At 40.1% G+C, this 127,073-nt stretch overlaps 4 protein-coding genes across 7 annotated transcripts; all 4 read left to right on the plus strand.

Annotated features, from left to right (window-relative positions):
- Positions 1–6,712: 6,712 nt before the first annotated feature.
- Positions 6,713–88,065, plus strand: LOC308077304 (nuclear GTPase SLIP-GC-like; the record flags this gene model as incomplete). Its single annotated transcript, XM_080417932.1, has 19 exons — positions 6,713–6,799; positions 8,544–9,020; positions 15,034–15,408; positions 15,676–15,709; positions 16,211–16,298; positions 16,543–16,759; positions 31,768–31,974; positions 32,170–32,379; positions 77,192–77,370; positions 77,541–77,634; positions 81,329–81,425; positions 81,599–81,720; positions 81,815–82,137; positions 82,266–82,389; positions 82,612–82,720; positions 84,190–84,323; positions 84,672–84,753; positions 84,903–84,981; positions 86,317–88,065. The coding sequence occupies 19 exons, from the start codon at positions 6,713–6,715 to the stop codon at positions 86,435–86,437; spliced, it is 3,159 nt and encodes a 1,052-aa protein (XP_080274058.1). The 3' UTR covers positions 86,438–88,065.
- On the plus strand, positions 68,176–75,502 carry LOC308077307 (nuclear GTPase SLIP-GC-like). Of its 3 annotated transcripts, none has more exons than XM_080417936.1 (9): positions 68,176–68,283; positions 72,738–72,826; positions 72,951–72,981; positions 73,197–73,284; positions 73,594–73,810; positions 74,582–74,670; positions 74,795–74,825; positions 75,041–75,128; positions 75,438–75,502. In XM_080417936.1, exons 2-8 carry the CDS (start codon positions 72,761–72,763, stop codon positions 75,050–75,052), a joined length of 534 nt encoding a protein of 177 aa, XP_080274062.1. In that variant the 5' UTR covers positions 68,176–68,283; positions 72,738–72,760; the 3' UTR covers positions 75,053–75,128; positions 75,438–75,502. The 3 variants fall into 3 exon arrangements, with proteins under 3 accessions (XP_080274062.1, XP_080274063.1, XP_080274064.1); XM_080417937.1 differs by having other exon boundaries at positions 75,044–75,128; XM_080417938.1 differs by having other exon boundaries at positions 73,200–73,284.
- Positions 88,066–97,034: 8,969 nt separating the features above from the next.
- On the plus strand, positions 97,035–109,783 carry LOC308077306 (nuclear GTPase SLIP-GC-like). Of its 2 annotated transcripts, none has more exons than XM_080417935.1 (18): positions 97,035–97,166; positions 99,977–100,065; positions 100,173–100,206; positions 101,381–101,465; positions 101,777–101,996; positions 103,172–103,426; positions 103,626–103,817; positions 103,923–104,104; positions 104,214–104,298; positions 104,895–104,988; positions 105,155–105,276; positions 105,395–105,729; positions 105,865–105,970; positions 106,248–106,356; positions 106,592–106,725; positions 107,041–107,122; positions 107,281–107,359; positions 108,062–109,783. In XM_080417935.1, exons 2-18 carry the CDS (start codon positions 100,000–100,002, stop codon positions 108,486–108,488), a joined length of 2,607 nt encoding a protein of 868 aa, XP_080274061.1. In that variant the 5' UTR covers positions 97,035–97,166; positions 99,977–99,999; the 3' UTR covers positions 108,489–109,783. The 2 variants fall into 2 exon arrangements, with proteins under 2 accessions (XP_080274061.1, XP_080274060.1); XM_080417934.1 differs by having other exon boundaries at positions 101,378–101,465; positions 108,062–109,782.
- Positions 109,784–113,419: 3,636 nt separating this feature from the next.
- Positions 113,420–121,413, plus strand: LOC308077074 (cAMP-responsive element modulator-like). Its single transcript, XM_080417630.1, has 3 exons — positions 113,420–113,548; positions 117,691–117,823; positions 120,260–121,413. Exons 1-3 carry the CDS (start codon positions 113,449–113,451, stop codon positions 120,402–120,404), a joined length of 378 nt encoding a protein of 125 aa, XP_080273756.1. The 5' UTR covers positions 113,420–113,448; the 3' UTR covers positions 120,405–121,413.
- Positions 121,414–127,073: the final 5,660 nt, after the last annotated feature.

Consider the following 127,073-nt stretch of genomic DNA (forward strand, 5'->3'; position numbering starts at 1 on the left):
CCTTAATTTAAACACAAGGAAATAAAGTACCATGGGCACTTCCAGAAGTTGACAAGCTGACATAGACCTGAAGGCTGTGGATTTCCTTTTCAAAACGTTGTTTCACAGAATAACACCATGTTTTTGAAAAAAAAGAAAGAATCATTTACAATTTCTTACCACAAATCATCTCTTCTGGGGGTCCCTGGCACAAAAAAAATCTGATGGGGGTCCACGGCCAAATATATTTCAAATTTGGGGGTCCTTGACATGAAAAGGTTTGAGAACTACCGATTTAGAAGGCATTTGCAGAATCGGCCTCCCCAGTTTAAGTGGTTAATTAATTCACCTGGATCATAGGAGAGCATATTGCAATTTTTTAAATGAATAAATAGATTATTTGCCATTACATTATTATACAATACGACTTTATGAATTTATGAAATATATAACTAACTAAGTCAGTGGTTATATTGTAACGAACCTGATATTTAGAAGTTGTGTATTTTGAGTCAGCTTCTGTCTTTCTTTTTAATTCATATTGAGAATCTGGCTCAGAGGCCGATTCACATCGGGATCGACGGGATGTCATGTAATTATTATTCGATTCTATTCTAATTAGGATAATAGGAGAGGGCATAAAGAAGGGTCGCACAGGTCATCACACCAGAGGCTTGTCCCATCTGCAGTACAGCCCCCCTCCCCCACGCACGCCCTCTCGTATAGCCCGGGCCCCTCCTCACCCACTGATAAGAGGCCATAAAAAACGTCACTGACAAAATGCCTCTATGAGAAACTGAGTTGATTTGATTTGATTTATTGGAAAAGCAAAAAACATATGGTTACAGCAGTTCGAGGATTATACAAGAAAGTCCTGAGACTTATTTCCGTTGAGGTCCTATCACACTTAACAGTCAATAAGTATGATTTTTGTGAGGGTATCTACACGGGGAGAACATGCAAACTCCACACAGAAAGGCCCTTTCGCCAACCCCACCTAGGGTATGGACACTGATGACGCGGAGGAGAGAACACGCCCCCAGCGCCCACAACGTCCCTGTCGAGAATCGACAGGACCTTCTAGCTGTGAGGTGACAGCACTACCGACTGCGCCACCGTGCCAAAGAAACATCTAATACATGTTTTTGTCTTCTGCTTAAAATACCTCATTTCCAATTTCCAATGCTTTTACTTATATCTATTAACAAATATTGTACTTTTACTCCACTACAATTATTTGAAAAGTTACTTGTTACTTAGATTATTATTACAAAACATATTAACCACTTCAACCCTATACACATTTCGGCCGTTTGAAAATAGCCGCTCTACAAGCTCACAATGTGTCGCGATGCATTGTGAGCTTGTAGATCTGCTTTTTTCAAAATATTTTTATACATTTGAAAAATGGGAGTACTTTCTACTTTTGGTACTTTAAGTACATTTTGATACCAATAGTTTTGTACTTTTACTCAAGTACATTTTTAATTCCAGACTTTTACTTGTAACAGAGTATTTCTACATTGCAGTATTGATACTTTTACTTAAGTAAAAAGGTACTTTTTTCACCACTGGCTTTTGGTTTCTCCCTCAACCCCCTCCTTTCATGCACGCACACGCACACGCGCACACACACACACACACACACACACACACACACACACACACACACACACACACACACACACACACACACACACACACACACACACACACACACACACACACACACACACACACCTGTTTCGTTCATGTCTGGGTGTGTGGGAGTGCAGGAGGTTATGCTTTGTGAAACACAGAGCTGCCTGTCAGATATGCTATATATCATCCTTGCTTTTACTTACACTGGCCCCTATTTGCCCCTAAACACACACACACACACACACACACACACACACACACACAGACACACAGACACACAGACACACACACACACACACACACACAGACACACAGACACACACACACACACACACACACACACACACACACACACACACACACACACACACACACACACACACACACACACACACACACACACACACACACACACACACACACACACACACACTTCCTCCTTCACCGTTACTGCGCTTTTTCAGTTTGTACAAGAGCGACGTCCCAGGAATGAAGGAGAGTTTTCCAGCCAGAATGTCAGAATAATCAAAATAAAACAATGAGGTATTTGAAATTATATTGGTGGCCTTGCAAAGTGAAATTTAACTTAGAAAGGGAGGTGGAGCATCATTATTGCTAATGATTCCAGTAAAGAACATCTGACGGAGAAATGTCAGGATAAGTCACGGAGCTAGGGGGGGGGGGGGGGGATAATGGGTCAAATTACTGTAGGCCCTTAAAAAGTTGCGTGCTGAAGTAGTTAGATACCTATTTATCTGTTAGGAGGAGTAGTCTTAGCTCTTAGCCATATTATCCAGAATAGGGATTTGTCTCCTGAGTTGTGCTAGTGTGGTAGTAAGATACTTAATTAACATATAGGGTAGTTAAATCAGCCAATCATTTTAGTTCATGTTCTTCTGGAGGCGATGGCCGATCACCAGGCACAGACAGCCACAAAATAAGTAGAGAGAGAGACACACACACACACACACACACACACACACACACACACACACACACACACACACACACACACACACACACACACACACACACACACACACACACACACACACACACACACACACACACACACACACACACACACACACAGTTCAACCAAAGTTCACTTGACACAAAGAGTCTCCTACCAGATACATTAATAATAATAATAATAATAATAAACTTTATTTGTATAGCACCTTTCATGACATGAAATGCAGCTCAAAATGCTTTACAGAGCAAGAATGCAATTACAATTACAACTAATTTAACAATAAAGCAGAAAAGAAAAGCAAAAGCATAAAACAACATTAAAATAATAGCAAAAGGCAGTGAATCAGGCAATACAGTGAGGACATATTAGCATCTTTCCACCGGTAATCAAATTATTGGCTTAGGAATGCGACAAAAACAAAAAATCTCCATGAATTCAAGGCTTCATGGGGTGTGTATTCTTTTAGGTGAACTACTCCTTTACGGGTGCAGGGATTAAGATTGGTAATACATTCTGACCAATTAACTAATGATTTGATTTCTTTGTATCTGCCTTATAATTGTGTAGAATTCAATTTAGATATTTGTATATGATGTGTGTTTATTGTAATGTCATGAGACGTTCATATTAGTTCAAAGAAATGTTAAAATAATTTAGCTCAACTGATCATAATGTGATATTAATGTTATAAAGAGAGGGAAAGAAAGTACTATAAGATTATTAAGCTTAGTGGGGTCATAATTCTTCCCCCAAATCTCCCTCCTTCCTGGTGAGTATCCTATGTCCTTGACACTCCCTCTGTAGTTCTCTGCCAATCACCTGAGAGTACAGGACGATAAAGTTAGGTCCTTCCCCAAAGAAGGTGGTCTTAGAAAGTGATGTATAAAGGGTCCCCCAGTAGAGGGAAGAGAACATTTTTGTCTGACAACAAGACTCCAGGGACTTTATTATTGTTTTTTAAATGCGCTGGCTGAATGCGCACAACCTGAGTTTAACTGTGGGCAACCATATTTTGGTGTGACCGTGCTCTAGGAAAAGTTTCTTACTGAGGTAATTTAGGTTAGGTGTTGTAACCTTTTCCAGCATATTTTCAATGAATCTTTATAAGAATATTTTATGTCAAGAAGTTGTCCTGCATTTCTTTCTTTTCCCTGAAAACAGAATTGCTGGTGAGTAGAGTAAAATATTTCGGGAGTAGGCCTACATGTCTCGGGAGAAAAAAAGCAGATGATAAAAGATGATTAATTCGCATTGATGGAGAGACGGGAGTCTCATCACGCCACACAGTGTGTGACAAGCATAGAGTTAAAAATAAGAGTGACAAGAGGATAACAAAGGGGAGAGAGCCCAAGGCGGCTGTGTCCACATGAGCGCAAATTGCTCAGAATTAACAGAGCAAATCCTAAACCTGCAGTGCAAATGAAATAAGGTCCTTAATTTAAGGACATCCAAATGATGTGGTGGGAAAAGTAGGCCTACTTAAGTAAAAGTATCAAACTGCAATAAAAAATACTCTGTTACTAGTCAAATGTATACTTGAGTAAAAGCACAAAAGTATTGGTATCAAAATGTAGGCTTACTTAAAGTACCAAAAGTAGAAAGTACTCATTATGCAGAAGGTCCCATTTCACAAGTCTTTAAATGTATAAAAATGTTGTGAAAATGGTAGATCTACAAGCTTCAAATGGCCAAAATGTATGGCTGAAGTTAGCTCCATAAAGAACCTCTCACTCCGCTATACAGCTCCGAGATGAGGTTCTATGTCGTTCTCATTCAGTATCGGTGGAACGTCCACCAAGGCTCCGCTGTTTACCCTTTTGTATACATCGTATCCCAAAACTAATGGTAGATTCCAAACTGCACGGATGTTTAAGGTTTGGTTCGGAGCATAATATTTTAGGTCCGGAGCTAAACTACCCGTTTAAATCGCTTATTTAGTCAGCCTGTGGCCATGTTTCCCATTCAACCCGGAAAACCCCCCTACGTCCGCTGCCAGTACTGCTCCCGGTTTGGCTACAATGGGATTAAAATGTTTCTGAATGTCTTTCACATACAGCATGATGGTACATAGCCATGGTTCACATGACGCTCGTCTGTCACAAGCGTCATGGAACCGCTTGTTCCTGGTTTTGTATTTTTTTACATTTACAACTCTCACATGTACATAAACGTTCGGATTTCAAATATAAAGTGCTGACCCCTATGCCACGGATGTAACAAGTTGAGCCGGCAAAGGTCTAAGTACCTGTATATTCCGTATTGTTCAATAAAAAGCTTTTTAATCCAATTGCCGGCCATTTCTTCCGAATTTTCTCCGATGCTTTCAACTATGCGACACTACTGGTTGGGAGGTGTATTGCACTCTGATACATTACCCAAATAAATAAATAATAATAGAAAATGGCCGCCAATCGGATTAAAATGCTTTATATTGAACAATACGGAAGATACGGGTACTTACCGCGGGCCGGCTCAATTTGTAACATCCGTGGCTCAGGGGTAAGCACTTTATATTTGAAAACCAGGAACGGTATGACTATGACAGTCATGTTTCAGGGCTAGATGGTACATACACCCAGCCAATTTCATATAGTGGTCCACAAGCACTATATACAATACATACATGTATGGTCCTGTGGTCACAATATATATAATACATTGTGCTTGGTCCACAAACACTATATACAGGACCAATATTTTTTTGGGTGAAAACGTTTTATAATATTAGCAGAGTCATTTTTTTTTAAATCATTATAGTCATATATTATTTATTGAAATGCCCATAGAATATAACAGAGTGAAATAACGACTTAAAGCCAAGCTTGAAGAAGGAGTAGGCCTTTGCTTTATTTTGTGAGATATGGATGGAAAGAAAAGGAAAACTCTGGAATAACAACTCTGACGAAGTCAAGAAAAACCGAGTAAGGCATCGATGGGGAGTCTCTCCATCAATAAATGCGTGTTAATGATTGGAGAGAGGAGAGAGAGGGCTCAAGGCGGCTGTGTCCACAGAGCGCAAATTGCAAATTGCGCAGAATTAGAGCAAATCTTAAACTTGCAATGAATTAAGGACATCCAAACAATGCACAAACTTACTGTTGATTTCTTCTTATTGTTATTAGGATTTAAGCTTCTCCATTGGCTGTTCTCTTGGCCACCCCGCCAACCTCTTTCAGACCGGAGTTACACAAATTATTGCCAAAATCCCATTAATAGTATTAGAGACTAGGGTTACACCATACCATTTAAAGGTATTGGAAAAATACTAGATAAGGCTTTTTATAGTATTTATCAGCATTTATTTAACAATAATCATGTCACATTATATTATAATGATGATTTATAATGATTATAAAGAATTCTATGAGGACTTATAGTATAGGTCAAGTATAAATGCAATGTAATATGCTTGTAGCATTATAATTACAGGTATATAAGCCGTCTCGATGCCTACACCCCTGCCCGACCACTTCGGTCTGCCACCTCGGGGCGACTGATTGCCCCGTCACTCAAGGGTCCTTCTGGCCGATCCACACGGTCACGACTTTTTTCTGTTCTGGCCCCACAGTGGTGGAATGAACTTCCCACTGATGTCAGGACAGCAGAGTCACTGCCCATCTTTCGCCGCAGGCTGAAAACCCACCTCTTCAGGAAACACTACCCATCCTCTCTGCCTGGCCTACCTGTTGTTAACTAGTTGTACGAACGCTTGTTTTATTGTTGTACAGTTTTATTGGATCTTGTTTAGTCGATACACTTATTTGTTTTAGCTCCTGCTCATTTGATTTAGCTATTTTTGTCTCATCTGTTTAAGGAAATAGGTAGCTGATATAATGCACTTTTACCTTAGCGCTAGGTATACTCTTGGTTGCTTGCTTTTGCAGAAAATGCACTTAAGACTTCTGGTGATTAGTAGTTTTCGTTCCCTACCTATGTTGAATGCACTTATTGTAAGTCGCTTTGGATAAAAGCGTCTGCTAAATGACTGTAATGTAATGTGTTGACACGGCACTCCCATGACCTGATGAACTTTAACCAGATTTTATGATTTGGCTATAATAAAAGAATAAGCCGTCTCTGCAGTTTAGATATTATTATTTGTTATCTGCGTTTCAGATGAACTCCCACATGCATCCACGATTCACACACTCTGCTGCAAGAGAGTCCACCACTCTTCTTTCAACTTCTTATGCTCCAAGAACGGTAAAATGTCTCGACTTTTTAATCTAGATATGAATTCACCAGGATAATGGCAGGAAAATATTACAAATGTTCGTTGTGTTCTTGTGCATCTGTCATTTTAGAATAGTGTTGGCTATTAAAAAAATCATAAATCAGCTATAATTATGTGCTTAGTTCTGCTATTAAAGACACAGTTTCGAAACATTGGCACATACTGTCATCAGATAGAGCACTTAATAAAGCATTTCAACACCCTACACTGTTCACTTTTAACAGGGCTACCAGTCTAAAGGCCGTTTCAGACGGGGAGCGCCGCGAGTGACGTGCCTTAAGGTCGTTTCAGACAGCGAGCGGTTGACGCGCCATAGTGATTAATTTTCCTTGAGAGGCGGGATATTATTTGAGACGCGCAGAGAAGTTGAAGGGCGGAGAGGCAAGCGGGCGCGGTCCCGTGCAATTCTCGCGCTTCTGCTCGTTTCGTGCACACGCCCGCGGGCGGCAAGAGCTGGATTATGGACAATATGGCAAAACAACAATGATCACGGCGTGATCCCAGCTGGTCACTCGCTCCCCGTCTGAAACTTCCTTAAGAGACCGACTATTGAAGGCTGACTCATGCACAAAAAGATCAAAACCATTAATCTCAGGCAGTTTCCCCTGTAGGTCATGTGCCTCTTGTGCCAAGGTAAAGACAAACGCATTCAAACGCATTCCACGATTCACATATAGACAAAGAGTATAACATAGGTCTTTAATAACACGACACATGTAATTTATCTTCTGTATTGCCCATGTAATAAACTAGAAGTTCACCTCTAGAGTTCGACACCTACACATATATATATATATATATATATATATATATATATATATATATATATATATATATATATATATATATATGGAGATATGTGTGTCTGTCAGTCCCTGTCCCTTTTAGGGCCATGTATGGAGATCTCTGTATTTGTCAGTCCTTGTCCTTTTTATTCCCATGTATGGAGATTCCTGATGTCATGAGTACATGCCAAATTGCCCCTATATGGGCATGCTGATAAAACTATTCATAGGGGTGGGCGATATGGCCTAAATATCATATCACGATTTGTATGAGGCAGAATCACGTAGCCTGGTATTGGCCAGACTGATAACGTGGATTCACTCTCACGTTCCTCCCCGGTATCAGTCTGGACTTCGGCCCATAGGGAGCGAGTATGAGAAATGAGATTTATTTTTTGGTGCTTTTCACTGTTGTACGGACAGCAGTTGAAAAGCAGTCACTGGTTGGCCCGATCATTTTACTGATTTCTCATACTCGCTCCCTATGGGCCGAAGTCCAGACTGGTACCGGGGAGGAACGTGAGAGTGAATCCACGTTATCAGTCTGGCCAATGCCAGGCTAAGAATCACGCTCCACACAACAAGATACCAGGGTTGCGGCTCTTTCTAAAAGAATCGCGCTCCACCATCGTATCACAATACATTTTTCATGCTGGTTTTTAGGATTATTATTATTGTATTGTGATTATCAATTAAATATATGATGATGCATTATATGTATATGATTATTAATATTATTATTGTAAGATTTTATATATACATATATATATAATAATATTACATTATTATTATATTACTATAATTATTATTAGATTTTGTATATATATATATACAAAATCTAATCTAATAAAATCTAATTTATGCAGAATGTCCCATTTCACAAGTTTTCAAATGTATAAAATGTATAATATTTGTTTCTGATAAGCAGCAAGCTAGGATGGCGGCGGGGGTGCGTGCTGGTGGTGAAGGCTCTGCTTGCCCTCGCTTAAAACCTAAGATTTACAAAACGGATGATGGGAAGGTGATAATCGAAGACGAACTTTTAAACTTTATTGTTGTGAAAATGAAGACACTAAGCCACGATGAAATTGTTATGTTGGCAACAAACAATTTTTCATCTAAGTGGATTGAAGAGTCCAAGCTGCAGCTGTTTTGGCTCTGCCCGAATACCAGTGTATGCAATGTGTTGCACAAAGGCCCACAGAAGGACGTAAATAACGTCAAGGCCTGTTTAAATGTTTTTAATGAGCTCGGAGAAAATATTCCCCGGTTTGTTTCACACTATCTGGATAAACTTCCGGTTGGGTTCGGAAATATGGACGCCTCGGCGCTGCTATTAAGCAGAATGGAGCAGCTGAGCCAAGAAGTTTCTGGTCTGAGGAGGACACTGGAAATAAACAAACAGGTGAGTGTGTTTGCTACTCGGTTTTCCCCATTCTGGATGCGAATAAATTATTTATTAGTGAAACTGGGTAATAACCCAAGTGAAAAAAAAATGTATTTTTTGTGTGCTAAAGTATACTTTTAGCACAATAAGTATGTTAATTGTCAATTTGAACTTTTGTCAAAGCATACTAACAGTGCATTTTTTGCCAAAATATATTTAGCAAATATAATCAGAGTGCATTCAAAAATATATTTCTACAATGCACTTAAATGTCAACATGAATTAATTTGTCATTTAGCACATTTGCTAAAAGTGTACTAAACAAAATATACATATTTAATTAAATAAAAATGTACTTTTCAAAAGACTATTCATATAATGTTTAATTTTTGTTTAACTTAGTACATTTAATGTTAAATATATTTTAAATTATTATATTTTAAGTGCTTTTATAGTATATTCATAGCAAATTATCCTCAATATGCACTTAATTTAAGATATACTATAATATGCTTATTAAAAGTATACTTTTCACAAAAACTATTTAAAATATGTTCAAGTATATATTTTTGTAAGTATGTTAATGCCTATTTTATTAAAGTTTCACTTAAGTACTACTTCGTAAAAGTACAATTTTCATCAGTGTATTTATAGTATAAGGCTGAAAAAATATACTGAAAAAGGCATTATACTTAAAGTTTGCTTTAGTATACTTTATAAGTATACTATTTATGAATATGTTCCCGGATGCTATTAGTAATATACTTCTTAACATTATACTTGTAATATACTTGTTTTAAAGTGCATTTAATATATATTTCTACAAAGCACATTAGTAAACTTAAAAGAAATGTGCTAAATTACAATTTAATTTATGTTAGTATTTAATGTGCTTTGTAGAAATATATATTGAATGCACTTTAAAACAAGTATATTACAAGTATAATTTTAAGAAGTACATTACTCCTGGATGCTATTAGTAATATACTTCTTAACATTATACTTGTAATATACTTGTTTTAAAGTGCATTTAATATATATTTCTACAAAGCACATTAGTAAACGTAAAAAGAAATGTGCTAAATTACAATTTAATTTATGTTAGTATTTAATGTGCTTTGTAGAAATATATATTGAATGCACTTTAAAACAAGTATATTACAAGTATAATATTAAGAAGTATATTACTAATAGCATCCAGGAACATATTCAAAATAGTATACTTAAAAAGTATAATGCTTTTTCGGTATATTTTTTCAGCCTTATACTATAAATGCACTGAAGAAAAGTGTACTTTTAGGAAGTAGTACTTAAGTGAAACTTCAATAAAATAGACATTAACATACTTACAAAAATATATACTTGAACATATTTTAAATAGTTGTGAGAAGTATACTTTTAATAAGCATATTATAGTATATCTTAAAATAAATGCATATTGAGGATAATCTACTATAAATATACTGTAAGCACATATACTACAATCATTTAAAATATATTTAACATTAAATGTACTTAAGTTAAACAAGAATTAAACATTATATGAATACACTTTTGAAAAGCACATTTTTATTTAATCAAATATACATATATATATATACTTTAATTACAATACTTACAGTATCTGAAGTAAACCTTTGTTGATGTCATTTAAGTATACTATCATTACATTTATGGTGGCTAGAGGAAGTCCATTTCCCAGCATGCGCCCCAGTGCATGCTGGGAAATGTGTGTTATTGTTCCTATTTGTGTTATTATTTGAATATGGGAATGCGTAGTGGGGTTATGCTAAGGGTCATTGAGTTTAGTGTTTTGTTGTGGTGCTATTTGGTGATTTATGGTATTTTATGTAATTTGTTAGTAAAACCATGAATTAAATGTCTGTTTGTTTAGTCAGTCTCTCTCCCCTTTTCCCATCCTTACATATAATGTGAGTGTGTTGTTGATGGTTGCGAGAGTTGTCATGGCTCTTACAGACAGCTAAACCACAAGCCTCCACGTTACATTGCAAAAAATATTAAATTTAATTTCCCAGAAGTATATTGAATATACTCATTTGTACTTTTTATAAAATTCAATTTAAATGATGTTGTTTGGAAACATTTAAGTTGTACTTAATATACTAAAAGTTGCACTAAAGATATGCTAAAACATATCATTAATACACTTTTATGTACTTTTGCCCCCCAAAAAAATACAATTTAATTACAAATATACTTATAGTATCTGAAGTACAGTTTTGCTGATGTCATTAAAGTGTACTATCATTCAATTTATAGTGTATTACCAATACGTATCAAGTACAAAATAAATAAATATAGAGTACATAGCAATTATGCTTAAAATATACTTTCAATGTATATATACATTGCAATTACAATATACAAGTATATTCTTAATTAACTAACTGTGTACATTTAGTTAAATTAAGTTGTAGTTGAAATACATTATTATTACATTATTATTACATTATTATTACATTGAAAGTATATTTTAGCACATTTGGATTGTAGTTTAATTACTTTATTATTACATTGATAGTATACTTGAAACTATTAAAAGTATACTTCACATTCATTTATTTTATACTCCAAGTATATTTGTAATACATTGATTGTATATTTTAAGCATAATTGCTATATACTCTATATATATTTATTTAGTACTTGATATGTATTTGTAATGCACTATAAATGTAATGATAGTATACTTCAGCAATTGTACTTCAGATAAGTACATTTGTAATTAAATTGTATTTTTTTGGGGGGGGGAAAGTACATAAAAGTATATTAAAGATATGTTTTAGCATATCTTTAGTTCAACTTTTAATATACTAAGTACTACTTAAGTATTTCCAAAATAAGACAATTTAAATGTCATTTATAAAAAGTACAAAAATAGTATATTAAGTATACTTCTGAAAAATATATTTAGTATATTTCTTTTTCACTTGGGAAATCTGTGACGTGTCGTAAGATCGAGTCACCCCACAGCAGATTGGAATCTGGTCAGAGTGGAAAATGTTGATTGTTACTCCTGTTGAAGTTCATGAAGAAGTTTTGAAGCTAGGAGATAATAAGGCCTGCGGTCTGGACAATATAACAGCTGAACTAGCCAGTAAGAAACTGTGTCCTTTGGTTGCTATGTGTTTTACAGGTTTTTTGTTCATGGGTTTTTACCTGTTTCCATGCTCTCTGTTGTGTTAGTGCCGGTCATTAAAGACAAAGTGGGTAAATAAGCTAATAGGTGAGTCAATATATGAAAAAATATCACTTAAAGTAATAGCCTACTAGGTAACTTTTTCAACAAAACTAAAGTTAAATTGTATATCTTTTGTGAGTGGCAAATGTTTCGCAACACCCACTCCATGAATTTCTTTCAATGGATTCTGGTAGTATTGGGCACGCTAAATAACACACTAAAAGTCTACCAAAGTCTACGTCCCGGAAAGCCACCATTCTCAAGATGGCGTCCAAAATGGCTGCCTGGAGCTGAAAATGGCTATATCTCAATAGGAAAAAAATATACAAATTATTTTTCACTTGATTCTGGTACCTCTAGACATGCTTATGAACATACAAAAAATCGAGGAAAATATACCTCCCGGAAAAGCTTAATTTTCAAGATGCCGTCCAAAATGGCTGCCTGGAGCTTAAAATGTCTATTTCTCAATAGAAAAAAAAAATACTGATTTTTCACTTGATTCTGGTTGATTATAGCTGGTTGATATAGCTGTCATTGGAGGAGGTTATGCGTTACGAGCTCAGTCCTTTCCCTCCTGCCCTCTTTGAAACTAGAAACATCTTCTGCAAGGCTGATAAACCACAACTAGCGCATGTGATCTGTGATCATGCAAGTGATGCAATCCTAGATTCTGTACCAGAAACAGAGCATTACGTTCTTGATTTATCATTGATTTTAAATGCATGTGGTACAGGGTGTAGGGTTGGTGACTCGTTAATAAATCACCTGATGATGATTTGGTCATGTTTAGTCCGTGTAGTGCTGGTCTCCAACACCTTCTGAGGATATGCTCACAGTATGGTTTTGATTTTGATATAAAATGCAACGCTAAAAAGAGTAAGATCATGATTGTCCGAAGTAGGGAAGAAAGACAATCGACCTTTCCTGACTTCTATCTGGCTGGCACTGCTAGTGTGTGCAGTGAGATTACTTATTTGGGCCATATGATCTCCAATGACCTTTCAGATGACAAGGACATCTATAGACAGCGGCGGAAGCTGTATGCCCAAGCGAACATGCTGTGTCGCAAATTTAGCATGTGCTCGGTACCTGTGATCCTTTTGTACACCACTGTGTACTGCCCACCTTTGGTGTCGCTACAGACAAGGCTGCATCAGGCAACTCACAGTGGCTTATAATGACTGCATGAGGCTGCTGCTGAGAGCTCCAAGAAGCTCCAGTGCAAGCCAGATGTTTGTTAGTGTCGGGGTAGTGGTACCCACCTGCTCTGCTGTGCTGCGTAACCTTATGTACAGGTTTATGTGTAGGACATCTGAGTCAGTAAATGACATCATCGCTGTCATAACGGACTCTACACGCAGTTCTGTCAGGTTCTCCTCTAGACTGTGGAACCATTGGCGCACATGTTTGTATGTCAGAAACTGAACAATGTGGGCTATTTGCATTTTTTCTTTCTGTTATTTTATTGTGTTGTGTTGTATAATTGTAATATGGATCTCCCTGGGTCTGAAATTAATATTTAATTGATATAACAATCCTTTGGAAATAGCTGATCTACAAGCTCATTTTCAAATAGCCAAAGTACAGTATATACAGTATAGGGCTGATGTTATGTTGTTGGCTGTCAATAATTGACAAAGGTATATAAAAACATTCAATCAGTCAATTCAATTAATCAGGGTTCAATCAGTTTAACCACTTTAACCCTATGTGTATGTTGGCTTTTTGAAAAAAGACGATCTACATGCTCACTACGTGTCCATGGCACAACATCTTTTCAGATTTGTGGCCAAATACATTTCAATTTGGGGGTCATTGACTTAACAATTTTGTTACTTTGTGTTTTTAAAAGCAAGTACTCGAGTACTTGAGAGAGCAACTTTGTAGAAGTTGAGTGATATTTGAGTAGGAGTATATATGTTACAGGGAAATTGGCATTCCAGGGAAATTGAAAGGGGTACGCTTGTTTTCACCCCCCCTCAGGCAATTCTGTAGAATCAACGCTAGAGGGCAATGCAAGCCAGACATGGCACGCGCACGCACGCACACATACAGATACAGACACACACACACACACACACACACACACACACACACACACACACACACACACACACACACACACCCCAAGCACAAGGGGGCGGGCCTGGCGGGCTATGTTAGTGCAGTGAGTGGCACTTGGGGCAAACGCAGTCCCCACTACATCATTTACGATTCCGTGCCTATCGGTACATAACTCGGACGGCGCTTAAGTCGACTAGCAGACCATCGGCCGGTCGTCGCGGGCACTCGCGCCTGGAGGCGCTCGGGCGCGACTCCTCGGCCTCAAGGTCTGCTAAGTCGGCGCGCCTCCGTCATGGTCCAAAACTATACTTTATCAGCGAAAAAAAAGTAGTCCGCGGTTGTTTGAAAAAGTAATTTCCCAAGTGGGAGTCAAACCCAGGCTCCCGGTGGTAGTGGGTGGGGAGTCCAATGATTATCGAAGTGCGCCACTGAGGCTTGTAGTGGTGTAATGTAACAAAGTAGATTTACTCAAGTAAATTTTGAGGTATTCGTACTTTACTTGAGTATTTCTCTCATATTATCCATTTTATTTTCAGCGTTCCCCTAGCGTAGCTTCCTGGTTGCTATGTTGTTGTTGTCGTCCTCGCATCAAAGCCCCGCCTCGCAGCACCGCTCCGCGCCTATAAAACAAGCGCTCCCCTGTCATTTTCCCTGGAATGTCAATTTCCCTGTGACATATATACTTTGTACTGCGATTGAGCACTTTGTCCACCACTGCTGATGAGTGCTATCCTGTATGTTTGTTTTGAACCCCCTCCGCAGCTAAGAACCGCCGCTCCGCCAGAGAGGACGAGCCGGGCTCTGCGGAGGTGCTATGTTTGTGGACAAGGTCCGGACCAGGACCGCGACGCTTCGATGCTCTCTGACGTCAGCTCTGAGGAGCTCGACTCCGGCAGCGACTCTGGCCTTCGCCCAGAACTTCCCCGGCGTGGTAATAGTCGGGGTAAGCGTCCCACCACCCCGACCCTGCTACCCGCTTGCCCAGCGTTTCGACCCACCACCCCCTCATTAGACAAGGACCTGTGTGCCGAGTTCCCTGTCGCTGAAGCCGCGGCAGCGACTCCAAGGGGGGAATTTGCTACCGCCCAGTGGGCCGGCCCGAATGTGTCAGCCATACATGGCCGCCTATGCCCTGGGGTGAGTGAACTTGCCACCCTACATTTTGTTGTAAATCATGGTCTGTTGTATAGAGGGGTGAAAGCTAAGGGGGGACCTGGTCTTACAACTGTTGGTGCCAAAAACCTATGTGTCTCGGGTCCTATACTTCGCGCACACCCACCAGCTGGGGGCCCACCTGGGGGTCCAGAAAAAACTGCAAACCTGCTTTGTGTGTTGGCTTTGGTCAGACTTCACAATACATTTGTGAAATGCTCAGTTAACACCTGTGTTTACTTTCACATTCAGGCGTCTTCCTCTACCTGTAATATTGAGGTTCAAGGTAAAGACCCTCATATATCTTCTCAACAATGCAATATCAAAAGTTACTCACTAAGTTGGGAGCTCTAATTGTGCACTAAAATGATTGGCTGATTTAACTATACCCTATCTGTTATTTAAGTATCTTACTGCTACAACTCAGGAGACAAGTCCCTATTCTCACATCAAATATTAATTCTGGCCACGGCAACAACGTGCACATACGCACACACACGCACGCACGCATGCATGCACGACCGCTCACACACACACACACACACACACACACACACACACACACACACACACACACACACACACACACACACACACACACACACACACACACACACACACACACACACACACACACACACACACACACACCAGTAAAGTGAGAACATTTTAAACATTAAAAAAATCTCATAATTATACTTAGGTACTGAACTACAGTACTTGAGTGCATACTTAGTTACTTTCCACCACTGACTGCTGCACAACTCAGGGTTTGATTCCTTTACAGAAGCTGAATTAGCTGAGGTGAAGGACATCATGAATGATGTTGACGAGAAACTCAGTGATCAGGAGACAGAGCTCAACAAATTTCTGAAGTGAGTATACTCCAACTAATGACTCCTTTCCACTACAAAGGGTTAACCCAGAACCTTCCATTTTCAGAGCATGTTTATTTTAATGATAAATTGTGTTCTGGCTTGGATCAATGAAACTAATGTAGTATACTTTAAGTTTTATTTTTATTTATTTATTACATATTTTTTGTTTACATAATGTTAAATTGCATTAAATTAAAAGTTAAAAGTTTCAAAGTTTGTTTTTTTTTTTTTTTCGCAAAAGGGGAAAAATCAAAGATTTGGAGAGCAGCAAAACGGAGCTGGTGGGTGTCTTTGGTAGAACAGGAGCTGGGAAAAGCTCTCTGATAAATGCCATTATCGGTGAAAGGAATCTCCTGCCTATTGGAGATACCAGTGCTTGTACCTCAGTCATGATTCAAGTGCAGGCAAATATGACAGACAAAAACTACAGAGCAGAGATCGAATTCATCCCAGTAGAGGTAAAAATGAACATGTTCTTACATAAAGCATGATATTATGTTATAAGCATTGGTGGACAAAGTATCAGACAATTGGACTCGAGTCATAGTGACTCGACTCGAGTCTGACTCGATTCGCATATTTGACGACTTGCGACTCGACTCGGACTTTGAAGGTAAAGACTTGCGACTCGACTCGGACTTGGAAGGTAAAAGACCAACGAGACTTGAGACTCGACTCGGACTTGCTAGCCAATGACTCCCGACTCGACTCGACTTGAGACAAGATGACTCTAATGACTCGTTTAGTTTTTTCCCCTATGAATGATCTGTGTGTGAAATGCGCTCTTTCTTTATACAAACCCATGCTCACTCTACCGCAAATGCCTCTCTCTCTTTATACAACCCCATGCTCACTCTACCGCAAATGTGCTCTCTCTCTTTATATAAACCCATGCTCACTCTACCGCAAATGCGCTATCTCTCTTTATACAACCCCATGCTCACTCTACCGCAAATGTGCTCTCTCTCTTTATATAAACCCATGCTCACTCTACCGCAAATGCGCTGTCTCTCTTTATACAAACCCATGCTCACTCTACCACAAACGCCACCACCACTCCCAGCGGGGTCATTTTGATTCTATGACGGCTGCCGTCTAGTTATCATCAGTGCCAGTGTTGTGAGGAAAAACAAGCAACCAGGTCTAGGAAAACCAGCCCAAAAGAAGCGAGTCAAGCGACTATGGGCCACATGAGCACTCTAACATATACATCAGCTATTTGAAAATAGCAGATCTACAAGCTCACAATGCCTCCCGATGCAACTAGTTGTTCGTGTTTTGTTTATGACCCCAGCCACCCCAACAACAACAGTAGCACCAGCCAGCGAGATATACGTACTTGTAAACATGAAAGTCACTCACCACTGTCGAATTTACTTTATCCATGGTAACAGCAATAAAGTCTTAGTCCGTTTTTTGGTGCGCAACACAACCCTTGTTTAAGTGAATTGCTTTCACCTGCTGCTGCTGTGCAGAGTGTGCGCTACAGGGCATATCTCCGCCAAGCCAGGGTGACCTACCCAGGCTCATGAAATTCATATGCAGGCATAGTAGCCAATTAGAATGAAATCTGCAAAAACGGACTCATATACTGATACAGAACCATATATTGGCTATATATTATGGCTGTCGGGTGGAAATCTTGTATGTTCCTTTTTCATTATTATTTAAAAACAATTTGAAATCGTGAAAATAGCCAATCTACAAGCTGTAATTATTTAATAATTAAGAAATACTATATTGTAAGGACCAAATGACTTGGGACTCGACTTGGACTCGGACCGGAGGGTTGGATTGACTTGGGACTCGACTTGGACTTGGGACCAAATGACTTGGGACTCGACTTGGGACTCGGACCTGAGGGTTGGATTGACTTGGGACTCGACTTGGACTTGGGACCAAATGACTTGGGACTCGACTTGGACTTGGGACCAAACGACTTGGGACTCGACTTGGACTTGGGACCAAATGACTTGGGACTCGACTTGGACTCGGACCGGAGCGACTTGAACAATTGTCTGCAAAGTATACTCAACCCCAGTTCTCGAGTCAAAGTATAGATAGCCTACTCCTGGTCAAATATTATTCAACTACAAGTGAAAGTTGCTCAGTCAAGTTTGTACTTGAGTTGTATTCAACAAGGTTTTCAAAAAAAAAAATAATAATAAATAATAGTGAAAATAGTAGATCTACGAGCTCTAAAAACGCGACTCATTGTGAGCTTGTTGGTCTAGTAATTTCTGTATATTTGAAACAGGGCTTAAAGGGGTATTTCACTTTCAAAAAAACTTTTGGTCGTTTTATCATCTACTCAGGCTTTTGTGAGCCCCCCAGACCGTTTTTAAGTTGCTTGATTTAGTATTTAGATATTTGATAATCATTTTATCAGACACGCCCCCTTCCTATACAAACCCATTATAACTTCAAACTCAATTCTTAAACTGTTAGATTCATCAAAAACACCCGTCCTTGGTTCTGGTGACTCACCCTGCCCTCCTAATACGCGAGGGGGCCGTGTTTTTTCGATACTTTTTTTCTTTCATTTTATTTTAATTTTGTAATGTATTTAATTTTTTTCATTTTCCAAAAAAAATATTAAAAATAAATAAAAAAAGTTATCGAAAAAACACGGCCCCCTCGCGTATTAGGAGGGCAGGGTGCGTCACCAGAACCAAGGACGGGTGTTTTTGACGAATCTAACATGTTAAAAATGGAGTTTGAAGTTATAATAAGTTTGTATAGGAAGGGGGCGTGTCTGATAAAAGAATATCAAATATCTAAATACTGAATCAAGCAACTTAAAATGGTCTAGGGGGCTCTCAAAAGCCTGAGTAGACGATAGAATGACCAAAAGTTTTTTTGAAAGTGAATTTTGTGATTATGTGATTAAGTGATTATTTCATAGTGTACTTTTTCCCTTCTTAGAAATGTAGTGGAGTTAAAGGTACAGTACAATATGTGTCTTTGAAATGTAGTGCAGTATCAGAAAATGCAAATACTCCAGTAAAAATTCCAAAGAGCTAATTTGGCTTGTATGGTTCACCAACTGGTCCAACACACAAACTAGGCCACACTCTCGATCTTGTCCTGTCCTCTGGGGTGAGAATTACAAATATTGAAACCAGTGCTATGGGGGTGTTTCTGATCACTCCAACATTGTTTTTAACTCTTTGACTAAACAATGACGAGATTTCTCGTCATATTTTGCTAAGGCGCAGCCTGCCAATGACGAGAATGACAAGATTTTGTGTTTTCAGTGGTTTTCCACTAGATGGCGCTGTTCGCCAACCTGGGAGTCACCATTTGACTCACAGAGAAGCAAAGCAGCACCAAATCACATGATCGCAAAAAAAACCCAGCCCGTTCACTTCCTTGTTATTGAAGACTCACCTCTTCAGACTCCCCCTTAGCCTGTAGCACTTGCCCTAGCCTTGACGACCTTGCAGGATTATGCAAAGGCTAAAATGTAACCTAGATAGCATGTTATGTAGACAGATGCCAGGTCATCGTTGACCTGGCATCCTATAGTGTGTATAATTTGAATGTAGGCTGATGATAGGTTCTTGGTTTACGTATGTATTAGTTATTATTAGATTACCGGTTTGGTAATGTATTACTTTATTATTAGATTACTATTTTTATGCATTTGATATATTATGTGTATTATGATGTATTATCTTGTGTCCTTGCTTACTGTAAATCGCTCTGGATTAAGAGCGTCTGCTAAATACCTAAACTGTAAACTGTTATTCGATTTGGAAAAATTGCCTTTTTTGCGAAAACAACCTACATTCACCTGCCCCTCACATGAAATCTAGAGGTTACGTATGTAACCCCGGTTCTTTTTGTTCTGGAGTGAGACACTCACTATGGGAAACAGCGCCATCTGGCGATGCAACAGAGCTACACACAATACGCTCCCGGGCCCGTTCATTGGGCAAGAGTGTATGTCACGTGACCGGCCGTCCCTTCCCCTATCCGGAAGGACATGGCCTCGCGTGACGTAGGTCCTTCCTCCAACACAGTTCCTCTGCTCGCAGTGGCGAACAAAGGGGTGTTTGGTGAGTGTCTCACTCCAGAACTAAAAGAACCGGGGTTACATACGTAACCTCTAGTTCTTATTCGTTCTTTCGTGAGACACTCATTATGGGATTTATAAACCCCCCGGAAGCGTTAAAACGTTCAACCCCCACAAATCGCACACGTCCCACCACCCCGCACACGGCGTGACCCCGGCCTCCGGGGCGCCCGAGCCCTCCGGGCTCGGACGCGGTATAAGGGACAAGAAAAGGAGACCCTGACAGACCGCAGTCTGCCTTCTTCAGTTAATAGACATACAAGGTCTGCATCCTACCAACCACATAATGAGGGAACAGGGCCCCCCTGCCCCTGAGACGAACCGAACGTTGGTCCCAGGGGATCATTTCAGGAGGAGAAAACTGGGAAAGAGAAGAAGGCCCCATGGCCTCTCATCTCCCTTTTCCAACCAGAGTAGGCAGCCACACCTAGGACCGCGTGTGCCACCGAGGACGCCGCCACATCCAGGCTGTACAAAGCCGCAAAGGTCGAAGGTGACGACCAATTGGCGGCTGTGCATATCTCCTGAACCAAAGCTCCCCTAGAGAGGGCCCAGGATGCTGCCACACCTCTAGTAGAGTGAGCCCTCAGTCCATCAGGTACTGGGGTTCCACCACTAGTATAGGCGAGCCTAATAGCCTCAACAATCCATCGAGAGAGCGTTGCCCTAGCAATCGCCTTTCTCTGGTTACCTCGGCCAAAGGAGACAAAGAGCTGCGTCGACGACCGACTGGCCGCCGTCCTCTGGCAGTAGAGCTTCAAAGACAATGCAACCGCTCATCCTCCGCCGAAACGAAGGGAGGCGGATGAGAAGTCACCAACTCAACAGGAGCCGGGGCCACTACCCCGGTTTTAGTAACGCCAGGTTCGGATTCAAAAGAACCCTCCCGTCGTTGTTATAGAACCTCATGCACTCCGAACTCACCGAGAGCGCGTGTAGGTCACTAACTCCTTTAGCCGTAGACAGGGCCACATGGAGGACCGTCTTGAGAGTAACCACTTTCAGGTCTGCAAACTTGAAAGGTTCAAAGGGAGATCGGCAGAGTGCATCTAGCACCACTGCCAGATCCCAGACTGGGAACAAAGGCCTGTTAGTCGGCCTAGCCCGCCTGGTGCCGCACATAAAACGACGCACTAGAGGATGTTTGCCTACCGTCCCGCCATCGAAACCTTCGTGACAAGCGGAGATGGCCCCCAGGTACACTATGACTGTTAAGAAAGTCAAACCCAGGCGAGTTAGCCTGCTCTGCAGGAAAACAAGGACGCTGTGCACCGGTGCCCGGAAAGCCACCACCGAAGGCAACTGTCCCAGGCACCATGACACAAAAATATATAATATTATATAAATAATATTTTATGTCATAAGTAGCTCTCGTAGTGCTGGCCCTGGCTCCCTGAATGGTAGCGACCACATCAGGGGGCAAACCAAACGAGCCTAAGATCTCCCTCTCACGGGCCAGACCCACAGGTCTAGGTCCTGAGGGTGGGGGCGGAAAAACACGTCCCCTGCCTACCGTAGCAGGTCTCAGATCGGCAGGAGGAGCTAGGGCTCGTAGGGGAGAGGAGTTATCTCTGACCTCCACGTGCCCTGCGCCGGGGCACCGTGGAGGTCAGAGCGCCGGGGCACCGCCGGGGCACCGCCGGGGCACCGTCCCCTGGACAGCAGAGTCGCTCCGCTGTTCAGGAGGCCTGGTACATGTGAGGCTCTGATTGACGCAAGGCGCACGTCGCACCCCAGTGTCAGATTGCCAGCTAGCTTGTCCAACACCGGATAGGCCAGGCCTCCCTGCTTGTTGACAGAGTACATGGTTGTGGCGTCGTTGGTCCTGATCAGGACATGACGACCTCGAAACCGAGCCTCGCAATGTCTGACCACCAGAAAACTGCCATCAGCTCCAGGTAGTTGATGTGGGCCGTCTGTAGACTGGGACCCCACACCTCTCCGGCCGAGCGGTCCTCGTGGACGGCACCCCACCCCTTGAGGCTGGCGTCCGTGGCAATGACCTTCCGCGAGACCACAGCACCCATTCTGACCCCTTTGGACAGAAAGGCTGCGTCTGACCACGGTCTGAGTGTGTCCACGGACTTTCCGATAACCTTGGGTGGATGGGACTCCAAGAGCCCGCATCCATCTCTGGAAAACAAGGTCACATGTGGAGCTTGTCCAAACGAAACAAGTGAGACCCGCCGTCAGCATGCATAGCCTGTATGTGACTTGTTGCCTCACACGAGAAACCCACAGGCTGAAAATCCGTCTATCCCGTCCCGGGGCAGACGCGCTGCAAGCGTGGTCAAGTCCAGCGAGATCCCCCTCAGGGTAGTCCGCTGAGACGGGTCCAAAACGCTCCTAGTGGTCGTTGATGGTGAAAACCCAAGCAATGTTAGGTGGGGAAACGGCCACGTCTGCACTAAAACAACACTGCACTCACAACTGTTGTTGTGAGTGAGGCTAGTTAGCCGCTAAGTGAAACAACAGTAGCCTGACTGGAGGCTATGCTAACATAGCAGCTATAAAGCTAGTCAAGGCTAACTCACCACGAGCGAGGCACGTTGATATCCGTTTCCATGGGGACAGATGACGCTGTCACATGATCTAACGGGCCCATATGCTATAAGCGTGGCGCCCGCTAGAGACAGTGAAGGTAGAGGCCTGGTCGGGAGAGTCGGAAAAGTCACGTGACTGCACACAAGCGTATTCCGCGACATCAACATCCGGTTCGCCCTGGGCTGCCGCCATCTTGGCTAGGTCCCTAAGGCTGGAGTTGTTGACAAAGCTCCCCTCCTCGTTGGAGGTGCTCTGCCGCCCTCCAGAGGGGAACGTGGTCCAGTAGTCAGATGTCCCAAAATACGACGGCTCTCCAGCTCCGCTATGATAGCGCCAGCTGGGGCTGTCTGTACATCTCGTAATGCTCCCGTGGACGGGGGGAAGGTCGCTTGAGACCAAAACGAGCCATCATCGCCTCCATTTTGGAGATCGATGGGGCCCCTCTTTATATTACCCATGAGACTCCCGTCCCAAAGTGGCGTTCTGCCGCCCCCTGGTGGACGGGAGGAAGGCAGTCAGACGCTTGAGACCACAACGAGCCACCGTCGCCACCATTTTGGCGCTCGACGAGGCCCATGTTTAACTTGCTGTCTGTCTTCCCGTTCCACAGTGGCGTTATGTTGCCCCCTGGTAGAACGGGAGGAAAAACTGCCGTGACCCGAAACATTTTCCTAGTCAGACGCTTGAGACCACAACGAGCCCCCATCGCCGCCATTTTGGCGCTCGGCGGGGCCTGTGTGCTAAACTTGCTGTCTTACCTTCCTGTTTCACAGTGGCGTTTTGCCGCCCTCTAGTGGAACGGGAGGAAAAGGCTTTGTGCCCTGTATAGAGAAACATCCCACTGTATCTGCCATGCCAGAGAACCGGGCATGACAGGCACTCTGGGCTTATTTAGAGGAGACCATTGAGGCTCAGGGACCCCCATGTCTCGTGACCTCCTGACAGGGGCTGGATAATGTGCTTATGTATTTTGAAACATGTGTAATGGAACAAAAAACGAGGCACATAAACAGTGTAAACATCATGAACAGTTTTAACATAATCTATATGAAAACCAGCATGTGTCTCAATGGCGCCCGAAGAACCCATCGCAGTTGCTTTCCTCATCCTGGAGCCTCCCTCTGGATGTTGCCGGGGTTGAGGAGGTGCGGGGGGGGGGGGGGGGAGGGGGCAGCCCTGAGAGCCTGGAGCTAGGAGGAGGTGTAGCCTGGGCCTACCTGGACCTGGAAGCGGCCTCGTCCCTATGGAATGCCAAAACTGCCATATCTCAAATTAAATACATAAATAAATAAATGAATTTATAAAGCAAGAAATGATTAAATAAATAAATAATTGTGCAAAGAAATATACAATTAAATATTGGAATGTATTCATTTATGTGACTAATTATTTATTTATATATTTATGTATTCATTTATTTATGTATTTATTTAATTTTTTATTTAATTATTTAATTATTTAATTATTTATTTAATTATTTAATTATTTATTTAATTATTTAATTTTTTATTTATTTATTTATTTATTTATTTATTTATTTATTTATTTATTTATTTATTTATTTATTTATTTATTTATTTATTTAATTATTTAATTATTTAATTATTTAATTAATTATTTAATTATTTTTTAAATTATTTAATTATTTATTTATTTAATTATTTAATTATTTAATTATTTAATTATTTAATTATTTAATTATTTAATTATTTATTTATTTATTTATTTATTTATTTATTTAATTATTTAATTATTTATTTAATTATTTAATTATTTATTTAATTATTTAATTAATTATTTAATTATTTAATTATTTAATGCCCTATTTCAGCACACTGAAATGCACACTGAAATGCACACTGAAATGCACACTGAAATGCACACTGAAATGTTATGTTAATGAGGGGGCGGTCCTTGCTGATGTCACTTAACAGCCATTGGATAATCTATGTGGGAACTCACAGATCGATTGTACTTGTCTGTTTCCCAGGAAATGATGAGAATCTGGCAGTGGTGTAAAGTAACTAAGTACATTTACTCAAGTACTGTACTTAAGTACAATTTTGAGGTATTTTTATTTCACTGGAGTATTTCCAATTTTCAGTACTTCTACTCCACTACATCTCAGAGGCAAATATTGTACTTTTACTTTACTACAATTATTTGAAAACTTTAGTTAGTTAGTTTGTAGATTTTGGTTATTATTACAAAACATACATTTTAACCACTTCAGCCCTATATACATTTTGGCCATTTGAAAATAGCCAAAATTGCATCACAATGCGTCGCGATGCAACGCATTGGGAGCTTGTAGATCTGCTATTTTCAAAAGATTTTTATACATTTGAAATTTTTCAATTCTGCATGAGTACTTTCTACTTTTGGTATTTTAAGTACATTTTGTTACCAATACTTTTGTACTTTTACTCAAGTAAATTTTGGATTTCTGACTTTAACAGAGTATTTCTACATTAAAGTATTGATACTTTTACTTAAGTAAGACATTTGAGTACTTTTTCCACCACCGAAATCTAGTACAGTAAACGCAGAATACAAGTCAGGTGGGCACTAGAGACATCTGGGCACCATATTTTTGGGACAACTGAGCACCTGGACATCTGGGCACCTGGACATCTGGGCACTAGGGACATGTGGGCACCTGGACATCTGGGCACTAGGGACATGTGGGCACCTGGTCAACTGGGCACTAGGCACCTGGAGAGGTGGGCACCTGGACATTTGGGCACCAAAACAATCTGGGCAGTAGGGATATGTGGGCACCTGGACGAGTGGGCACTTAGGTGTGGAGACATCTGGGCACTAGTGACATGTGGGCACCAGGAGAGGTGGGCACTTGGGACAACTGGGCACTAGGGACATGTAGGCACCTGGACAACTGGGCACTAGGGACATGTGGGCACCTGGATGAGTGGGCACCTGGATTTTTGTGTTTTAACTTTACATAGCATGCTGCTTTGTTGTAAGTGATATCTAACCCACTGTTCTTTAAACCCCCAAACACAGCAACGAGTTCAGAAGTACAGGCAACGTAGGCAATTATGTAGGCAATACGATGCAGATAGAGCAGGTGGAGCCAAAGACTGTAATATAACCTGTAACCAAATATGTTAAATGATATAAACTCTAAAAGTTTCCCTCAGCCAGGTTTGCTAAATAATTGTTAGTAGTTCTACTGTAAGCCTGCATTTTTCTCTGCACTATTGTTGAACTTGCATATATTTTATTTCTAATTTTCTCAAGATTGGGACATTTCATACATTTAAGGGACTTCTACTCAAGTGAATTTGTTAATATTTTTCCACCCTTGATAAGTGAATTGAAAATAAAACTAATATTTGTGATACTGTAGAATTCAGTAGGACTGTTTCATGTTTTCCCCATTTGGGACACCATATACATTTAGTGACTTAACTCCATGAGTATTAAAGCTACTTTTACACAATTGGTATTGCTGGATTCAGAATGTCTTGCTATGACAATCCATGTCAAAGTCACCACAAAGTAAAGAGAATATTCTACATATTAAAATTTCCGCCTATTTTAGGTATGTGTTCAAATTACTATCTCCTATTTACATTCAGATATTGACATAATCTTTTCTAGACTGTAGAGGGATGTCATGACTTCAAGTATGACAAATTTTAAACCTATCAGAGCTTCCATTGTCAATCTAAATGGTTTTATATGCCTCAACACCCAGACGGCCTGGCTTTATTTCTTAGTTTGGGTTGTATAACTTTATATATCAATTTCACCACTTTTTTCAATATTTTTAAATATTTTACGTCCAAGTAAGATTTATCAAAGGATCCTCCTATACAGCCAATCCTAGCATACATTTGGTCGGAGCTTTGATAAATCTGCTGAAACCGAGCGTCATTTAAATAGCACGCCCTTAAATATTCTCGAAACGCCCCGATTTTAAGACATGAAGAATCGGAATACGACCAAAAAAAGCATGGGGAAGAGTTTCCCCTGCCCGCCTCAGGCCTCACTGCCCGTCAAGTTACACGCGTCACACACTACCGATCTACCGGTGGCCCAAATAAATCCAAAGCATGAAGAATCACCTGCGCGGCACAAGTTTGGAGCGTTGGGCTTATATCCTCAACCCAGGTTGTACATGACTCAAGTTTTGGAGACCTCACTGTCCATGACAAGATTACAGCAGCGCAGCCGCACCAGTCCCGACTCCCGAAAATTCTCTTGCATAAACGCTCGTATATTTTGAAAATAGCAGATCTACAAGCTCACAACACGTCGCGATGCGACGAATTCAGAACATTGCTGGCCCACAATAACCAACCTGAGCTGGCGGAGACCTGTGCTCCGAGGAGCACTTTTTCTAGTTTAACAGTACTTCTATTTTGGCAAATACACTCTTATATTGTACTTTGAAACTCTGTTATAATGTAATTTTGACCTCAGTACTATTTTGGCAAATAAACTCTTATATTGTACTTTTGACCTTGTTGTTATGTCGTGTTTGGGGTTTTAAAGAACTGTGGGTTAAATATCACTTACCAAAAACAAAGCAGCATGCTATGTAACAAAGCAGCATGCTAACACAAATCCTAATTCAGGTGCCCACTCGTCCAGGTGCCCACTCTTCCAGGTGCCCACATGTCCCTAGTGCCCATTTGTCCAAGTGCCCACCTTTCCTGGTGCCCACATGTCACTAGTGCCCAGATGTCTCCATCCCTAAGTGCCCACTCGTCCAGGTGCCCACATGTCCCTACTGCCCAGATGGTTTTGGTGCACAGTTGTCCCCAGTGCCCAATTGACCAAGTGCCCACATGTCCCTAGTGCCCAGTTGACCAGGTGCGCACATGTCCCTAGTGCCCACGTGTCCCTAGTGCCCACATGTCCCTAGTGCCCAGATGGTTTTGGTGCCCAGTTATCCTTAGTGCCCAGATGGTTTTGGTGCCCACCTGACCTGTTACCCACCCACACGCACGGTGGTAAACAAAACAAATACATATTACAATATATCTAAATATCTACATTACTAGCCTACTGGGGAGCTAATATTCATAAGATAAATTACGGGTTATGTATGATGTATATCTATTTTTTTAATTGTTTGTATGAATTATAAATGTTATATAAGAAGGATTTTTTTCTTACTCCTTTTTGAACATGTTGGGGATGATCAATGATTGCATTTTTTATTGTTATTTCTTGTTTTGTTTGCTTAATTTTTTATATATTATGGCTTTCATTGTTATTTGTTTTAATTTTTTCACCTGCAAGTTCAAAATAAAGATTATCAAATCAAATAAAATTATTATAAACATAAACACAATTATTATATTGTCACATAAACAAAATATTAATACATTTGACCAGCTCTATGGGCTGGATGGGCTTTTTTTGGTGTTTGATCGCTCTGGGTTTGATTGCTAATGCTTGAATAGGCAAGCCACGCCCCCTCATTAACATAACATTTCAGCGTGTGCCTGAAATAGGGCCTGAAATAGGGCATTAAATAATTAAATAAATAATTAAATAAATAATTAAATAATTAAATAAATAATTAAATAAATAATCAAAATAAATAATTAAATAAATAATTAAATAAATAATTAAATAAATAATTAAATAAATAATTAAATAATTAAATAAATAATTAAATAAATAATTAAATAAATAATTAAATAAATAATTAAATAAATAATTAAATAAATAATTAAATAAATAAATAAATAATTAAATAAATAAATAGATAATTAAATATGGAAATAAATAAGGAAATAAATACATAAATAATTAAATAAAAACATAAATAAATGAATAAAAACATAAATAAATTAATACATAAATATATAAATAAATAAATAGTCACATAAATGAATACATTTCAATATTTAATTGTATATTTCTTTGCACAATTATTTATTTATTTTAGCATTTCTTGCTTTATAAATTCATTTATTTATTTATGTATTTGATTTGAGATATGGCAGTTTTGGCATTCCATACGTCCCTCGTGGTAAAACGTCGGCTCGGGTTGCAGCTTTTAGAAGGGCCACCGAACGGGTTGCTCGCTACACATGGTGAGAAGGCTAACAAGCTGTTGTCCTAGTTAGACAAGCTAAGCTAGAACAGCACTGCTAAAGAGCCGGTGTTGCTTAGTGAGGCTAGCTAAGTGCTAAGCCAACAAAACACTGCCTGACTGGGTCGGCGTTAACCTAGCGGCTAACGTAGCTAGTCAGGGCCAACTCACTCACGAGCGAAGAAACGTTAGGTTAGCTGGGGCAGCAGCGTCTCCGGGGCCCTGGAGGGAGAGCTGGCCAGATGAGCTGGACGGGAGGGGGGAGCTGGTGGAGACCGCTGCTCCGATGTGGGCCGCCGCTGTGGCTCCGGAGTCGACGCCAAGCTCGGGACCAGGGCTCCCCATGATGATGTCGTTGGAGACTTGGTAGCATGGGAGTTCCCCCTCGTCGTCCTCCTCCTCCTCTCCGCCCGAGTAGTAATCGTCTGCCGGGGACTGGAACCTGCCGCTTGGAAGGACCGGCTGGAGCGGGAGAGAGGAGGGGGGAAGGCAGCTGATATGTTGTTCCAGAAGAGAACCATCAGGAACCACAGCGGCGGATGGTGCATGGCCACGTGGGCTGGGAGTAGTGAAGATCAGTACTCACAGCGGCGGTGGTCGGGTGCTGATCTATGCGGCTCTGTGAGAGGCTAGCGCCGCGACCCACAGAGCCCGTTGTAGATGGTGGTGGTGGCCCAGCATGTTGCCGTGAGTGATGAGTACCACCGCCCGCGGCTACTGAGGTTGAGGGAGGGAGGTGGGAGTGCTGTTGCGGCGTGTCGCGAGAACCGCTAACGCCGCTAGCATCCAAGGCCTCAGCGTCTCCACGGTGTAGTGGGCCGGTAATGGCGGGCGACCCACCGCTGCTGTTGCCGCCTAGGCAGTCCCCGGCCAAGCCGTAACGTGCTCTGAGGAACTTCTCGGAATACCTCGAGCATGTGGCGCAGTAGTCAGGGTCCCCAGGGTTCTAGAGTGTGGTAAAGGCGTGGGCTACCCCGAGGCAGGTGATGCAGATCCGGTGCAGGTCATCTCCGTGGTAGGGGGCCATCGTAGGGGGAGACGCTGCGGGCGTTGTTCATAGTGAGAGGCGGTCGCAAGCTAAGCTAACAACTCTAGCCGGGGAGTTAGCCTACTGAGCGAGGTGCTAGCAGAAGCTGTGGCTGTAGCCTAGCAGCTAATGTGGCTAGTTAGCCAACTCACCACAGGGTGGAAATATCGTGTAAAAGATGGAAAACTGAGTGAGAAAAAACCTGTGGGCGATTCGTCCCAATCGCCGCTTTAGGGCTAAGCTTGTTTTTCTCGTTGATGTGAAGAAAGATGAAGAAATAGAGATAATATAAGTTTTAATGCGTGTGAGCCGTAGTTACATCTGCGAACAGAGGAACTGAAGAGGAAGTACCTACGTCACGCGAGGCCTTATGTCCTTCCGGATAGGGGAAGGGACGGCCGGTCACGTGACATACCCTCTTGCCCAATGAACGGGCCCGGGAGTGTATTGTGTGTAGCTCTGTTGCATCGCCAGATGGCGCTGTTTCCCATAGTGAGTGTCTCACGAAAGAACGAATAAGAACCTCCTTATGCCCCCTAGATATTGTCCCCGCCTCCCTTCTCAAGGACATTTTACCCACTGTTGGTCCTCACATTTTATCCATTGTAAATAGTTCCCTGTCCTCTGGGGCTTGCCTAGTAGGTGTCTCGATTTAATCATGAAAACCCACCTTTACAAAGATGATTTTATCCCCCAATCCTTGCAGTTTTTATGTATTGTTTTATGTATCTTTTGTTTGTATCTATTGTTGTCTTGATTGATTTATTTCTTGTGTTGTATTTTCTTTTCTACTAAGCAGAACTTGTCTGTCATTGTACCTATTGGTGTATGTCATGTTTTGTGATTTCTTCTGTTAAAGTAATACTAGGTAACTTTAAAACAAAAACTGAAGTTAAATTGTATATCTTTTGTGAGTGGCAAATGTTTCACAACACCCACTCCATGAATTTCACCCCCGAAAGCCTTTTATTTATATATTTTCTAAATATACGGTGTCGGGGGAGACTCTCCCGCGAAAATGACGTCATCCGGCCGTCATTCATTCTCATTTCAGAGATTTTCAGAATGGGCGTGTCTGAACAGGCCATTTCAGAATGTGCAATGCAAGTGATGTCACTTGCATTGCCATTGCATTGATGCTGGCCAGACAGAATTGCTCAGTAGCCCCCCCCTGCCCAAGAGGACGTTTTGGTATTGCAGCTGAAAGTGCTGTATAAGCCAGAGACAATTGATTTGGGATGAGTATATCTGAGTGATGATTTAGGCTCAAACCTTTTGAAAAAGGTTTGAGGGACATACACCATATGATATTAAATATAAAATATTTTTTTTAAATTCATGGTGTAGATCCTTTAAGAGAATGTAGGATTGGAAGATCGAAAAACTACAGAAAAAGAAAACACAGCTCATGGTAACTAATGCTCCACTGGCTAAGAGAAACGATCCGCAGATAGTATTAAACAATTAAAAGAACGCTTTTTGAAACGCGTCCGGCTTCCGGTGAAAACAAATGGAATTCTGGGTAATCGAGGACTACGGAAAATTGTATGCAGTGACGGTAGTGACCAGCAGAGGTTGCTAAAAATCATTATTTGTGAACCTGCATTGTACAACTTTAAGCACTTTGTGACTGTTCTTAAAAGGTGCTATACAAATAAAGTATATTATTATTATTATTATTGTTATTATAATATTATGATATTTTATTGATTTCTGTCTCTTCTTTTGTTTTGTTTTTTAGGAATGGAATGCTGAGTTGTTCTATTTGCCAAAATGTGATAGAGACGACAGTAGCGATGACGACGACTATGATAGTGATATGAAGGAAAAGTTCTCAGCAGTGTATGGAGAAGGTTTTCAGAATAAGCCTAATCCAGACTACATGGCCGTATTTGAAGATATTCCAGAATTTCTCGAATCCAAAAAGAAGATAATTGAATGTAAAAAAGTAAGTAACTTTTTGATTCATTTCTGACCTCAACACCAGAGTGGAAAATTACGAGTGTTAAAGTGTTGTAGATAGATGATCCATCACCCAAATGTGGTTATGTTTTTTCCCTGTAAAAATAAAAATAAAAATAAAAGATGTAAAGAATGAATTCATAAATAAATAAAAGTTCATTCACCTGAATGTTTGTTACAGTCCTCAGAGTTATCCAAAGAAATGGCAAGGTACACAAGGTGTGACCGTAACAAGACAGTAAACAGGAAGACAGGAGGACAGTTTTGGCCACTAGTGAAATGTGTTACCATTAAGGTACCAAATGCCAGCGAACTACTTCAGCATGTTGCACTGTTGGATCTTCCTGGAACTGGAGACTGTAACAAGAGCAGAGATGAAATGTGGAAAAAGGTCAATTAAATTATCAATTCAAATCATATCATGAAAATGTATTACATTTAAATACTATATACAATATCTATATCTGTGTAAGATTATTCAATTCTTTTCTCTTACTACAGTTTGTTCGTAATTGTGCTGCTGTGTGGATTGTGAGTGACAAAGTTCGGGCAGAGTCAGAGAAGGAACCATGGGACATCTTAGACGAAACCATCAGTCTCATTGGAAATGGTGGAGAGTGTCAAAGCATCTGTTTCATCTGCACCAAATCTGATATTCTTGGCGATTCAGACAAAGACTTGTGAGTTTAATTGAGTTCAATGTACCTTTCTTTCTGAGAGGGTACCACATTGTTTACAAAGAATGCCTGCTCATCAAAAACACTTTATTAGATTATAGTTTTCAGTGCTAAAGATGAAAATGTAATTTCACATAACCCAGGAGAATTTCACATTTTCTCCCAGGTCAAAACGTGATTGTGTATTGCGAACAAACAAAGAAGTCAAGGATGATCTGCGAGAGAAATTTGAATTAGAAAAAGAGTCATCCATCAAGGTACGTTTTACAGACATACATTAAAGGCCCTATTTTGCAACAAGTGGCTTGGCATGAAGCATGTAGGGCCATGATTTGGACCAGGTCTACCGGCATAGAACAAGATAAGAGCTCGTCCATTTCTTTTTTTTGACACACCTTAGTTGAAGGAGGCAAAACCCAGAAATGTAGGCACTTCCAATATTAAACAAACCCACTTTATATACCTGAATACATGAAAAAAATATATATAAGTATATATATATATATATAAATGTATATATATAAATGTATATATATATATTGTCACTTGACTGCAGGAATTCTGCCCTTTTCCACTCCCAAAAATACCAAACGTCCATCGCCATTCCCCACCCATCACATCATTGACACTGCTCACCTGTTTCCCCAAAAAGCACCCTAAGTGTATCTTACACACACTCACTTGTCCAATGCTATTTTATAAAAAAAACATGCACGCACGCACACACAGCATACTGAATATTGATTATTACTATTATTGTTTTATTTATTTTCTTCGTTTCAGAAACATTTCCATGAAACAAGTGACTTTTTCCAAGTGTTCACAGTCAGCTCTACAGAGTTCAATAGGCCAGACTTTCTACAAGAAGTAGACACTGGTAGGACAAGACTTTACAATTAATAAATAATGTGTAGTAGTATGGATTTAACAATTTGCATCACTGTGAAAATGCTGTATTTTAAATCTTATAACAAACTTAAACAAACAACATACATTTTGGACTGAACATCTTACTGCGATTATACATAAACACAATTTTCCAGAAATACCCAAACTTAAGCGATTTCTGGAAGATCTCAGTGACCGTCACTCAAAGACCAATTATTATGTCAACGGAGCCTATGGAATACTTTCTCTGATGAAAGGGGCGACTCAAGGAACGGTATGAACATGTCACACACACACACACACACACACACACACACACACACACACACACACACACACACACACACACACACACACACACACACACACACACACACACACACACACACACACACACATACATTCAGGTGACACTGGTCTACTATTATTCTGGTTCTATTGTTCTGAGTGCCAAATTTGATTTCAGGACTCCCTCAAAGCAGAAGTGTGCAAAGACCTTGAAACAAGACTTCAGGAATGGATCAATCAAGTCCGTCAATCTATGACAAAGTGTCATGAGGCTTTTGAAAAATGCCTCGATGAAGGGGTTTCGCCGTCAGAAGAAGCATGTGAGAAAGTCTTGAAGCGTGCCACAGGAAAAAAAGGCTGCGGCCATCATCTGAAATTTACGTCTTTAGTTGAGAACAATGGCATTTTCAAACCAAAAAGCAAAAAAGGAAGCAAAATGAATCTCAATGAGAGATTATCTAAATACATGAGAGAAAAGATTGATCCAGAGTTTTGCAAGACCTTCCCGTAAGTACCTACTGCCAGCAGTCATAAAACCATGTCTACCTTCCAGCATATTAATTTAATAAAACAGTGAGAGGAAGGGCGTGTATAAAAGGGCTTCCTTAACTCAATGCAGATCCTTTACATTTCAGGAATGAAGGACGATCTGGACCCATCAAAGACACCATTAATACATTCACACTTAACACAGAGAGCCTGAGTGACAAGCACAAAGAGGTTGCATTGCAGATGACATTTCTAAAGACAGAGGTATAACTCATTTTGATGGGTTTTGTCTCTGGAGTATTGTCTCTGAATAAAGACACAAAAATATGTTTTATTTATTTACCATGACAACAATTGTTCTAGGCAGAATTCTATTATTAATTGGCAACTGAAATATAGCTTGATTTATAATGCTTCATCTGATGGAAGCCAATTTCCATGAGTAGACTATACTTTGTTTTTCTTCTCTATAATTAGAGTGTTCAGTTTATATGCTTTTCTGTTCTTTCCTTCTCTTGAACAGGAGGAGAAATTAAAGACAAAACTTGTCAATGTCATCCGTGAAGAAAAGAAAAACATCTACTCCAGTCTAGAAAAGTCAATCCAGAAATCCATGCAGCCATGTTATTCCAGTAAGCCATGTTTTCACTATACAATGCCAGTATATTACCAGCTAAAACATTTGCACAACTTAAAGGAGAGATCCGGACATTTTAAGTGTTATCTTTGATGTGTCGCTAATCACTCACCATCATTGAAATGGACGTTGAGTTATTCCAGAGAGTCCCGTGTCGTGCAGTCTGGCGCCCCCCTCCGTGGCATAATGGGAGCCCGTGTAAGAGTGAAAATCGTCTATTACAACCGATGCAAAGTTAGTTTTTTCTCTACTACTGCTCATCGTGGAGTCTCATGATACTCAAACATGCACTGAAAGTCGCGCACAAGCTATCGTTCGTGCAGAACGAGACGACGCTGGTTGCTTGTTTGTCTCACAGAACCTGGCGTCTGTGGAAGAAACAAGCATTTTCACTCTTACACGGGCTCCCATTATGCCACGGAGGGGGTCGCCAGACTGCACGACACGGGACTCTCTGGAATAACTCAACGTCCATTTCAATGATGGTGAGTGATTAGCGACACATCAAAGATAACACTTAAAATGTCCGGATCTCTCCTTTAAGCTGTGTTTTCACTGCAGTGCCAGAATCTTTCCAGCAAAATAATTAGCATAACTTGCTGGAATGGCAATGGGAGAGACCGTTTTCACATGCCCACCTTCCTTGGCAGTAAAAGTAATGGGATTGCCTGAAAAGCGACCATTTTGATTTGTTTATTTAAGTACTTTATACTCGCGCAAGGTGACTGAAAGCATGCAAGATTATTGTAACTTTAATCCATTGAAAGAACAGAGGATAAGTGAGCTGTTTTCTCATATATTTTCTCTCTCTCTCAATCATTCATTATCACAGGGACGCAGGGTTAACAGGTGGAGTTGGCAGATCTGTTTCTAGCCTAATATCTCATGACAACATACAATTATCTTGAAATGTCAACTTAAATCGCTCATTCTTTTTAAAGACAGCTGCACTGAGTGTGCACTCACCCTTCCCTATAACGGAGCAATTTTGTACTTACATCGTAGTATTTTCAGAGTCATGTCATTGCTTTGAAGCATTTTTGTGACTTAACAGTTTTGGCTACAGGTAGGCTACAGGCCTGTCACACGGTCTCTCTCTGCAGTTAGTGAGATTCCAGCGTTACATAGCCTGAGGGGACGGGACCTTCTGATTGGTTGAGACACCGTTTCAGACTGAAACTTCAAAATAAAATGCCCAAAAAGCCAGTTTAAAATCATTTACTGTTGACTACTTAAGTATTTAAAGTATACATTTGACAGCATTTGTACTAGTTGAGTAATATTCAACCAGGAGTATTACTGATACTTTGACTCAAGTGCTACTTTGTCAAGGAGCAGCAGGATCAGGGCCCACTTGAAAATCTCAAAGCGGCCCACCCATCTGACGGCGGATGACAGCAGCCACAGTCATTTTAATGATCAATCAATTGATCGTGTTCCAGTTTGGATCAATGGAACGTTTTTCTATTTGAATCACCATAAAAAAATCACCATAAAAAAATCACTTTTCAAAGTTTTAAAGACATTTTCTTTTCTCTTTTTATGCAAATCTTTTATTTTATTTTATATTAATGTTAAAATAAATAAAATTCAAAGCTAAAAGTTCAAATGAAAATGTAATGAAATGAAAAGATTGAAAGGATCAATTAATCATTTAAATCTTCCAATATCCTCACTCCTCACAGGCCCCAGCCCACAGGTTGAGAATGGCTGGTCTAATTGAATTGTGTTGTGTTTGTTTGTTGTACTGTAGAAGCAGCAGCACACAGTGGAACAGGCATGGTGGACAGGATGAGGCAGGAAATGGAGGAGCATCTCAATGATTCAAAATCCACCATGTTTAAAGAGGCCAAGAAAGACATGCTGGATGACATGGCACGTCTGAAGGTTTGTTAACACTCATCTATCTCAGGAAAAGACCAAATTCCAACTGCTCACAATTTTCTAATGAAGTTATATGCTCAAGTAGTATTGGCAGTTATTTCTTCAAGAACGTCTGGGGAATGAGGCCCAGGCCATGACTATTGATAGCAAATCAATCACACTCAAGTGTGTGTGTGTGTGTGTGTGTGTGTGTGTGTGTGTGTGTGTGTGTGTGTGTGTGTGTGTGTGTGTGTGTGTGTGTGTGTGTGTGTGTGTGTGTGTGTGTGTGTGTGTGTGTGTCAAATCTAGATTCACTTGTCATACATTTAATTCTGGCACTGAACAGTTTATCTTCATTTCAGGATAAATTGCTGAAAACACTCCAAGAAGATATGCAGACATCCATTGATCAGTCACTCAAGAAAAGTGTCAAGTCAGTCCCAGGTAACAGAAAGATTTGATTTGATTTATGGAACACTAGTTGATTTATTTCATAATCATCCAGTGGTGTATAAATTTAAATTGTAATATTTATGTTACAAATATATATTCATTTAGATACCGTAGTGAAATAAATGTGAAACAATGTTGTTACAGATGTCACTGATGAATATGAAAAGGTGAAGATATGCCATGAAAAACTGAAGAGGACTGCATTCTTCCGTCAAGGATTAAAGTATGATGAGCACCAGCAAATTGGCCTTGCAAAAGCGATGGCATATAAACAATATTTAAAAAAAATCAAAATAGTCATAAACTCATTTTGTGTGGCATATATCAGGGGCCAGCTATTCTGTGCCGTGACTTATGTGCCCCGTCAGAACAACTTCCGGGTCCAAGTGTGTGTTTTGCCAATATGCCGCAGCGCTGTGTACCTCACTGTTTTAACAGATCTTAGACTAAAATAACGACTAAAGTGTCATTCTACCGCTTTCCTGGCAACGACAAAGAGAAGAGGAAATAGTTATTTTATATATATATATATATATAAATATATATATATATATATAAATAAATATAAAAAAGATATAAATAATATATAATACATATGTATATAAATATATATATTAGCCTAATTTGTACTGTCTATGATTAGCATTAAGACAATTTTTTAAGTAATACTAGGTAACTTTAAAAAAAAAAGTTAAATTGTATATCTTTTGTGAGTGGAACATGTTTCACCCACTCCATGAATTTCACCCCCGAAAGCCTTTTCTATTATATTTTCTATTGAAACGATGGCAGGCCGTCCTTTCCGCGAAAATGACGTCATCCGGCCAGAAAACAGAAACGGAAATGCACCGGTTTCCTGTTTGGCCAGGAACTACCGCACCGGTTTCCTGTTTGGCCAGGAACTACCGCTAATAACAAAAAGACATCGTAGGATTTGAAGATGGGAAAACCACAGCAAAAGAAAACACAGCCCACGGTAACTAAAGCTCCACTGGCTAAGAGAAACGATCCACAGATAGTATAAAACAATTAAAAGAACGCTGTGTGCGCGTGCAGTCGCACAAACACACACACACACACACACACGCACACACACACACGCGCACACGCACACGCGCACACACACACACACACACAGACAGACGCGAGCCGAGCATTACCTTAGTCTCGACTCCTCTCCAATGGCACGGATCCGAAGATAACGCACGGATAACGAAAAAATTAAACTTCATCCACGAAGTCACAGCGACAGTGAGGCGCGCGGGCAGTCCCATGAAACCCTTGCACGTGCGTGCACGCGCGGGCTGCAAGATCTCTGGATCGTGCTCATCCTGATCCTGGTGAGGTTTTCTTTATTTGTTTTCAAAATAACATTGATGGCGGCGCGATCAGAGCAGACCCGAGCGGTAATGTGCGTGTGGACCGCTTACAGTCTGTCCTGCCTGTGTAACTGGTCGGCGCGTGTGCATATACGAGCACGAGCGCGAGAATGTCACGGGAACGCGCTTCCTCGTCTCTCAATCACGGGCAGAACAGAGCCAAGATGTGTAAACTTTCGGCTTGGGTGTAGGGTCAGGAACAGTTCATACCCCGCGCGCGTGTGCACGTACGTGCGCGACAATTTGACGGGCACATGCATGCTTGCCCCGGGTACTTTCACTGCTCACTGCTAGTCTAGCAATGTGCTCGCCTCAAACTTGATCAAAGTTTGATCCGAGCGGAGTGGCGGACCCCTTATCGCGGCTTTAGCGTTTCGTAATAACGAGTTTTGTGTGATCACGTGATTTTTCAACTTCTCCATCATCTAGATGAATGATATTAATGTACAAGCTGTGCAACAGTGTAATATACAGTAAATCAATGAAAAGACCCATCCACGGATCCTCTTGGACCCGGAAGTGACGTCGGACTACAAAAAGTTAAACTTAAAGGGCCACACCATGAATTTCATTTTTTTTTGGGGGGGGGGGGTATTTTTTGGGCTCCCCAGTGTCTCTTGTACCCCAAAAAATATTTTTTTTTAACATTCAGTCATTCATTCTCATTTCAGAGATTTTCAGAATGGGCGTGTCTGAACAGGCCATTTCAGAATGGCAATGCAAGTGACATCACTTGCCTTGCCATTGCATTGATGATGGCCAGACAGAATTGCTCAGTAGCCCCCCCCCCTGCCCAAAAGGACGTTTTGGAATTGCAGCTGAAAGTGCTGTATAAGCCAGAGACAATTGACTTGGGATGAGTATATCTGAGTGATGATTTAGGCTCAAACCGTTTGAAAAAGGTTTGAGGGACATACACCATATGATATTAAATATCAAATATTTTTTTTTAATTCATGGTGTAGATCCTTTAAAAACCGAATAGCTGCTGCTAGTTAGCACTGCTAACCAGCTCCAGCTCTGCTGCAAACTTGTTAGCTTATATCATAGACGTAGGCCTATGTGATATGATCAACCCGATCGCCAGAGGAAACGTTCTCTTTGAACGTTTTTGAAATTCCGTGAATAGACAACTGGAAAACCCGAAAATCCGTGCATAGCCGCCTCGCATCTCCCCCATTGTGACTAAACCATTTCGGAGGCGCGCAGTCTCAAGGGAATTGTCGCCACGTAAGGGGCCACCGAGCGAGCTAAAGCGAGCGAGTTGCCGTCCCGAACGTTGCGACATTCCCTTGTGCCTACTCAGCGCCGTTTGAGTTATGTACCGATAGGCACAGAATCGTAAATTTTGTTGTGGGGAATGCTCTGCTTCCGGGTTTTTCCAGGTTGCGACTGGTTACGCCCACCGTGGGACTCGCCGTACATATGCACGGAATTTCGGGGTTTCTAGGCGACTATGCACGGAATGACGTGCACTGGATCCGTGCAATGTATACTAATTCTCTGGCGATCAGGCTGGATATGATACATATTGTTGTTGTTGGGGGGGCACGGTGGCGCAGTCGGTAGCGCTGTCGCCTTACAGCTAGAAGGTCCTGGGTTAAATACAAAATCGTGGGATAAAAATTTGGAGAAAATAATGCATATTGTTTGTCATGTTCATTAATAACGTTATGCACTTATTTACTTATAAGAGTTTAGAATATTGTAATCTCATGGCAGTCTCAATATATTTCGTTTCAAACCTCCCAAACCCTGAACTTTTTTTATATTTTATTTTTATCCCACGATTTTGTAACCATTTTTCACCCGGTGCCAATTATCTAAGTGCTCCTGGGCGCTACACTCCCCCCGCCAGCCTAGGGAGCCCAGAGCAGAGCTCATGCCTCCTTCAATGCACGAGAGCCAACCTGACAGGGGGATGTTTCCCCGGTTGGACGTAGCGCGTGGAAGGAACACGTTATTCCAACCAGTTCCTTTCCCCTCCATCAGGCACTACATGTTTTTGTGAGGGTATTAACTACCCTAGGAGACACGGGGAGAACATGCAAACTCCACACACAGAGGCCCTCTGTGTCCAAACCCTGAACTTTGACGCTGGGGTGCAAAACAGTGCACTAGCATCAGCCAATCAGAGCACAGTGTGATATGAGTAGGCGAGGATTAGGTTTAAGAGAATTGAAAAAGCAAGTGAGGATACACACACTTTGGATGTAGGGCATTGCAGCATGTGACATGACTGTAGACCTCAAAAGTGACCGCGCACTTTTATAACGGCACTGACTCTAGAAGAGAATTTCCAACTATTTCACTCCATAGACATGTCAGTAAATCCTTATCTAAAGACTTTTAAGCTTGGAAGCAAGCCAACCAGCAGTGAGTCAGTTTATGTCTTACACGTTTATGCGCCAGCAGATCTGAATATAACCAAATCACAGGAGACGCATGCCAGGTTCATAGACAGGGGCTATAGCCATTCTATTCTACTCTTAAAAAAAGCTTAAAAGAGGGTTTTATACTCTGACAGAGATGCTTTACTCCAACCAAAACATAGACACATCCAATAGATAGATTTCCAGTCTGCAATATTCTCCATTGGAAAATTAAATCAAACATGTCTTAATCAAACATTGGGATGTGTTGGAACTCCATAAAACGTTTAAAGACAAGTGTATTGTTGCTTTCAGGCGGAGCCGACCACGTACTGGACACCAGCCCTGTGGAAAAAACTGCTCCTGTTGCCCACTATCTGCTGATCTTGAAGAATTCACCAATCCTCACACCAGACAGATTGTCCACCTGGAAACCCTGACAACATGTGTCACAAAGGATGTGATATATGCAATCAAATGTCCTTGTTCCAAACTGTATGTAGGAAAAACAACTCGCCAATTGAAAAAAAGGATAATGGCGCATAAGAGTGATATAAGAGGTAAGACTGGCTCTCTAGGTACACACTTCACCCAGTGTGGCCATTCAGAAAAGGATCTTAAATTCTGGGTGATTGAAAAAGTACAGGGAGGAGATTTGGATAGAAAACTTAGCGAGGCAGAAGCACGGTGGATTAAAGACCTAGATACTGTAAATACTGGTATAAATGAGAATAAGGCCTAGGCAGCGTTGCCAAGTCTGCTTATTGTGGGATCGCTAAAGCGATCACACTAATATTATTGCCACTATTTATTATTCCATATTCCCGCCGTTTTTTGATGGCTAACTAGTCCTTCATACTTTTAGGTACAAACTCTGTTCCAACTCTTCAACGTTCGGCTTACTCAGGACATATCGGCTACCATTTGAATTTTTGAAATCATTTGTACTTTTAGAGATATTTCACTTTTTACTTCTAAAAAACTCCCATTCATTTCAATGGAGAAATTCATACTTTTAGCTAGAAACTCCGTTCCAACTCTATAACGTTCAGCCTACTTAGGACATATTGGCTACCATTAGAATTTTTGAAATAATTTGTACTTTTAGAGATATTTCACTTTTTAAATAGTAAAAATACTTAAAAGTTGATAAAAAGAGTAAAAATACTTTAAAGTTGTAAAAATTAGTAAAAGCTACTTTAAAGTAAATAAAGTGACTAAAAATACTTTAAAGTAAATACCTTGAGTAAAAATACTTAAGAGTACTTATATTGAGTAAAAATACTTAAAAGTACTCAAAATGAGTAAAAATACTTAAAAGTTGAAAAAAAATGTAAAAATACTTAAAAGTTGATAAAAAAGAGTAAAAATACTTAAAAGTTGTAAAAATTAGTAAAAAAATACTTTAAATGAAATAAAGTGACTAAAAATAATTCAAAGTAAATACCCTTTAGAACCTTTCAAACCTTTAGAACCTCTTAAACCTTTTAAACCTTTCAAACCTTTCAAACCTTTCAAACCTTTAGAACCTTTAGAACCTTTAGAACCTTTAGAACCTTTAGAACCTTTCAAACCTTTAGAACCTTTCAAACCTTTAGAACCTTTCAAACCTTTAGAACCTTTAGAACCTTTAGAACCTTTAGAACCTTTAGAACCTTTAGAACCTTTAGAACCTTTATAACCTTTCAAACCTTTAGAACCTTTCAAACCTTTAGAACCTTTCAAACCTTTAGAACCTTTCAAACCTTTCAAACCATTCAAACCTTTAGAACCTTTAGAACCTTTCAAACCTTTCAAACCCTTCAAACCCTTCAAACCTTTCAAACCTTTCAAACCTATAACACTACTAACACTATCAATACTCAATACCAGCAACATTCTTAGCGATCCCACACTGTTTCTTCAGAAACAGTACTTTCTAGTTATGAGTGACTTTGTGCTTGTTTTTCTGTAAAGTCACTTATATTGGTAGTTATGGGTTGTGGTTCTTTGGGCTTGTTTCTAAAGTGTAGTTGCTCATTTGGGCTTGCTTCCTAATATTGTTCAGTGATTCTCAAACATTTTCATGTCAAGGACCCCCTAAATTAATAAGTATTCATCTGAAAATATTTTCTGCCAGCCAGGGACCCACACAAAAGATTTATGAATTTTAAATATATATAAAAAAAAACATTCTTCACGTTTTCTTAAAGATTTTTTTGTAAATAGCAGATCTAAGCTCAAACTATTTTCAAATAGCAGATGTATATAGGTTTTAAGCACTTAAACTGATCTTGATGCTGTATACTAATTTGGTTGTACTGTACGTGCGTGGGTGTTCATGTGGCCTAGTCGCTTCTTTTGGGCTTGTTTTTGTAGACCTGACCGCTTGTTTCTCTTGCAAAATCTGGCAACACTAGTCCTGGGACTTCTGATGTTTTTTATTGATGAGCTCATTATCCTTAGTCTTGATATACTTTGACTGTGTAAAGGGTTCCTTTTCCTTCTATATGTGTATTGTTGTGCATGTGCGCAAGTATGTGTGTAAGTGTGCGCATAAAGTATATAGGCCTATATACTGTAATACATATGTGTATGTGTCCATGCGTATATATCTGGATGTATGTTGGTAATATGCTGTACATTTTATTGACTCCAGTGGTGAAAAGTAACTAAGTACATTTACTCAAGTACTGTACAATGTTGAGGTATTTTTTTTTTCATGCCAATAATATCACTGATATTCATTCATATTTGATACAGCCTGTTTCTGGCGAAAATTGAATTAATTCTGCCTTAAAAGTCTTAAGAACTACTACTTCCGGGTGTGCTTCACTGATTACTAAGATGTAAAAAATGTGAGTGCTTTTTCCGTCACTGTTCTCTCTATACAGTATAATATAGTCAACCCCCCTGATTAGTTTTTGGTTTCATTTAAACTATGACTGATTGACTTATCATAGACCACACCTTCACCACACCTGCCTATGATTATGGTGTGAACCCTTCCTCCCCTTCCCTGTATATTTGAAATTATTTCACACGCTTACCATTGTTGCCTGGGGAAGAGTTTTGCACTCCTAACGCGGTGCCTCCAAGATGTGTAGCCATTTGTATGTTTGTTTGCCTGTACAAAAGTTGTAGAAACACAATTATAGGCTAATATACTGTACTGTATATGTATTTAAAGGCATTAAAACTATATTTTGCATGGTAGGCCTAGAGTCTCCCTCCACATCTGTTTTCTTTTTCTTTTTTTGTATTTAATCTCTAATGCAGGGGTCTTCAACAGGGGGTCCGGGACCCTTAGGGGATCCTCGGAGTTACTACAGAGGGTCCGCTAGCTCTGGTCCATAGCATTAGAAGGAGTTACGCTATGGACCAGAGCTAGGGGTCTGCCAAATATTTGTGTTATAAGAACTTATTTTTTTTCATTAACCACTTGAACCCTAGAATCCCTATTCTTAGGATAAATTAAGAATAGCAGATCTACAAGCTAAGAGGTTTGGTGTAGAGCAGACCAAGTACAGAGCTTGAGGGTTTAAGTGGTTAAATGTCTGAAAATACACATTACCTTGAATCCAACATACACTGATGACAGTGCTGTCAAACAAGTCTATGAAGCTATCTACGAAATCTATGAAAAAGGTTTAATCTGCTACATAATTTTATACAATTTGCTTCATCTCTCTCTCAGCTAAGGGGTCCTTGGTCCGAAAAAACCCTGCTCTAACGGAAGCACACAAGTGATATTGATTATCATTATGTAGCCTACTTGGTAAGCCATGTCTCATAAAGACTGCAGGAGTTCTCAAGATTGTCCTCTCCAAACTTTCTTTTACATTTCTGAATTTACATGGAACAGTTGAATAGATGCAATTAGTCAACAAACAGGGGATAACAAAAAGTTAAAGTTAACTTAAAGCTCAATAGTTATAGTTCAGTGACAGAGGTCTCCCTCGCTCTCCAGCTCTTTAATAAATATTTAAAAAAAACATTTTCATGCCGGTTGTCAATTTCGTCTAATAGAGAACCCATTTATCAGCTTCAATTTGACAGTGTTCCAATTCTCATTTCTTAGTTTCATCACTTCTTACAAAATGTGTAATGTAATGTAACTACTCTCTGAAGAGCTGAATGATGTGATGTGATGTTATTTCCTGTAGGCCTGTAGGGCTCTGCAGTCCCCTTTACTGCCAGGAGAGGGAGCCAGCTCTCTTAATATTGTTTGAGGAATTAACTGTAGAAAATACAACTGTCAGTTTCACTTCTGGATTACCACATTTATTCACTGTATGAGACACGTAGGCCTATGTGATGTGACTGACAAGTCTGCATGTTTTTAATCATTTTTTGTGTTCACGTGCCTAGAAATGCTGTAATGGTATATTTGAAGGCATTGGTCCTCACTAGGTTCATTATAAGATGGCATTATTGTTTCCTCCAGGCCAAAAGGCGATTTGTGTGCAGAACCTCTGCCCCAACATTTTCCACATGCGCCTGTTATAGCGCCACCAGGTGGCCAACTTTTGCTAAACAATTCTTTTAACAGTACTCCTACAGATTTTGTCCAAACATCACGCAAATGGGTACACAGTATCTTTATAATCATTAAACGATTTTTTTATATACATCCTGATTGGCTAAGATTGGTTTCCAAAGTTTGCAGGAGTGCTCCGTTTTGAACCAAATGCCTCAAATCATGAACACAGTGTGCACTTTACGTGAAATTTTGCACGCATATTCCCACTAGGTCGAGGAAGAAATGCCACTAGATTTTTTTCATATAAGCCTCATGGTGGCTCTATAACAGCCCGATTTGTGTTTTTACCTATAACTGCATCAATCTGTGTCAAACTTGCGCACTCCCTAGAGGCCAAGGAAAAACCTTTGCCCTGCATTTTTCACATCTGCCTTTTATAGCGCCACCAGGAGGCCGACTTATGTAAAAAAAAAGAATGTTATATTTACTCCTTCAGATTTTATCCAAATTTCACGCGAATCAGTACACATGATCTCTGTAGTCATGTGATCGAGACGGATCTGTTATATTTTTCATATTCCATCCTGATTGGCTAAGATTGACATCTAAAGTTTGCAGTAGTGGCCTGTTTTGAACAAAATGCCACAAATCAGGTTTTTGCGGAACAAATGCCACCCTTTTAACATTGTCCTATTATAGCACCACCAGGAGGCAGATTTTTCTTTTCTTTTTTATATTACTCCTACAAATTTTGTCCAAACATCATGCAAATCGGTACACATTATCTGTATAGGAAAGTGATCAAGACGGTTCCGTCAGATTTTTCCATCCTGATTCGGAATTCAGAACATTGCTGGCACACAATAACCGCCCACAATAACCTACATGACCTGGCGGAGACCTGTGCTCCGAGGAGCACTTTTCCTGGTTTCGCTCTGTGTCTCAGATGTCGGATGTGGACAGTTCAGAAACCTGCTCACCAGTGACAGGTTTGATAATTTCAAACAAGATTTCAAACTTGTATGTTTTTTTTATCAATGCAAGAACGATGGCTTCTATTTCAGCATGATATCTTTCCACGAATAGAAAGATTGTAGTTTCTATTGGCTTGGAATCCCCATTGAAGATGTCATTGGTAGGCAGGTCCACAGCCCACCAATGAGAGTGAGTAGTGAGGAGAAAAATGGGCACTATTTGACCCCAATGATTCCGATTTTTTTTTTCTTCGGCAATACAGATTGCTTGCCAGGAAGTGTCCCTCCCCCTTTACTCAGATCAGGTGAGTGGTAAATTAATGAAAATGGCTTTGCCAACTCCAACATTCCCAAAGACGACAGCACTATTTGACCCCACTGATTCCGAAAACAGAAATTAAAGGAGGCGGACTGTTTTTGGAAATACATTTTTGCTTGCCAGGAAGTGGCAAATGGTAAATGAGTGGTAAATTAGCCAGCAGCCTCAGTGATGAGTACAGAGTGGAGCAGGCCGTCAGACCAACTGAGTACAGCTGGGTGAGGGGTTTTGGGAAGGTATATAACAACCTCTCTTTCCAAGCTCTTACACTCTCACTTTCCTCCCTTGAAGCAGGTTGTACTTGGGGTTGCTACCTGGCCTGTTTTGGGGCCTAACCCTTTTTTGTTAAAGTTGCCTTACACCTTTTAATACAACACTCACACAGCACATTTCATACATCCGTACACTGCAGACATGGATGATTACTGACTTGCTCACATCTCATACCAGGTTGTTTTGATTATTGCTTCATTTCTTTAATTTAGAACAATAAATATAAGTTTAAACGTTTGACTTTTGTGTGGACTCTCCGGAAAAATAAATTAAAGGAGGCGAACTGTTTTCGGCAATGCAGATTTGCTTGCGAGGAACTGTCCACCCCCATTTTCCCAGACCAGGTGAGTGGTATTTTAATGAAAATGTCTATGCCAACTAAAAATTTGCCCCAAAGAGACGATGCCAGCACTATTTGACCCCACTGATTCCGAGAACTGGAATTAAAGGAGGTGTATTCGTCAATACAGCTTTGCCAGGAACTGTCCACCCCCCTTTTCTCAGACCAGGTACGAGAAGAAGGACCGATGGTGGCTGCCAGACACACAGGTATTCCCCCAGACTCACAACCAAAGTAAGGTCGTAACAGATTTGTGTAACACAACTGAGTAGCTTTGCGATGATAAGGAGTTGAAATGAGGTACTTACTGTACAGTAACATCTGACACACGCTCGACAGTATGGACCTGTAAGCTTCGCTTGGAAAGACAAAAGAGCCAACACCTGTTCACCTGGTATGAACTTCCGGCCCCCAGCCCGACGACCAAATGAACGCTTCACTTTAACTTTAGCATTTGAAATGACCTCGTTAGCTTATAAGAACCTACCCGACTCACCGGTGGTGGTGGCACATTTGGCCACACGAGCCCCCCCGCATGCACGTTTCCCAGGAGAACATCGACCCCAGCCATCGGCACCATCGGCAAACCCCCTTTCCACAAACGGTCCATATGTCTCATCTACACTGCCAAAACTCCTCTCGCTCTCATGTACAGTAATTAAGTGACCTACGTCCGACCTCACACTTGACACAGGCGCAACAGCCGCTGCCGACTTCACATCCATTGTGTTTTTTTGTTTCAGTGAATAACTGCCTTGATGTGCCCCATCTTCCCACAGTAATGGCATATTTAAAAATAAATTGTGAGTAAATATGTTTTTGTTTTCCTATATTTTAAAGAAGTATTAAAATAAATGTAAAAAAAACAAAAAATCTAACATTTCTCCAAAGACTTTCATACATTTTCAATTAACTAAGAAATTCCATGAATTTAAAAAAACCTTTGAAGAATGTGTCCCCGGGACCCAAACTAGTGAAAATAGCAGATCTACAGCTATGCGTTGTAAGCTTGTAGATCGGCTAGCCTATTTTCACTAGTGTGGCTCTCAGGGACACATCCAATTTCTCTTTTGAGTCTCCAGCTAAAACGTTTCGGAACCACCTATTTAATGGATGAGAATTATTGCTCCCTGAGAGGCTCAGTGGGTACACTGAGCACTGAACTTGTCAGGTTAACACTGTAGTACTCCAACCGAACACCAACTTTGTTTGGCAAGGGTAGACGTCCTAAGAACTTCAGCAGCCTTTCAGGATTTTGTTCAGTAGTTGCACCTTCAAAACTCTATAACTAGCCAAACAAAGTTTGTGGCCAAACATCCTGTGAGTGTGATTGGTCAGAAGTTCCAGGTGACCGTGCTTTATTTTGTTTGCATTCTGCCCAAAGCTTCATTCTGCCAGCAGTGAAAGCAGAAATCGTTTTAAAGAGACGTTGGCTGAGGAGGTTAGGAGGTGCTAGTCTCGCAAGCCAGCCTCCAGGTGGAAGGTGGGGGGCTGAGAGTGTTCCAACCAAGGAGAGTAGGCTTTCAACACCTTAAACCTGTCTTTGTTTTGGTGTGTATAGCGAAAGTGTATTATTTATTTTTACTAAAGTCGAGAGACTGCGCTACCGGCGGTAAATGAATAGAAAGCCCGAAGAGTCACATAGTGGATAGTCACATAGAGGAGAAGTCCTGGTCTAACGCTATGGACCAGAGCTAGAATGTGAGTACATTTCTATTATTTCAGCTATTTTCAGTAATTTGGGTCCCGGGGAGAGTTTGGGTTTCAAGCTAAAAAGTTTGGGAACCACTGGGGTAGAGGAGACGAGACAAGACTTAATAAGATAAGATGAGAGGAACTTAAGAGAAGGGGAGTTAGTGAGGAATAAGCTTAGGACAGGAGGCCTGGAGCTTGTAGATCGGCTCATTTCACTAGATTGGATCCCGGGGAGACATCACATTTCTCTAAAAAACACTAGAAACACTAGAGTAGAGGAGTGACGTGACGCGGCGTGGCGTGGCGAGACGAGACGAGACGAGCTGAAGAGAAAGGGAGTTAGTGAGATATAAGCGGAGGACAGGAGGCCAAGAGCTGCAAAGAAAGGGAGTGAAAATGAGAGATGAAGGGAAAGGGGTGAATGACTTCATGTCTGGTATGAGGATTGCGGGGACAGGGGGAGATCAGGAAGTGAATGAGAGGAAGAATGAGAGCGGTTGAGGAGTATCACTCAAACTTGTATAGACTTTTTTTTTTACATCTTTTATTTGTTGATGACTTCCTGTCTTTGTTTACTATTAAGTGTCTTGTTTGGTTTGATACTTATGTTTCTATTGCTCTTACTGTTTTGTTCTTTATTTTATATTATCTTATCATATTCTTTTTACACACGCACCACTTAAAGACATGCACGCACAGTCGCACACACTGGCCAGCACTGCACATGCGAGCACGCTTCGCCCACACGTGTGTACACGTAATACCAGCACACAATTATTATTATAGATGAAAGGAGGCCAAAACTTGGTTGGATAAAAAGGTGGGAGGATAAGGATGATGAAAGGTGTTATAAGCCAGCGACCACATGGGAGTTGGAAAAACACTAGGAAGCTAATGTATAGATAACAGAAGTGTGGAAGAGAAGATGCCAGGAGCTTAAGAAAAAGAAAGAAAAGAGATGAGAGCATAGAAGAGGGCAAGAGTTGAGACTCTTATTGGGCAACATCAAGTGAAATAATATGGCAATGGCACTGTAGAAAAATAACACAAGCTACCGAGGTTGGTGCCAACAATGTTATGTACATTGTTTCAATATGTGAAAAATGGAAATAACACGTAGGCAGGCCAAGGTCTCAGTCAGGCCTATTTTGGGAAATAAACATATTATTATTAATTTATATTATTTCAATTAAACATTATTTCATTTGATTTGATTTGAAACACTTTCTTGAGAGTCACTATATTAACAGAAGCCCTGGCTGTTGATAGACAAATTGTTTGCTGTGGGGATTTCATCTAATCATCAGGACATCTTTGTGTCTGAAAGAGCAAGAATGCAAAGAACAGGAGCTGAGAGAAAACCAACAAACTTACTGCAATACTGCCACCATGTGGAAGAAATTAAAATTGAAAACAGTTATCTGGCTGAAGAAGGTCTTAAAAAGGTCATTTGAAAGCTGAACTCATTCTCAATGCAAATCTCTGCCAGGAGGCAGGTCTGAAGTTATCAGTATGGGCATATTGGGGGGATCGGTGGTAATGGAAAGTCCTTGAGCATTGGTAAATGTCTGTGGAGAATGTGTGGAGAATGTCTGAAGAGTGCAAAATGACTGTGGAAAGCGAACTGACTTAACTAATCAAATGGTGTGGGGAATTTGACAGGTGTGGGGAATTTGCCAGATCAAGCTTAGGCTGGGGTTGCCATAGCAATCAATTGGCTCATTTGGACCACAGTCAGAGCCTCTTCTCCTCGGGTCATCTGTGTGCCTACGCGTGTGCCTAAATACGTGGACTACAGACATACAGAGATTATGTGCATTTTATAGGGTTTTAAGTCGTTATGGCAGATTGTCCAGCTGCTCTGGTTGAATACAAGAAAGCTCGCCCCAAGAATGCACGCCCCGGGTCAAATCCGGTGACCTCAGAATGGTCGCCACCAGGTATTCCTAAACGTAACCTCAATTCCTAAACGTAACCTCAGTAAATCTATTCCTAAACCAAACCTTATTCCTAAACTTAACCTCAGTAAAACTATGCCTAACTCTACTTTTATTCCTAAACTTAACCTCAGTAAAACAAATACAAGAATAGAAGAACCACTGGAGGCGAGCGGTCCGCTTTTTTTTTGTTGCCGACAACTAATTTGATGTTTGGACATTTCCACCCCTTTCTCATTTCTTTACAAGGAAGCCGGATCAACGTCGCAATCACGCTTGCAAAAACAAGATTTTGTTGAATATATCTGTGTTCACTGCTGGACGTTTCACTTTATAACCAAGGGACAAGTCCTAAATGATTTGTTTCATCACTTCCTAATGACCCCAGTGTAATGACCTTTAAGTCTACATTTGTATCTTGGTTTGTATCTTGTACGAGTTCTTTAACCTGATTGGGTGAATATGTACTTTCTGAAGAGCTGAATGATGTGATGTCATGTTTGGTGGAACATTGGAGTCAATGAGAGCCAGGTGGACCAGCTTATGAACAAACACTATTTCTGAACGACTGCGACCTTTGTAAAATAGGCCTACTCGGCCAAGAAAAATAAAAGAAGACATATCACACGCTGTTTTCTGCTGTGTTGCTTGCTTTTCGATGTGTACTCTCTGTATAATTTTATTGAGGTATCTAAGAGTACTTTTCTGAACTTGAACTGAAATTGCGAGACTGTAGGTCATTGACAGCCTGACAACCAAATCTCGCGATACTGACGAGACAGAAACGATACATGGCGTTGTTTAGATGCCTCGATAAATGTGTGTACATCAAAAAACTAATTATTATTATTTGTTTTTATTATTATTATTACATTATTATTATTTGCCTCCAATGCGCGTCAATGGGGCCTGCCTGGCCCGTGGACTGTACCTTCTTCTATGTAGGCCTGCAGTGCTCTGCAGTCCCCTTTTACTGCCAGGAGAGGGAGCCAGCTCTCTGAATATTGTTTGAGGAATTAACCTTTCCACATTTCTTCCTCACTGTATGAGACGTGTATGTGACTGACAAGTCTGCATGTTTTTAAGCTTTTTTTGTATTCATGTGCCTAGAACTGCTGTAAAGGTATATCGATGGCCAAAACGCAAAACCTCCTATCTGAAAAATTAACATTGTTGGGAAAATGAAAAAGAAAACTACAAAATGTTGTGCTACAATGCGCTACAATGTTGTGCTACAATGCTATTTTTTTATGATACCCATCACATAATACACCGTTTCTGGATTTCTGGACTATATTACAATATTATATGTTAATTACACTGATCTCATATTGCAAATGCAGATATGAGGGTTTTCCCCACTTTTCCTGGATAATTCTGCAGATAGGAGCTTTTGCATTTCAATGTTAAGTGATTGCATACTGTAACTAAATAATGACAAATAATACTGGCTGTAAATACATACATTTACAGCTGCAAACAGTTGCATCAGTGGTGTGGTCTAGGTTTTTTTCCGGAGGTATACAATAATCATTCCCTGCACGAGATGCGCGTGGTCGTGGGTATACGCTAGCGCGTTTTCAATGGATGAAATGGTTAGTATTTGCATTGAATGCTTTTTTATTTTATTCAAAAACAAAACAAAGTTTGCAGGGCAATGCTCACAAAAAAATTGCTAAGAACAGTCCACAGCAAGAATCTAAAATAAAAGTGCTAACAAATAAAATGTACAAAAACAGGAATACAATTAGGTGGACTACAAAACAACAGGCCCAGGCACCCCCCGACAACCCTCCCTACCCCCGGGGGGGGGTTATTTCAGGTGGTGGAGTTGGGGGGTCCCAACTCCACCACCTGAAATAACCCCCCCCCCCACTCCCACAACCCCCATTACCCCCATTCCCCCCAAACCCCACCCACCCAAACCCTCATGCCCTCCAACTCCCCTAACTCATACAACTGGATCACCAACCTTGTGTCCAGTGTGGATAGTGGAATAGTATGTAAGATCATTGAATGTCTTAAAGAGTCTATAAGCAAGGAGGAAAGACGGATGCCATGACCCTAGAATCACCAAAGCCAGGGAGGAGATGAGAGCAGCACACAGGGACTTTTTTGCTGACCAAAAAGGAGAGGGTCTGAGGGAGGAATATAAGCAGAGAAAGGAGGAGCTATACCACGTGAATGCAACTGGAACAACAGGAGCTGACCCAAAAAATCAGGGACATTAAAGGTTTCATGACGTTCAGTTTTACCACACATTAAAAGTCTTTGTCATGGTCCTTCAAACGTGTATAAAAAGTTTTAACAAAAAATTCCACTCCATTGATCCATGGCAGGTGTTTTTCTCTTACATTTCTGCCTTTTCAACTGCAAAGAAAAAAGATATCTTTGTCTGCGGGTTTCGCTGTTGAGGGATTTTGCCTGTCAATCATCGCCTCTGCTCCGCCCCCCCCCAAAGGAAAGGATAGGGGAGGGGAGGGGCGAGGAGGAGAGTGGGCGGGATTAATGGCCTGTGACTTCACTGCCCAAGGGCCAAGCTCAGATTACTTTTCAGCCTAATTATTCAGAAAACCCCAGACCACAGAAAATCCACTGAATGTTCAAAGTTCAGATTTATGGGGTGTAATTGAGGTCATAAAACCCCCCCAAAAAACATTAAAAAATTTAAAAAAAGTGAAAATAGATGTCATAGAACCTTTAAAGAGGTGCATGTTAACCAGAAGCATGGCAAGAGCTGGAAGCTCATCAATGACATTTCTGGCAGAAGCTCTTCTCAGACTTCTGGGGAGAAAGCGCAGAGGAACGAGAAACATGGTACCAGCACTTCAAAACACTCCTAGGAAATCCTCCTTCAATCGAAGAAGAGGATGATCCGATGCTCCTGTCTTCCATGACCTTCCCATACCAGACGGCTCATTCACCATAGATGAGTACCAGAGGGCCAAGGCTACTATCAAGTGAGGCAAGAGGAGGAGGATGGAGTGACACCAGAGGTTCTGATGTATGTGCCCATAGACGAGGTGGTGTTGGATTTTATCAAGCACACACGTTTAGCGAGCTGCCGAAGCTGTGGAGCAAAATGATCATCGATCCAGTACCAAAGTCAGGCGACCTCACCAAGACAGACACCTCCAAGGCATTAGCCTGAGCTCACAAGTCGCCAAGACGGCTAACAGGATGATCCTCAACCGTCTTAGACCCATCTTAGACCCTGTTCTGAGAAACTTGCAGAACGGCTTCCGCCCGGAGTGAACAGCAGGCGGGCAGATACTGGTGCTGAGGAGGATACTGGAAGGAGTAAGGGAGTGGAATCTTTCAGTGGTGATCACCTTCATGACTTCCAAAAGGCTTTTGGCACCATCCACTGGGGTAAACTGAGGAACACTCTCCGGGCCTACGGAGTTCCTGAGAAGATGGTTCAGATGATGGAGACAAGCTACTCGAGGCAGTCCAGGACTTCAAATAACCTGCTGGCCTGGACTGCTTCAATGGAACAGGACCTGAAGGTCGGGGGGGCACTTGACTGGAATGCCTTGCATGGGATGAGGAGAGTGCGGAAATCAGACATGGGAGAAGACCTCAAGAGGCGGCTGTTCGTATAGCTACAGTGGAGTCAGTACTGCTGTATGGAGCTGAGACATGGACCATCATAGCACAACAGGAAAGGGCCCTGGATGGAGTCTACACAAGAATGCTACGAATGGCACTAGGAGTCAAATGGACGGACCACATCAGAAATGTGGTCCTCTAGTCTACGGGAACCTACCATGGGTCACAGACAAAGTCAGAGAAATAATAATAATAATGAATTGCATTTTTATAGCGCTTTTCCAAGTGCTCAAAGCGCTTTACAATGGTTCATTCATTCATACAGGTGGGGGACATTGGGAGAGAAAGAAGGATGAGGCAGGGCACTGCGTCAGGCACCCATAACTAGTGGCAAGCAAACTGACACTATGGGAGCCAACCCAGGGCAAAGCCAGGAAAGACAAGAAGTGCACCATCTACGTAGAGGCACTTTGGCGTAACAGCTTAGCTAACAACACAGTAGAGCTCAAGACCCTGATGCTAGATAGGAGAGTGTGGAGGGCAGTGATTCAGGAGTCCCGAGTTGGTGTTGGCTAGACCACACTCGCATCACAAAGACCCTATCCTATATGATCCGGCCTAACTGGCCCATGCCCCCTCAACATAATCCCCCCCATACCCTCTACCCCTAACTCCACCACCTGCAATACTCTCTCACTCCCACAAACCCCATCCCCCCCAACTGCCAGCCCACACATCTCCACCTCCATAACTCAAACCCCCATCCCACTTCAGGAGTCCCGAGTTGGTGTTGGCGAGACCACACTCTCGCATTGCATCGCAAACACCCTATCCTATATGATCCGGCCAAACTGGCCTATGCCCCCCTCAACATAATCCCCCCCATACCCTCTACCCCCCAATTCCACCGCCTGCAATACTCCCCCACTCCCACAAACCCCATACCCCCCCAACTGCCAGCCCACACCTCTCAATCCCCATAACTCTAAACCCCATCCCACCCCATACCCTCATACCCCTAAATCCCACCCAACCCATTACCCCCACTCCCAGAACCCCCGGTCCCCATGCCCCCAACCAGCACACCACAACCCCCAAACTCCACCCACCCAAGCCCTCATGCACCCCCACCCCATAACCACAAGTTCAAAATGTTCAACGCCAAAACCTCCTATCTATACTTAAAAATGACCTCCTATCTACATAGATGCACATAGGAGGTTTTTACCTAGAAACAGTTAGGCCTACAAACAAACATTATTTAGTTAAATAATGCTTTTTTGGGCGGTGAAACCGCCCCTATATGTGAGGTTTGGACAGGGGGTCCCATTGCACCCCCCCCAACCCTGCGCTGTGATTGGCCACAAATAGCCGTCTACAAGACCACAACTTTTCATATTGCAACGTGTTGTGAGCTTGTAAATTGGCTATTGTCACTATTTTGGCGCTCAGGGAGATATCAAATTTTGGGTCTCGACCTAAATGGTTTGTGAACCATTGATCTAGAGTAGTGTTAATGAAACAGGGCCTTGGTTCATGACAGAAGGCAAGACTTTATGCTCGTCAACGGACACCAACAGAGTGGCCATAGCTCAATGTTTAGAGTGGCAGCCCGTGAGTCTGAAGGTCAATGGTTCAATTCCTGGCTTATGCTAAATGCTAAATATGACAGACCTCAGCTGGGTAAAGCTGAAACCTAGCTTTCCTGTTGTAATCGTTATAAACAGCACCCTGACCTCCAATATTGACCTGTGAAAACAAAATAGCGGCACTACGTAGCTTAGTTTATATTTTAGGCTTAAAGTCAATGGGCATATTTTCTCTCAAGTTTCTTACAGTGGTAGAAGGGCATCCCCAACATCCACTGTCAGAATATGAAGTCCAATTTGAATACTACAATCCATTGTCTAGATGAAGTACAACAATTTGCAAACTTTTGTCATGATAACTTTTTTTTTTTTATCATGAGTTTGAAATCTGCATCATGATATGCAACACAATATAGAGATACATTACAGTATCCAGCTGTTTAGAACTTGCTTATTTGTCTTCTTTCTCTCAAGTTCAATCTACTCTATTTCTATGGCAATGGCTATTTCTATATGCATATTGCATTCCCCATATTGCTGCTTGCAGCTATATTTTACATTATTATTATTATCTTGTTTATCCTACTTTATTGGCATTCTATTTATCTACAGTTAATGTTTTGGTTTGTTTAAATACTCACAACTTATACTAGTAGTTCTGTGATTAACACAGGCCTAAAGAGTTGAAGTGTGCACTTCTTTATCCCCTTGAGTAAAGTGGGGGCCCTTAGGGAGATTTTAGGGTATGTTCGTTCACTTTTGTCTAAAAGCGCCAAATTTGGCACAGGTGTAGCTCAGGGCATACTTAAATGATTTGGCTAGGGCGCCCGCGCCGGTGACCTTTGGGGTTGCCACAGCGGCTGATCCAATATGGCCACCACCTGAAAACGCTTTTGCCTCTACATTTGAACCAGATGAGCTACAAATCCAAACTTGGTGTCTATTTAATGTTTTTTGACAATTAGAAATATGATGGAAAAATCATCTTTATGATTGGGTGTGTCTGGACACCTAATTATCATATTTCCAAGATGGCGGCCATGTAAAAATTAGGTGTACCTTAACTTTTGATACTTTTGGCAAACTATTTTAGTTTTTTTGAGCATCAGAAACCTACTGGAATGATCAGATTTATGATTAAATGTATCTAGAGCACTTTAACTTCCATATTAACAACATTATCCACCAAAATGTATTGCACATATATTTTCACACAGATAGAATGTAAAGCTGTATCTTACAGATATATTTCATTGTAACATTAGTAAAAGTAGAGAAAGTCAGTGCTACCCCCCACCCTGTAACATAGGTTTCTGTTTCAACAGAAACAGAAACCTAAAAGTAGAGAAAGTCAGTGTCCCCCCCCCCCCCCCCCTGTAATATAGGTTTCTGTTTCAACAGAAACAGAAACCTATCTTACAGAGAAGGCTCCCACACTGTTATCCACGCAGTGTGATAATAGTTTGGTCCCTCGACAGGCTACTGTTGTGTCTCCTGACTTCTCCTGATGTGAAAATCATACAGAAGAGCTTATCTATGTACAGTCATTCTACTGCCCAATCTAACACTGTGAAAATCAACTTTATTTTCATGTAATGCATTTTTCAGTGTAGCTATGTGAGTCCATCAAACAATATGGCCACCACATCATCTGATAGTAATAGTAGCAGCAGCAGCATCAATTGGGACTTATGTTTTCTCTGCCAATTACAGTCTGATGACCCCTTACAAACACCCAAAAGCGAAGGACTTTTGTCGCTAGAAAAGGATCTCAAAGATTTAATTGAAATTGCGAATGCTTTACCTTCATGTATAAATGTCACAATTGATCAATTAAATGATGGTTCAGGTATCGCATCAACACTTGAATTAAATAAGGCCAAATACCACAAACGCTGCAGAAGCTACTGTAGTAGTTCTCGTGTTAAAAGGGCTCGAAAGCATGCAGATCATGCTGTCCCCTCCTTATTAAGTCCTAAAAAGCTTCGATCAAGTTATCCCCAAACCATTGGTATTCATTGTGTGATATGTGAAGGGGAGGATACGAAAGGTCTGCACAAGGCATTATCAAATAATGTTGATTCCAAAATGAAAAGCTGGGCAGAATCTAGTAAAGATTTTAAACTTCTTGGGAGATTAGTTACTCAAGCGTCCGATGTGCACGCAGCAGATGTGTACTATCATACCAAATGTTATCTGAACTTGAGATATGCAGCACAAGTTGCACAAGAAGAAGAAGCGTCTACCAGTGAATCCAGGGAAACCTTTGACCCTCTGACTATAGCGCAAATTGTTGCCCTAGTTGAGGATTCAGATTGCTCCTTCACAATTTCAAATTTAAGGCAACTCTATAGAACCCTTATGAATGAACGTGGGCATGTCTGTTGTTATAATGAACCTCACACAACAAGATTCAAGACACATCTCCTCTCTTTTCTGCCTGACTGGAGTGAACACCTGAAAGGGAGGGAGACGTACATTGCAAGCAATCAAAAAGTGGCAGACAGTGTAGCTAGAGGCCATGATTCCAACCAGATTGATCAAGATGAGGGACTTTTGTTGACAAGGGCTGCCTTGGTTTTACACAAGTATTGTTTACAACCAGGACACACATTTGATGGCACCTTACCTTCCAACTGTCTCACGGTATCTGTTCCTGAACCTTTAAGAGTATTCAATGACATTGTCCTTCAAGGACCAGGACTCCTCAAAGCCTATGAGGATAATACAGAAGATGACAACCTGAAGCCGAGATAAAAAATAGCATGTCTCATCGCCCAGTGTCAACAGTACAATGCATATGGCGGCACCCATCATGCCTGCAAGACGGACACAATACGCCACAACAAAGATCGAGAACCACCCTTTCCTCTCTATCAGGGCCTCAAACTCCATGGCAATGGACGCCGTAAAAATGAAATTCATGAAGCTCATTTACAAGGGTTCTCATTGTCGTATACACGAGTCATGGAGGTGAAGCTGTCACTGGCACGTGCAGTGTGTAAACGGCACAATGAAGACGGCATTGTTCTTCCTACTAATCTTCGGCAGCATGTTTTCACCACCTATGACGTTGACAATCTGGATGGGCAGAACAAAAGCAATTACTCACAGGACGAGTTCCATGGAACCGCACTCAGTGCTACTAATCATCTCTCTCATGACAATCTAGGACTTAAGCGTCCCCCCATAATAGTTGACAGTGATGATTCATCCATACCCAAACTTCCAGACTCTTATACAATTGTTAAGCCAGCAGAAGTCATTGGAGGAGATCTATTGGCACCCAGAAGTGGTACCGGTCCTGTCCGACCATCACATGATCTTGTACATGGAGCCAAAGTAAAAGATGAGAGTTGGTTAATGCATGGAAAAAGAGTCCTTGATCAGGACACACTAGGTAAAGATGATGTTATTACATGGTCAGGTTATAATTCACAGCTTATGAATGAAGAAACACTGAAACCTCGTGCAGAGATAGGAATGTACCCCTTATTTCCAGATAAAGCAGCATCTGCATCCATGATGAAGCATGCAATGGAGCTTGCACAGAAAGGCACATCATTTCTGAACCCTGGCCAGATTGCTGTCCTTGGTGCTGATCAACCATTATATGCTATAGCCAAGCAGCTCCAATGGCAATACCCCATGACACTTGGTGAGGATAAATTGGTTTTGATGATGGGAGCATTGCATATTGAAGACAAAGCTCATCTTATGGTAGGAAAACTTCTCCATAATTCAGGTTGGACCACCGTCCTCTCCCAGGCCCAGGTGTTAACTTCAGGACGAGCTCAGTCTGCCCTCAATGAGCACCATATAAAACGGACACGCTATGCCCATCAAGTCACTCTCATGTCCCTTCAGATTCTCAAACAAAATGCATACTCTGCCTATTGTGCAGATGTTCTTGGTCCACCTGAGTCATTTGAGATGTGGGACCAACGAGCTCAAGCAGAGTTTCCACAGTTCAAGTACTGGTCCACCATCATGGAGCTAGAGCTACTACTGTGTCGATTCATTCGGTCACTTCGTGAAGGAAACTTCAATTTGTATGTTCAAGTTTGTGATGAACTGTGTGCATGGTTTCATGTGATGGATCACACAAACTATGCCCGCTGGTTACCTATCCATGTACGAGACATGGTTGAACTACCGGAAAAACATCCGGCAATTTATGAAGAGTTTTTGAAGGGGAATTTTGTAGTGCAACGTTCAGAACACAAGTTCAGCTTGATTGCAAAGGATCAATCACATGAGCAGTCAAACAAAATTCTGCAGTCCTATGGTGGAGCAGCTGGACTCTATGAAAAGCCTGAAGCTCTCACACTATTCATGCTTGCAGGGCCAGACAGTGCCAGGTTGGTGCAAGAGTTTGAAGCTGTGTATAGTAACATCAGCTCACCATCCTCAACTTCTCATCATGAAGAGGCACATAGCTTGCAGGTCAAGTTCATGAAAGATGTCAAATCCTTCACAGCCATTATGGAAAGTCACGGGAATCCTTTTCTATCAGTAGATCATGACCTCACAGCACTTGACACGCAGGAAATTGTGGAAACAGAAGTATCTGAATCACTCACAACCGTTCACAAAGTTGCTATAGCCCTACATTTAGCTTATGTAGAGGAGCGACTTGAGAAGGCCACAAAGCCCATTTCGGATATAATTCCACGGAGAAAAATCTTGACTTTTGCAAATCGACCAGACCGAAAAGCCAAACGCAATAACAGCATTCAGAAGCAAAACATGAATCTCATCACCCAACTATTCCTTTCCCTTCAATCGAGGCCTGATGCAGACATGGCAGAGTTCTTCAAGTATGAAAACCAGAGAGAGCCACCCAGCATTTCCAACCAAGGGCTTTTACGCTGCGGCACAAAGGCGGACATACTTGAATGCTTGAATGTCCAAAAAGTCCGCATAGCAGCAGCTAAGAAGGCCACTGTAGTTGTGCTTGATGGAGCAGTAATGGCCCAAATGGTCCGGCCCCTCGCTGCAAATACATTCAATGAATACATAAACACCAATATTGCAGGGTTTGTTAGGTCATACATGAGCCATGACTCTGTTGAGCGCTTGGATATTGTGTTTGACACATATCCAGAGGAGAACCTAAAAGCACAAACTCACCAACGCCGAGGAATGGGGAAAAGAACTAAAATAGGGGATGGCAGAACTCCTATTCCAAAGCGTAATTGGAACAGTGAGTTCCTGAAAAATGAAGACAATAAGAAAGAACTGTTTGGACTTGTAAGTGTCGAGCTCACGAAGGATGACATGCAGGGTAAACTACTGCTGTATACGATTAATGATGATGTTCTCCGCAACAGGCCTGGATTCAATTTGTCTACACTTAAGCCTTGTAACCATCCTGAAGCAGACACGAGAATGGTTCTGCACTTGGCCCATGCTGGGGCCAATGGCCATAAAAAGGCTTTTGTCTGTACGGTTGACAGTGATGTTGTCATTCTTGCAATCCACTTTTTTGATGCATTAAAGATCACAGATCTTTGGATTGGCTTTGGCTGTGGAAAAAGCTACCGAGACATTCCTGTCCATGAAATCCGCAATGCAATGGGTCCTCAGAAGTCACTGGCATTGCCTCTCTTCCATGCGCTGACAGGATGTGATACTACATCAGCCTTCCTTGGCCATGGGAAAAAGAGTGCATGGGCAGCTTGGGAGGCAACACCAGATCTCACAGACACCTTGGTTGCCCTCACCTTGGAGCCTGAGAAGATCAACTCTGATCCTGTTCATATGCAACGTCTGGAGCGTATGGTTGTCATCATGTACAGTAAGAGCTGTGGCTGCAGTAGTGTAGATGAGGCCAGACAGCGGCTTTTCTCAAATGGTACAAAGTCCCTTGAGAACCTTCCTCCCACCCAAGCTGCACTGACTCAGCATGTAAAAAGGGCACTGCTGCAGGCCAGTTTTTATTGGAGTCAGGCAACCTCCGTCAAACTGAATATTCCCAATTTTGGAATGTGGGGATGGAACAGCTCGACAACAAAGGCTTGGGAACCATACTGGACCCATCTGCCAGATGCCAGTACAGCCTGTGCCATCCTTCTCCGCTGCCGGTGCAAGAAGTCTTGTAGCGGGCGCTGCAAGTGCTTTAAATCTGGGGTCTGTTGCACCTCATTGTGTGGATGTGAGGGTGCATGCACCAACAATGAGGGTCCAGCACACTAACCTGGATGCGCACACTTGGTGCAGCTTTTGTCTAGTTATTGGGGAACAAAAACAACAACAACCCCAACCCCCCCCCCCCCCCCCCAAAAAAAAGAAAAGAAAAAAAAAAGGGAGAGAAGAAGACAGCCTCCACGTGGCCTCCCCCGCAAGTAGCCAAAGAGCCCTTTAAGCGAAACCAATGTCTTCAAAATGTCACAACCACAGCCCCCCCCCCCTCCCTACCCCTGGCATTTCATATAAACATCAGAAAGGAATCATGCATGTCAGAATTAGTTGAATTAGACCTATTGCACCAGGTTTTACTCATAACAATGGCCAAGTTACGTCCAATGTCTTCAGAATAGCAAAACGCCACTTGGAATTATGCAAATTAGGGGTCTAGACACACCCAAAAATAAAAAAGAGCATTCCAACACATTTCTAATTGTCAAAACACATGAAATAGACACCAAGTTTACATTTGTAGCTCATCTGTTTCAAATGTTAGAGACAAAAGCTATTACAAGTGGCGGCCATATTGGATCGGCCGCTGTGGCGACCCCAAAGGTCACAGGCGCGGGCGCCCTAGCCAAATCATTTAAGTATGCCCTGAGCTACACCTGTGCCAAATTTGGCGCTTTTAGACAAAAGTGAAGGAAAATATCCCTAAGGGCCCCCACTTATCTGTTTACTGGCAAGAGTAGCTGTGTCAGCGAAGAAAGAGGAACTTACTGAGAAGGCAGTTGATAACAGGAAACCACAGACAGGATGGGAGCCACACAAGCAAGCTCAAGTCACAGATACATGCAAGTCAAATGACACTTTTCAATATCAGATAGATGCTTGTGAAGAAATGACAAGTTTAATGATAATCAATATAGAGTCTTTATGGTAGGGAGTTTCTAGATGAAACGTAATACAATAGAGAAATAATGAAGATGATTATGATTGAATGTCTTTATTTTGTAATGTTTAATTTGAATGATAATTTATTTAATGTGTAAAGTGTAATTTCAATCAAGAAAGTAAAAGATTGAATTGAAGGAACTGAAGAAATAGAAGTATGGTGTGTATGAGGAAGTAAGGAGGCCGTAGGCATACTAACGCTAGCCTGTGAAATTCTGCTAGCACCAGAAATCTGCATCTGTGTCGTCTTACATTTGAGCTATGTATCGTCTCTGACGGGTGGAAACCAAAACTGTCCAAAACTGTTACTTTTCAGGATTCAAATGACAAAATAGCAAAAGTAGCAGATTTACAAGCTCAAAACGTGTCGCTTCGCATCGCGTTTCGAGCTTGTAGATCTACTACTTTTGATACTTTTGTGTGACGCTGTAGTATAATCAGGCTTGTGTAGAATTGGCCTCAGGTCTTAATGGGTTAAAGCAATGAAAACTATACACATAGCTTATTATAGCCCATAACGCTTCAAGGGTTTCTGGAGAAATTACACTTTTCAGTTATTCTGTGTGTGTGCGACTATTAGTAATCATAATGCTCAATACACTTAACCACTTGTGTGCAACACCTTGTGTGCTTGTAGAAGAAGTGATTGAAGAAAAGTAATATTGTGGACCAACCATTGTACCCCCCTAACCCTGCACCGTGATTGGCCAATCACAGTCTATTCAGGACTGTGATTGGCTAGTGAAACATGACACATGTGCATAGCCCTATAAATAGGACTATGCACTTAAAAAAAAGTTATGGGTGTACAATGGTTGGTCCACAATATTACTTTTCTTCCATCACTTCTTCCATCACTGTGATGACCACTGTGACCACACCGCCCACTTCACACTGGGTGTGATTTTATTATGCTCATTTTGAGATCAAGACATTCTACAGTACTGTAACAAGTATTACCATTCACATTTTCTATCAACTCACACTCTTGGTGTGATAAAAGTGTCACCACCTGACACTAATCATTAGCAATCAACAAGGCAATGCAATTAACTTGACAGTTACTAACAAATACTTAAATAGTAAGGGTGGAAGACACTTTTTTATTTTGAAAATAATTGATAACTACAAACTGAAAGACATTTAGACGGTCTACATAACATAGAATTCCCAAGTTTCAACTCTGTCTGCTGCTCAACTAGTTCTGGTGCAGATAAGAGGTTTTGCGCTTCAACATTTTAGCACTAATTATTGGCACTGAACAAGATAGGAGGTTTTAGTCAAATGACTTTTCTGACAAAATGAGGGGCGGGACTATCTTGCAGACATATTGAGCATGTGCAGCATAGCCTAAAGTCCTCATCCACAGTGAAATCCGAAAATTATGAAATTTGCACATAGGAGGTTTTGCATTTTGGCCATCGATATATGACTCAGACAGCTAAATTGTACCCCCACAATCTTGCTAGCCCCCCTCACAACCCCGTTAAGGGCATTTTTCTGTCTAATGCCAAGGTTTCCATATCAACAAATGGCAGCAAATGAAATAACAGACTCTATGAAAGCTCTGTAGAATAAAATCATCAATGACATATCCACCTGAAATTTGGCTAGCTTCCTTAAACAGAAGAATAGTTGACCTTTCTTACACACCATTTCAGTATTGAAGTAAAATTTCAGACGATAGTCAATAATGGAGCCGAGATATTTATAAGTGGTTACCAAATCCACTGTCTGGCCATTTATGACGCTACTCTGAGGAGCTGGTGGAGATCGTCTAAAATCAATACACATGTCTTTAGTCTTTGTGATATTAAGTTGTAGGAATGCATCTTCACACCAAGACACAAAGTCATCTACGACTGGGCCATGACTGGCTTCACTATCACTCAAAAGACTAACAATCACAGAATCATCTGCAAATTTAACAATGTGTCTGTTGTCATGTTGACTCCTACAATCATTAGTATACAGGATATACAAGAGTGGGGAAAGAACACAACCTTTGGGTGAGCCGGTGGATGATGTTAGTTCTGCAGACAATTTACCATTCACCCGTACCCTCTGGGTTCTATTTGTGAGAAAATCAAGAACCCAACCAATAATACCTGAATCTAAGCCAAAGTTGTTAACACATTTTTCAACTAGTATATGTGGCTGAATGGTGTTAAAGGCTGATGAGAAGTCAACAAAAAGCAGCCTAGCATGTGTCTTGCTAACTTCCAGGTGTAAAAATAGAAGGTTCAATAAGGTGATGGTAGCATCGGACACTCCTCTCTTAGCCCTGTAAGCAAATTGCAAGGGGTCTAGGCAACACTCAGTTTTTGCCAAGAGCTCATCCTTAACAAGCCTCTCAAATGACTTCATAACCAAAGAGGTTAAGGCCACAGGCCTGAAGTCATTGAGAGCTTTGGGACGAGGACCCTTGGCAACCGGCACCACAATGGATCGCTTCCATAAAGATGGCACCCTCTGCTGAGTAAGAGACAGCTGAAAAATAAAATAGAAAATAGGGCCTAGCTGTTCTGCACAGACAGTAAGCAGACGGCCACCTATATTGTCTGGGCCTGGACTTTTCTTAGGTTTACACCTTTTAAAACACGTGGTCACACTATGTTCATCAAAGGAGAGGTCATGAACCCTAGATTTCACCAACCCCTTCCTAAGCTCAGAATGTTGCCCTTTGAAATCATGCACATCAAATCTGGTATAGAACTGATTAAATTCCTCTGCTAGCTGCAGATCTGAATTATAGCCACTAAGCTGTATGTTAGTCCTACCCTCTTCTTTAAGTCCTACAATAGTTTTCATACTACTCCAGGCAGAACCCAGATTATTCATCCTGAGCTGATTTTCTATTTTGTCTTTATACCTCATTTTTCCAGCCCTAATTTCTCGTTTTATCTCTTTCTCTATATTGTGCATTTCTATAAGGTTCCCTTCTTTAAATGCCTTTTCCTTTTTTTGCAATAGCCCTTTAAGTGACTTAGAAACCCATGGCTTGCTGTTAGGATAAATCTTGACAGTTTTGACACTGTGTTCTCACAATAAGATATCCAGCTACGAATAACATCAGTGAGTTCATTAATGTCATTACACGACTCTTTAAACATGTCCCAATCAGTACAGTCCAGACAACCCTGTAGAGACAGACAGGCGTCATCATTCCTCTAGTCCTTTACCCGGCGAGTCTGTACCTTCTCCCTTTTCAGCACGGTGCGATAAACAGGGATGAGATGCACACAGTTGTGATCAGACGATCCCAAGGGGTGGAGCGAGATGGACTTATAAGCGTTCTTAATGTTGCCATAACACAAGTCCAGTATATTTTCAAACCTGGTCGGGCACGTAACATACTGATAAAGGTCTCGCAGAGTATCTGACAATGTACAGTGATTCATGTCTCCAAGAACAATATTAGGGGCATCGGGAGATATTGTTTGAAGCCTCTGGGTTACTTGGTGAATCCGTTCACATGCATTACTCCTGTTTGCTTTCGGGTGGATATACACGACAGTACATTTAATAAACCTATTATGGTAAGTCAGTGTAAGTGAAGACAGTGTGCTGGATTCCTCTTTTTGCCATTATCAAAATATACTTAAAATACCAAACGTATTCATTATGCAGAATGTCCCATTTCAAAAGTTTTCATATGTATAAAATGTATAAAAATCCTTTGAAAATAGCTGATCTGCTTATTTTCAAATAGCTAAAGTATATACAGTATACCTGAAGCTGAAGTGGTTAATGTTGTTGACTTTCAATAATTGACAAAGGTAAAAAAAAAAAATCTGGTGTTGGCCAGATTGGAAAATGGAAATACTCATAAGTAAAAGTACATCAAAATTGTACTTGAGTACAGTACTTGAGTAAATGTACTTAGTTACTCCACCATTGCCTATTAATGTGATTTACTCTCAACTGCTCCGGTGCCATTTACAGTTCCTGTTTCTCAGAAATAGAAACTGTTGTGTGAGCATATTGGGGAATTGGGGAGTTGGCCACTTTAACCCTATGCGTACACTGGCTTTTTGAAAAAGACGATCTACACGCTCACTACGCGTTGCATTGTATCACGTTGTGAGCTTGTAGATCTGCTATCTTCAAAGAATCTTGAAAAAGGGAAAAAGGGAACAATGTGGAATATAATTTTGAAACAAACAAAGATTTTGTTTGGGGGTCCATGGCACAAAATCTTTGTGGTCTGTGGCCAAATAGATTTCAATATCGGGGTCATTGACATGAAAACGTTTGAGAACCACTTCACCAGAGAACTGGGCATTATTATCTACTTTACGTCTCTTATCCCCGATGTCTACTTTATAATGGTCCACAATTTCTAGAAGCTCATCTTTTGTACCTCCATCCAAAAATGTCTCAGACGGAGCCACAAAAAAATCTTTGATTTTAGCCCTATAGTATAATTGAACCACTTGGATGCAATGGACACAAGTTCAATGACAAAAACTCAGACTGAGCAATCAGAAGCGTCCCCTAACTGCCTAACCCATAAACTAATCCAACTCTCCCCGTTGGGGCAGCCTACTGATGCACTAAATGTATGTTGGGGACAAGTTGACAACGCAACCAATTGACAATCACACTGTCAGCCACGTACCGTGCTCCCGAGACAACTGCTCTAACGCATTCATCCCAACACTACAAAACAATACACCCATGAAAGTTTAAAGAAACTTGAAGTAGCTACAGTACAGTATGCCTAACTGGGACAAACAGCAGCAGCTCCAATGAATACTCAATATTAAAACCGACCTCCAATGCCATAAAGCAGAAATGTAGGACTGCCCCACCCTGATTTGGCTGTCTCAAGTTGAATTGCAACACACCAGGAAGGCTGATTCCTGGACAGGAAGCCCTACAGTGAGTCATTTGTTTTTAGGCTACAGTTTTTATCTGCGTTTGTGCAAGCACGTCCTCAGATGAACTCCCAAGCCATGATTCACACACTCTGCTGCGAGAGAGTCCACCACTCTTCTTTCAACTTCTTATGCTCCAAGAACGGTAAAATGTCTTTTTAATCTAGACATGAATTCACCAGGATAATGTCAGGAAAATATTACAAATGTTTGTGGTGTTACATTGTATAACAATGAAAGTATATGGAATAGGCTATTTAACTACTGGGATAACAGCTATATCCTTTTAATTACAGACCAGGTGAAAAAGTTTAAATAGTATTGCATTCCATAACACTTTATGAAAGTATGTCAAAGAAAATGTAATCTGAAACCCAGATGAAAGCTCACATAATGTTTTCTTTTGGCTTCTGCTCGTAACCACTTAAACCCCAGCATCCGCATGCTGGGGAAACCTTTTGCAGAACATGGTAGATCAGCTATTTTCTGTGAAGATATTTAACCCATTATAAAACTGGGAAAGCATTTGTGTCATTTTAGAAGAGTGTTGGCTATTCAAAAATGGCAGATCTACAAGCTCACTGCGCAGCACGAAGTGATGCGCGGCAAGCTTGTAAATCTGCTATTTTTTACATTTATTTTTTAACTCTTGAAAGTGTTTGAAAAAAAATTAACACATTTGAATTTCTTAACACAAATCTTCTCTTCTGAGGGTCCCTTGCACACAACATTTTCCAGATGGGTGTCCGCGGCCAAATATAATATATTTGGCTTTAGTTGAGTCACTCCAAACTCAAGTTTGAGAACTACCGATTTAGAAGGCATAGGTAGAATCGGCCTCCCCAGTGGTTAATGTGGATATGAATTCACTCATATGAGAGCAGATTGCAATTTTTTTTCAGACTTTATGAATTTATGAAATACATAACTAACTAAGACAGTGGTTATATTGTAACGACCCTGATATTTAAAAGTTGTGTTTTGTGAGTGAGCTTCTCACTACAATTTTCTTTTTAATTCCTCTTGAGAATCTGGCTCAGAGGCTGATTCAGTATTTCAACTTCAACTTCTTATGCTCCAAGAACGGTAAAATGTCTTTTTAATCTAGACATGAATTCACCAGGATAATGTCAGGAAGATATTACAAATGTTTGTGGTGTTACATTGTATAACAATGAAAGTATATGGAATAGGCTATTTAACTACTGGGATAACAGCTATATCCTTTTAATTACAGACCAGGTGAAAAAGTTTAAATAGTATTGCATTCCATAACACTTTATGAAAGTATGTCAAAGAAAATGTAATCTGAAACCCAGATGAAAGCTCACATAATGTTTTCTTTTGGCTTCTGCTCGTAACCACTTAAACCCCAGCATCCGCATGCTGGGGAAACCTTTTGCAGAACATGGTAGATCAGCTATTTTCTGTGAAGATATTTAACCCATTATAAAACTGGGAAAGCATTTGTGTCATTTTAGAAGAGTGTTGGCTATTCAAAAATGGCAGATCTACAAGCTCACTGCGCAGCACGAAGTGATGCGCGGCAAGCTTGTAAATCTGCTATTTTTTACATTTATTTTTTAACTCTTGAAAGTGTTTGAAAAAAAATTAACACATTTGAATTTCTTAACACAAATCTTCTCTTCTGAGGGTCCCTTGCACACAACATTTTCCAGATGGGTGTCCGCGGCCAAATATAATATATTTGGCTTTAGTTGAGTCACTCCAAACTCAAGTTTGAGAACTACCGATTTAGAAGGCATAGGTAGAATCGGCCTCCCCAGTGGTTAATGTGGATATGAATTCACTCATATGAGAGCAGATTGCAATTTTTTTTCAGACTTTATGAATTTATGAAATACATAACTAACTAAGACAGTGGTTATATTGTAACGACCCTGATATTTAAAAGTTGTGTTTTGTGAGTGAGCTTCTCACTACAATTTTCTTTTTAATTCCTCTTGAGAATCTGGCTCAGAGGCTGATTCAGTATTTCAACTTCAACTTCTTATGCTCCAAGAACGGTAAAATGTCTTTTTAATCTAGACATGAATTCACCAGGATAATGTCAGGAAAATATTACAAATGTTTGTGGTGTTACATTGTATAACAATGAAAGTATATGGAATAGGCTATTTAACTACTGGGATAACAGCTATATCCTTTTAATTACAGACCAGGTGAAAAAGTTTAAATAGTATTGCATTCCATAACACTTTATGAAAGTATGTCAAAGAAAATGTAATCTGAAACCCAGATGAAAGCTCACATAATGTTTTCTTTTGGCTTCTGCTCGTAACCACTTAAACCCCAGCATCCGCATGCTGGGGAAACCTTTTGCAGAACATGGTAGATCAGCTATTTTCTGTGAAGATATTTAACCCCAAAACTGGGAAAGCATTTGTGTCATTTTAGAAGAGTGTTGGCTATTCAAAAATGGCAGATCTACAAGCTCACTGCGCAGCACGAAGTGATGCGCGGCAAGCTTGTAAATCTGTTATTTTTTAAATTTATTTTTTAACTCTTGAAAGTGTTTGAAAAGAAATTAACACATTTGAATTTCTTAACACAAATCTTCTCTTCTGAGGGTCCCTTGCACACAACATTTTCCAGATGGGTGTCCGCGGCCAAATATAATATATTTGGCTTTAGTTGAGTCACTCCAAACTCAAGTTTGAGAACTACCGATTTAGAAGGCATAGGTAGAATCGGCCTCCCCAGTGGTTAATGTGGATATGAATTCACTCATATGAGAGCAGATTGCAATTTTTTTCAGACTTTATGAATTTATGAAATACATAACTAACTAAGACAGTGGTTATATTGTAACGACCCTGATATTTAAAAGTTGTGTTTTGTGAGTGAGCTTCTCACTACAAATTTATTTTTAATTCCTCTTGAGAATCTGGCTCAGAGGCTGATTCAGTATTTCATGTATGTCAGTTATGATCACTACAATTTTATTTTTAATTCCATAATAACAGAGATGAAGTTCATGTACTATCTGTTGTTGATGTGATCGTGAACAGGTTTAATAGTAGTCTATTATCAGTTATGGAATAATAAGTACTCACATTATTTACTTAAAGGAGTAGTTCACCCAAGAAATTACTTATTTTCTATCAATTACGCACCCCATGAAGCCTTGACTTCATGGATTTTTTTTTGTTTTCGTCGCATTCCTAAGCCAATAATTTGATTACCGTCTCCTATCGGCTAATGTATCCAGTAGGAGACACAAAGGAGACTATTTGTGTGTCCTACCGGAAATACACACGGTCATGAAATTATTGGCTTAGGAATGCGACAAAAACAAAAAAAATCTCCATGAATTCAAGACTTCATGGGGTGTGTAATTGATAGAAAATAAGTAATTTTTTGGGGTGAACTATTCCTTTAATTATCAATACTGCAATGTAAAAACTAGTAAAAGTCTGGTATTAATCAGGTGTTGTTTGTCCCAGTCTCTATAAATGTAAGCTGTTGTCTTAAATAATAAAAAAGGTTATTGCATCGTGACTACGAGCTGTGCAACCTCTTTTCTAAGGGATCTTTTAATAAACATTATTTGTTATGACAAATAAAGTAAAGTAAAAATGGAAATACTCTCCAGTAAAATAAAAGTACTGAAAAATTGTACTTGAGTAAATGTACTTTCCACCACTGTCTATTAAAGTGATGTGATTTACATCACATTGTTGTGTAGTGTAAATTGGCTTTTTGAAAAAAGACAGCGTTGTGAGCTTGTAGATCTGCCATGTTCGAAGAATCTTGTATGGGGGTCCATCCATGGCACAAAATATTTTAAGATGGGGGTCTGTGGCCAAATACATTTCAATTTGGGGGTCATTGACATGAAAACGTTTGAGAACCACTTCATTAGAGAACTGGGCATTATTATGAGTGGGCACTGAGTTTGAGAACAGGGCACGTTCACGAAGTGGGCACTGGAGAACTGGCTTCTTTTACAAAGCTCTTTATCTTAAGCATTACGTTTAATCATGTACCCTCTGAGATGTGATGTAATGGAGTGGAAGTAAAAATTAAGAACATTGGAAATACTCAACTAAAGTCAAATATACCTTGAAATTGTGCTCAAGTATACTGCCTCCCCCTGGCCAGCCGGGGCGCCTGATGGAGGGGAAAGGAACTGGTTGGAATAACGTGTTCCTTCCACGCGCTACGTCCAACCAGGGAAACTCTCCCCTGTCAGGTGATAAGAAGGTCAGTTGGCTCTCATGCATTGAAGGAGGCATGAGCTCGGCCCTGGCCTCCCTAGGTTGGCAGAGGGAGTGTAGTGCCCAGGATTACATAGAGATTGGCACTGGGTGTAAAAAAAATGGGGTTACATAATCGTGGGATAAAAATTATAAGAAAAAAAAATGAAATTGTGCTCAAGTACTGTACTTGAGTAAATTGTTACTTCATTTTGTTACTTCGTGTTTTTAAAAGCAAGTACTCCAGTACTTGAGAGAGCAATTTTGTAGAAGTTGAGTAATATTTGAGCAGGAGTATCTATACTTTGACACAAATACTGCTCTTGAGTACTTTGTCCACCACTACTAATGAATGCTATCCTGTATGTTTGTTTTGTAGTTTCACATTTTTAACAGCTCAAGATGGCCAGCAGGGAACCGTCGATCGCAGATCCATCGCTGTCCACAGCCGCGTCTGCAGTGCCAGCGGTATCTAGTCATATTCCCAGATAAATATAATGAACAAATATATACATTTGGATACAATATGCATATATGTATATACATTCGTTAAATGCTCAGTTAATACCTGTGTTTACTTTTATACATCCAGGCATCTTACGCTACCTGTAATATGGTTCAAGGTAAAGACCCTCATATATCTTCTCAACAATACAATATCAAAAGTTACTCACTCACTAAGTTGGGAGCTCTAATTGTGCACTAAAAAAGAGAGAAGAATGTAAACATAAAAGGGAAAAAAATGTACTTAAGTACTGAACTATTGTCCTTGAGTACATGTACTTAGTTACTTTCCACCACTGGCTGCTGCACAACTCAGGTTTTGATTCCTTTACAGAAGCTGATTTAGCTGAGGTGAAGGGCATCATGAATGATGTTTATAAGAAACTCAGTGACCAGGACACAGAGCTCAACACTTTTCTAAAGTGAGTATACTCCAACTAATGACTCCTTTCCACTTCAAAGGGTAAACCCAGAACATTCCATTTTCAGAACATGTTTATTTTAATGATCAATCAATCAGTTGTGTTCTGGCTTGGATGAATGTAACTAATGTGGTATACTTTAAGTTATTGTTCATCTGTATCACAATGAAAACTCACTTTTCAAGGTTTTAAAGAAAACATATGCAATTTTTTAAAACATATTTGTTGTTTACATAATGTTAAATTACATTAAATTAAAAGTTCAAAGTTTCAAAGTTTGTTTTTGTTTTTTTGTGTTTTTCGCAAAAGGGGAGAAATCAGAGATTTGGAGAGCAGCAAAACAGAGCTGGTGGGTGTCTTTGGTAGAACAGGAGCTGGGAAAAGCTCTCTGATAAATGCCATTATCGGTGAGAAGAATCTCCTGCCTTCTGGAGGTGTCAGTGCTTGTACCTCAGTCATGATTCAAGTGCAGGCAAATATGACAGACTCCAACTACATAGCAGAGATCGAATTCATCCCAAAAAAGGTAAAAATGAACATGTCCTTACATATTAAAGTTGCTCAGTGAAATTTGTACTTTTGAAAATGCTTAAGTATTCAAAAGTATAAATTACAAAGTACATGTTCTTTTAAAAACGATGCTTTGTTGTAAGGTTTTCCAGAAATCCTCAAAAATATCAATAATAGTGAATGTAGGTCTACAAGCTCTAAAAATGTGACTCTGTGTGGAGTTAGAATGTTCTCCCCGTGTCTCTCAGGGTAGTTAATACCCTCACAAAAACATGTAGTAATCCTGGTCGCTATACCGCCTCCCCCATGACAGCCGGGGCGCCTGATGGAGGAGAAGGGAACTGGTTGGAATAACGTGTTCCTTCCACACGCTACGTCCAACCAGGGAAACTCCCCCCTGTCAGGTGATAAGAAGGTCAGTTGGCTCTCATGCATTGAAGGAGGCATGAGCTCGGCCCTGGCCTCCCTAGGTTGGCAGAGGGAGTGTAGTGCCCAGGATTACATAGAGATTGGCACTGGGTGTAAAAAAAATGGGGTTACATAATCGTGGGATAAAAATTATAAGAAAAAAAAATGAAATTGTGCTCAAGTACTGTACTTGAGTAAATTGTTACTTCATTTTGTTACTTCGTGTTTTTAAAAGCAAGTACTCCAGTACTTGAGAGAGCAATTTTGTAGAAGTTGAGTAATATTTGAGCAGGAGTATCTATACTTTGACACAAATACTGCTCTTGAGTACTTTGTCCACCACTACTAATGAATGCTATCCTGTATGTTTGTTTTGTAGTTTCACATTTTTAACAGCTCAAGATGGCCAGCAGGGAACCGTCGATCGCAGATCCATCGCTGTCCACAGCCGCGTCTGCAGTGCCAGCGGTATCTAGTCATATTCCCAGATAAATATAATGAACAAATATATACATTTGGATACAATATGCATATATGTATATACATTCGTTAAATGCTCAGTTAATACCTGTGTTTACTTTTATACATCCAGGCATCTTACGCTACCTGTAATATGGTTCAAGGTAAAGACCCTCATATATCTTCTCAACAATACAATATCAAAAGTTACTCACTCACTAAGTTGGGAGCTCTAATTGTGCACTAAAAAAGAGAGAAGAATGTAAACATAAAAGGGAAAAAAATGTACTTAAGTACTGAACTATTGTCCTTGAGTACATGTACTTAGTTACTTTCCACCACTGGCTGCTGCACAACTCAGGTTTTGATTCCTTTACAGAAGCTGATTTAGCTGAGGTGAAGGGCATCATGAATGATGTTTATAAGAAACTCAGTGACCAGGACACAGAGCTCAACACTTTTCTAAAGTGAGTATACTCCAACTAATGACTCCTTTCCACTTCAAAGGGTAAACCCAGAACATTCCATTTTCAGAACATGTTTATTTTAATGATCAATCAATCAGTTGTGTTCTGGCTTGGATGAATGTAACTAATGTGGTATACTTTAAGTTATTGTTCATCTGTATCACAATGAAAACTCACTTTTCAAGGTTTTAAAGAAAACATATGCAATTTTTTAAAACATATTTGTTGTTTACATAATGTTAAATTACATTAAATTAAAAGTTCAAAGTTTCAAAGTTTGTTTTTGTTTTTTTGTGTTTTTCGCAAAAGGGGAGAAATCAGAGATTTGGAGAGCAGCAAAACAGAGCTGGTGGGTGTCTTTGGTAGAACAGGAGCTGGGAAAAGCTCTCTGATAAATGCCATTATCGGTGAGAAGAATCTCCTGCCTTCTGGAGGTGTCAGTGCTTGTACCTCAGTCATGATTCAAGTGCAGGCAAATATGACAGACTCCAACTACATAGCAGAGATCGAATTCATCCCAAAAAAGGTAAAAATGAACATGTCCTTACATATTAAAGTTGCTCAGTGAAATTTGTACTTTTGAAAATGCTTAAGTATTCAAAAGTATAAATTACAAAGTACATGTTCTTTTAAAAACGATGCTTTGTTGTAAGGTTTTCCAGAAATCCTCAAAAATATCAATAATAGTGAATGTAGGTCTACAAGCTCTAAAAATGTGACTCTGTGTGGAGTTAGAATGTTCTCCCCGTGTCTCTCAGGGTAGTTAATACCCTCACAAAAACATGTAGTAATCCTGGTCGCTATACCGCCTCCCCCATGACAGCCGGGGCGCCTGATGGAGGAGAAGGGAACTGGTTGGAATAACGTGTTCCTTCCACACGCTACGTCCAACCAGGGAAACTCCCCCCTGTCAGATGAAAAGGGTTACAAAATCGCGGGATAAAAAATGTTTAAACATTTTTTAAATAGGGCTTAAGGGTGCGGTCACTCCGAAGTTTATTATTTCATAATGTACTTTTTCCGTTCTTAGAAATGTAGTGGAGTTAAAGGTACAATAGAGTATCAGAAAAATACAAATAATCCAGTAGAAATGTTTTAGTCATGTAAATGTACTTTGTTACTGACCACCAGAGGTGGTCAGTAACATTTTCATTTTTACAAAATTTTGCTGTCATGTATTATGAGATTTTATTGATTTCTGTCTCTTTTTTTGTTTTTAGGAATGGAAAGATGACTTGGACTGGTATTTGAAAAAAAAATCTGCCAATGAGCAAAAGGAGGAAGGTGATAGTGACGAAGACGACAGCGACGACGACGACGACGAAGACGACTACTATGATGATATGAAAGAAAAAATCTCAGTACTGTATAAAAAAGATTTTAAGAATGTTGAAGACTACATGACCGCCAAGAATTTTACAGATATTCCAGAATTTTTCCAATCAAAAGAGAAGATACTTGAATGTGGAACAGTAAGTTATGTTTTTCTACCTACCATTTGTTCACTGTTGAACTCAAATGAATGAATACATACATACATATATACATATATACATACATACATACATACATACATACATACATACTGTACATACATATATACATACATACATACATACATACATACTGTACATACATACATACATACATACATACATACATACATACATACATACATACATACATACATACATACATACATACATACATACATACATACATACATACATACATACATGTTCATTCACCTGAATGTGTGCTTACAGTCCTCAGAGTTATCCAAAGAAATGGCAAGGTACACAAGGCGTGACAGCACCGGAGGAAGACAGTATTGGCCACTAGTGAAGTGTGTTACCATTAAGGTACCAAATGCCTGCGAACTACTTCAGCATCTTACACTTGTGGATCTTCCTGGAACTGGAGATTGTAACAAGAGCAGAGATGAAATGTGGAAAAAGGTAATTTAAATGATCAATTCAAATCATATCATGAGAATGTATTACATTTAAATAGAATATACAATATCTATATCTGTGTAAGATTATTCAATTATTTTCTCCTAGTTTGTTCGAAATTGTGCTGCTGTGTGCATTGTGAGTGTCAAAGATCGAGCCGTTTCAGAGGATAAAGCATGGGAGATCTTAAACGAAACCATCAGTCTCATTGGAAACGGTGGAGAGTGTCACAGCATCAGTTTAATCTGCACCAAATCTGATGTTCTTGGCGCTTCAGACGAAGACTTGTGAGTTTCATTTTTTTGGGGCATTGTACCTTTCTTTCTGAGAGGGTACCACATTGTTTGTCAAGAATGCCTGCCAATCAAAAACTAGATTAGATTAGATTATAGTTTTCAGTGCTAAAGATGAAAATGTATTATAACATAACCCAGTAGAATTTCAATTTTTTTTCCAGGTCAAAACTTGATTGTGTGTTGCGAGACAACAAAATAGTCAAGGAACAACTTGAAATTAAATTAAAGAAATTTGAAGAAAAGTCGTCCATCAAGGTACGTTTTACAGACAGACATTAAAAACGTAAAAAAGCGTGTAGGGCCATGATTTGGACCAGGTCTACCGGCATTGAACAAGATGTGAGCTCGTCCATTTCTTTTTTTTTGACACACCTTAGTTGAAGGAGGCAAAATCCAGATATGTAGGCACTTCCAAAAAACGTACAAACCCACTTTATTTTACCTGAATACATGAAAAAAAAAAAATGAGACGATATATATATATATATATATATATATATATATATATATATATATATATATATATATATATATATATATATATATATATATCGTCACTTCACCGCAGGAATTCTACCCTTCTCCACTCCCAAAAATACCAAACGTTCATCGCCATTCCACACCCACCACATCGCTGACTCTGCTCACCTGTTTGCCCCAAAAAGCACCCTAGCCGCTCTATTCTGTGCCAATCTAAAGCGGCACCCGTTGCCCATTACCCGTGAAATACGGGTAAAGGGAGCTGACAATATCCCTAAATGCTATTCTGCGCCTACTATACCCGCTCTGCATGATGCCGACTCCATTATTTGCGCACGGAGGTATGCCCGTGGGCGTGTTGTTGCTATATCCCCAAAATGTCTATTCTGCCCACACACCTTTGGGAAAGTGTATTACGGAATCTAAAACCACCCGCAATGCCAACTTGGTTTGGTAGAGCGCACAGGCTGAAATGGATGTCCTGGAGACGGTCAGGGCACACAGTGCGGCACCTCTCTCTACTAGGCTATTATTGTCAAGAAATCTCTGTGATTCAAATTTTCCTATAATCAGCAGAAAGGAGAGTGTCAATTTGTTGTGTCAATTGTGTTTATATAAGATGATAGTCTATTTAAAGAAGACAATTTGTGCATCGCACAATGCAATGCTCTCCAAATTACACACGTCAGTTTTATTCATCGATTACGCAGGAAATAATGAACTGATTACAAAAATATAAAATTCTCTCTAATCAGTAACATGTAGGTGATACGTATGTCTATCAAATGTGGTTTTATTGAAAGGAAATCAAAGGCCAGAGCTTAGAAACCAAATGTCGGGTGTATGTTTCCATGTAAAATCCTCACAGTGGCCCTCATTTATCAATGGATCGTAAAAAACAGCTTATATTTTTCCCCAAATTCTGCCATACACCAACGTCAAAGTCACATTTATGAAGCGATCCTATACAGCCAATCCTAGCGTACATTTGGTCAGAGCTTTGATAAATCTGAGGTCTGAAAACGAGCGTAATTTAAATAATACGCCCTTAGATATTCTCGAAACGCCCCGATTTTACGACATGAAGAACCCGAATACGACCAAACAAATCATGAAAAGCCAATAAGAAAGAGTCTCCCCCACTCGCCACGCCACGCCACGCACTCTCTCTCTCTCTCTCTCTCTCTCTCTCTCTCTCTCTCTCTCTCTCTCTCTCTCTCTCTCTCTCTCACTCTCACTCTCTCACACACACACACACACACACACACACAAACAACTGTCTTTCATGTAATCCGTAACGGTACAATATTTGTCACGTAGGCCTACATGAATGACATATTATGATACCAATCACATCGTCATGAATGGAATACGTTTGTACATATGCATTTATTTAGCCCAAACCGAGCAGTGCACGTTCGAGTTACACTAAAATAAAGCAGTCATGTAGGCTATTCCCCATGAGACTCGGGCGGGCTGCAGTGATCCCGTGCCGCCACGTTAATAAGAGATTGGATCGTCAGGTTTATATCCTTAACCCAGTCAGGTTGTAGCCTACATAACACTCCATACCATAAAATGCTCTCGCAAAAGCGCTCGTATATTTTGAAAATGCTTTCAATGCACGCTTGTGAGCTTGTAGATCTGCTATTTTCAACGCAGCCAGATCTGCAATCTTATCTGAATGACTGTTAAAGCAGTTTGTTTAAATTACTTTATAAAATGATATATTTTCAAAGGGATTATTTATTAGTGTGTTAAATATATATTTTGGAGTGGATACATGTGTCCAGATGCCTGTCAGATGGCGAGACATTGCTGCTCCGCAGATCTACAATGGAACAAACGGGTGCAGCTAACATCTACAACTGCTCTAGATCAGACATGAGATCTGAGCGTGCCGTAGGCTGAAGGCAACGTCAGGATATATTAATAAATGCCAAAAGTTGCGGAGATCTCGCCGTACGCCCATTATTTGGTCTGCACCGCGTTGATAAATGAGGGCCACTGTGCTTCTGCGACAGGAGCGGTGTTGCCAGAATTTGTGAGAGAAATAAGCAACCAGGTCTATGAAAACAAGCCCAAAAGAAGTGACTATAATAGGCCACGTGAGCACTTCAAACCTATATATGTCATACATTAAACAATGTGCATATATATATATATATATATATATATATATATATATATATATATATATATATATATATATATATATATATATATATATATATATATATATATATATATATATATATATATATATGTGTGTGTGTGTGTGTGTGTGTGTGTTGGCTATTTGAAAATAGACGATCTACAAGCTCACAACCGTTCTACCGTTATTTACAAGCAACTTCAGAAAAACAAGCCCAATGTGGCTTATAATAATCAGACCAGGCAACACTGCAGACAGGGATAAAGCAGTGCGTAAGAATGGATTGGGGATAATGGCTAGCGCAGTCTTCTCTTAAAGGTTATGGCATCAGACACGGTGATTGTAGATCGTCTATTTTCAAATAGCCAACATATATAAATATGCACATTGTTTAATGGACGACATTTTGAAGTGCTAATGTGGCCTATTATAGTCGCTACTTTTGGGCTTGTTTTCATAGACCTAGTTGCTTATTTCTCGCAAATTCTGGCAACACTGCTCATGTTCCGACATGAACTCTGTGGCCGCACTGTGGGGATTTTACATGGAGCACACACACCCGATGTTTCATTTCTAAGCTCTGGACTTTGATTGCCTTTCAGTAAAACCACATTTGATAGACATAAGTATCACCTACATATTATTGATTAGATAAAAATCTAATAAAACTGACGTGTGTAAAGTGGAGCATTGCATTGCGGATGCAAAAATTTTATTCTTTAAATAGACTATCATCTTATATAAATACAATTGACACAAGGAATTGACACCCTCCCTTCTGCTGATTATAGTAAAATTAGAATCACAGAGATTTGTTGACAATAATAGCCTAGTAGAGAGAGGTGCGCTCTGTGTGCCCTGACCGTCTCCACGAATCCATTGCAGTCTGTGTGCTCTTTGCGGGTGGTTTTAGAATCCGCTGTGCGCTTTCCCAAAGCCGCACCCGTGTGTGTGGACAGAATAGCAATTTTGGGCATATAGCAACAACACGCCCACGGGCACGCCTCCACCCGCAAATAACGGTGTCGGCATAATGGGTAACGGGTATAGCAGGTGCAGAATAGCGTTTAGGGACAGCGCCAGCTCCCTTATCCGTATTTAACGGGTAATGGGTAGAACATCGCTGGTTTAGGGTAACGGGTAGGGGTTTAGCTTGGTCTGGAGTAGGGCCATCAGTGTATCTTACACACACTCACTTGTCCAATGTTATTTTATAAACAAACAAGCACGCACGCACGCACACACACACACAGGATACTGAATATTAATAATTATTATTATTGTTGGAGTTTTTTTTTCTTTTTTTCGTTTCAGACACATTTCCGTGAAAAAGGTGACCTTTTCCAAGTGTTCACAGTCAGCTCTAAAGAGTTCAACGAGCCAGACCTTCTACAAGAAGTAGAAGACACTGGTAGGACAACACTTTACAATTTATAAATAGTTTGTACTTTGTAGTAATATGGATCTAACAATTTGCATCACTGTGAAAATGACGTATTTTAAATCTTAAAACAAATGCAAACAAACAACATACCTTTTGGGCTGAACATTTTACTGCGATTATACATAAACAAAATTTTCCAGAAATACCCAAACTTAAGCGATTTCTGGAAGATCTCAGTGACCGTCACTCAAAGACCAATTATTATGTCAACGGAGCCTATGGAATACTTTCATGGATGAAAGGGGTGAATACTCAAGGAACGGTAAGAACATGTTACACACACACACACACGCACACACGCACAGGTCTACATTATTCTGGTTCTATATTGTTCTGAGTGACAAATTTGATTTCAGGACTCCCTCAAAATAAAAGCAGAAGTGTGCAAACACCTGGAAACAAAACTTCAGAAATGGATCAATAAAGTCGGTCAATCCATGACAGAGTGTCAAGAGGCTTTTGAAACACGCCTCGCTGAAGGGGTTTCGCGATCAGAAGAATCGTGTGAGAAAGCCTTGAAGCTTGTCACCACAAACGCCTGCGGCCATCATACTCAATTGAAGCATTTAGTTCAGTGCAACGGCATTTACAAAACAAAAAGCAAGCAAGTGAATCTCAATGAGAGATTATCTAAATACATGAGAGAAAAGATTGATCCAGAGTTTTCCAAGACCTTCCCGTAAGTACCTACTGTCAGCAATCATAAAACCATGTCTACCTTCCAGCATATTAATTTAATAAAAAAGGGAGAGGAAGGGCGTGTCTTAAAGGGCTTCCATAACTCAATGCAGATCCTAAACATTTCAGGAATGAAAGACGATCTGGACCCATCAAAGAGGCCATCAATAAATTCACACTTGTCACAACAGAGAGCCTGAGTGGCAAGTACAAAGAGGTTGCATTGCTGATGACATTTCTTAAGACAACAAAGGTATAACTACACCTAATTTTGATGGGTTTTGTCTCTGAAGTAAGATAAAGACACAATAATTATTATTTATTTACCTACCATAACAATTGTTCTTGGCAGAATTCTATTATTAATTGGCAACTGAAATGTAAAGCCAATTTCCCACACAAGTAGACTATGCTGTTCTCTATAATCTGAGTGTCCCGTTTATTTGCTTTTCTGTTCTTTTCTTCTCTTGAACAGGAGGAAAAATTAAAGACAAAACTTGTCAATGTCATCCGTGAAGAAAAGAAAAACATCTACTCGAGTCTAGAAAAGTCAATCCAGGAATCCATGCAGCCATGTTATGACAGTAAGCCATGTTTTCACTATACAATGCCAGTATATTACCAGCTAAAACATTTAAACAACTTAAGCTGTGTTTTCACTACAGTGCCAGAATCTTTCCAGCAAAACAATTAGCATAACTTGCTGGAATGGCAATGGGAGAGACCGTTTTCACATGCCCACCTTGACAGTAAAAGTTCTGGTATTGTCTTATAAGCGACTGTTTTCATTTGTTCATTTTCTAACAGTATAGTACTTTATACTCGTGTGAGAGGTGACTGTAAGCATACGAGATTGTAACTTTAATCCATTGAAAGAACAGAGGAGAAGCGAGCTGTTTTCTCATATATTTTCTCTCTCTCAATCATTCATTATCACAGGGATGCAGGGTTAACAGGTGGAGTTGGCAGATCTGTTTTTCTAGCCTAAAATATCATGACAACATAAAATTATCTTGAAATGTCAATTTAAATCGCTCGTTCTTTTTTTAAACTGACTTTCTTTTTAAAGACAGCTGCACTGAGTGTGGCTCTCTCTCTTTTCTCTCTCTGGGAGAGTGAGACTCACCCTTCCCTATAACGGAGCAATTTTGTACTTGCATCGTAGTTGGACAAGCCATTCACCCATGAAACATAACTATGTATTCTCAGAGTCATGTATCACTGCCTTTGGGCCCATAAACGACTCAGGTTGTTCTTCATACTGGTAGATTTATTGCACTCTTACTGGCAAACAATCCAACAACTTAAAACTGTACAAAACAAAGCATAAACAATACACGCACATAAATAATGGAACATTAAATGAATGTAATGAAAACATGACTGAAACACAAACACACCTCGCTGACTGCACATAAACCAAAGGGAATGAGTGAGAATCCATGGTCGACAACAGCAACGCACAACTGGAACAAAAATACATCTTATCAACATAAAGAAGACGCATGATAGGAACATAAATGTACACATTTATAAAGCAAAGACAAGTAGGCTACCTTATTCCGTCCCACACACGCTCAAACAACAATACGCTCCTTAGTGAGCGGAAGTGTATCAGTGTAACACGCTTGTGGATCTGCATGAAAAGACACCTTATAAAGCGTTCCGGCTTGATCAAGACAATTAGATCTTCCGGTGCAACAAATACCTGGTAAACACAAGTTCAGGACAAATAAATGATATTACGTATAGAAATGAAAAATATAACACATTACCACCCATTATGGCAGTTACACATGTCAACATTTCTTTCATGTCAACTTTAATTTTTTACACAAATATTTTATTTTATTTTAGATTAATGTTAAAATAAATTAAGCTAAAAGTTCAAATGAAAATTTAATTAAATTAAAAGATTTAAATGATCAATGAATCATTTAATATGCAATATCCACACTTGCAATATCCTCACAGCCCACCAGTGGTCCCCGGCCCACAGGTTGAGAATAGCTGATCTAATTGAATTGTGTTGTGTTTATTTGCTGTACTGTAGAAGTGGCAAAGGACAGTGGACCAGGCGTGGTGGCCAGGATGAGGCAGGAAATGGACAGGCATCTCTATGCTTTAAAATCCACCATGTTTGAAAAGGCTAAGACAGACATGCTGGGTAACATGACGCGTCTGAAGGTTTGTTAACACTCATCTATCTCAGAAATAGACCAAATTCCAACTGCTCACAAATTTCTAATGAATTTATATGCTCAAGTAATATTGCCAGTTATTTCTCTTTAAGAACGTCTGGGGAATGAGGCCCAGGCCATTACTATTGATAGCCAATGACTGGACATAATTCTGTGTGTGTGTGTGTGTGTGTGTGTGTGTGTGTGTGTGTGTGTGTGTGTGTGTGTGTGTGTGTGTGTGTGTGTGTGTGTGTGTGTGTGTGTGTGTGTGTGTGTGTGTGTGATTGTGATTGTGTGTAGAACATTTGTTGACAAATCTAGATTCATCACACTGAACAGTTTATTTTCATTTCAGGATGTATTGCTGGAGACACTAGAAAAAGATATGCAAACATCCATTGACCAGTCACTCAAGAAAAATGTCAAGTCATTTCCAGGTAACAGAAAGATTTGATTTGATTTGTGGAACACTGCTGATTTATTTCATAATCATCCAGTGGTGTATATATTTCAATTGTATTATTGATGTTACAAAATATTCATTTAGATACCGTAGTGAAATAAATGTGAAACAATGTTGTTACAGATGTCACAGATGAGCAATATGAAAAGGTGAAGATATGCTATGAAAAACTGAGGACTGAAGACCTCCGTCGAGGATTAAAGTATGATGAGCACCAGCACATTGTCCTTGCAAAAGTTATGGCATTTACAAAAAATAAATAATAATAATAATAATCATAAACTCATTTTGTGTGACATATATCAGGGGCCAGCTTGTTAGCATAGGCTGTAGGCCTATGTGATACATATTGTTTGTCATGTTCATTAATAAAGTTATGCACATATTTACTTAAGAAGTTAAGCATAATGTAATCTCATACAGCCTCAATACATTTCACTTCAAACACTCCCAAACCCTGAACTTTGAAGTTGGGATGAAAAACTAGTGCACTAGCATCAGCCAATCAGAGCACAGCGTGATCTGAGTAGGTGGGGATTAGGCTTAAAGGGATATTTCACTTTGAAAAAGACTTTTGTTCATTTTATCATCTACTCAGGCCTTTGTGAACCCCCCAGACAGTTTTTAAGTTGCTAGATTAATTATTTAGATATTTGATATTCATTTTATCAGACACGCCCCCTTCCTATACAAACCCATTGTAACTTCAAACTCCATTTTAACCATGTTAGATTCATCAAAAACACCCGTCCTTGGTTCTGGTGACTCACCCTGCCCTCCTAATGCGTGAGGGGGCCGTGTTTTTCCGATTACTTTTTTCATTTATTTTATTTAAATTTTTTATTGTATTTTATTTTTTTCATTTTCCAAAAAAAATATTTAAAATAAATGATAAAAGTAATTGAAAAAACACGGCCCCCTCACGCATTAGGAGGACAGGGTGAGTCACCAGAACCAAGGACGGGTGTTTTTGATGAATCTAACATGGTTAAAATGGAGTTTGAAGTTACAATGGGTTTGTATAGGAAGGGGGCGTGTCTGATAAAATTAATATCAAATATCTAAATAATTAATCAAGCAACTTAAAAACTGTCTGGGGGGTTCACAAAGGCCTGAGTAGATGATAAAATGACCAAAAGTATTTTTTGAAAGTGAAATATCCCTTTAAGAGAATTGATAAATCTAGTAAGGGCTGGGCAACATACTTTGGATGTAGGACATTACAGCATGTGACACAACTAGACCTGCAGATCTGAATATAACCAAATCACAGGAGACGCATGCCAGATTCATAGACAGGGGTTATAGTTCTATTGTACTTTAAAAAAAATATATATATATATATAAAACTTACAAGAGGGTTTTTATACTCTGACAGAGATGATTCCAACCAAAACAAAGACACTCATCCAATAGATAGCTTTTCAGTCAGAAAATTCTCATTTTTAGCTAATTAAATCAAATATGTCTTAATCAAACATAGGAATGTGTTGGAACTCCATGAAACGTTTAAAGACAGGCCTATTTTTGCTTTCAGACGGACCCACGACGAACTGGACACCAGCGCTGTGGAAACTGCTTCTCAGGGACGCGGGAAGTGGGGTGCTGAGGGTGCTGCAGCACCCCTGGTGGTGGGGAAGAGAAAGAAAAAAAATTGAATTTTTGATTATTATTATTATTATTTTTTAATTAAACAAATATATATCATATTAAAGTCTATATACACACTTATATATTAAAACAATGATGTATTTAACTTTGGGGAATAAAATATTTGTTGAAAAAGGTGAAAAAAGGTGAAAAATGTGAAAGAAATCGCGGGACACATGTGGAAAAAAATCGTGCACGCGCGTGCGAAGTCCCCCGCCAAGCCCAGCCCAGCCCCCCCTGGCATAAATGACTTCCAGCGTCCCACTCCCTGCTGCTTCTGTTGCAATCTGCTGATCATGAAGAATTCACCAATCCTCACACCGGACAGATTGTCCCCCTGGAAACCCTGACAACATGTGTCACAAACGATGTGATATATGCAATCCAATGTCCTTGTTCCAAACTGTATATAGGAAAAACATATTGCCAATTGAAAAAAATTATAATGCAGCATAAGACTGCAATAAGAGGCAAGGCTGGCTCTCTAGGAACACACTTCACCCAGCATGGCCATTCAGAAAATGATCTTAAATTCTGGGTGATTGAAAAAGTACAGGGAGGAGATTTGGGCAAAAAACTTAGAGAGGCAGAGGCTTAAAAACATTTTCTTATAGATTTGTTTGAAAATAGCAGATCTATAATCTCACAACGTGTCGCATCACTTGTAGATCTGCCATTTTCAAATAGCTGATGTATATAGGTTTTAAGCGCTTAAAACTGATCTTGATGCTGTATATTAATTTGGCTGTACGTGCGTGGGTGTGTTCATGTGGCCTAGTCACTTCTTTTGGGCTTGTTTTCGTAGACCTGACCGCTTGTTTCTCTTGCAAAATCTGGCAACAGTGGTCCTGGGACTTCCAATGTTTTTTATTGATCAGCTCATTATCCTTAGTCTTGATATACTTTGACTGTGTAAAGGGTTCTTTTTCCTTCTATATGTGTATTGTTGTGCATGTACGCAGGTATGGGTGTAAGTGCGTGCATAAAGTATATAGGCCTATATACTGTAATTAATACATGTATATGTGTCCATGCGTATATATCTGGATGTTGGTAATATGCTGTACATTTTATTGACTCCAGTGGTGAAAAGTAACTAAGTACATTTACTCAAGTACTGTAGAATTTTGAGGTATTTTTATTTTTCATGCCAATAATATCACTGATATTCATTCATATTTGATACAGCCTGTTTCTGGCGAAAATGGAATTAATTCTGCCTTAAAAGTCTTAAGAACTACTACTTCCGGGTGTACTTCACTGATTACTGAGATGTAAAAAATTTAAGTGCTTTTTCCGTCACTGTTCTCTCCGTACAGTATAATATAGTCAACCCCCCTGATTAGTTTTTGGTTTCATTTAAACTATGACTGATTGACTTATAATAGACCACACCTTCACCACACCTGCCTGTGATTATGGTGTGAACCCTTCCTCCCCTTCCCTGTATATTTGAAATTAATTCACACGCTTACCATTGTTGCCTGGGGAAGAGTTTTGCACTCCTAACGCGGTGCCTCCAAGATGTGTAGCCATTTGTATGTTTGTTTGCCTGTACAAAAGTTGTAGAAACACAATTATAGGCTAATATACTGTACTGTACTGTATATGCATTAAAACTATAATTTGCATGGTAGGCCTAGAGTCTCCCTCCTCATCTGTTTTCTTTTTTCTTTTTTTGTATTTAATCTCTAATGCAGGGGTCTTCAACAGGGGGTCCGGGACCCTCAGGGGATCCTCGGAGTTACTACAGGGGGTCCGCTAGCTCTGGTCCATAGCATTAGAAGGAGTTGTAAACGTTATCATGGACCAGAGCTAGGGGTCCACCAAATATTTGTGTGATAAGAACTTTTTATGTTTTTTATTAACCACTTGAACCCTAGAATCCCTATTCTTAGGATAAATTAAGAATAGAAGATCTACAAGCAAAGAGGTTTGGTGTAGAGCAGACCAAGTACAGAGCTTGAGGGTTTAGTGGTTAAATGTCTGAAAATACACATTACCTTGAATCCAACATACACTGATGACAGTGCTGTCAAACAAGTCTATGAAAAAAAGTTTAATCTGCAACATAATTTTATACAATATGCTTCATCTCTCTCTCAGCTAAGGGGTCCTTGTCCCGAAAAACGGAAGCACACAAGTGATATTGATTATCATTATGTAGCCTACTTAAGCCAGTCTCATAAAGACTGCAGGAGTTCTCAAGCTTGTCCTCTCCAAACTTTACATTTCTGAATTTACATGGAACAGTTGAATAGATGCAATTAGTCAACAAACGGGGGTTAACAAAAATTTAAAGTTAACTTAAAGCTCAATAGTTATAGTTCAGTGACAGAGGTCTCCCTCGCTCTCCAGCTCTTTAATAAATATTAAAAAAAACATTTTCATGCGGGTTGCCAATTTCGTCTAATAGAGAACCCATTTATCAGCTTCAATTTGACAGTGTTCCAATTCCAATTGTCCGCTCATTTCTTAGTTTCATCACTTCTTACAAAATGTGTATCTTGAAGGAGTTTTCCAACCTGATTGGGTGAAAGTGTAACTACTCTCTGAAGAGCTGAATGATGTGATGTGATGTTATTTCCTGTAGGCCTGTAGGGCTCTGCAGTCCCCTTTACTGCCAGGAGAGAGAGCCAGCTCTCTTAATATTGTTTGAGGAATTAACTGGAGAAAATACAACTGTCAGTTTCACTTCTGGATTACCACATTTATTCACTGTATGAGACACGTATGTGATGTGACTGACAAGTCTGCATGTTTTTAATCAATTTGTGTTCACGTGCCTAGAACTGCTGTAATGGCATATTTGAAGGCATTGGTCCTCACTAGGTTCATTATAAGATGGCATTATTGTTTCCGCCAGGCCAAAAGGCATGGCTGAGCTCTTCTTTTCAGTCTTGGGTAATTTGCCAGATCAAGCTTAGGCTTGGGTTGCCATGGCAATCAATTGGCTCATTTGGACCACGGTCAGAGCCTCTTCTGGCGGTTCTGGACAACGGTCTATCCGACGGACTTAACGATCTTGTAGATCTGCTATTTTTAAACAATGAGATTTACTGTTACAGTTAACATATAGCATCACATGATTGTCACATGTCTGTTTTATTTAACTGTTTATAATTGGGGCGGGACTAAGGTAGGCCTATAGGCCTAAAATAATTTTTAATAATAATTTTTAAATGTCAAATTTAAGGTCACGTGATCGCAAAGTGACATAAAGTGGATCATCATTCTCTCTGGCATGCGCCATGACGCTCATGGGTGGCAAACTCGCACCGGAAGTTCAATGAAATACACTGCAGTGCAGTGAATGAGAGTCGGCTGGACCAGCTTATGAATAAACACTATTTTGGTTGTCAGACTGGCAATGATGCGCAGTCTCGCGATACTTTGGATTATTGGCGGACGATAACAACTGGCACAAGGAATTCATAATCAGACGTTGAAGATTACAGAGAGAGAGCTTGAATGACAGAAAGCCGTTCAGAATTAGCTGTGGTATAAGCAGCGGCGTAACGAGGAAACAGTGGGCCCCGACAGTGGGCCCCGACGCGGTGTGGTGGTCACCGTGGGCCTTCAACAGTATGCCCATATATAGACAACACACTCCATATTTGGGCGTAGTGGCATTGGGAACTCCTTCCTTCTGGGGTCATGGGGACATGAGTCAGAGGTCCGCCTGCCCGCCGGCTCGCTGGCCCTCACTTTAGCCATTTTTTATTATGCATTAATTAATGGTTAACTATGAACATATAAACCGTTTAACTACGATTTTTTGCATCTGCTGGTCTAAATTGGGAACAATTTGCCTTGTGAAGGTTAATAAATCATTCATTATGAACATATTAACAGTTTAACAAGTGTTTCTTGCATCTACGTGGTCTAAAGTGGGTACAATGCCTTAAAGCAGGGGTGGGCAGCATTTATTTCCAGAGGGCCATACTGACTTCAATAAAGTAAGTGAAGGGCCACTCATTGTACAATTGAATAAACCTCTCCATCAAACAGGGACGGGTCCCTAGTGACTTCAAAAAAGCAAGAGTGACCCCTCTGTACAAAAAAGGAAACCAATTAGACCCCGGCAACTACCGCCCTATTTCTATTCTTAGCTCCATCTCGAAAGTCATGGAAAAAATAGTTTATGAACAGGTTCAAAAGTATCTTGCGGAAAAAAATCTAATTTACAAACTCCAATCCGGTTTCAGAACATCCCACTCCACTGACACATGCCTTCTTTACCTGAACGATTATATCAAACAAGGAGTCGACAAGGGTAAATATTGCGGCATGGTCATGCTGGACCTCCAGAAGGCCTTTGACACCATTGATCACCCAATTATGATCGATAAGCTAAAAGCAATAGGTTTTGATGATATGTCAGGAAGCTGGATGAGATCCTATCTGGAGGGGAGGGAACAAGTGGTGGAAGTAAACGGAACCCAGCCCCCCCCCCCCCCCCAGTGACTTGTGGAGTTCCGCAAGGAAGCATACTAGGACCTTTACTGTTCCTAATATATGTGAACGATATGTCTTCAGCTTGCAACTGCAAACTGTTCCTGTTCGCAGATGACTCGGCTCTGCTGGTCTCGGACAGGGACAGGCTGCAGGTTGAGAAAACTCAGTTCTGAGCTCGACACGATCCGCATCTGGCTCGCTGACAACAAACTATCATTACACCTGGGAAAAACTGAATCCATTCTCTTTGGGTCTAGTGCTAACCTTAGCCAGGCTGAGAGCTTCACAATCAAAGCGGGTGATGATGTCATCTCAAGAAAGGAGGAAATTACCTACCTGGATTCCATCTTGGAGGCAAACCTCTCCGGTGATAAACTGTCCGAAAGAGTGGTCAAAAAGGTCAACCAAAGAACACGCTTTTTGTTTAGGATCTCCCCTCTAGTCAGTAAGAATACTTTGAAGATTCTTGAAGGGGCCCTCATACAAGGTCATTTCGGTTATGCATGCTCCTCATGGTATCGCAACACCACCAAGGCCTTAAAAACAAGGCTCCAAACATCCCAAAACAAACTAGTAAGGCTACTTCTTGGCCTTGGCCGAACTCTTTTTTTGTATTTACTCATGCTTTTTTTGTATATAATTTTTATTTTTCCATGCTTCCCCCCCCCCCTTTTTTTTTAACATATATTATTTTTTATTTTTTCATGCTTTTTTTTTGTACATAGTGGTATTTTTTCTGTATTATCTGTATTTTCATGTTGATTTTTGAACTGTTTGGTTGCTACTATATATGTCTATGAAATTAATTCAAGGACCCCAACGGAACCAAGTCCGCAAGGACTTTTTTGGCCGGACCTTTTAGACAAAAGCATTATAAATGTGTTGTTTTACATTCTTTTGCCTAATAAAAATTTCAATCAATCAATCAATGTAAGCTGATCGTATGACATTCTGTATAGACATTCTGTATTGTAGTGTATATCTGTCTGTCTTTTATTTGTCATCATGATTTGTGTGCGTGGGAACTCATTTTAAACAAGCTTAATGCTTTTATGAGTTATCCAGTTTAGTAGACCTTGTATTGTGAATTGTACTTCCATGTACTGTTTCTCATGTCTTACTAAATAAAGTACATCAATCAATCAATCAATCAAACTGTATCACTCTGGTGTACTCTGGACTCTACATAAAACAATCCACGTCAATGCTGTATCAACTTTTAAATGAGCCTATACATTTATAAAGTATCTTATCTAATACGCACCACTCCATAGGTCACTGATAAAACACATTGCATTATGTCAAACAAGCAGGAGAAGGCCGCACACTAGTATTGATGAGGTGCTGCTGACCTTGGTAAATACTTCTAAAAGTGAAGAAAAGGCTGCACACTAAGGCTGCGTTCACACGGGCAGATACAAAGATACATGCTACCATTCATTTTCAATGGAAGCCAGCGACATGAAGATCTGGAAAAGGTGTTCTTCAGGGATTGATTCAATTGTTTCACTGTTACATTATAAACACTAGACCATACCCGTCGGGAGATATGAGCACCCTGTTATGCGCTGTGCACAGACCCATAGCTCGGGGGCCATCCCATAGCTCGGGTGCCCGAACCATGGCGAGATTATTTTACATAAAACCGCTAATAAACAGCTGACATTTGGGGAAAACGGTGGAATGGTGGTTACCGATTCTGAAGAAAACCTTAAGACTGCCAGGAGGCTAAGACAGGCATTAAATGTGGCATGATGGAAGTCTATTCCGTATTTGGGATTTCAATAACTGGGTCTTATCAGTGCAGTGCTTCCATCACAAATTACATGAGCAAAGGGCCATTTAGGTGCAGAGGTGAGTGGGTGAGTATTAATATGTATGAGGACAGTGTTACTTGAGGTCAGGAGGAGAACAAGTTCTACCAGTTCTAGTTTTTGGATTGGTATGGTAGCTTCGATAGTTGTGGTTTCTTTCCATTACGGTGATATCTTGATGAAAAAATCTTCTATCATGATGAGACAGTCTTAGACCTTGCATAGTTGTGATGTAAGATATGTGGAACAATGGAAAAAGAAATGTCAGAGTCAAAAACATCATGCACCTGTACTGTACATGATGAGTACAGATAATGATAAAGGGCATGACAGAAACGGCCATAGCCAACCTTTTCCAGGTAATTTTTGTGTAAAAAGCCCATTGAGATTGGGGCGTTTTTAGCCCAAGGAGTGGTTTTGGTGCAAAAACAATGCCCATATTCAGAATCATAAAAACACCCTAGTTTGACCCCTCACATGCTACTTAAAACAGAATTACATTTTGATTTTTTTCCCCCGCATAAGGTTATGGTGGGTACCCCAACTTTCAGCAGCTGTGAAAAATTCCCCTAGGGAAACTGCATTTCAGTCTTTATGAGATGTGTTACTAGACACCTTTACAAACACATTGGTGAAGACATTTCTTTGTAAGGAATTTATTCCAATATTTGACATTATTCTGATAATATTCCCTGACTATATGTACACCTACTTCAATGGACAGGTGGCAGGCAGTCATGAGAAAGGCAAAAAGAGGAATCTTGCGCACAGCTGTCTTCACTTACAGCACTTACAGCCACAATAGGTTAGGTATATTAGAGGTACAAGGTTTCGATTGCTTGGACCTTCATCAGGTACACAATAGCTATACCTGATGAAAGGTCCAAGCGACCGAAACCTTGTACATTTAATAAACCTATTATGGCTGTAAGTGAAGACAGTGTGCGGGATTCCTCTTTTTGCCATTATCAAAATATACTTAAAATACCAAAAGTATACATTATGCAGAATGTCCCATTTCACAAGTTTTCATATGTATAAAATGTATAAAAAATATTTGAAAATAGTTGATCTACAATCTCATTTTCAAATAGTCAAAGTATATACAGTATAGGGCTGAAGACGTGGTTAATGTTGTTGACTGTCAATCATTGACAAAGGTATAAAAACTTTAATCTGGTGTTGGCCAGATTGAGGACACTCCCTGATGAGTTCACCTTTGTCCCAGTCTCTATAAAAGTGAGCTGTTGTCTTAAATAATAATAAAAAAGTGATTGCATAGTGACTACGAGCTGTGCGACCTATTTTCTTAGAAAAGGGGATTTTTTTTTACAAATAAGTAACTACTAACTAAAGCTTTAATATAATTGCTGTATAGTAAAAGTACAATATTTGCCTCTGAGATGTAATGGAGTAGAAGTATAAAGTATTGGAAAATTGAAATAAAAGTAAAAGTACTTCAAAATGGTACTTGAGTACAGTACTTAAGTAAATGCACTTAGTTACTCCACCACTGCCTATTAATGCGATTTACTCTCAACTGCTCCGGTGCCATTTACAGTTTCTGTTTCTCTAAAATAGAAACTGTTGTGTGAGGATACTAGTAGGGGGTACTAAGTGAAAAATCGTTACGCGGCGGATAAAAGCATGAAATTTGATACAGATGTCCCTTGGGTCATCCTAAAACATCCTAGAAGGGGTGCCCAAAAAAATCTTAAACGGGAAGTGAGTTATGGACAAAATCCAAAATGGCCACCTAAACTGTTGACCGTTGACTCAAAAGACACCAAAATAATCTCCAAAAAGCATAAAATGTGGCACACATGTCCTTTGGGTCATCCTAAGACATCCTAGAAGGGGAGCCCAAAAAAATCTGAAACAGGAAGTGAGTTATTGACCAAATTGAAAATGGCCGCCTAGTGTTGTCGATTGACTCAAAAGACAACTAAAGAATCTCCAAAAAGTATAAAATGTGTCACACATGTCCCTTGGGTCATCCTAAGACATCCTAGAAGGGGTGCCCAAAAAAGTCTTCAACAGGAAGTGAGTTATTGACTAAATTGAAAATGGCCGCCTACAGTGTTGGCGATTGACTCAAAAAGCCTATAGAATCTCCAAAAAATATACAATTTGGCACATATGTCCCTTGGGTCATCCTAACACATCCTAGAAGGGGTGCCAAAAATAATCTGAAACAGGAAGTGAGTTATTGACTAAATTGAAAATGGCCGCCTACAGTGTTGAAAGATGATGCAAGATACCTACAGAATCTCATAAAAGCATGAAATGTGGTACAAATGTCCCTTGGGTGATCTGAACGCATCCTACAAGGGGTGCCCAAAAAGGTTTTAAACAGGAAGTGACCGCCTAAAAGCAGTTGACACAAAAGAAAACATAAGGGGACGTCATAAAAGTATATAATTTGGTACGTACATTGAGTGCTTCTTAATATATCCTAGAAGGGGTTATTTATTTGTTTGCTTGTTTATTAAACTTTTTAGGAAGGGACCATGTTGAAGAAATTCTAAATGGCTGTTTAAACAGTTGACCATGGCAGTCTGCATATTATGCAGACTCAATACGACAGGTTATGCAGTGCATAACTTGCCGTATTTTGTAGTCTACCTTCTGTTTTCATTTCTACATCACTTATTTATTTTACTTTCTGCATAATTTTTTTATTGTACTCTTTGAATCTTCTTTATTTATCGAACTCTCTGCATATTCTCATTTATTTTACTCTGCGTCTTATCTTACTCTGCATATTCTTATTTTACTCTCTGCATCTTATTTATTTTGCACTCTACATCTTCTTGCTTGTTTTACACTCTATCTTCTCATGTATTTTCTTCTTGATCATTACTGTTTTTTTGTGATTAGTGTTTAGTAACTACATGTATTCATGTGTGCCATTTCGCAATTACCAGCACATTGGCATAATGCTCTGCAAGGTAACCCAGCATCCCGGCATCTACACTTTCTCGAACAGAAGGGCTCAGCTTTGCAGCCACACTTGAGTTCTCTACAAACTTAAGCAGCCTCTGGCAAGAGTGTCCATAAAGGTGTCCACGAATCAGCGACTTTAATTTATTTGTCAGGAGATGGTAGAGATTGCATAGCTTTCAGGCTTCTGGACCAAATGCTAGATTGGCTGCTCGATTTGAATATTGTAGCAGTGCCCGTGTGGGAGGAGTGTTTTCCATTGAGAGACTATTCAATTATTATTATTTGGCACCCCTTAGGATGCATTCAGATCACCCAAGGGACATTTGTACCAAATTTCATGCTTTTATGAGATTATTTTTTATGAGTGTCTTTTGCATCATCTGTCAAGACTGTACACAGCCATTTTCAATTTAGTCAATAACTCACTTCCTGTTTCAGATAATTTCAGGCACCCCTTCTAGGATGTCTTAGGATGACCCAAGGGACATGTATGCGATTATGAGATTCTTTAGTTGTCTTGAGTCAATCGACAACACTGTAGGCGGTCATTTTCAATTTTGTCAATGACTCACTTCCTGTTTAAGATTTTTTTGGGCACCCCTTCTGGGATGTCTTGGGATGACCCAAGGGACATGTATGCCAAATTGTATGCTTTTATGAGATTCTTTAGTTGTCTTTTGAGTCAATAGATAACACTGTAGGCGGCCATTTTCAATTTTGTCAATAACTCAGTTCCTGCTTAAGATTTCTTTGGGCACCCCTTCTAGGATGTCTTAGGATGACCAAAAAGACATGTGTGCCAAATTGTATGCTTTTATGAGATTCTTTAGTTGTCTTTTGAGTCAATCGACAACACTAGGCGGCCATTTTCAATTTAGTCAATAACTCACTTCCTGTTTCAGATTCCTTTGGGCACCCCTTCTAGAATGTCTTAGGATGACCCAAGGGACATATGTGCCAAATTTTATGCTTTTTGGAGATTCTTTTGGTGTCTTTTGAGTCAACGGTCAACAGTTTAGGTGGCCATTTTGAATTTTGTCCATAAGTCACTTCCTGTTTAAGATTTTTTTGGGCACCCCTTCTAGGATGTTTTAGGATGACCCAAGGGACATCTGTATCAAATTTCATGCTTTTATCCGCCGCGTAACGATTTGGCCATTTTTTGTGCTTAGTACCCCCTACTATACCCCCCCCCCCCTCCTACCCGATGTCGGTAGACACGCCCCCGGCCCCTGCTTCATCCCTAGTCATGCAGTAGGTCTACTCCGTGGTGGAAAATAAATAATATTCGGTGCTGTCATTGCCTGCTGGGGGGGGGGGGGGGTATTTTCGATTCTGTGCCCCGCCCAGCCCCAGGGCGAGGCTACTGAGATCGGGTAGCAATCACCCGTTCGCGTTTTTATCTGGGCTTATGCAAGCACGTCCTCAGATGAACTCCCACGAGCATCCATGATTCTCACACTCTGCTGCTAGAGAGTCCACCACCACTCTTCTTTCGACTTCTTATGCTCCAAGAACGGTAAAATGGCTCGACTTGTTATGAATTCACCAGGATAATGGCAGGAAAATATTACAAATGTTCGTGGCGTTACATTTGTATAACTATGAAAGCAGTGCCGGCTCCAGTCCAGACAGTAATCAGCAGGTGCCACCTGCTGATTACTGTCTGGAGCCTTTCAAATATATAGTGCTTAGTGCTTACCCACGAGCCACGGATGTTACAAGTTGATCTGGCCCGCGATAAGTACCCGTATCTCCCGTATTGTTCAATAAAAAAAGCATTTTAATCCGATCGCCGGCCATTTTCTATTATTATCTGTATTTTTTTTGTAATGTATCAGAGTGCAATATACCTCCCAACCATTAGTGTCGCATAGTTGAAAGCAACGGAAACAATTCGAAGAAAATGGCTGGCGATCGGATTAAAATGCTTTTTATTGAAGAATACGGGAGATACGGGTACTTATTGCGGGTCGGATCAACTTGTAACATCCGTGGCTCATGGGTAAGCACTTTATATTTTAAATATGAAATTGTATGCACATGTGAGAGTTGTAAATGTAAAAAAAATCAAAAACCAGGAACTTTCGGTTCCATGACTCTTGTGACAGACAGTCACGAGCGTCATGTGAATTGTGAACCATGGCTAACCTATACTATAAACATAGTGAAAGTGCTTTGAAAAGGGCTACAAGTATAGGCTACAATTATGCACCAACAACAATTATAATGTCTTTGATGTAATGTCGGCATCTCCACAGACTCCACAGACACGGCAGGAGAGAAAAAAAAGTACTGCGCTGCCACGCACATAATAGGTCTTAATAGATAGATCTACTGTATGCACATAACACTCTAACTAGCTAGGTTAACATTAGTCTAGTACTGTAGTCCAGTTGAAAAAACAAAAACTATACAGAAAAAATCAACATCATACTGTGCACGATCTGCACCACCAACAACAACAACAAATAAAATAAATTATGTTGATTATTATCATAATGTCAACATCTCTACAGCGGGAGGAAAAGGGGGGGGAAATACTTTGCACCAACAACAACATAATATGTTGAGCATTAATTTATATGTCAACTTCACTGCCAGGTGTGGACCATGGACAGTTCCTATCAGAGCTCAGCAGACAGCAGTCAACAATTTGATTACCGTCTCCTACCGGCTAATATTTCCGGTAGGACTCGGAGACACAAAGGAGACTCTTTGTGGCGTGCTTTCGAATCACACCGCACTCTATCCGAAGTGCCTTAGGTCGCCTTTTAAAACACCATTCTGTTTGCTGTCTATCTAGCTGTATTATACAACCCTCGTAGACGTATTTATGATTCTGACGTTTTCAATCTACGTCTACGAGGGTTGTATACTACAGCTACTGTCTATCTATAGCGATTACAACGCAATTATTGTTAATTCATAATAGTTATTTCCCCCCTTTCTCTTCTGGATGATTTTCCTATGAATGGAAGTTTAATTGATTTTTAAACTTTAATTAATTAATTAATTAATTGAAGTTTAATTGGAAGTTTAATTGTTTACTGTAATTGCACATATTTTTTTTTTCGATTTCTACTCGTTTATTTGCATAGTATTGTATATAGCACTATATGGCTTGTTTCCATTGGGGTCCTTTAAATAAACTAGTATAATAAAAAATACAATTAAATATAGGTGTTTTAAAAGGCGATCACGGTTAAAAGCAGCAGCAAACAGAATGGTGTTTTAAAATGCGATCTAAAATAACTAACTAATATTATTAAATATAGGTGTTTTAAAAGGCGATCAGAAAGGGGGGAAATAATAACTGTTAAAAGCAGCAGCAAACAGAATGGTGTTTTAAAATGCGATCCAAAAGGCACTTCAGATAGAGTGCAGTGTGATTCAAAAGCACGCCTATTTTTGTCTCCTACCGGAAATACACACGGTCATGAAATTATTGGCTTAGGAATGCGACAAAAACTAAAAAATCTTCATGGGGTGTGTTAATTGATAGAAAATAAGTCATTTTTTGGGTGAACTATTCCTTTAAGTATCAATTCTACAATGTAAAAACTAATAAAGTCTGGTATTAATCGGGTGTTGGCCAGATTGAGGATACTCCCTGATGAGTTCATGTTTGTCCCAGTCTCTATAAATGTTTCTCTGAAACAGAAACTGTTGTGTGTACTAGAGGGTATTGGGGAATGGGGAATTGGGCATTTGGTTGGGGGGGGGGCAGTTAACAACTTTAACCCTATGTGTACATTGGATTTTTGCAAAAAGACGATCTACACACTCACTACGTGTTGCGTTGTGAGCTTGTCGATCTGCTATCTTGTATGGGTGTCCATGGCACAAAATATTTTAAGATGGGAGTCTGTTGCCAAATGCATTTCAATCTGGGGGTCGTTGACATGAAAACGTTTGATTACCATTTTACTAGAGAACTGGGCATTATTATGAGTGGGCACTGAGTTTGAGAGTTTGAGAGTTTGAGTTCACGAAGTGGGCAATGGAGAAATGGCTTCTTTTACAAAGTTCTTTATCTTAAGCATTACGTTTAATCATGTACCCTCTGAGATGTGATGTAATGGAGTGGAAGTAAAAATGAAGAACATTGGAAATACTCAACTAAAGTCAAATATACCTTGAAATTGTGCTCAAGTACGGTACTTGAGTAAATTGTTACTTCATTTTGTTATTTCGTGTTTTTAAAAGCAAGTACTCCAGTGCTTTGTAGATGTTGAGTAATATTTGAGCAGGAGTATCATACTTTGACACAAGTACTGCGGTTGAGTACTTTGCTAATGAGTGCTATCCTGTATGTTTGTTTTGTAGTTTCACATTTTTAAGAGCTCAAGATGGCCAGCAGAGAACCGTCCATCGCAGGTCCATCGCTGTCCACAGCCGCGTCTGCAGTGCCAGTGGTATCTAATATAATGAACAAATATATGCATTTGGATACAATATGTATATACATGTATATACATTCATGAAATGCTCAGTTAACACCTGTGTTTACTTTCACATTCAGGCATCTTCCTCTACCTGTAATATTGAGGTTCAAGGTAAAGACCCTCATATATCTTCTCAACAATACAATATCAAAAGTTACTCACCCAGCTTACTGATGAAACCTACTTGTTATAACTCAGACCTGGTGCAATGAGGACAATAATATCGTTGTCTAGGGGGCTTTCATTCACTCATATATGATTCCTATAGGTGCACACCTTATTGTCTCCGCCAGGCGAATGCCGTGGCCGAGACTGTGTTTTCCGTCTGTGAGCAGCTAATCTCCTTGATTAATCGACGTGAAACTGTGCACCTGGTTGACATCAGCCTTTTATAGCGTCACCAGGAGGCCGATTTTTTGCAAAACGGCCTCTGGAATGGCCCTCTGAAAATAAATGCTGCCCACCCCTTCTTTATAGTCATGTGATCAACACGGATCTGTCCGATCTTTCATATTCCATCCTGATTGGCTAAGATTGGCATCTAAAGTGTGCAGGAGTGGCTCATTTTGAACAAAATGCCTCAAATCATGAACGCAGCGTCCGATTGCCGTGAACCTTTGCACGCACATTCCCACTAGGCCGAGGAAAAAATGCCACCCTTTCACATTGGCCTATTATCGTGCCACCAGCAGGACAATTTTTGCAAAAAAAAATATCCCCCAAAAATATTACTCCTACAGATGTTGTCCAAATGTCACGCAAATCCTGTTCTTCTGTGTCACTAATATATATCACACTAGGTGCTCTTGCCCTCTCGTTAAGAACTCTCTGAACCTCTCTAAAGTATCTTCAAAGCTCTCTCTCCCTCTCCTTTCATTAATTACATTCACTGTTGCATGCAGTATTTGATCATCTGTAGGAGGGACATATGGTCTTACTCTTTGGTCTTACTCTTTGGCCTTCCTCTGCTGCCACTATCCATCCTGAGCTCCTTTTACAGCCGTTTGTTGTTGTATTCGCAACAATGGAAGCACATAAGGCCACAGTGTACCTATACCACTCCTAGTCTGGGGTCTGCTAGGGGTTCTTCAGGATAAATCAATAATTTGATGGCCAGCCTCCTACTGGCAGATGACCCGTCATGAAATTATTGGCTTAGGAATGCGACAAAAACAAAACATTTTTGGGTGAACTACTCCTTTAAGTACTGTACTTGAGTACATGTGCTTTGTTACTTTCCACCACTGGCTGCTGCACAACTCAGGTTTTGATTCCTTTACAGAAGCTGAATTAGCTGAGGTGAAGGGCATCATGAAAGATGTTTATAAGAAACTCAATCATCAGGAGACAGAGCTCAACACATTTCTAAAGTGAGTATACTCCAACTAATGACTCCTTTCCACTACAAAGGGTTAACCCAGAACCTTCCATTTTCAGAGCATGTTTATTTTCATGATCAATCAATCAATTGTGTTCTGGCTTGGATTAATGGAACTAATGTAGTATACAAGTTATTCTTCATCTGTATCACAATGAAAACTCACTTTTCAAGGTTATAAAGAAAACATACGATTTAAAGTATTTATACTTTTTTACATATCTTTGTTTACATATTAAATGAAGTTACATTAAATTAAAAGTTTCAAAGTTTGTTTTAGTTTTTTTGTGTTTTTCGCAACAGGGGAAAAATCAGAGATTTGGAGAACAGCAAAACGGAGCTGGTGGGTGTCTTTGGTAGAACAGGAGCTGGGAAAAGCTCTCTGATAAATGCCATTATCGGTGAAAGGAATCTCCTGCCTTCTGGAGGTGACGGCCATGCTTGTACCTCAGTCATGATTCAAGTACAGGCAAATATGACAGACTCCAACTACATAGCAGAGATCGAATTCATCCCAGTAAAGGTGAAAATGATGTCCTTACATAAAGCATGATATTATGTTATAAGCATTGGAGGACAAAGTATACTCAACTCCTGGTCAAATATAACTCAAATACAAGTGAAGTTGCTCAGTCAAGTTTGTACAAGTAAAACATTTTTACTTGCTTTTAAAAATGCTTAAAGGAGTAGTTCACCCAAAAAAACATACATGACTCAGTCATGTATACCAGCTTGCTATCTGTTTTCTCTGATTTGTCTCGCAGAATCTGGCAACACTGCTAGTGGATCCCCATTGGCTTAGACCTGTTGCTTATTTCTCCCGCAGAATCTGGCAGCACTGCCATAGAGGCGAGAGGCGTGTCTAGTACCATAGCTTGGGAGTTCAGAGTATGGGAAAGTATCCCCATTGGCTTAAAGGGCAGCCAATGATGAAAAAGTGTCTAGAAAGTGTTGACTACACTCAGTCTCTTCTTAGACCAGCGTGCTTTGCAAGCTGGTAATAACTTATTTTCTATCAATCACACACACCATAAAGCATTGAATTCATGGAATTATTTTTGTTTTTGTCGCATCCCTAAGCCAATAATTTGATGATAATTATAAAGATGCATATGTATTCCGGTAGGAGACTCTTTGTGAGACTCTAGAGCAAATTTTAAAACATTTATTGGCAAAATTGAGTCATTGAGACATTAGGTCCCAGTTGGCTAATGCACAGCCCCTTTTAACTGCCTTTATTTCAAGTGGAGCAGAAGTTTCCCCTGCCACCCCCAATGCCTCCCTCTGCTCTTTCAACCAGATATCCCTTGTAACTCTCTAGAATACCATCGCTCACTTGAAATCCTCCTCATGCCCCCTATTATTGTCCCCACCTCCCTTCTCAAGGAAATTTTACCCACCGTTGGTCCTCACATTTTATCCATTGTAAACAGTTCCCAGTCCTCTGAGGCTTGCCGAGTCGGTCTATCATTGTACATGTCATGTTTTGCGATTTCTTCTGTTAAGCACTTCGTGACTCTGCTCTTAAAAGGTGCTATACAGATAAAGTTTATTATTATTATTGTTATTATTATTATTATTATTATTATTATTATTATTATTATTATTATTATTATTACTATTATTATTATTATTATTATTATTATTATATTATGAGAAATTATTGATTTCTGTCTCTTTTTTTGTTTTGTTTTTTAGGAATGGAAAGATGAGTTGTGGTATTTGAAAAATAAATCTTCTAATGAGCAGAAGGAGGAAGGTGATGACGAAAGCATTGACGACGAAAGCGATGACGACGACGACGATGATGATGACATTAAGGAAAAGTTCTCAGCACTGTATGGAGAAGGGTTTAAGAGCTCTGCAGATGTTGCAGACTACATGGCTGAGAAGAATTTTAAAGATATTCCAGAATTTCTCCTATCCAAAAAGAAGAAACTTGTATATAAAAAAGTAAGTTACGTTTTCTACCTTGATTTCTGACCTCAACACCAGAGTGGAAAATTATGAGTGTTAGGTTGCATTTGTTCACTATAAAAAGACAATTATTTTAAAGAATCAATCATTATCGATCGATCGATTGATCGAGAGATAGATAGATAGATAGATAGATAAATGAATGAATGTTCATTCACCTGAATGTGTGTAACAGTCCTCAGAGTTATCCAAAGAAATGACAAGGTACACAAGGCGTGACAGTACTGGAGGAAGACAGTATTGGCCACTAGTGAAGTGTATAACCATTATGGTACCAAATGCCAGCCAACTACTTCAGCATGTTGCACTTGTGGATCTTCCTGGAACTGGAGACTGTAACAAGAGCAGAGATGAAATGTGGAAAAAGGTCAATTAAATTATAAATGCAAATCATATCATGAGAATGTATTACATTTAAATACTATATACAATATCTATATCCGTGTAAGATTATTCAATTATTTTCTTCTAGTTTGTTCGAAATTGTGCTGCTGTGTGGATTGTGAGTGACAAAGTTCGGGCAGTTTCAGAGAAGGAACCATGGGACATATTAAACAAAACCATCAGTCTCATTGGAAATGGTGGAGAGTGTCAAAGCATCTGTTTCATCTGCACCAAATCTGATGTTCTTGGCGTTTCAGACCAAGACTTAAAGTACTGAGTTATTTTTTTTTTGGGTATCAAAAACATATTAGATTATTGTTTTCAGTGCTAAAGATGAAAATGTAATTAACATAAACATACATTTCACATTTTCTTCCAGGTCAAAACGTGATTGTATATTGCAAACCAACAAAACAGTCAAGGAACAACTGCAAAAGAAAGTTGAAGAAAAGTCGTCCATCAAGGTATGTTTTACAGACAGACATTAAGGACCCTATTTTGACCCTATGCATGAAGCATGTCGGGACATGATTTGGACCAGGTCTACCGGACAAGATAAGAGCTCATCCATTTCTTTTTTTGACAGACCTTAGTTGAAGGAGGCAAAACCCACATATGTGGGCACTTCCAAAATTACACAAACCCACACCTGAAAAAAAAACAATAATAATATATATATATATATATATATATATATATATATATATATATATATATATATATATATATATATATATATATATATAATAATATATATATATATATAATAATATATATATATATATATACATACATACATACATACATACATACATACATACATACATACATACATACATACATACATATCACTTCGGCACAGGAATTCTGCCCTTCTCTACTCCCAAAAATACCAAACGTCCTCTGCTCACCTGTATCCCCCAAAAAGCACCCTAAGTGTATCTTACACACACTCACTTGTCCAATGCTATTTTATAAACAAACATGCATGCAAGCACACACAGCATACTGAATAATAATTATTATTATTATTGTTTTGTATACATTTTCTTCGTTTCAGAAACATTTCCACGGAAAAAGTGACTTTTTCCAAGTGTTCACAGTCAGCTCTAAAGAGTTCAACGGGCAAGAATATCTACAAGAAGTAGACACTGGTAGGACAAGACTTTACAATTTACAAATAATGTGTAGTAGTATGGATTTAACAATTTGCATCACTCTGAAAATGCCGTATTTTAAATCTTAAAACAAACTTAAACAAACAACATACATTTTGGACTGAACATTTTACTGTGATTATACATAAACATAATTTTCCAGAAATACCCAAACTTAAGAGATTTCTGGAAGATCTCAGTGACCGTCACTCAAAGACCAATTATTATGTCAACGGAGCCTATGGAATACTTTCTCTGATGAAAGGGGCGAATACTCAAGGAACGGTAAGAACACACACACACACACACACACACACACACACACACACACACACACACGTTCAGGTGACACTGGTCTACATTATTCTGGTTCTATTGTTCTGAGTGCCAAATTTGATTTCAGGACTCCCTCAAAGCAGAAGTGTGCAAACACCTGGAAACAAGACTTCAAAAATGGATCAATAAAGTCGATCAATCCATGACAAAGTCTCATGAGGCTTTTGAAAAATGCCTCGATGATGGAATTTTGCCATCAGAAGAATCGTGTGAGAAAGTGTTGAAGCGTGCCACTACGGGAAAAAAAGGCTGCGGCCATCATACGAAATTGAAGTCTTTAGTTCAGAACAACGGCAATTACAAACGAAAAAAAAACAAAAACGGAAGCAAAATTAACCTCAATGAGAGATTATCTAAAAACATGAGAGAAGAGATTGATCCAGTGTTTTGCAAGACCTTCCCGTAAGTAGCTACCTACTGTCAGCAGTCATAAAACACGTCTTCCAGCATATAAATTGAATAAAACCAGGAGAGCGGGGGGGGGGGGGCATGTCTAAAAGGGCTTCCTTAACTCAATGCAGATCTTATACATTTCAGGAATGAAGGACGATCTGGACCCATCAAAGAGACCATCAATAAATTCACACTTGACACAGACAAGCACAAAGAGGTTGCATTGCAGATGACATTCATAAAGACAGAGGTATAACTACACCTCATTTTGTTGGGTTTTGTCTCTGAAGTAAGATAAAGACACAATAATAATATATATTTATTCATTCATTCATTCATTCATTCATTCATTCATTTGTTTACTTACTATGACAACAATTGTTTTAGGCATAATTCTATTATTAATTGGCAACTGAAATTTAGCTTGATTTATAATGCTTGATCTGATGGAAGCCAATTTCCATGAATATAGTATAATTTGAGTGTTCAGTTTATTTGCTTTTCAGTTTTTTTCTTCTCTTGAACAGGAGGAGAAATTAAAGACAAAACTTGTCAATATCATCCGTGAAGAAAAGAAAAACATCTACTACAGTCTAGAAAAGTCAATCGAGAAATCCATGCAGCCGTGTTATGACAGTAAGCCATGTTTTCACTATACAATAGTATATTAACAGCTAAAACATTTGCACAACTTACTGGCATAGGCAGTGGGAGAGTCGTTTTCACATGCCCTCCATGGCAGTAAAATATTTAAATGAGCAATTAATCAATTTAAATCTTGCAATATCCTCACTCCTCACGGCTCACCAGTGGGCCCCAGCCCACAGGTTGAGAATGGCTGATTGAATTGTGTTTGTTTGTTGTACTGTAGAAGCAGCAGCACACAGGGGATCAGGCATGGTGGCCAAGATGAGGCAGGAAATGGACAGGCATCTCAAAGATTCAAAATCCAAAATGTTTAAAGACGCCAAGGATGACATGCTGAAGGACATGACACGTCTGAAGGTTTCTTAACACTCATCTATCTCAGGAATAGACCAAATTCCAACTGCTCAAAATGTTCTAATGAATTTATATGCTCAAGTAGTATTAGCAGTTATTTCTTCTTAAGAACGTCTGGGGAATGAGGCCCAGTGTGTGTGTGTGTGTGTGTGTGTGTGTGTGTGTGTGTGTGTGTGTGTGTGTGTGTGTGTGTGTGTGTGTGTGTGTGTGTGTGTGTGTGTGTGTGTGTGTGTGTGTGTGTGTGTGTGTGTGTGTGTGTGTGTGTGGAACATGTATTGACATTTAATTCTGGCACTGAACAGTTTATCTTCATTTCAGGATATATTGCTGAAAACACTCGAAGAAGATATGAAGGCATCCATTAACCAGTCACTCAAGAAAAATGTCAAGTCAGTCCCAGGTAACAGATAGATTTGATTTGATTTGATTTATGGAACACTAGTTGATTTATTTCATAATCATCCAGTGGTGTATATATTTAAATTGTAATATTGCTGTTACAAATATATATTCATTTAGATACTGTAGTGAAATAAATGTGAAACAATGTTGTTACAGATGTCACTGAGCAATATGAAAAGGTGAAGATATGCCAGGAAAAACTGAAGAGGACTGCAGTCTTCCGTCGAGGATTAAAGTATGATGAGCACCAGCAAATTGGCCTTGCAAAAGTGATGGCATATACAAAATAAAAATAAAGAATCAGGGGCCAGCTATAGCTGCTGCTATCCAGCTCCAGCTCTGCTCCAAACTTGTTAGCATAGGCCGTTTACAGTATATGCTATGTGATACCATACATATTTTTTGTCATGTTCATTAATATGGTTATGCACTTATTTACTTATAAGAGTTTAGAATATTGTAACCCCATGGCAGTCTCAATACATTTAGCTTCAAACCTCCCAAACCCTGAACTTTGAAGTTGGGGTGCAAAACTATAGTGCACTAGCATCAGCCAATCAGAGTACAGCGTGATCTGAAAAGCAAGTGGACAACACACACTGAGAATGTAGGGCATTGCAGCATGTGACACGACTAGACCTGCAGATCTGAATAAAACCAAATCACAGGAGCTATAATAACCCTTGTCATAGACAGGGGTTATTATAGCCTTCTATTATACTATTTAAAAAAAAAGAAAAGCTTACAAGAGGGTTTTATACTCTGACAGAGATGCTTTACTCCAACCAAAACAAAGACTAGATTATCCAATTGATAGATAGATTTTCAGTCTAAAATATTTTCCATTGGCAAATGAAATCAAACATGTCTTAATCAAACATTGGGATGTGTTGGAACTCCATGAAACGTTTAAAGACAAGCGTATTGTTGCTTTCAGACGGAGCCCACCACGTACTGGACACCAGCCCTGTCGAAACTGCTCCTGTTGCCCACAATCTGCTGATCTTGAAGAATTCACCAATCCTCACACCAGACAGATTGTCATCCTGGAAACCCTGACAACATGTGTCACAAACGATGTGATATATGCAATCCAATGTCCTTGTTCCAAACTGTATATAGGACATACATCTCGCGAATTGAAAAACAGGATAATGGAGCATAAGAGTGATATAAGAGGTAAGGCTGGCTCTCTAGGAACACACTTCACCCAGTGCGGCCATTCAGAAAATGATCTTAAATTCTGGGCGATTGAAAAAGTACAGGGAGGAGATTTGGATAGAAAACTTCGAGACGCAGAAGCATGGTGGATTAATGAGCTAAATGCTGTTTCCCCATTTGGTCTAAATGAGAATAAGGCCTAGGCAGCGTTGCCAAGTCTGCTTATTATGAGCGACTTTGGGCTTGTTTTTCTGTAAAGTCGCTTATATTGGTTGTTGTGGGTTGCGGCTCTGAGTCTTTGGGCTTGTTTCTAAAGTGTAGTTGCTCATTTGGGCTTGCTTCCTACACGTTGTTCAGTGATTCTCAAACATGTTCATGTCAAGGACCCCCTAAATGAATAAGTATTTGTCCACGGACCCCCATTTGAAAATATTTTGTACCAGCCAGCGACCCACATAAAAGATGTATGTATTTAAAATATTAAAAAAAAAAAAAAAATCCCCACATTTTCTTAAAGATTTGTTTGAAAATTTCAGATCTATAAGCTCACAACGTGTCGCATCACAGATCTGCCATTTTCAAATAGCTGATGTATATAGGTTTTAAGTGCTTAAACTTATCTTGATGCTCTATACTAATTTGGCTGTACGTGCGTGGGTGTGTTCATGTGGCCTAGTCACTTCTTTTGGGCTTGTTTTCGTAGACCGGACTGCTTGTTTCTCTTGCGAAATCTGGCAACACTGGTCCTGGGACTTCCAATGTTTTTTATTGATGAGCTCATTATCCTTAGTCTTGATATACTTTGACTGTGTAAAGGGTTCCTTTTTTTACTTCTATATGTGTATTGTTGTGCATGTACGCAGGTATGGGTGTAAGTGCGTGCATAAAGTATATAGGCCTATATATGTGTATGTGTCCATGTGTATATATCTGGATGTATGTTGGTAATAATATGCTGTACATAATATGTAATACATTTTATTGACTCCAGGGGTGAAATTTAACATTTACAAGTACATTTACTCAAATACTGTACAATTTTGAGGTATGTTTTTATTTTTTATTTTTCATGCCAATAATATTGAACTTTCATGCCAATACTTTTGTACTTTTACTCAAGTAAATCCTGAGTACATGACTTTCACTTGTAACAGAGTATTTCTACACTGTGGTATAAGTGAACATTTTTTTGAGTACTTCTTCCATCACTGTTGGCTCACACACTATTCTCTCTATACAGTACAACCCCCCTGATTAGTTTTAAAATGTAATTTAAACTTTGACTGATTGACTTATCGTAGAGAACACCTTCACCACACCTGCACTCAAGTGATTATGATGTGATCCGTTTCCCTTCCCTGTATATTTGACATGATTTCGCACGCGTACCATTGTTGCCTGGGGAAGAGTTTACACTCGAAACGCGGTGCCTCCAAGATTTGTAGCCATTTGTATGTTTGTTTGCCTGTACAAAAGTTGTAGAAACACAATTATAGGCTAATATACCTGTGCTGTATACGTATTTAAAGGCATTCAAATATATATTTCGCGTGGTAGGCCTACAGTCTCCCTCCTCTGTTCTCTTTTTTTGCATTTAATCTCTAATGCAGGGGTCTTCAACAGAGGGTCCAGGACCCCTAATGGGTCCTCAGAGTTACTACGGGGGGTCTGCTAGCTCTGGTCCATAGCGTTTAAAGGAGTTAAGGAGAACTCCTTCTAACGGAGGACCAGAGCTAGGGGTCCGCCAAATCTTAGTCTCATTAAAACGTTTTAATTTTTTTCATTAACCACTTGAACCCGAGAAGGCTAGAATCCCTATTCTGAGCAGAACTTAAGCCAAAAATAGCAGATCTACAAGATCGCAATGCCTGCAGCAAGAGGTTTGGTGTAGAGCAGACTACAGAGCCAAAGATCATCAAGTGTTTAAGGGATTAAATGTCTGAAAATACACATTAACATGAATCCAACATACACTGATGACTAGTGCTGTCAAACAAGTCTATGAAGCTGTTTATGAAATCTATGAAAAAAGTTTAACTGCAACATAATTTTATACAATATGTAGTGGGGGTCCCTGACTCATCTCTCTCTCAGCTAAAGGGTCCTTAGGCACTTAAAACCCCCTTCTCTAATGGAATCACTTAGAGACTGCAGGGGTTCTCAAGCTTGTCCCCTCTGAACTTTCTTCACTGAATTAACATGGAACAGTTTAATAGCTGCAATTAGTCAACAAACGTTAAACAAACGTTAAAGCTCAATTGTGATAGTTCAGTCAGTGACAGAGGTCTCCTTCTCTCTCCAGCTCTTTAATACATAGAAAAAACATTTTCATGCGGGTTGCCAATTTCGTCAAATAGAGAACCCATTTATCAGATTCAATTTGACAGTGTTCCAATTCCAATTGTCCGCTCATTTCTTAGTTTCATCACTTCATATACATGTATATCTTGTAGGAGTTCTCTAACCTGATTGGGTGAAAATGTTCTTGCTGAAGAGCTGAATTATGTGATATTTCCTGTAGGCCTGCAATGCTCTGTAGTCTCCTTTACTGCCAGGAGAGGGAGCCAGCTCTCTTAGTATTGTTTGAGGAATTAACTTTGGAGAATGCAACTGTCAGTTTCACTTCTGGATTTCCACATTTATTCACTCACTGTATGAGACACGTATGTGACAAGTCTGCATTTTTTAAAGCCATTGTTGTGTTCATGTGCTTACAACTGCTGTAATGGTAGCCTACACGTATTTGAAGGCATTTTTAACCTTCAAATCTTCATATAATTGGTGCTCACTCATGTTCATTAAAAGATGGCACCATTTCACTCTGTGTCTCAGAGGTGGGCTGTGGACAGTTCAGAAACCTGCCCACCAGTGACAGGTTTGATCATTTCAAACAAGATTTCAAACATTTATTTTTCATTAATGCAAGAACAATGGCTTCTATTTCAGAATGCTATCTTTTCAGGAAGAGAAAAGCTGTGGTTTCTATTGGCTTGGAATCCCCCTCGAAGATGTCATTGGTAGGCAGGTCCACAACCCACCAATGAGAGTAAGTAGACAGAAATTAGTAAGTAATTATATGAAGACTAGAGGTTTGGGCCGCTACGGGGCCCTATGTCGCATTCTGTTGTGTCTGACATCAGCGCTTGTTTAACATCTCCATGGTTTCTGTTGTGTCTGACCCACCCATTAGGCAATTTTGATATACTAGATTTTAGTAGTTTCAAGAGGCAATCCGACAAACCGGAAGTAGGAAGAGTGTATGTGGACCTCCCATCAAGTTTGGAGCCTGTAGCATGCTGGGAATTGGAGTTATGGCTGTTTCAACCCCAGCCAATAGGAAAGCAGATGAGGCGGGGCTTCAGCAACTACTGCCCGTCCCTTTTGGCCGTCTAAGAGCACCCACTAAGTTTGGGGCCCTTAGCATGCTGGGAACTGGAGTTATGGCTGTTTAAAGCCCAGCCAATAGGAACACAGAGGGGGCGGGGCTTACACAATTACAGCCTTCCCTATTGGCCGTCTAAGAGCACCTACCAATTTTGGGGCCTTCAGCATGCTGGGAACTGGAGTTATGGCTGTTTAAACTCCAGCCAATAGGAACACAGGGGGGGGGGAGTAATGGTGCGCCTGTGGCACTATTCTGATGGCAGACCCCTGACCAGTGTTGGTGCCAAGTTTGGTGCGGATCGGAGCAACGGTGTGCCTGACAGGTCCACATGTTATACGTTTGTGATGTCCGTCCGTCCACCCACCGTCCGCTCACCGTCGGTTGACCCTCTAGGAGGCAATTTTAATATAGGATAGGGTTGAAAGTGGGTGAGGTGCTCCTTTAACCCCGCCTCAGTATTTTACAGCAGACACAAACCAGCAACAGTTCTTCCAAGGTTACATCAGGCTGAAGTTTCTGATAACAAAACACAAATGTACTTGCTGTCTGGCCAAGCATTGTGTTGCCAGCCACTTGTTAAATTGACTGTCCATCTTTAACAATCCCCCAAGGCTTCAGCAGCCTTCTGTTCCACAGCAGCTGAACACAATTCCTTCCAAGCCACAAGACAAACAACGCATGCAGCCCTGTGTCTCAGGAGGGGAGAGGAGTGGTGGAAGAACTAGGATACTTTACTTAAGTAAAAGTAGCAATACCACTACATGTTATTGCTAGTAAAAAGGCCTGTATTAAAAATTTTACTTGAGTAAAAGTACAACAATATTGGCGTCAATATGCGTACAGAACCAAATTCAAAGTGCTAAAATCTTTCAAAATGTGTCAAAACATTTCGAAAACAGCAGATTTACATGTGAGCTTGTAGATCAGCTATTTTCGAATAGCTTAAAGGTTTCATGACATGCTGGTTTACAAAACATTAAAAGTCTTTATCGTCCTTCAAACGTGTATTAAAAGGTTATTAAAACTGAAAAATCCACTCCACTGAGCAAAGAAAATACGATTTGCCTGCGGGTGTCGCTGTTGAGGGATTTTGCCTGTCAATCATCACCTCTGCTCTGCCCCCCCCAAAGGAGAAGGATAGGGGAGGGGAGAGGGGTGGGGTTAATAGAATGTGACATCAAAGTCCACGGTTAAATCACAGCACTTTTCTGAGCCTAATTATTCAGAAAACCCCAGACCACAGAAAATCCACCAAATGTTTTTTTGGGGTGTAATTGAGGTCAGAAAACCCCCCAAAAAAAAAACAGAAAAAGAAAACAAAAATGAAATTTGATGTCATGAAACCTTTAAGTATAAAATATAGGGAATGTGGTTAATGTACATGTTTTGTATTTATAATCTAAATCTGAAACATTTGACTCTGAGATGCAGTGTGGTAGAAGTATAAAGTAGGCTATCCCAAAAATGAAGCACAATTTTGAGTGAATGCACTTTCCCCACCACTGGCCCAAAAGACAAACAGCGCAGCCCGCCTGTGTCGCGGGAAGGGAAGAGAGAGGAGGGGAGGGGAAAGGAAGAGAGAGGAGAGGAGAGGAGAGGAGAGGAAGGGAAGAGAGGGTAGGGGAGGCGAGGGGAAGGGAAGGGAAGCGAGGGGGCGGGGGCTCCGCTAAGTAAAGCGCGCTAGCTGTTGACATCAGGAGGGCCATTGATGTCAGAGTGATGTCAATGCCTGTAATTGTACATGACACACTCACAGGGACTGGCTGGCTGCTGAGGCAATGTTTCAGTCAGACAGAAGAAGCCTTGGAGAGGAGGACAGCTTCTCTGACAGCAGCACACAGAGCAGAATGGCTGTGACTGGGGACGAGACAGAGTCAGGTAAGGTTTGTCATATTTCTAGCCTATACTGTTAACTTTCTATGTTCATACGTCATCGTTGATGTTTGTTTTTGTTTTGCCTTGCTCAAATGATAATGTCTCTTGAAGTTTCTCAATGTCCTGTTCGGGCCCCACAAGGGGTCCACATTGACCTTTTACAGGAACCATACAGATGGAACCATTCTTTTTTTGACACTGACACAGTACAACCAAATGGACCCTTAGGGTCCATTTGGTTATCACGTTATCACGTTATCACGTTGTATCACGTTGTAGCTGAAATAACAAGGCAACCTGTTGAGCCAGAGCCTCTGGACTTTCAGTCATGAAGTTGGTGTTGTTTTTGTCCACACCAACACCATATTAGTGTGGCTAAATCTCTTCAATAGGCTTGTTACACAACAAAGTAACTGTAATATCAGTGAAATGATTCTCTGGCTTCATTCATGGAGCAAACTATAAACAAGTGTTGAGTCTCCTCAAAATCCCATTCTCTCTCGGCTATCCCTCCCTCCACACAACCTTTCTCTCTCTCTTTCTCAGTCTTGTCTTCTCTGTCTCCCTCCACTCTCTCGCTCTCTCTGTCTCTTATCTCTCTCTCTCTCCCTCCCCCCACACACAACACACACCCCCTCTTTCTCACTCTCACACACGCACACGCACACGCAGTCACGCACACGCGGGCACACACACGCAGAGTCTCATCTTCTCTGTTCTCTCTCTCCCTCCACTCTTGTCTTCTGTCTTTTCTCTCCCCCTTCACACAAGCTCTGTCTCTCTGTCTCTGTTTCTCTGTCTCTATCTCTGATCTCTGTGTGTGTGAAATGCTTCAGCGCTCTGCCCACTCAGGGCACATAGCAGCAGTGGCTGACGTCACTGCTTTTCCTGGAACTTGCCCCCAGCAGTGCAATGTAAATGTTTGACGTCAGTGTGTGCGATTACAGGCAGTTCCTCTTACGCAGGGCAGACGCATCACAGTATTAATCATCGTATTACAGGATACAACACTGGCGGCGAGTTCCCCCCTAGCAGAGCAAACACACACACAACAGAAGGAGAAGGAGATAAAGAACGGCACCCCTCTCTTTCTCTCTCTCTCTCCTTCTCTTTGCTTCACGTTTCTCTCTTAATTTCGGTGTCACCAAAGTGTCTCTATCGCTGGTGGCAAGACAGAAGAGTGTTTGTTTGTCCCTTTGGGCAAGACTGACGTCATCACTATGACGTCATCAGTGGTGTTAAGTCACTTAGGGCTACACTTATAGTGCAGTACTTAAATCAACTTTCAAGGTACTTATATTTGACTTTATACTCCTACTCCACTACATCGCAGAGGCAGATGTTGTACTTAAGACAGCTTTAGTTACTATTACTTTTACATAAGCTTGCAGATAAACTATTTTTGAATAGCCTATGTAAAGAATAAGGGCTAATGATTCATAATTCTAGTCCAATAACACGATACTGTAGAAAGTATTCTGAAATGGGCATTCTGCATTATCAATACTTTTAGTAGTAGTAGTAGTTCAGACAGATAACTCACGATTAAATTGAACCAATACATTATAGAATGAGAATACAAGTGGATGTAATATTTTATCTTGGCGTTCAGGCTCTGCTACATTTTCTCCCTGCTCAGCACAATTAGACAACCATCATTAACCATGAAGAGCAGGGAGATAGATATACGATAACAACCCCCCATGGGGAACAGAACCAATAGCAGAACCCACTGGGTGGCGGTGGGAGCAAACAACCACATAACAACAAACCAGAACACACGAAGCGGAAGGAACGCAGATTTAGGTGAGCTTAAATAACCCGCCCAATTGGTCAGCTGATTGCCACGTCAGTGTATGACGTATGGGTCTTGCATGACACTGTATACAGCCACATAGTAATGAGCATGCATGTAACCTCTCAAGTGTATACTGCCTGAACTAACCTCGCAGGCTACGTATCATTAGTAGTAGCCTAGTAGTACTTAAGTATTTAGTACTACTTTAATACTACTATTTATGCTAATACCCTTATACTTTGACTTAAGTAAGTCATTTTGGATGAGGACTTTTACTTTCTTACACTGTGGTATTTCTACTTTTACTTAACCACTTAAACCCCCTGCATCCGTATTGTTGGGAAAGCTGTGGCAGAAAATAACCGATCTACAAGTTCACAATGCGTCACAATGCGTCACAACGTGACGCATTGTGAGCTTGTAGATCGGCTATTTCGCTGCGAGGATATTTAATGTAGAACGAAAACATTAAAAGCCGCTATAGTATAGAGCAGTGGTTCTCAACCTGTGGGTCGGGACCCCCATTTGGGGGGGGTCCCCAGATGGACTTTTAAGACCTTTTTAATAGGCTACCTCAAAAAAAGAAAGAAAGAAAAGAAAAAGACCATTACTGCATCAAAAGCAATCAACAAACTATACTAAAACCTGGTCAAACATTGGCCAAATTGTCCAATAAAATAAGAAAGAGGCAAAAATTGGGAAAATAGCCCAGCTTGTAGATCGGCTATTTTCACAATATGTATCTGTGGAACCGAGTCAAACTGAATTAAATGCCTACATTCCAAGTGCTTGTCAATGTGAGGCGTTCCCAGTTCAAATATGATTATTTTGGGGGGTCACGGCCTGAAAAAGGTTGAGAACCACTGGTACAGCAGTATAGAGCCCTGAGGGACTCCGGTTTAACCAAGTATAGAGTTTAAGTGGTTACGTCAACAAAATGGGAGCATACTTCTTCCACCGCTGGACATCATCAACATGACGTCAGACAGACATCCACAGGCTCTCTGGGGTGTTTGTGTGTCTAAGAATGGTTAATGTTCATTTACACACGTATTGTCAAAACAAATGCTTGCAAGAGTGCATGGGTAATGTTTTATTTGGTAAACATTTACTTTTGACAGTAAGGATGAAGACAACCGTGTGCTTTCTGTTACAGCTGTATCCATCGCTACAGTGTTGTGCCTGAAGCTGTCGGGCAGAAACCTTGTATCTCCCAAATTTTTACTTTTTTCGTAAATGATTTGCCCTACTACTTCATCATACTACAGTGTCACACAAAAGTAGGGAAAATAGCAGATCTACAAGCTCAAAATGTGTCGTGATGTGACATGTCTTGAGGTTGTTGATCGGCTATTTTCCCTTTTTTTAATAGTTTTAAGATAATAATAAAAAAGGAATAGTTTTGGACATACGGTACAAGGTTTCCACCCAACAGCGCCGATATTATGGTGACAGATGTAACTAGTCTATAATGTAGGCTGTAGTTTTGAAGAATAAAAGGATATTTGTTTTGGTTGAAAATGCTTAAATAGTCAAATGATGGAAACGGTTATAAGAATTATCATACTATGAGAGACAATGAATGCCACAAATACAGCATATTTGAAAAAAGACCATTCATAAGACTTCCCTATAGGAGTGTCTAACATTAAAAAAATGATGAACTACTTAACAGTAAGTGTTATTTTATACTTTATCACACAATGGTGTCATACAAAAATAGTGAAAATAGCGGATCTACAAGCTCAAAACGTGCCTATAATGAGTGATGACATGACCAAAATAGGGATAGATTATTCATCTCTTAACGTTTTTTATTTTTTTATATTCGATTAAATCGATTAACTGTTGCACCCCTTAAAGACGGGGTGCCGGGATTTTCAGTGATCAAAACATAATCATCAGGTATTATGGTTATACTAGGAGGAAGATTTTTTTCAAAAGTGTACAGAAAGTGTTAAATTATGTTTTTCTGTGGACACGCCTCCAGTTCATTAAGTATACCTGGTTCTCACCTTAGCACCTTAGCACCACCCACCTGTCCTAGGCCCTCCTCCTCTTCATGCCCACTCCTGTTGTGTTATGATAATGAGGGGGAGGGTATAATTTTACTGTGTCATTAAAGTGCTGTTTTTCTATTGGCACGTTTGACCCTCAAGGTTTCATCCTCCAGGAAGAAACTCAAAATAGTCAGAGAAGACATAAAACACCATAAAACACCACCAGGGGGCTTAATGAAGTTCTATCAACCTCATAGACACATGAAAAACAGAAAAGGTGCAAAACCATGGCACCACCTCTTTAACTGAAACACAAAACGTATGTTGTTGTTTTTCCCGCCATGCAGCTGCCACAGGAGACATGTCCTCCTATGAAGTGCATAAACCCTGCAGCTCCAGCCTGGCTCAGGGGAAGATGATGAGCAGCAGCACGGGGCACGACTCCTCGGGCAAGAGGGAGATTCGTCTGTTGAAGAACAGGTACCGTATGGCAGTGGTTGGAAAAAGTACTACATTTTTTTACTTAAAGGAGTAGTTCACCCCAAAAAAATCAATTACACACCCCATGAAGCCTTGAATTCATGGATTGGTTTTGTTTTTGGTCGCATTCCTTAAAAATAAAAAAAAATAATGATCCCACGATTTAAGCATCTCTAGGCTATAGCTTGCTGCTTGGCAGAAATGAAAATCAAAATATAAATTTTAAAGATACTTTAAATACATATTTTCGTGAACGGAAATGACGAACAGATGACAGCTTCCTTTCTCTGCTTTCGGGAAGTGTAGTTCCAGACTCTTTATAGCGTTCGTAGATTGTGGAATAGTTGTCTGGGTACGCAAGACTACAGTTGACGTGTCCCGATTTCTAATGACTTTCAAACTGGCATCCCCAGGATTTATTTTTTATTTTATATCTTTTCAAAAATAGCACATAATCTCACAACACGTCGTAACGCTATGCGTTGTGAGTTTGTAGATGATTTGGGATCATTCATAGATCAAAATTTCAAAGTTGTTGTTTTTAAAGATTTTTTTGGGGGGCTTTTTATGCCTTTATTAAAGATAGGACAGTAGGCTGACAGGAAATGGGGAGAGAGAGATGGGGAGTGACACACAGCAAAGGCCGTCTGTGTCGGGACTCGAACCCGCAATGCGCTGTCAGGCTACTGCCTAGGTGCCTGGACCGCTACACCAGCCGTCCAGGACATATTTCAAAGTTTTCAAAATGATTGGAATTGATTTTCCATGCATTTATTTGATCATTCATTCATTCATTCTACAAAATATCAGTCAAAACATTGGTAATCGGTCGGCTATGAGGACTCGGGACCTGCATCAGACAAAACTCTGGCATCAGTCTGGCTCTATTCTACAATGTCTGGCCGAGCCATGCTCTGCTAGTTCTGCCTGGCCCCCCTCACTATATACTGCAACCAACACCTTATTACACGTTCCATATAATGTCATTCTGTGGCACAAGGCTGCGTAACAGGCTAAGAACATGCTAGCTATTCCAAGCCAGGCCAGTGCTGACAGTTGCATGCGATGAAGTCCCACAGGCCTGTACCTAATCATCATGGTTAGATGTCTAGCTGCTAATTCGTGACTGCCGTCTGCTCTCTTACCCATGATTGTACTTCAGAGGGAATTAGCTGACGCGCTTTCGTGCAAACCTTTGCTTAGTTTTGTGCTCTTGTGGTTTGTGTGTGTGTGTGTGTGTGTGTGTGTGTGTGTGTGTGTGTGTGTGTGTGTGTGTGTGTGTGTGTGTGTGTGTGTGTGTGTGTGTGTGTGTGTGTGTGTGTGTGTGTTTGTGTGTGTGTGGTTAGTTCAGCCGTTTGCATGCTGGGTAAGCCCCGCCTGGTGTGAACAACCACTTCCATCAGCACCAGTGACATATGTTGCAGTCATTTCCCTCATTTTGCCAGCATCGATTCATCCACGCATTTCATTTGCCTGCTAACCTGATCTTCCTGCATGATGATTTTGCTGACGCCAGTCTTTGTTAGCCGGATTAATTTTTTTGTCCACAGCGCATGTGTCACTTAAGATTAAAGGGATAGTTCGCCCCCAAAATGACTTTTTTTTCTATCATTACTCACCCCATGGAGACTTGAATTCATGGAATTTTTTGTTTTTTTGTCGTATTCCTAAGCCAATAATTTGATGACTGCCGTCAGCTCCGGTAGGAGACTCAAAAGTGTCAACTTTTAGTCTCCTACCGGAGACATTAGCATCTTTCTGACGGACATCAAATTATCGGCTTGGGAATGCGACAAAAACAAAATAAGCTCTATGAATTCAAGGCTTCATTGGGTGTTTTTGGGTGAACTATTCCTTTAAATAAAATAGAAGAATCCGCACACCGTCTTCACTTGCTCAATAGAGAAAACTGTTATTATGCATCTGATGACAGGTGGTACCACCACAAATATATACAAAAACAGGGGTCTACTCTACAGCAACCAATCCCACTCACTCCTCGTTGGTGGCGATAAGGCCACCAACAGGTGGTGATCCCATTTGAATAAATTATCTCATTTCAATCAATTTGTACAATCCATGAATACACATCAAATGATCGTAACAATACAATACAAAATGACAGTGGATAGACACAATTTAAACAAAATCATCAACTCTATAATAAAATAAAGTCAGAGAATTCCTTATGACAAACGTGTACACCTCAGTCCAGGCAGAGGATTGTGTGTAGTGCATGGGAGTGGAGAAGCTATTCGAAAATATATGAAAATAGATGGATCTATACAAGATCAATACAGTACATCACAATGCCACGCGTTGTGAGCTTTGTTATTTTCCAAGAAATGTTTAGAAAGGTGAAAGTGGGTAAGGGTCTGTGAGGAGTCTGTGTATTAAGTTGAGTTTTTCATGGTGACTGTCTATTGTTTCTTCCAGAGAGGCTGCTCGGGAGTGCCGGCGAAAGAAGAAAGAATATGTGAAATGCCTAGAGAATCGCGTGGCCGTGCTCGAACACCAAAACAAGACTCTGATCGAGGAGCTTAGAGCCTTGAAAGACATCTATTGCCATAAAGCCGAGTGATCGGCAGGCATGACGACACCACAGGGACTGAGAGAGTGTACGATTACAGGCCGTTTTTTTCCTATGGTCTATCAGGGAATCCGGGTTTTCTGACACAAACACAGATAAACACACACACACACACACACATACACACAAGCACACACGCACGCACACACAAAACATTCCTTGTCCGTTTTGTCACTTGTGTTTACACAATGAAGTGGATGTTTGTGGCTCTGAGAGTCTGTGCCTCTCCACCATCACTAGCACCACCACCAGCACCAACAGCAAAACAAACTGTGTTTACAGGTCAAGGTTCAGGCCAGTGTGTATCACAAGGCATTTATCACAGCAGGAAGGAGGCTGCCAAAATGGCCCGGCAGAAATTTCAAAAGGGATTATGTGAAAAGGCTCGAGAATCGTGAGGAGGTCAAGAAGCAGCAGCTGACTGACAGGTTGCTGTTCTTGGAGTACGATAAATGCAGGGCTAAACAAAAATGATGTTCACTCGCATTAACTACTAATACTGCACTGTATTTGATATTTTATCTGTAATGGCTTTATAGATTGGGTATGCTCAGAGACCTATCTATCAATGGTTTGACTGTATTGTTTGCATGTTATGTTTGCAGGTTATTTTCCCCGTCCAATAAATTGCCACATGCTGTTGTACAGTAATTGCATTTTAGAAGAAAGTGTTCAAAGGGAATTCACAGCCTCAAGGTCTCAATGTGTATTTTTCAATCCATTCCTCTCTCAAGAGAGGTGGCCAATAGTCTGAGCGCTTGAATACTGTATATCTGTTATTATCTCCTTCTGCACTAGTTGTTTGCATCTTCATTTCAGTTTTTATTTTTATTTTGTGCATCTCTGAGAAAAGTGACCTTTTTAACCTGTGGTATTTATTTGATAGAAAAGTCTGGTACACAGTACACACTGTATTTTTGTGCATTTTGAATTTCCTGTTGATATATCTTTGAGAAAACTGTCCTTAATATGAATGAATGTAATAATAAATACTAATAAACTATTTATATAGAATCTTTCAAAAGAAAAAAAAGGGTTTAGGAAGTGCTTTACAAAATACAATACATTATGCACTAAGATATAATAAAACAGACAGTAAATCACAATAAAAAGTAACACAGTAGTAGTAGCTAACATGTCACTAACCGGATCTCCTAATGAAAAGGCTTGATCGCATTTGTTTCTTATAACCACATGAACCCCACCCTCCCTATTATTCTTGGGTGAACATAGCGTACAACACGTAGCAACATGACACGTTGTGAGCTTGTAGATCTGCTATTTTTAGCCAAGGCCATCCAAGCTTTAAAGGTGTAGTAAGTGTTTTTTGTTTAGTTTTTTGTTAAAATAAGTGTTAGTCTATATTCCAATAGTAATCATTGCTATAGAGAGAACAGGGGTCTCCCCGTCTTTCAAAGTAAATGCATTTTCAGTTCAGGGTACAAATGTTATCCAATCAGGAGGGAGAACTCATACAGAATAAAAAAGTGAAATTGGAAGTGGTGACACGAAGAAATGAACAGATAAAATTGGAACTGCAGCACTATAAAACTGAAGCTGATGAATGGGTACTCTCTTCTGATTGGCTGAAATTGGCATCCCACCTGAAAAAATATTTTCTGTTTATCAAAGAACTGGAGAGACTCATTTTACTGAACAAACACTCTAGTCTATAGCAATGATTACTATCAGATGTATGTTTTAACAAGACTTATCACTTACACTACCGTTAAAGAGTACAGTAGCAAGCAGATAAAAATACAAATATGCTCTTGTTGTGTAATGCCAGGAGGTGCATTGTAATTAAGTTGTAGACATTTGAGAAAAGCATGAGGCAGATTAACCGTTTGATGCTGGGTTTTCAGTCATAGACCTTGTTCAGAGCTTCTACACAGTGGGATAATGATGGACCCTGGTTGTTCAAAGTATCAGGACCAATTAACCACTTAAACCCCATACATTGTTGAGCGGAGTCCCTCAGGGCTCTATACTAGTGTATTTTCGCTCTACTTTAAATATCTTCGCTGACAATATAGCCAATCCACAAGCTTAGGTTACAAGCTTGTAGATCGGCTATTTTCAGCGAAAACTTTCCCCAGAATACAGAAGCTGGGGTTTAAAGTGGTTAAAGTATCTTGGTCTTTCTAGAACAGCGATTCCCAAACTGTTGGCCAGGGGCCCACTGGTGGGCCGTGAGGATATTGCAACTAAGTAGCCTACATTTTCTCATGATTTTATTCAACTTTCATTCATTTGGTAAACTAAACACACTTGACAGTTTCAGTTAGTTATTAAAAAGAAATGTGAAGCCTTGTTTTTATTTTTATTTCACTTAAGTATCTTTTATTTAATTTTTTCAATTCTAATTTTAGTTGTTAGTTTGAGTGATAACCTTGGCTTGAACATGGCCGAGGAGGAACTATCATTAACTAGTCAGACAGTCCTATAACTCCTAGTCTATGTGAGATGTGAATCCTGTTCCAGCTTTAAAAGTACACGTCTTTCCCATTTCTGAAAGAATCACACAATAAAATCAGAATTTGTGGCAGAGCAGAGAACCCACAGAAATTTAAAACAAAACTGAAACCCAGAGCCTTTTTCTCTGAACTGGTTCGGAGCATCGACACACCATTCTGGAGTTGGATTGATTATCTGTGCCTGATGTAATAGTATTAGTGCTGTAGCACCAAACATGTTGTTACATTCAGCTGAATGTCATGATGCCCTAAAAACGGATTGATCAAAACATCAAGAGCCTGCGCCTGTATCAACCAGGTACAAAAAGGAGAAAAAAAACCTTTCATTCATACAGACATGGAAACACTTTCACCATACCAGCCCACCCCCACTAGACTTCTCAAGAAGGCACTTTGTTGCCAGGGACCCACGTACAGAACACACTGAAATACCTACTCCCTATTTTCTTCATGTCAAAACAAAAACCAGTGCACTATAACAAAGGACTGGCATAATAATGCAGTATGAAACCGGAAACCGGAAATGCTTGTGTATTCATGTTGTGCAGGCCGAGGACATAGTTCATTAAGCAGTGAAAAAGAGCATTTCATCTCGAGGTGCACTCAAGGTGCACTTCACAACAGAAGCTCTTTCGTTGCTTCTAGGTCTCTTCTTAAAGGGAAACAACAACATTTTATCTGGAGGCGGACAGTCCTAGTCTGCAAGAGAGAAAAAAACATCCAAAAATTCTAACTTTAGTAACGTAAAAAAGAAAAAACATAGCATTCGAATAAGAATGAGCGGGTTTATTCCAGTGCTTCTCAAAGTGGAGTCCAGCCAGGGACCCTCAGGGTTCCTTGAGGAAGGTCCAAATGGACCCTTTTACAGGTCTGTAGAGCGTAACTCTCTGAGTTATGGGGGTCCTTTCATCAATGCAAAGCTGTCGTGAGTGACTCATTGATTGATTTGTGTACTTTATTTAGACATGAGAACAACAATACATGAACAACAGTACATGGAAGTACAAATTCACAATATGAGGTCTACAAAAACTGGAAGGCTCATACAGCACTAAGCTTGTTTAAAATGAGATCCCCAGCACACAAATCATGATGTCCAGTGTTCACATCTGACCTGTTGGTTCCACTGTGAGGGGTTAAGCGCAACACTGCCCCCCACTGTCTGATTTATCATTATCTGTGACTGTCTTTCACTCTCAACATCAGGTGGAGATAGAGTGAGATTGTCTATTTATTTGGACATAATAGCTATGTGGGACTAGAGCCCCATTCATATTTTGTCGTAGTACAGAGTACAGAGTGGTGCGCCAAAATAGCAGATCTACAAGGTCACAAGATAAGCTTTTTTGGGGCAGGTGACACTGTATTAAGACAAAGTATAAATCCGGCAATTAAGCTTTTATGTTTATTATTAATATCCCTGGCACATATTAAAATGTGTCTGAAAATGAATAATGCAATAATTCAGGCCAGTTGGTATCAGTGTAACTTTATGCCCATCATTATGATAATGTAAAAAAATACTTCATTTTGTATAGGACAGTGCAGAGAGATAGGAAACAGGGGAGAGAATTGTGGAGTGACATGCAACAAATCAACTGCCGGGCTCTGGAATCGAACCCATGACTATGTGATACGTGCCTCAACCAAACCCCAGCATCGGTATTGTGGGTAAAGCTTTCGCAGATCGAGAAGGTCACAATGCGTCACGCTGAAGTGTTTTGGCTGAAGTATGAAATTACAGGTTATATCTTTTTTTTTTTTTGTCTAAAATATTGTCTATATAGGCTGGCTACATACATTTATGAAACCACCTGCTGACCGGATGTCAGCATTGAGCATTTCTTTTATAGGGGGGTATAGTCCAGGCAAACTAGCTCATTTTGGACCTCAAAATTGTAACAGAATTTGTTTCTTCATAGACCATTTCTATTAAGTCACCAGAGCAACATACTAAAAATCATAAGAAATCGTAGTTGCGGAAATATGTTTAATTGGCATCAATCAAAAATGGCCACCACGTTATTGTCAAAAAGCCATAAAATGATAGTGAGTCGAATTTTCATTTGTCTGAGATTTCAATTGACTTACAAATACATTTTGAGGTAAGGAATTCAGATCAAATATATCAAAAAACATTTGAGGCATGTTTTATCAATACAACAGAACTACAGGATGTTATTACCAGATAGTCTAGCAAACTAGCATTTCACATCAAAGTAATTGTAACCGATTTTTTTCACCATACATCATGAGGTGTCCAGAACAACATACTAAAAGTCCTAAGAAATCCTATTTGCTGAAATATGTCCACCAATTATTGTCAAAAAGCCATATAAATATATGTTCTGCTCGCAAGGCAAACATAGACTCCCTTGCACTTCAGTTAGGGTATCTTAATTCCTCACCTCAAAATGTATTTGGAAGTCAATTGAAATCTCAGGAATGAAAATTGGACTCACCATACATTTATATGGCTTTTAATTTAAGGTAAAAAGGTTATCGAGAATCACAATTACATTTGTCACAGTAGTGGTTTTGCAGAGACAGATTAACAATTGCAGTAGCAACAATCCACCGCAATTGAACTCTGACCTGCAGCTGGGTCCATTGTGAAGCTTGTCTTCCCAGTTCCCAACACAATGTATCACAAAACAAAACAAAACACAACTTCCACCCTGTTGGAGGGAGGCTACACTGTGGAATGCACTCACTAAGGAAGGGGAAATAGGCTGTGACTAAAACAGTGTGTTGTAGGCCTGGGTGTGATCATTTGGCATTCAAAATACTGTGTTCAGAAAATTACACTCCCAATTCAAAACATTCCCCCCCCCCCACACTCACCCTTATATGTTACCTTCACTTGTACATGTTTTTGTTTATTATGTTATTTCAATTGATGGCCAACACCAAAGGACCCCTGGGTAGGCAAAAGGTTTGAAATGGATGAGAAAGGCGCCCAACGCACAAGAGATGATAGGCCTTTATATGACAGACACTACCGTAGAAGAGTTGTTGTTTCTTTCTTCTTCTTTTTTTTACACCATTAAACTGACTACTTTTCTGTGAAGTCAGTTTTATTGACAAAATGAAGCAGCAGTGATAAATTGGGTGTTTCCATTTGATCCACCTACTGTGCCTGCCTAACTGCAATGTGTGTTCCTGACCAGCAGGCTGCACTGCAGCATCACATCTGGCCATGGTGTGGGCTAAAAATGCGAATTGTCTTGATTGATTGATTGATTGATTGATTGATTGATTGATTGAATACTTTATTTAGAAGTTTGCAGAAAAAAGCACATGAAAGTACAGTTCAAATACATGGTCAACTAGGATTAAAAAGCCCAAGAAAGCCAGCTGTTAGGACCCAAAATATTTTTTTGCCTGTGTTTTTATTTTTATGTTTTCTTTGTTTTCCCACGCTTTGTTTTGATTGTCTTAATTGATTGATTCTCTCCTGTTAGCCAATTGATATAGTCAATTTAACGAGGTGCCCAGTTGACCTCGTTTTGTTTACATTAACCAGGTCTAATCCACCACATCGCCTTGAAGCCTATAGGCTACTACGTGATGATAAGCAAAGCAACCAGTAGTGTAAAGTAACTAAGTACATTTACTAAAGTACTGTACTAAAGTACAATTTTTTTTGCATTTTTCCCCCCTAAACTTTACTGGAGTATTTCCAGGGCTACCAACCTGCTGCCAACCCTCCTGGATCCTGCAGGAGTCTCCTTGATTTCGACCACATCTCCTTCTGGACTCCTGGATTGTCATTTCTCCTTGATTTGTTCTCAAACTCCCAAAATTCACCAGAACACAAGAAATTACATCTACTCTGTTCAAATGTTTCAGGGGGAAAATACAGACAGATAGACTACACACAACACTAGGCGAATGACTGTGGTCAAAAATTACTTTTCCACAATAACACTCACTGTTTCACTGGTTTTAAAAGTGGGATCCGGGGACCCCCCGGGAGTCCTGGCTGGGGAGGGTCCCCCAGCCAAAACAATTTAAGCACTTTATATATATATTTCTTTTTTTCCCCGAAGAATGTTGACTATATCTTCTCTCATGGGGGTCCCTGGCACAAAACCTTCTCAATGGGGGTCCGTGGCCAAACAACATAGTTGGGGACCCTTACATGACATAAAATAAAAATTATAGCAACCATCATTTTTGT

This window comes from Gymnoscopelus braueri (assembly GCF_963280865.1).
Source record: "Gymnoscopelus braueri genome assembly, chromosome: 21".
In the NCBI taxonomy this organism is placed as follows: domain Eukaryota; kingdom Metazoa; phylum Chordata; class Actinopteri; order Myctophiformes; family Myctophidae; genus Gymnoscopelus; species Gymnoscopelus braueri.

What these genes read in the sequence shown, in the direction of transcription:
- LOC308077307 (XM_080417936.1), top strand. Translation starts at nt 72,761, where the DNA reads ATGGCCAGCAGGGAACCGTCGATCGCAGATCCATCGCTGTCCACAGCC. An exon ending in TCGAATTCATCCCAAAAAAG is followed by an intron (nt 73,811 to 74,581) that starts GTAAAAATGAAC and finishes TTTGTTTTGTAG; the next exon opens with TTTCACATTTTTAACAGCTC. An exon ending in CCGCGTCTGCAGTGCCAGCG is followed by an intron (nt 74,671 to 74,794) that starts GTATCTAGTCAT and finishes TTATACATCCAG; the next exon opens with GCATCTTACGCTACCTGTAA.
- LOC308077306 (XM_080417934.1), top strand. Translation starts at nt 100,000, where the DNA reads ATGGCCAGCAGAGAACCGTCCATCGCAGGTCCATCGCTGTCCACAGCC. An exon ending in GTGTTTTGCAAGACCTTCCC is followed by an intron (nt 105,730 to 105,864) that starts GTAAGTAGCTAC and finishes TATACATTTCAG; the next exon opens with GAATGAAGGACGATCTGGAC. An exon ending in AGGACATGACACGTCTGAAG is followed by an intron (nt 106,726 to 107,040) that starts GTTTCTTAACAC and finishes TCTTCATTTCAG; the next exon opens with GATATATTGCTGAAAACACT.
- LOC308077074 (XM_080417630.1), top strand. Translation starts at nt 113,449, where the DNA reads ATGTTTCAGTCAGACAGAAGAAGCCTTGGAGAGGAGGACAGCTTCTCT. An exon ending in TGGGGACGAGACAGAGTCAG is followed by an intron (nt 113,549 to 117,690) that starts GTAAGGTTTGTC and finishes CCCGCCATGCAG; the next exon opens with CTGCCACAGGAGACATGTCC. An exon ending in ATTCGTCTGTTGAAGAACAG is followed by an intron (nt 117,824 to 120,259) that starts GTACCGTATGGC and finishes TGTTTCTTCCAG; the next exon opens with AGAGGCTGCTCGGGAGTGCC.